The sequence below is a fragment of the Hyperolius riggenbachi genome, chromosome 2 (assembly GCF_040937935.1).
Source record: "Hyperolius riggenbachi isolate aHypRig1 chromosome 2, aHypRig1.pri, whole genome shotgun sequence".
Classification (NCBI taxonomy): domain Eukaryota; kingdom Metazoa; phylum Chordata; class Amphibia; order Anura; family Hyperoliidae; genus Hyperolius; species Hyperolius riggenbachi.
Window position 1 is genome coordinate 165,797,450 of NC_090647.1, and position 144,179 is coordinate 165,941,628.

General features: G+C 43.3%; 1 long non-coding RNA gene across 2 annotated transcripts; it reads right to left on the bottom strand.

The window, feature by feature from the left end:
- Positions 1-30,703: 30,703 nt before the first annotated feature.
- LOC137544157 (uncharacterized) lies at positions 30,704-93,913 on the bottom strand. 2 transcript variants are annotated; one of them, XR_011025742.1, is made up of 4 exons: positions 93,532-93,913; positions 93,358-93,450; positions 42,609-42,773; positions 30,704-30,788 (listed from the first exon to the last, which is right to left on the bottom strand). It is a non-coding gene; the product is annotated as an uncharacterized lncRNA (long non-coding RNA). The 2 variants fall into 2 exon arrangements; XR_011025743.1 differs by lacking the exon at positions 42,609-42,773.
- Positions 93,914-144,179: the final 50,266 nt, after the last annotated feature.

The window sequence follows — 144,179 nt, forward strand, 5'->3', positions numbered from 1 at the left end:
AAAAATTATCTCCTAGGAGAAAACTCAGGTGAAAAAGTGAATTGCATATGGGCCCTTGGCCCATACGCAATTTCCTTTTTCACCTGAGTTTTCTCCTAGGCGATATGTTCATATCTTGTTATAAAATGCCTTTTAAACAACTAGCAAGCAAGAAAATACTCAAAATAAATTGGCTAGTACTTTTTCACCAATTGAGGTACTTTTTCAATTGTAAAATGCTGAAAAGTAATTTTTAAGCGAAGATGAAAATTTTCTCCTAGGAGATGACTCAGGAGAAAAAGTGAATTGCATATGAGCCCTTTTCAATAACATGGCCTTTAAACCACCATAAAGCAAAAAAAAAAATACTCTAAGTAATTTTGATAGTACTTTTCAGCTACTTTTTGATGCTTTTTAAATTGTAAAATGATTAAAAATTTATTTTAAAGAGAAAGTTAAAAGTATCTCCAGGGAGAAAACTCAGGGCGAAAAGTTAATCAAATAAGGGTCCATCTGACTCCCCACAAAAAACATACTTGGTTAAAACTTTCTTTCACAATCAAGTATTATATTCTGAGTATGCCCTGATTGTTAATTGTTTCTCCACTGTCTCCATCTATTGATTAAACTAGGTGCATGGAATATTTCAACTTCCCTCCAAGGTATCCCATTGTTATACTTGACTGGATGAAAGGCTAATTCAGATATCAGCAGGTGGGAAATTCAAATTCCCTCTGGGGTTTATCTGAATATGCTGTTGAGGGTACCAATTAGTCCAAATGAATGGACTAATAATGAAAGGCTTTGGCAGGAAATACACATATCTTGATGATAAGGCACTAGAACAGTTGGTGTTGGTGACATTGAAGTAAAGAATGTTAAGCATGAGAATTGGGGAGGCATTTTGCAATCAGGTAATAAAAACACAGAAGTAGAGTAGAAGAACAGAAAGAAAAAAGAAACTGATATCCGAAAACAGAGGCAGGTTATGACTCAGAATTTTAACTAATACAAATAATTCAGATTTGTTTTCTTTTACTAAAATGGTGTTATTTAACTTACTTGTGTATAACACAGTAACCAAACAGCTTGGGGTGACCCAAAACCGCAAGAAAAGTATAGGGAACTAAAAGAGACTGAAAATCTCCGCCATGAGCTGCCACGTTTTCACCAGCACGTGGCCTGCCCCACCAGGGGCCGGAACACCCTCGACCATTGTTATACAATGCTGAAAGATGCCTACAAAGCCATACCACGGGCAGCACTGGGCTTCTCCGACCACTCTCTCGTCCACCTGATCCCCACCTACAGGAGGCGCCTGGAGTCAATGAAACCCATTCTCAAGTCTACCAAAGTGTGGTCGAGTGAAGCCAAACTTCAACTCCAGGCGTGTTTCGACTGCACTGACTGGAAGGCCTTGGAAGCCCCAAACCTGGACGAATGGGCAGACAACATCTCCTCATATATCAGCTTTTGCGAGGACACCTGCATACCTACCAAGTCCTTCAAAGTCTACCCTAACAATAAACCGTGGTTCTCCAACAAACTACGGCAACTGAGGAGAAGCAAGGAAGCAGCGCACAAGGTCGGAAATCAGGAAGACTATAGGACAGCAAGGAACAACCTGAAGCGTGAACTAAGAGCCGCCAAAAAGGAGTACGCGGAAAGGTTGAGACGCAACCTCCTTTCAAATGACCCACGAGCTGTCTGGAAAGGGCTCAAAGTTGTCACGAACTACAAGCCCTCCCCCCAGCAGGCAACGCCAAGTGCCAAGCTAGCAGAAGACCTAAGCAGATTCTACAGCAGGTTTGAAAACCAGGAGGCAGCAGCGGAGCCTGAGACAGCTACTGCCCACTCCACAGCCAAAGACTATGATGTCCCAGGCCTGAACCCTCCACCACCAGCTGTGTGTGAAGCTGACGTCCTCTTCCACCTGTCAAAACTGAATGCGAGGAAAGCCTCTGGGCCTGTTGGGGTGTCACCAGCCTGCCTGAAAACATGCTCACAGCAGCTAGCTCCCATCCTGACCCCCATCTTCAACAAATCCCTTCAGGAAGGCAAGGTCCCCGCGTGCTTCAAACAGTCCACTATCATTCCGGTCCCCAAGAAGCAGGGAAACTCCGAACTCAACAATTTCAGGCCGGTGGCCCTCACCTCCAACATCATGAAAACCTTTGAAAGAGCAGTTCTGTCCCACATTAAGCTCGACGCCACCCCCCTATTAGACCCATTCCAGTTTGCATACAGAGCAAACAGATCCACTGATGATGCTATCAACATCTGTTTAGAGCTTATAAACGATCACTTGGACAAATCTAACACGTATGCCAGGATCCTTCTACTAGACTTTAGCTCAGCTTTTAACACCATCTGCCCCCGCATACTGCAGAGCAACCTGGAAGAGCTAAATGTCCATCCCACCCTTCGCCTGTGGATCACTGACTTCCTGACCAACAGGTCTCAAGTCGTGAAGCTAGGGGATGTCATCTCTCAACCAAGGGTAACAAACACGGGGGCCCCACAAGGCTGTGTCTTATCACCGATCCTATTCTCCCTCTACACAAACAACTGTAGATCCAGGGCAAACTCTGTCAAGGTCATCAAATTTGCGGATGACACCACCATCGTTGGCCTGGTGACCAACAACGACGAAAAGGACTACCGCCGGGAGGTCGACAGAATATGCCAGTGGTGCAGGGATAACAGACTGGTCCTTAACACAGCCAAAACTGTTGTTGGGCTCCCGCCCCCCCACCAATCCACATTGATGGCTTTGAAGCTGAGCGAGTGGCCAGCGTTCGCCTCCTGGGCACCACCATCTCAAATGACCTGACCTGGAAGGAAAACACTACCTTAACTCAGAGGAAAGCCCAGCAGAGGCTGTTCTTCCTCCGACAACTGAAGAAGTTCGGCATGGCCCAGGAATTGCTGACGAACTTCTACACTGCCACCATAGAGTCCGTCCTCTGCTCTTCGATCCTTGTATGGTACGCTGGATCGTCCAACAGGGATAGATACAAACTTCAGAGGATCATTAGATCGGCGGAAAGGATCATTGGGAGACCACTCCCCTCACTCGACTGCCTACATATCTCCAGGCTACGCTCCAGAGCACTGAAGATTGCCGGCGACCCCTCACACCCTGGTCACCGCTTTTTCATCCGTCTACCGTCAGGCCGCAGGTTCCGAGCCATCTACGCAAAAACTTCGAGGCACAGTAACTCTTTTTTCCCTTCTGCTGTCAACCTCCTGAACTCACTTGACTGAACTAGCGAACATAACTCTATGCTGAAGCTGAATCTGGACACTGACTAATCACTTTACTGTATTCTATTGCCTATTTTGCACCCCTGTTTTTGTATGTAGTATGGACTGTTTCTGTATATAGTATGGACTGTTCTGCACTTTTTATCTCTGCATGTTTATCTTTTTGTACTTCCTGTGTTTACTATGAGCAAGTGTAAGGTGCCAAACCAAATTCCGGGCATGACCCAGTCGTGCTTGGCGAATAAATTTGATTCTGATTCTGATTCTGATTCTGAAAAGCCCTCCTACTAAAATGCAATGCTTAGTGTGGTTTGCATTCTTAAAACAGAAGGAATTTGTGATAATTCAACTTTAAGTGAACATCTGTGGTTGCCGACAATGCACCACTACTGAATATGCAAATTAAATGTTTAAATGAAACAGGCTGTCTGCATGTGGGGTTGTTGTGGCTCTGTAAAATTTAAAGCTATTGGCTTGCTATACACCAGCAGTTCTGAATGTAACCCTGGCTTCAGAGAAATAATTTACCTTGTGTGTAAAGCTCATTTTGCTCTTTAATAATTTGTGCTAAAAGAAAATGGACAAGTCATGGATAAGAAGTGTTTGCTAAACTCTCTTAGCTGAGCAACCTCTTTAATTTACGTGTTGTTGCTACCCCGCTTCTTCAAAAATAAGCCTTAACATGATTTTTTAGGATTTTTGTGGATGCTCAAATATACTGTAAGTTCTACTCTGAAGATAAGCCCTAGTTACAGTTCATAAAAAAGTCAATGAAAATAGTGTCCAGGCACCTACAGTATACATGTAAAGCATTACAATCAATTGGCAATACAGTAGAATGCAGCAGGACAGATATACCCTTTACCAAGGAAAGCCGAAACCCTCAAAAGAACCACACTCAAAAGACTCTTTCCCAGAAAAAAAATCAAAAAGAAATAGAGAGTCACAATGAAATCCATGATAGAATTGGGAATTTGTAAAGTTATGATGATGTTCCAGAGTCTAATTACATATTTGAATAACTGTTGATTTTTTATTTTTGTTCAGGGATTGAAGCGATTGTTATTCATGGTCATGGATAACACATCCCCTGAAAACAAGGCATTGTTCAGCTTTTAGTGTAAACATTAATATAAAACCCATCTTATTTTTTGTGAAACATGGTATTTATGCATATACAAGAAATTTCAAATCAAGATTCTACTTTTACCCCAGCTCTGACTGGCAGTCCTTACAAGCAGATAAGGCATGTTCGGTATTTGCAACAGCCATAAAATGCACAGTTTTTACATGTTCACAAACTTCAGCTCTAGCATGTTCTCAAGGAAATTGAGTTTTGCCTGTGAGCATGCTTAAATATTTTAAGGAAACTCACCTGACCGCCTAATTGTGGTTGGAAATAGGAGAATACCTGGAAGGGGAGATACATGGGGGGGGGGGGGGCATGGAGAATGCTAGAATGTGTATGAAAAAAGCTTTGGCCACATAGAAACCGTACACAACCATTTTAAAAAGCTTTGTGTAGGTGTTATGATCGCTTCTGCAGCGTTTACTGCTGACTGCAGTGGTATTGCAAACCAAGCAGTTCTAATGTCATTACATGCATTTGCTTGCATAGTTTGGTTTGCACTTAAACTAGTTGCTGATTCCATCTGCAGTCGCTCTGAAGTTAATGACAGTTTAATATGCTTTTGTGTAAACAAACATTGTCTGCTGCAATGGAGGGGCAATCCCTTTCCTGCAGGCTGCATATCATTGTCTGCCTTTTCCTGCTATCAGCCTGTGATTAATTACCATTCACTTGTGTGGGAATCTGCAGGTCTGCTCCCATTGGATGACCTCAGTATAAAGAACTGCTTCCTGCAATGCCTCATGGGCTACCATAGTCTCAGATCCTGTCTGTTACTCTGCCCGTGCCCCACCTCGTTCCTAGTCCGTGTGGACTGCGCTGACTCCTGCGAAGGGGTCAGCGAGTCCTCCTAGTTCTGATCTTGTTTCTAGAAGTTGTTACTTTGCTTGTCTTGTGTCATATATTGTTTCATCGCCAATATATACGCATACTTGCACGTTTATTATTTTCCTTGTATTCGTGTTACGTTGATACATCAGTGTCGCTGATATATACGTACACAAACTGTTTATATCCTGTGTTCCGTTAGTCAGCGTTCCAGCACGCTGAGCTAGTTATCCTGTTCCTGGTCCTGTTTGTGGATTGCGTTCATCTCTGCGAAGAGATAGCGAATCCTTCTGAGTCCTGTTCCCTGTATTACTCCAGTCTTAGTCAGAGTTCCTGCTTATGTCATATATCGGTTCATTGCCGATATATACATATGTTAGTCAGACGTTACAAATAGTTTCATTGATAGCTGTAATTGTAATACGCTAGGAAATCATACTTATTGTATATTTATCTGTGTTACGTTCATCTATCTTGATCCTGCTATTTCCTGACTATCCTGTCCTGTCTTGGTGAGGCACGCCATCGCTGCAAACGCATTGGCTACCTCATTCCAGTCTGTTTTATTGTGGACGCTTGCTGTCACTAAGTAGTGGCTAGTTAAGCAAGCGTTCATTCTGTCTACCTGTCCTGATCTCCTCAGTCCTGGTTTATGCATCTCAGCACTACTTGCGCTGAGACGTTATTACGAAAGTGTTGTTTGTGGCTGTTCGGATCTGCACCGGCTCTGTGCACCACAATCTCCTATTGGAGTCAGTCCTCTCCTCCACTAAACTGGGGATATCCTGATTCCTGATTCCTTGTGCTGGTGTGTGTACCTCCTTCACGTCAGCTTATGTGTTGCATGCTGACGGTGGAGATTACACCTCCAAGCTTAACAGTAGGCCATTGTGCTCTAGCTTATTTACCTGTGTGGACTTCAATTAAGTCATGCGGTGTATTACTCCCACCTCCTCCTAAGCAATGGAGAAAGATATAAGAGCCCTCCCCCAAACAATTGTGAAAAACATTTTTTGCAAAGGGTGGGGTTGGGTAGAGTTTCTTTCTTCCCTCCTTAGAATAAACTCCTCAAATATGTAATGCCATGTGAGTTTGTATCGGCCATAGGGTGGATCCACTTACTTATTGGCTTTGTTCTTCTACTCACTCAACTGGCATGTTAAGGAGAATAGTAGTAACAAAAATACCTTGTAGTTTTTGAAAAAAAATCAAGTCAACATAGGGAAAAGGGGCTTTACATGCAGTTAAATGACAGATTCATGTATTCACCTATTGGTAGTGAAAATGTAAACATATATCCCAAAGTACGTATTTTTTTAAACTTGTTCTCTCTATTCCCCTTAACATACCTAGCAATTTTGGTGACTGACTATTGCATATATGGGGGCTTTGCCATTAATCATCAAAGCCGCAGATATTGACTTCAATGTAAATTACAAAATCCGGCATAACTATGCAGAATTATGAGTGGAATATGCAACATCAATTGAATATCAAAATTGTAATAACATGTGACCATAATTGCAAATTTGTAGGAAACATTTTGCAAAACCGTAATTAGAACATTAAGGTCATCACAGACAAAGTTGATTAATCCCTTTTACATTCACAATTGGAAGAAATAAAATAAAAGTTGCTAGCTGAAGCAGCAAGTGTCCCCATCATACCTCTTTAGACTTGTTCAACTAGCTGAACAGTTAGTACAGTATATAACACATTAACATATTTTTGTTATTATTATAATTGGTATTCAACGACAAATGATGCTGTAAGAAAATAAACGCATAACTGTAAAGTACCTTGAAACAAACAATTGTTGTACTGAACTCTTGAAAGTTTAATTTGTTGGTTATTGTTGTGCAAGGTCTTTATGCCAAAGCTGAGCACTGAGCTTTACAATAGAAAGATTTTTTCTGGACAGACCTCAATAAACTTGTTCACAGTGATATATAATACTGTTGTGTAAGGGAAATAATGAAAAGCTCCACAAAACGACATTTTAGACATAAATACTACCAAGTCCAATAGACAAAAAATCCTACATATTAGAAAAAAAGTCTTACATATTAGAAAGTACCAGTAATCCCCCGATTCTTTTCAAGAATTGCCCCATTCCCCTCAGAAAAACTTTTTTTGTTACTAGCATGGCAAAATATTCGATTGCTGGGATTTGATTGGTCTGTTTTCAAGCTGCTTACAATTGCACACAAAATGTGCATACATATATAAAATATAAAAACAGAAACTATGTTTTATGGTGTAGCAGCTTAAGGTAGCGTTATAAATATAGCAGATGATGATCCCGGGTGAAGGAGAAGAGGAGTCGGTATTAAGGGAATGGAGAACAAAAACACAGAGAGCAGTGAAAATAATGACAATCTGTGGTGATAAGTTGTGGGCATGTGTCATAGCTATTTTCAGCTGCAATGGACAAACATATCAGTGATTAATGACTTGTCACAGACAAATATAGGTATAGCTACAATGCCTCCGTCAACAAGCCATAGTCCTAAATGATTCAAATGTACAAACTTCCACATATAAGGAGTTTTTACAGTCTCCTTGTATTGGTGTAAACTTCTTCCAGACACTCCATTTTCCTCCTAAATCCCCAAAACATTCCAATAAATAAATCATTTGGCTTCAGATTATGCTAGGGAAATATGACTATGGTAAGGATTAGACTGGGAGCTCCTTTGAAGAAAAGTAATGAAATGACATGACTCTGTAAACCACTGTGGCAGATGTCAGTACTATATAAATGCATCATAAAAATAATAACAATAGAGACATAAAAGCAAGAGTAACCTTTAGAGAGAGGTGTTATTATTACACAATTATGAAGTTTTGTGATTTTCACAGAAATGAAACCAAATAGTAAGAGATGCATATTTTAAAGTAAAGATTCCTATTGACGGGGGGAAAAAAGTTTCCAATTGTTTAACTGCATTATAAAAATTTGGTATTGTAATAAGATTCTGGTTTAGCTTAATTCTATTGAGAAAATAATTTAATACAGTAACAACTCTCATTTACTGTCAGTATTACACAAGCATCTGCCATATGTTATATGAATACATTGCTGTTCCTGCATCAAAATGTCAATTTGACAAAGGAAGAAATACAGTACAAGAGTGTCTAAGAAAGTAACTTGTCTGAAACAAGATCACAAGGCAGAGCATATAATATTATCCCAGGTGTTATAGAAGTTGAAAGCAATTATTTTACTTATACATCTGACATCTTCCATGGCATTTTACAGAGTCTATAGTCACATGACATGTCTCTAACAACTGTATCCCTGTTAAAGACATAGAGGCCTACATATAAAAGTAGAGATCTGCAACATATGACACATGGTAGGGATTAGATTGTGAGCCCATGAGGGACAGTTAAGCGACAAGACAATATACTCCGTACAGTGCTGCAGAAGATGTTGGCGCTATATAAATGAATAATGATTACAATAATAATGCAATATCCCGCCTCCCCCCAACTGAGATAACTTTATTTATTTAGCTATTTTTCACAACTATACATTTGTGCAGTAAAGACAAGCTGATGAGTGAACACATCCCCAGCTTTCAACAATATTACTATACAATCAGAAATGCATAAGCTGAAGAAGAAAAAAAAATTGCCAGAAACATGGAAATACATGAATCTACACAATGCTCCTTGTTCTGACTAGAGAAAAGGTGAAAAGATTTTTTTTTACAGTCTGAGCCTCGGGAAACATGTGGACATGTACAATGTCTATTATCCCTAGTTAATGTCTGAAATGACACGCTTTATCACCAACCAGGGTAGCATCTACCATAAGGCACTGTAAGCACATGCCTATAGGCGCCTTTTGACGAAAGGGCCGGTCACTCTCCTCCCCTAGTGGTTCCCTCCCTCATTCACTATACAGAATCCTTAGAGGAGTGTAAATTAGAGGTTACTCACCCAGCTCTTGGCATTCCCCTGACAAGATCCCCTTCAGTCAGGGGCACCTCTAGATACTCAATATTGGGGGTATCTCTTTCTACCTAATACTAAAGGACCCCTTAAGCTACCTATGACAGGCAAGGGAAGTTCGGTGGGGGCCAGTGGGTTCATGGAGGATGAAGTATAAAGTGCCAGGATATCTGTGCCTATAGGCTCTCTGTGAGGTAAATCCGAGCCTGTCAACAATACCTGTGTCTATGTTCATTCCTGTGTTGATTAGTAATAGACTTGGTGTGCTATTTTTGGATAGTAAAAAATAGACTTTTGTGTAGTTGTTCAGATTTCCTGTGCCACCCAGGCTACATGCCCTGATAAGTCCATGATTTCAATATTAATGGTCACAAAATAATTTTTAACCACTTTACCCCCAGCGGTACGAATTTCTCCGCCCCTTTTTTCCCTCCTAAAAAACCAGGGACGGAGAAATCCGTACCTTCCGCGCTACCGCCGCTGTCCGCGCTCCCGCCGCTCGTGCGCGCGCACCCGCTGCTCGTGCACGCCGCCGCCCGCTCGCCCGGAGATCAATGAACGGGAAAATCCATTCCCGTTCGTTGATCTAGCCCCCGCAATGATCTGCTGCTTCTTTCAGAAACAGCGAGATCATTGTGCGTCTCCCAGCCTCCTACTGCATCCTGTAAGCGTCCTTCCGGACGCTTACAGGTCGCATGTAAACAAACACTCTGTGGCCATCTTGTGGCCAAATAGTAAACTACACCCTAAAAGCATTTTACATATACAAACATTACATTTACACAATAAATTAACTCATTACCTCCCACACTCCCCAATTTTTATTTTATTTTTTGTAATTAAAAAAAAAAAATACAATAAAAAAAAAACATAAATAGTTACCTTAGGGACTGAACTTTTTAAATATTTATGTCAAGAGGGTATAACACTGTTACTTTATAAACTGCGGGCTTGTAATTAGGGATGGATGCAAAACTGAAAAAAATGCACCTTTATTTCCAAATAAAATATTGTCGCCAAACATTGTGATAGGGACATAATTTAAATGGTTTTATAACCGGGACAAATGGATAAATACATTTCATGGGTTTTAATTACAGTAGCATGCTTTATTTAAAAACTATAATGGCCGAAAACTGAAAAATAATAATTTTTTCCCACATTTTTTCCTATTTCCCCATTAAAACACATTTAGAATAAAATAATTCTTGGCATAATGTCCCACCTAAAGAAAGCCTAATTGGTGGCAAAAAAACCAAGATATCGTTCATTTCATTGGGATAAGTAATAATAAAGTTATAGACGAATGAATGGAAGGAGCGCTGTAAGGTGAAAATTGCTCTGGTGGTCAGGGGGTAAAACCCCTCAGTGGTGAAGTGGTTAAAGGACACCCGAGGTGAAAATAAACTAATAAAACAAACAATTGTATCTATCCTCCTTCTCCTAAAAATGACTTTTTAAAATATTCCACAGTTTTATATCATATTTAAATCTACTTTTAAGTTTTTACTGTTTTATTGTCTTTGCACCTTTTTTATCTCTTTCCTGCTCTCAGAAGCTATTTTCTGCTAGGAAAGTGTTTATAGTTGTAATTTCTTATCAGTGAGGGCCGCACTGTAGTCTGACCAAGTCCTGACTGAGACAGGAACTGCCACTCACATACCTGATGTTTAACTCTTTCAGGCAGAGAAAGAAAAAAGAAACACAGCATAGTTATTTGTGTGCATGCTATTGCTTTAAAAATATATTTTTTTTATTGTCTCTGTGTTTTAAGTTGTTATTATTTTTCCCTCTGTCACTGATTCCCTCTAAGTTCCTTCAGTATTATGCTTTGGATATATTAAAACACCACAGAGATGGAGCATTTGCTTTTCTTTTCTGTACCAAAATTATTTGGTTTACTAACAATCTGTTTTTCTTCCCATTAATGTCTACACACATATACTAGAGGGTTTATTGTTGTTGTTGAGTTTTATAAGATAATCATATTGTACATTATTGAAAGCCTTTGTATAATCAATATACTGAAGACATATATTTCTTTGTTTTTCTAGATAAATCTCTATTATTGTTCTGAAATTAAAAATGTCTTCTTTGCTTATATTTTCTCAAAACAACTGTTTCTTTTATTTTAGGATTGATTTTTCCTTTATGTCTCTCAAACATAACATAAAGCGGGAATTTTACCACAAGACTAAAGAGACTTAATTTCTAAGCTATGCAATCCTAGTAGCCCTAAATTTGTTATGCTATAGGTATGCAAATTGAATGTTTAAGATCTTTAGGTACTGTTAATATTGGCCATATTCAACTTCTGAGTGCAGAGAGTGATAAAAGGTTAATAGTTCATATACTGTATTTTCACTCAGGGACTCTTCAAGTAAACTTGAAAGGGGTTAAAAGGGAGAAATTATACATACGTGGGGCTTCCTCCAGTCCTCTCCAGGCTGATCAGTCCCTCGCCGTCCTTCTGTCCTGCTTAGATCATCCGCAATTTGTTCCGGAAGTCCTCTGGCCCAGAGCGTACTGCGTATGCGCAGGTAGTACTGCACAAGCACAGAACGCTCCCCACAGGAGCACGACAGGGAGCATGCACAGCCAGACGGTGAGGGACTGATCAGAGGTGGCTGGAGGAAGCCCCATGTATGTAGAATTTCTTCATTTTATACCATCTCAGGTACCATTTAATAGACTGCCACTGAACAAAGACAACAAAACATTCAATCTGCTTTGTAAGCATTTAAATATAAAATAAAACCATTGGATATCTAAAAAAAAGTCCTTTTCATGGGTAGGTGGATAAATGCAATTCATCTATTTCATCAGTAAATTTTCACCTCAAGTTCACTTTAAGTTAATCAGGGTGTACGCAAATTATATAAATTGTAAGTGAACATCTATGTTGCTTGTAGAGATGAGCGTAATTACTTAATTACGATTTTGCGAAATTTCGCGTAATTAGTGTAATTACGATTATGGCCGTAAGTACATAATCGTAATGAAGAAGGATTTCGCGAAATTCCGCGTAAGCGTAATTTTCACGTAATTTTCGCATTACAGTGGGTATCGCGAAATTACATTTGCCTTGCATGCAACCGTTTGTAAGCGTAGTTACATAACGTAATTTCGCGATAGTTCATATTACTGTAAGCGTTAATTTTCGCGCAGTTTTCGCGTTATGGAATGCTGAGTTGTTTTTCGAGACTTTGAGAAGCGAAAAGTTCGGCGAATATCTTCGCGTTAATTTTCGCATTACGAGGAGTATCGCAAATTTACGTTCGCCTTGCATGCAAACGTTTGTACGAATATAGCAGTTAATTTCGAAATGTGGCCTTGTACTGTCTACATGTGCTATTTCGCATATAAAATTCGCCATGTAGTGATATTTCGCATCAAAATTCGCCATGCAGACGAAAACGCGAAAAAAATAAGCTAAATTTCACAAAAATTAAGCGAACCCGAAAATGGCATTTTCGCATCGAAAATGCCTTTGGCGAAAATTCCCGAGCAACCCTGCTAACAAGTCATTACGAAATTCGCGAAATTACGAAGAAATGCGAAATTACGTTATGGTTTAACGCAAAATTACGTTATGGTTTAACGCAAAATTACGTTATGGTTTAACGCAAAATTACGTTATGGATGAAACGCGAAATTACGCGTTGAAAATTACGCTTACGGTATTTTCAATTACGATTTTAATGGCAATTACGCTACCATAATTTCGCATCGTAATAGCAAATTTCGCATGCGTAATTATAGTAATGCGAAATTTCGAAAATTTCGGCTCAACACTAGTTGCTTGGGTAACAGGCAATGCAAATGTTGAATGTATATATAAGTCATACAAGTTGCATAAGATGTTATGTTATTTGTGTAAACCCCAGTAAAATTAACTTGTGCTGCCTGCACATGTTAAGGTGAATGGAGTTTTGTGAATGTACCCTTATGTAACTACAAATGCTGAATGCTGTGTATGGGTCTTGCAGATGCTAAACATGCTACCTGAACTTGATTGCCCTAATGTCTTCTGGCCTCTCAATAAACATGTCAGTTGCTTGCTGTATTGTTAATAAGTTTAGTTTATGCTTCAAATAGTCAAGACACTGAAGAGTTCTTTAAAAGCTTCATCTACTGCCTTGAGAAACAAGGACACAAACGCACAGAGAATCTAACAGGATACTGAAAGAAATTGAAAACCCAATGAAACAACTACACAATAGGTTAAAGAGGATCTGTAACCTCTAAAAATCCCCTGGGGGGTACTCACCTCGGGTGGGGGAAGCCTCCGGATCCTAATGAGGCTTCCCACGCCGTCCTCTGTCCCACGGGGGTCTCGCTGCAGCCCTCCGTGCAGCCGTGACGTAATATTTACCTTCCTGGCTCCTGCGCAGGCACTCTGACGGCTGTCGGCTCCGAACTACACGGAAATACCTGATCGCCGTCGGGTCTGCTCTACTGCGCTGCGCAGTAGAGCGGACCCGACTGAGATCGGGTATTTCCGTGTAGTTCAGAGAGGAAAACAGCCACAGCGCCCCCGCTGGAGCCAGCAAAGGTAAATATTGAAATTACAGTCGGGCCTGTCGCCGGCTGTTCAGAGGGCTGCAGCGAGACCCCCGTGGGACAAAGGATGGCGTGGGAAGCCTCATTAGGTTCCGGAGGCTTCCCCCACCCGAGGTGAGTACCCCCCAGGGGATCTTTTTCATGTTACAGAGTCTCTTTAAGTACAACAGAGTCTGCAGGTTGACAAACATATACTTCCTTAAATAATACATGCCAGACATCAGTGGCATTTGTAACAGAGAAAAGACAACTGTGAGATGCTGACTTTATCATCAGCATTTAAAAGGTATATATTTCAAACTGGAAAAAAAAGATCACAAAGGAGTTAGAGAACAGTTATTAAATAGTGGATACAGTATCTCTGGATTATGAATGGATTATTTTGAATAATCATTTCAAAAATGTGTACAACAAATATCATTACTGCACATGCTCTTTTGCAATTGCCAATACATGTTGGGCCTGATCCAATTCACGTTTCTTCTAGGTTTTCTCATAGGAGATCATTTTTCATTTTTTGTTTAAAATATCTTTTGCACTCTGCAATTGAAAAAGTACCGAAGAGTAAGGGGAAAAAGTACTGCTAAAATAATTTGGAGTATTTTCTTGCTTGCTGATGACTTAAAATGCATTTTATTGATAAGTTAAAACTATCTCCTAGGAAAAAAATGAAATTGGATTGGGCCCATTGTGTTTTTACTTTAGTCTGCAGCTGCTGTACATTTTTTGTTAAGCATGCTAGTGGGGATGGTCAGAAATACCCAATTCCAATTTCCACTAATGCCAATTTCCGATTTCCATTTTTCCGATTTCCAATTTTTGCTTTTTTTCTGATTTTCCATTTCTTGTTAAATCTGAGATTATTTAACATTTAAGAAACATATAAAAAGTGAATAACAGTTATAAGTACAATGACTCGTAGATGGCGTAGTTACAGTTTACAACATAAGTGAAAGGTTCCATAATGTGTAATTATTACATATAAGATTTAGTAACTGAGAGGTCTAAATGACACCTTTAAAGAGAGAGTAGGAGGACAAGAGGAGGGGAGGGTTGGAGAGGGAAAGGGGGGTAGGCAGGTGTAGCAAGGGGAGCATAAGCACAACGGCACAATACCCCTACTACTAGGGGGGAATGGGGTATGGGAGAGGGAGATGGGTAAAGACAAACAGAGGGAGAATGGAAGGGGAAACAGGGGGAAAGTGAGGAGGGGGATGGGTAGGGGGAGGAAAGAAGTAGAGAGAAAGGTAAAAGTAGATAAGGGAGGAGGATCCTAAACAATGGATACACATGATGATATACAATAAGAGTCGATAACATCACCAGAAGTAAGTAATATGGATAACCTATGCATAATAGATATATCTGAGATAGCTAATTGGAACAGGTAACAATAAAGAAAAGAGCATGAAGGTACTTCAACATGCGGAGTAGGGTAGGGACTGAAGTCCGGGGACTGGCCAAATTAGTAAAAACTTAAAGATATTGAACTATATAGTTGCATAAGGGAACATCTAGCAAGATGAAATAGTGATGTGGTATGAAATATTATCAATCTATTGGAGTAGAAAGGGATATCTTAGATAAAGATAAAATAAGGTAAAAATAGGATATAATATAATATAATATAAAAGTTGTGTTCCAGCCCCAGAGGTATCCAAATACACCAGGAACTATTTAGGATTGGATTATATTGGTAGGTTAGATATGATTATAAACTGGGGAATTAAGACACCTCTAAGGGAAGACAACTCTTCTGAAAAAAAATCTGAGGATTTGTAGTCTATCCATATTGACCACGTAGATAAAAAATGTTTTTGTTGAACCTACGTCAGATGAAATGAAGTCTTCCATGTACATGATATCGTCTACTATTTCAATCCAGGAGATCAGAGATGGAGGGGAGGATTTCTTCCACTCTCTGGCAATTACCGTTTTAGCTGCTGTAAGTAGGTGTCGGAATAGACCCTTTTTAAGAGAACTCATATGGCCTGGAATCATGGAAAAAAGAGCAATTTGTGGACATGGTGATACAGATTTCCCACAGATATCACTATAGATCCGAAAGACTGAGTCCCAGAAGGAGTTAAGTAAGGGGCAAGACCGCCAGATATGGAGCTTAGAGCCAATCTCTGAATGGCAGCGCCAACATAGATCAGACACAGTCGAAAAGATCTTGTGTAGATTCTGGGGGCATCTGTACCAAGTAGAGAGTAATTTAAAATTTCTTTATTGGAAGCGTGATGAGACTGAAGAGACATGTGTGAGTTTGAATGCCTTAGACCATTGGTCTGGAGTAAAGGTTGTTCCTAATAGAATTTCCCAGTATTTACAATATGCAGGTAATTCTTCAGAACTCTCTTCCCTCAGCAGCCCATATAAGAAAGATACAGTATGGGTAGGTTTAGTTTGTGTTGTGCAAAAGGTCACAAAGGAGGTAAGATCTCTGGTAAAAGTAGATGTATCACCTAAAGTCTTCCAGAAGGAGGTAAATTGTCTCCAAATTAACCAGTCCTTACCTAAGGACAAGCCTTCCTCAGGAATAGAAAAGCCCGCAGAAGAGGAGGATTTAATATGACGTAGGTGGGGCCAAGAGTTTCTCGAAAGGGATAGGAAGGAGGTACTCTTGAGTCCGGGAGGGCATGCCAGATTGTCAACAACTGGTGTCAAAGGGCTAGGGGTTGATGATAATTTTAATTTAGATCTGATTTTCTTCCAGACTGTAAGTGCTTGAGTGACTAGGTATGGTAAGTAATAGGATGAAGGGATGAGGTTGTGCGATATCCAAGGGAGGGCTTTTAATGATAGGGAGGAGAGGGATTCTTCACAACTTGATTCTCAAATTTCTTTGTCCACATACATCCAATTGATGATGCGTGACAGGATAGCAGATTTATGGTAGAGGCTGAGGTCAGGGAGACCCAAACCCCCTCTGTCCTTGTGGCGAGTTAGTGTAGAATATGAAAGTCTGGGTTGTCTAGAAACCCAGATAAAGGGAATGTTCATAGATTTCAATGATTTCCAATAGGAAGGTCATATTTGAATTGGAATTGTTTGAAATAGATAGAGAAATTTAGTGTCCATTTTTAATATATCCATTTTCCCAAACCAAGACAGAGGGAGACCGGACTATTCCTGTAGGTCTTTTTTGTTTTTTTTCTAGGATGGGTAGGTAATTAAGTGAGTAGAGTAGGCAGAGATCTGCAGGTACTTGAATACCTAAGTAAGATAGAGATGTGGGGTGCCATTGGAAAGATAAAGAGAAGCTTATTGTTGATGTGATATGTTTGGGAATAGAAATTTTGAGACCTTCTGACTTGGAAACATTGACTTTGTAATTGCTGACCTCTCCATATAAAGCACATTCAGTTAATATGTTTGGGAGTGAGATTTGAGGGTAGAGGGAGTTGTATATAAAGCCATTATTTTATCCACAAAAAGGGGACCTAGGCCTACTTGTTGGAGTGAAGCCAGTAAGAAGGGCCAACCCACTCTGTCAAAGGCTTTTTCAGCGTCTAATGAGAGTAGACAGAATGGGATGGCCCGTCTCTTCGCAAGGTCAATGAGATTAATTGTTCTAGTAGTATTGAGTCGAGCTTCTCTGCCAGGGATAAACCCTACTTGATCTCCATTGACTAAGGAAGGAAGTAGAGGGTGTAATCTTTGGGATAATATTTTGGCATATCATTTTAGATCTAGATTAATGAGAGATATGGGCCTGTAACTACCACATTGAGTAGGGTCCTTCCCCTTCCTTCCCCTTCCTTCCCCTTCCCCTTCCTTCCCCTTCTTGTGGATGAGGGAGATGTGAGCTTCCAAAGCTTGGTTAGGAAAGGGAGAAGTAGGGGATATTGCATTGAAAGTTTTAGTCAAAAAAGGGCACTAGTTGTGTAGCGAAAGTTTTGAAAAATCTATCTGAATATCCGCCTGGGCCAGGGCATTTGCCTGAAGGGAGATTTTTAATGGAGATCAAAAGTTCAGTTTCTGTAAAGGGGAAAGGGGGACTCAAGAGTTTGTGCTTCTTCCTTAGATATAACCGGTAGAGGAGTATCTTGGACATATTTATTTATGCGAGTTAAGAGATGTTCTGTGGTAGAAGGGTTGTTATTCTTCTTAATGTTATACAGTCTGGAGTAAAATCTGACAAATTCCTGAGAAATTTCAGATATGCGAGGGGACTGATGCCCATTCTGTTGTGTAATGGAATGTATGTGGGTTTTATTGATTCTAGAATGGATTTGCCTCGCTAGGATCCTCCCACATTTACTATCATATTGATAGTATGTTTTACTAATCTTGTCTCTGTAGATCAGATATTTCTTGTCTATGAGATGTAGCAGTTCTTGTCTGTTTTGGAGAGATCAGAGAAGATCTGAGGGGAAGGTTTGGATTTGTGGGACCCTGAGTAAGAAATTTATTTATGGTATAGGATCTTTCTTTCTTTAAACGAGAGCCATGTTTAATGAATATACCCCTGAGTTTAATGAATATACCCCTGAGTACGCATTTCAAGATTTCCCATTGTATGGGAAGGGAAGTTTTATCATCAGAGTGGAATCCAAAGAACTCATTGATGGCTCTAGATATCTCGGATTTGCATAAAGAATATTTTAAGAGATTGTCGTTTAGTCTCCAGGTCCAGCCTGGCTTTGGAGCATTAGGTAGTTTACAAGAGAATGTAACTGGGGCATGATATGAGCCAAAGATGAGTTCAATGGAGAAGTTTCTGGGAGACTAATAGGTAATCTATTCTGGAGTAGGATTTTCTGAGAAAGGAATAATGACTGTAGTCTTTGGAAGTGGGATGAAGTAAATGCCAGATATCAAAAAGATGTAATCGGCGAAGGTGTTTTTTGAGGGCAAATAGGGCTGCTGAAGAAAGAGAGGACTTACCTGAGGAAGTATCTACAGCTGGATCAAGCTCCCCTTGGTCCAGCTGTAGATACTTCCTCAGGTAAGTCCTCTCTTTCTTCAGCAGCCCTATTTGCCCTCAAAAAACACCTTTGCCGATTACATCTTTTTGATATTAAGGCCGCCTCCTAGTATTATAGGTCCGGTGGCAAATTTCTCCAAACGCCTGAGAAGAGAGATAATGTAAGGAATTTGACCTTGGTTAGGAGCACAGCAATTGCAAATGGTAAAGAGTTGGTGATGTACAGATATTTTAAGAATAATAAATCTGCCCTGGGGTCAATTTCTTTCTCTAAAATTTGGACAGGAAGAGATTTATGGAAACCAATCGATACTCCTTTAGTTTTGGATTCAGGATTGGTAGAGTGAATCCAGTTCTTATAGTATTGATCCCTGATTTCTGGGGTTGAAGAAGACTTAAAGTGCGTTTCTTGTAATAATACGATGTGGGCAGGGGCGTAACTAGAAATCACTGGGCCCCCCTGCGAATATTTGGATGGGGCCCCCCCATAGGTGCCAAATAATCGTAATGGGGCAGCGTTTCACTGTAAATTAATTGTAAAGTGGGCAGCATTTTACCAGACAATCGTAATGTGGGCCAGAAAATCGTAATGTGGGCAGAGTTCACCAGAAAATCGTAATGTGGGCACCAGTCACCAGAAAATAGTAACGTGAGCAGCAGTCACCAGAAAATTGTAACGTGGGCAGCATTCACCAGACAATCGTAATGTGGCCAGCGTTCACCAGAATATCGTAATGTGGGACAGAAAATCGTAATGTGGGCAGAGTTCACCAGAAAATTATAACATGGACAGCATTCACCAGACAATCGTAACTTGGGCAGTGTTCACCAGAAAATCGTAATGTGGGCCAGAAAATCGTAATGTGGGCAGCGTTCACCAGAAAATCGTAACGTGGACAGCATTCACCAGACAATCGTAACGTGGGCAGTGTTCACCAGAAAATCGTAATGTGGGCCAGAAAATCGCAATGTGGGCAGCAGTCACCAGAAAATCGCCATGTGGGCAGCAGTCACCAGAAAATTGCAATGTGGGCATCAGTCACCAGAAAATCCTAATGTGGGCAGCAGTCACCAGAATATCGTAATGTGGGCAGCAGTCACCAGAAAATCCTAATGTGGGCAGCAGTCACCAGAAAATCCTAATGTGGGCAGCAGTCAGTCACCAGAATGTCGTAATGTGGGCAGCAGACACCAGAAAGTCGTAATGTGGGCAGCAGACACCAGAAAATCCTAATGTGGGCAGCAGTCACCAGAAAATCGCAATGTGGGCAGCAGTCACCAGAAAATCGCAATGTGGGCAGCAGTCACCAGAAAATCGCAATGTGGGCAGCAGTCACCAGAAAATCCTAATGTGGGCAGCATACACCAGAAAATCGTAATGTGGGCAGCAGACACCAGAAAATCGTAATGTGGGCAGCAGACACCTGAAAATCGTAATGTGGGCAGCAGACACCTGAAAATCGTAATGAGGGCAGCAGACACCTGAAAATCGCAATGTGGGCAGCAGTGACCAGAAAATCGTAATGTGGGCAGCAGACACCTGAAAATCGCAATGTGGGCAGCAGACACCTGAAAATCGCAATGTGGGCAGCAGACACCTGAAAATCGCAATGTGGGCAGCAGACACCTGAAAATCGTAATGTGGGCAGCAGACACCAGAAAATCGCAATGTGGGCAGCAGACACCAGAAAATCATAATGTGGGCAGCAGACACCTGAAAATCGTAATGTGGGCAGCAGACACCTGAAAATCGTAATGTGGGCAGCAGACACCTGAAAATCGTAATGTGGGCAGCAGACACCAGAAAATCATAATGTGGGCAGCAGACACCAGAAAATCGCAATGTGGGCAGCAGTGACCAGAAAATCGCAATGTGGGCAGCAGTGACCAGAAAATCGTAATGTGGGCAGCAGACACCAGAAAATCGCAATGTGGGCAGCAGTGACCAGAAAATCGTAATGTGGGCAACAGACACCAGAAAATCATAATGTGGGCAGCAGACACCTGAAAATCACAATGTGGGCAGCAGTGACCAGAAAATCATAATGTGGGCAGCAGCAGACACCTGAAAATCACAATGTGGGCAGCAGTGACCAGAAAATCACAATGTAGGCAGCAGACACTAGAAAAAAAAATGCACCTGTGAAAAAAAAACAATTCACTTACCTGACAGAAGTCTTCTCCTCTCCCGGCATCTGGCTCGCAGCTCCCCGAGTCCTCCTGCAGCACATCTCCCGCGCTGACAGGCAGAGTGCAGGGCTACAGCAAGATGGCTGCCGAAGCCCTGTACTAGAGACACAAATAGTCTCCAGTGCAGGGCTTCTTCGGTGGCCATCTTGCCGTAGCCCTGCTCTGCCTGCCAGAGACTATGCAGGTTGCTGGAGCGGGGCTGCGGGGAATGAACTGGCGCAGCGTCTATTAGACGCTGCGGCCAGTTGAGCACCTTGCTGGGGGGTCCAGAGCAGCGCTCCCCCACGGACAGTGAGCGGGCCCCAGAGCAGCCCCGGGCGGCCGGGCCCCCTGCGGCTGAGAGAGTCGCATCCCCGGTAGGTACGCCGGTGGTGACAGCCTTTCCTCCTCCGGGCCCCTGACTTGCTAGGGGCCCCCCTGCAACTGCAGGGGCTGCAGGGTCTATTCCTACGCCCCTGGATGTGGGCCTTTAATTTGTGTAGGCGATAGAATGTCTTTGAATGTTTAGAGGGGACATTAAGGCCCTGGACATTAAAGGAGCAAAATTTAAGTTTCTCCATTGTATGGAGGGTAGGATAGGAGTTTTAGTGAATAAAGGGGTGATGTTATTGATAAACTAAAGGGGTTAGGATCCATAATATAGGGGGGTTGGTAAGAAACCATGCGGTTCATGGGGCAACCATGGAAACATGGTATGCACCATAGTGATAAGGAGGGGGTAGTAGAAGCCATGAACGAGGAGGGCTCCGGAGCTATCCCCATAGTTATAAAAGTACATAATGAGATGGAGTACAGGAGACCAAGTCTATATTTAAGATAGCAATATCTATATATAAAATAACATAACGAAGAAAAAGAACAATAGAACATAAACAATAACAGGTTCATTATCATGACCTAGTTTGTGGTAGGACAATGATAAGTTTCTGGGTTTCATATGTAAACAGAAATAAGGTAAGTTTTAAACCTGAGTTGCAAAAAGTAGAAGGGATTTTGAGACCAGCATATTACTGATTGCAACAAGGTAAATTAGACACTTCTACATAAGGCAGTGTAGGTGCGATGTGAAAAATGAGGATGTAACCTCTATTGTAAAGCTGATGCTCAAGTTTCTGCAGCTTCTGGAGTCTGGGTTTTCTTCCTGTTGTTCTTTCGGCAGCGTTTGGGAGAAACCTCAGTCCATGGCTCTTTAGGTGGAGATATAGGCGGGGGGGTTGAAAGGGCCAGTCTGGAAGTTTCATTTGAGGAAGTTCAAATGTTCCTAAGAAGTGAGGTAAATCTCCTAGAGTGCGAAAAACAGAAGAAGAGCCATCCTTGGAAGCTATTAGATGAAAAGGATATCCCCAGTTATACCGAATGTCCTTCTCTTTCAGAAGTGTAAGGAGAGGTTTAAGAGATCTACGTAGAGCTAGTGTGCATCTGGAGACATCAGGAAGCAGAGTGATTTGAGCCTCGTTAAACATGATAGCATCTTGGTTGCGTGCACCTAGCATAATTTCTTCTTTAATTTTGTAGAAGTGAACTCTGCATATGATATCACGGTGGCAAGCTGGATCAGAGTTCACTGGGCCTAGTGCTCTATGGGCTCTGTCCAGATCAATTGTAGTATCAGATTGGCGCAATTGTTGAAACATTTTCTGTGCGACTGCATCACATTCTTTAGGGTCAATAGATTCTGGAACACCTCTGATGCGAATGTTGTTTCACCTGTTTCTGTTCTCAATGTCATCAGTTTGCATGATGTCGTGTTCTTGGGATTGTAGTGCTTGGGAATTAATAGCAGATAGGTGTGATTCCAGCTGAGATTTCATTTTATCGATAGTGTCTTCTAAAGTAATTACCTGGTTACCAACTTGTGAGATATCATACTTTAAAGAATGTATTTCAGATTTACATGTATTCTCAAGCCGAGTTATGTATTTTTCCATATCTTCGGTAGTGGGGATCAGAGCCGGGACAAGGTCTTCCAGCACCCAAGGCTGAGACACCAAAGTGCGCCCCTCCATCCCTCCCACCCCAGTCATCACACACTGATTGCTATTAGACTAAGAGGCGCCACAGGGCCCACAACCTCCCCAACACCTTAATATCTAGTTATCTGGCTTGCAGTCACTGGTATGTATCCCCTTTTCTTATTTCTTTCTGCTTCAAACACAATTAGGAATGACAGATGAATGAATTCTGCGCCCCCTCCTACACTGCGCCCTGAGGCTGGAGCCTCTCCAGCCTATGCCTCGGCCCGGCCCTGGTGGGGATGGATCTTAAATATTCCTTAATGTCTCTCATCTCTGTTGAGTGGTGAGGAGAGGATGATCGAGAATCATTCCGGTAATGTTGGGACTTATTAGACAGGGTCTAACCGGGCCTTAGGAGCAGGGATGAGCAGAAACTACGCCAGTGCGAATTTACGCATCGTAGTTTGCATCTACGCATTGTAGTTCATAGGTGAAGTTTCAAAACTATGCTTACGAATTTACACGTAGCGAAGTACCACTACGTGTAGCTTACGCTCACTATGCGTAGATACCATGTGTATTGCGTAGTGAACTACGAATGCGTTACTTGCGTCTAATTTTCCACATGCAATTGTATGCTTACAAATTTACATATTGGAAAGGGGGAATGTATGCATAGAAGAGGTCCCGGTATAAGCATTTAAAGAGAAATGAATGCGTAAAATGTTCTGCATACGGGCATAAGCATCTGTATACACTACGCTTCGCACTACGCGTAATTGCGTATTTTAACGCATTGTCTACGAAATGCATATGAAGCAAATATTTGATTTTGAAGCCGTAGTTTGGTGAAGCGTAATTGCGTAAAACTACGCGTAGTTCCAGCATAGCGAAGTTGGCTGACTACGACCATCCCCGCTTAGGAGTAGTACCTGAGTGTTTGTCAGCGCCTCTGCTCTGCGAGTCCTCACCTCGGTGTCTGCTGCTGTCCGAGTGGTATGATCAAGGGTTCCCAGATGTAGAGGGATTGGCAGGGGTCTTCTTGATTGAAGAGCGGCGGTCTCCATGCGGCCTAGTGTCTTGGTCGCGCCGGCCGGAAGTGGAGGCCTTGCGGACCAAGGATGCAGCCTGAGCGGTGGAGAAGTCTGACCTGTGGGAAGAGGATCTCGATTGCCGTTCAGCACATTCGGAAAGGTCAGTCTCAGAGCGGGAGGCAATGGATGGAGTTTGTACTTGCTCCTCGCTGCAGGCTCTTGTGCCAGACGCCATCTTGGATATGCCAAAGGATCTAGACTCGAATTCTTCTTTCAGGAAATAACTGTGGATCCGGACCCTCTTTTCAGCTGGAAGATGCTTAGAGGGTGAAAGCTTCTTCTACTTGTTCTTTTTAGGGGGCATAGAGGGTGGTATGCCAGACTGGTCTCCTGTAAAACCGTGTAGTTGGCGGGGAATAGCCGGAGCTCTGAAGCTAAGCTGCCTCACCCGGCCATCGCAAGCCATGCCCATTCGATTTCCCATTTTATGTTTTCAGACTTCTGTTTTTCGGATTTCTGCGTTTACAATTCCCTAGGAATATTTTATTGTCATTTTTGCTTCAAAGAATGCAAAAAAAAAATGGCAAAAAAATGGAAATTGGAAAATTGGAAATTGGGAAAATGGATTCTTGTGATTGTGATCTAAAAATACCGCCGTAATCATTTTTTTCTGAAAAAATATGCATTCTCTGATCGCTCCAATGCTTCCGAGTCCTGTGATTGAACTTAAATTACAAAGTTGTGGTAAATCGAATTTACACGGAATTTCGATTTCTGTTTTCCTATTTCCGAATTCTGATCAGAAATGATGATTTCCAATCAGAAATGCAGAAATTTCTATTCTGCTGAATCTGAATTAGCATCCCTACATGCTAGAAACAATGAAAAAAAAAAACCTGGTAATAGTGCGCTCCACCAATATAATAAATGCTCTTATTATAGCTTTCCCTCACACACAACATGGGTCGCTCTTCCACAAGAGGGGTATTTCTCTCTTATTTTTTGTACTTTGTCACTAACAAAGCGTGCAACAGTAATTGTATATCAAATCTCAGTGCATACTGTAATAACAACGTTTAGTCTAGCAATCTGAAAGTCCACACTTCTATGACTCCTCCCCTTCACAGGTTACTTTCCACACTTTAAGTCTTCACAGTACCCTTAGATAATATTCCTAAAGAACAGAAGAAACCAATACAGTGAAGTATTGCCAGTTCAAAAGGCACACATACACAGTTCTCTCTCTTTCATTTTCAATGGTAAAAACAGATAATGCCCACCTACTCCGCTGGCAGACTGCACAACAGACCAGCATAACAGCATGTTATGCATCTCAGGCCTTCCTTCTGGTTTCCCCATGGATTGTCCTCATAGATGTTCCCAATACAAAGCTAAAAAAGCACATAGCATAATACTGCTTACTAGGATCCAATTGTTAACTCCCAGAGTGGGTGATCACCAATTCACAAATCTCCCACTAAAGTGCTCTCTGTGTGCACTGCATTCACCAGCCACAAGCTAATTGTATAAAGCCACTCACCAGATACTGTGGCTGAACTTAACCTACCTGGCATTCAATTTTTCCAGGATTTCTGTGCAAAAAGTGATAACATTTATTTAAAAAAAAAAAAATTCCTGTGACTTGCCAAAATGTGTCAAGCAAGGGTCTAGTATACAGTGCAGGAGAGTACTGATGTGTATGCATGTTTATACTGTTCACAGCATGTTTTTATGGACGGATATATCTGTCAGTACCGCTAGGGAATTAAACCAGACCAGCAAACTTCACTTTAACCCTTTGCAGGCACATCCGGATTTATGCATTTAAATACCTCCAGACTCCCCATCCACTCTTTAAAACGCAAAAGAGCATCACCATAGGGTAATAACATTTATTATAATGAAAAGATAAAAGTATTGCACTTACAATTTGTTCTTTAAACTTGTGCATATTAAAGAATGCTCCACGTCTAACCAGTGTCTACTGCTCTGTCCCAGATCTGTCCCAAGTTCCGCCCAAGGATGGTAATGCAGAGTTTATTCCGTGAACCCTTTTTATGATAAATACCTTTGAAAAAACAAACAAACAAAAAAAACTCTATAAGGAGGGATTACAAGGACTTTCCAGACCAGGCTGCTGCCACTAGCATTTCTCAGGGAGCCAGCTAAAAATCCTTGTTTTTTTAGTTGTCTCTCTTTTTTTTTTTTTTTTTTTTTAATAGCGTTTCCTCATTATAGCACATTCTTTAAATGCTGGTTCAAGTGGGCTTATTGCATCATCTGTTTCTTCTATCTTCCCTCTTTTTCTGTCAGTCTGCCTCTGAGGTTTTGCTGAATTTACTAAAGATCTTACTAAAGATCAGCCACTCACTAATCCTCTGGTCCCTGCTGCCAGCTAGTTTTCTTTTCGCCGACAGGCCCGACAGGACTGGCCACACGTAGCTTTCTCCGCATTCCCGACTGTAATTATCGCATAGTTGGGAATGCAGAGAAAGCTATGCGTGGCCAGTCCTGTCGGGCCTGTTGGCAAAAATGAAACTAGCTGGCAGCAGAGGACCAGAGGGTTAGTGAGTGGCTGCGAGGGCACAGGACTGCTGCAGGGGGCTGGTAGAAGCCCCAGTTGAGTAAAACTCATTTTTTTCTGGCTTAAGTATCCATTTAAACACTTTGGACATGTCCTCATGCATATTCTACAAAGTAAAGAAAAGGAAGATCAGGGACCTACATTTTTTGACTGCCTGACACTATTACCAGACTTCCAACTTATTAAATTGCTGCAAAATCTTTTTGATATGGTCAGAAGTGTCTCACAAGCTAATTCCATCTATGGGCAGATATGGAATGTTGGATTTTTCCTGAATATCAGCAGAATGGCAAATGTGTGGAAATGCACTACAACCACAGAACAAACATGGTGCATTTATATATTGCAGCTGTAGTTCCCTTATACCCACTTATACCATGGTTCATCATGTATACTTGCCTTAAAAGTGGTACAACTACTAGCTAGTAGGTAAAAGTGAATCTTTTTTTTTACTGCAGTAGGGGCTTTATGGTTTCTTTGTTAGTAAAAATATGAAAATATAAAAAAAAATATTGGGTACTTTTAAACATTTTTGTGTATAGTATATTTATCTCTAGCTATCTACACAGTTTATGTTTCAGATCTTTTGTATCAAAAATCATGGATTTACAACTGGTGAGTAAATGCCTTAAATAAGAAGTGCCAAGATGTACTGAACTCATATTTAAATGTGTGTAAAGAAACATTGAACTTAAAATGCACGCTTAAGTGAAAAACTGAATGACACAAGAAACTCTCCTTCATCCTTCATTACATCTCCTTTATCAGCTAACAGTTTTTCCTTGTCTTCATGCTTATAATTGTCACCTGCATGGCTGGATAATTATCCACTACTCACTAGAGTGGGATGTTTAGATTCTGCATACGGCAGCACTTTGCCAAACAATTACAGGGGCACTAAGAAAAACTCTGAGAGGGCAAGCAAGACTCCAGAGACTTGTTGATGGATTTTACAGCATGCTACAAATGATTGTCTAGGGCTACAGCATTTCCAGCAATTTAGCAAGTTTTGGCTGTTACTATAAGACATTACATTTGTTTGTACTTTGGGCGATTCCTTCATCACCTGACAGCATTATGACTCAGATTGGCTTCTATAGTAAGAGCTAGGTCAAGAAAATGAATGGTTTTGTATTTAGAGACTAATCAAATTGTTAGATGAAAACCAAAACTGGTCTTAATGTTAAGGGCATTTTTTATGTGTACCATTGATTATAAAAAGGCATTATTGACTATCTCAGTATCTGAATATTTAATTTTAAAGGTAATATGATGGTAAAATACAACAGGGAGAAAAAAGCTTGGCCCTAGATACAGGCAGGATGAGGTCGGACTGATGCTACTTACCTGGGTCACGTGCTACTCAAAGTCCTTGTGCAAACATAGAAGAAGCAGAAAGAAGCACTGTGCCCTCAATCACCTTTTATTGATTTCAATTGGGCATCACATACATCGGGTTCAAGTAGGGGTTAGGTGACTGGCCCAACAGTCATTTTGCTTATTACTGCATCATCATAGGCACCAACTAGTGCCTCTGATGATGCAGTAATAAGCAAAATGGCTTCTTCTACATTTAAAGGGAACCTAAACTGAGAGGGGTATGGATATACCCTTTTAAACAATACCAGTTGCTTGCCAGTCCTGCTGATCTCTTTAGCGGCAGTAGTGGCTGAATCACAACCCTGAAACAAGCATGCAGCTACTCCAGTCTGACTTCAGTCAGAGCACCTGATCTGCATGCTTGTTGAGGGGCTGTGGGTAAAAGTATTAGAAACACGAGATCAGGAGGAGAGTCAGGCAACGGGTATTGTTTTAAAAGGAAAAATCCATATCTTTCTCAGTTTAGGTTCCCTTTAATATGGTGGTGAACAAGAAGATACATATATATATATAAACCAAATTACATTTTCTAAAAATCAGCTTTCATGTACTTTGGCCTTCATTTAACGTGCATTGCTATAGTAAAGTGCATTCCACCATGTGTTACCATAGTAACACATGCATTATCCCAGTAACGTGAGTGGCCCTGTTAGGGTAATGAACAGTGCTCCCCTGCTATTAGTACTGGTAAAATTGTGGAGCACTGACTGTGCACAATAAACTTACTGCTGTTTGGTGAATCAGGACCTTCATGCATAGTTAATCTAGCAGGAGGATGACATTTTATTCAAACTAGACTAGACACAACTAGAGAAATATAAGAACTTGCTATAATGTGTTGATAAAGTAATTTTTACAATGAAAACTAATGGTGCAGCAGACGTACAGAAGCATAAGGTCCTTACTGTGAATGATACACAGATACTTAATTTGATGCTAGATGGATATTGTCATTTTTATTTTAAAACTCACTTTATTTACAACAGATGCAGCTGTTTTAGGCTGTCACACAAGGAAATTAATTTAGTGCAACCACATTTTTCTACAATTGCACAGTGAAGATGGTGAGCAGATTACAGGTGAAAGGGCTTCAGAGGACATCTACAAAGGTGTTCAGAGGAGAGAACTAAACAGATGTAAGTAAGGAGAGTTCAGCTACCATGTTGCTTGTTTTCTCTTTTGCTCTCGCTCCCCCTCCCCCTCTCTCTCTCTTTCTCTTTCTCTCTTATTTCTATTTTTCAAAAAGACAGGAGTCATGCAGCTATCAAGGATGCTGATGAAGTTTGAGGCCCTGGAGAAGAAATCCAAAGACTTCATAATACAATATTAGAGTTCCCTGTGTCTTTTATAAACTCATAACTTGTACATGCTAGGTCAATATGTATGGGGTATCAGGATACTCTTATACACATTAGCCAGACTGGGGTGCTTATCTGATTGCTTTGATTTTGAACTGATTGGTTTGCACCATAAACTCTTATTTCTTTTGTCGAAAACCCCACCAGGCAAAAGGATTTGCCTTTAGATCCTCCTCGACCAACAGTGCTGGGGAAGGAGCGCCCGGAAAAGTGGGGAGCGACTATGTCTCCATTTGAAAGCCACACCCCTCAGCTGTGGCTCTTAAAATGGGAAGATTTCCTTTCCCTTTGTTTCAAAGGCTACTCCTTTTCTGCTAGCAGGCATGGACCCTTTAAGGGAGATAAGCTACACTGTTTTTGAATTTTATGAGTTTGTAGTTATGGAGAGCTCTGTTTTAACTAAAGTACAAATCTTCTGTGTATTATTCCTGAACGCCTGTTGTATGCAGTGAGTAATTAGGCTAACCGTGTGAGAGATAAAGCTTTTGCAAAATCCCTTGTTCAATTTAAATTGAGTAAATGTATGTGCAGTTTCCACTTATGCTGTTATTTACATGCAAATAAGCAGAAAACTTTGCTCATGCCTGTTATGGTTAATGAATGACACAGTGGATTGAAGCCAGAAAAATAGTTAAAAAAATTGCTTAAAAATGAGTTATGAGTATAATAAAAGTTTTAGTACATTAAGCCCATAAAAGAGAGATGGGGTATCATGAAGCACAGAGATGAAAGGTAATTGAGGTGATTCCACAAACTACCAGTAACTTAAGTCACACTGTCTTGTTTCCTGAAAACTCAGCGCAAGAATCTAGCATGACGTTTATCTCACATCCGGTACATAAGGATTAGGCACTAGTGTTAGGTGGAATAGCTCCCTGTTTGATTCGCTGGCCATTTGATTGAACCTGTGCAATGTCCATCCTCTCAGCGCTCACGGATTGGTTGGTTTAGGCCTGCCTGCGAGATCAAAGCCAACAGAAAAGAGTTAGTGGAGGAGTTAACAGTATGGTTAGTTTTGCTGCCCACAAACCCTCAGTCAAAGGCTCGCTGAGTCTGTACATTGTAATGATAGGTGCATCTGAGATCACCTGCAGGGATATCAGTACTGATCACCTAAACTGAGACATGGCCAATCATACACCATAGGAGATCTCACACTATGATCAATAGGGAGCCTATAATTCAAAACACAGTGTCCTCACACGGTTTCTGATCAGCAAATGGAACGCGTAAGTACATATGTATTCCACCGTTGACATTACATTGCTATACTTTTGGTTATGGCAGTATTCTTCAATGCAATTTCAACAAATTTGTGATGTCAAATAATGTGTTTTTTGAGTTGGCAAGATCTTAAGCCGAAAAGCTATTTTGCGTCAAATATAAGGACAACCCAAATTCAAACACCAACAGAATTAGGCACCACTAATGTTTTGTTAACTTTCACTTTTCCACACTTGCTCAATGTGTTGAGATCAGTAAAGCACACAGATGTTTATGATATTAAATTCTTTGCAACTTACTAGAAATCTTCCAGGTTCTTCTCCAGGACCTGGGCTTCATTAACTGTTGTCATTGTAATCTGGTTCCTGTCCTGTTGATTGCAAGCTCTTCTTGCAGAACTAGAGCTAGGTTTAGACAATCGGGTGGTTTTCAAAAGATAAAACAAATATCAGGTTAGCTAAATGGGGGATTTAGGAGGAGACTGATCTGGCATATTGATGGCATAATTAGGTACTTACTATATTCCCAAATTCCAGAGATAAATGATGGCTAACAAATCCAAAAGAGGTTCTAACGCCTTTACATACTGCCTAAAACAAACAATTTTTTTTTCCATGAAACTGGATTTTTATGATAATCTACTTTCTAAAGATAATAGGGGAATACTTGTATTGTGTAAACTGTTTTTGGGAGTCTACTGGTGATGTAAGATGATTTAGAAAGTTTCATGGTGAGCGTTCAACAAGTTGGCAGCTAGAGCCCTTCAGATAATACCCTTGGGTAATTTACTGGATGTAACTGTTATCACTTAGAAGCTCATAATAATGACAAATTGAAAAACTAAGCCTAAATACTGGCATTAGCAACAGTCTTTCAGGAGATTAGCTGGCCTAGGGCAGAGATTACTTTGAAACGCCACAAAATTATTTCCAAAAATGAGAGAATTTACAGCCTTTTTCCAGAAGTAGAAAAGTTTTGCCAGGGATTAACTACTGAGTAATCCAAGACACAATAAGATAAATGTTTCATAGTTTTCATTGAAATGGATAGTAAAGTAACTAACTGAGGTCTTATTGAAATATATACTGTAGATGCTGGCCACTGAACTAAGATTATAGCGCAACTCCAGTCATAGAAATAGGACAATGTTGATTTGAATGTGGCCAGGATATTATGACTTATATTTGTTTCCATTAGATCCTGATTTTTTTGTTAATGAGTCACTGTAATGACATATAGTAAAATGCATTAAATTATTCAATTATTCAGGAGACCAACTTTTATGGCGCACCCAGTTATGTCACGCCTAGGCTGATTAGTGCACCTTTGGGAGACCATGGCCCATATGCACTTAACTTTTTCTCCTTAGTTTTCCCCTAGCCCCCTCCTTCAACAAGGTCCTCAAAACTCACCTTTTCACTCTGGCCTACCACCCCTCACAATTGCTCTAAGCCCACAGCTGAACTCTGGTCCCCTACCTTTCGTGTCCCTACCTCTCCTTCTAGATTGTAAGCCTTCGGACAGGGTCCTCCTCCTTTTGTGTCCTACCTGATCATGCACCTCCATCACTGTACACATATCCTATGGATCTAAGTGAACTCAACTTGCCTAATCTCCATGCTTCCATCCAGTGACTGACTAAGCATTACCTTGTACTCATACTGTGCTGTGTGATCTGGTTTGCTTGTATTCCTGTATTGTCGTATTGCTGTATGTCACTCCTAAATATTGTCTGTAACCTAAAATAATGTCCAGCACTGCGTAATATGTTGGCGCTTTATAAATACAATAAATAAAATAAAATAAATAAATAATAAAATAAACTCCTTTTAAATAGTGATGGCTTGAGCCTTGAGCATAAAAAGGTTAGCGAACTGGCAAACTGCGTGAACCACCATAGACTTCAATGGGCATGCAAGTTCTAAAACCTCTAGGGACTTTTTTTGACCACGGAAGTGATGGAACAGTTGTTTCAAGGGGCCTGTAACCTGGATGGGGGCATGCCGGAGGGGAATCCATGGCAAATGTCCCACCAAAAACGACATAGTTGATGCAGAGTCGTGTTTCTCTAAAGGGCAGAAATCACATTACATTCCTACATTTGTGGAAAAAAGTGTTGCTTTAAAGTGACTCTGTAACAAAAATTACAACGTTTTTTCTACCATCCTACAAGTTCCTAAACCTATTCTAATCTGTTCTGGCTCACTGCAGCACTTTGTACTATCAAGGTCTCTGTAATAAATCAATGTATCTTTCCCCTGTCAGACTTGTCGGCCTGTGTCTGGAAGGCTGCCAACTCTTCCGTGCTGGTCTGTTCCTCTATGCACACTCCAGTGTGTGTTTTATTTACATAAGCCAGCAGCTTCTCTGCTATCTTATCAGTGATAGAAGAGAGCTGGATAAAAATCCTCCTCTGTTAGGCTGTGAAAGTAGCTGGGCTGACACATGCTGAGGAATTACAGACACAGGCACAGGCAGAGCTGTCTGCAGGAAGCCTGTAATGTTCAGTGCATGAGAGAAGAAGGGGACAGAAGGTAAACACACAAATGATCTTTTGAGATTCAAAAGGAAAGCTGTATACAGCCTGCTTGTGTATGGATGTATTTTCTATGTGTGGACATATTGTACATCAATCTACTTCCTGTTTTGGTGGCCATTTTGTTTGTTTATAAACAAACTTTTTAAAACTGTTTTTGACTACTTTTAATGCGGCGGGGAGCGGCGAAATTGTGACAGAGGGTAATAGGAGATGTCCCCTAACACACTGGTATGTTTACTTTTGTGCGATTTTAACAATACAGATTCTCTTTAAAACATCTGGCGTGTGTACATGTCCATCAGATAATGTAAGGGTTATGCCCGCTTCACACTGACAGACCAAACGACGCATTTACCACACTGCAAACAACCGCAAATAGCTTTAGCTTATGAAGTGCACCCAGTAAACCGACCAAAAAAAATCCCCAACTCTGCAGAGCCTATCCTAGCACCCAGGTCATACAGATAATCATTGATGGCTCACTCATGTTGGAGCAGGCGTTCAAACTTCATGAGCATGGAATTCCAGCTAGTGGTGCTGTCGCAAATCAAGTGCCTCACTGGCATGTTGTTTCACCGCTGAATCTCAGCAAAGTGCGCCATAGCTGTGTATGAATGTCTGAAATGGCCACACACCTTTCTGGACTGTCTGAGGAGGAAAGCCTGGGTACTTAGAGACAAAGATTGGACAATTCAGAACATGTGCCATGCAGCGCACATGAGTTATCTTGCCCAAATTCAATGTTGCCAACAGATTGCTTGCATTGTCACACACCACTTTTCCGATCTCCAGTTAGTTAGGGGTCAGCCACTGATCGACCTGTGAGTTCAAAGCGGACAGGAGTGCTTGTCTGGTGTGACTCTCGAATTTCAGGCTAAAGTCAGTACATTTTGCAGAGTCTGACACACACAACTGTAATATAACAATATCAAAAGAGGAAAACAGCACTTATGAGTGTGTATTGTGCAAGGTACTGCACAAGCAGCAGGGTGTGCACACCTGTCCAACAGCTAAAGTCAGTGGTGCACTGTGCACAGTCAGACACACAGAACTGCGATATCACAATAGAAAAAAAAAACCTACAAGGACTCGTTAGGTGCTCAGGACACTGTACTAACGGCAATAAACTCAATGGGGACACAGAAGCAGGACAGAGTCAGATATGCAAGACTGCAATTTCACAATAGAAAGAAAAACCTTTGTTTGGGTGCTCAGGATGCTGTACTAATAACAATAAATTCAGTGGGGACACAGAACAGAGGCCTAACTAACGCTTTCCTTTCTGAAGTATGGCTCTCTCTCTGCTCTCACTCACACAGCACACAGGCAGACTGTAAAATGGTGCTTTTATGGGGGGGGGGGGGGTCCAGAAGGGAGTTCTAGCTGATTGGCTGCCATGTGTCTGCTGTCTCTAGAGTGAGGGGTCAAAGTCTGGCTCCATGATGATGTATAGGGGATGCCATGTATTCGCCCGCTGACACAAATGAGAACACATGTTGTGTTCTACCGTGAACTACTGTATTTCTACTGTGAACTACCGTATTTTTCGGACCATAAGACGCACCTGACCATAAGACGCACCTAGGTTTAGAGGGCAAAAACCAGGGAAAAAAACAAATACATTAAACCTGGTGTGGCCATAGTGCAGGGACATCTTGTGGACCTTCCCCCCAAAAAAACTCTAAGCCACATTCCCCAGCTACACTAAGCACTGCTGACACCCAGCTACACTAACCCCTGCTGCCCTTCAGCTACAGTAACCACCAACTATACTAATCCTCACTGCCTCCCTGCTCCAGTAACAACACCACCTACACTAATCCCCACTTCCCCCCCTCCCCACTGCACTAACAATACTACCTACCTTAATCCCCACTGTCCTTTACTACAGTAATAATACCAATTACACTAATCCCCACTGCCCCCCACTATAGTAACAATTCTACCTACACTTATCCCCACTGCCCACACTACAGTAACAATACCACCTACCCTACCCTAAACAATGCCACTTACACTAATACCAACTGCCCCTCACTGCAGTAACAATTCCACCTACAATAATCCCCACTGCCCCCCACTACAGTAACAATACCACCTACCTTACCTGAAACAATACCACCTACACTAATACCCAGTGCCCCTCACTACAATAACAATACCACCTACACTAATCCCCACTGCCCCCAAATATAGTAACAATACTGCCCATCACTGCAATAACAATACCACTTACACTAATCTGGAGATCAAGCAACGTTCATACATACACATCGGGGGAGACATCCGGCAGCCCTCTCTCTCTTTAGCGATATTCAGGCACAAGGGTGAACTGGTTATCAGGAAGCCGCCAGGGGATTCTGCTGATGAAATGGGGCTGCCACTAAGCAGATGAAAGCTGCAGCAGGTACTCGGCATGTCCGGCGGTCAGCGGGCACACGACAGGTCCAGGGATCAGCGGGCACACGGCAGGTCCGGGGGGTCAGCGGGCACACGACAGGTTCAGGGATCAGTGGGCACACGGCAGGTCCGGGGGGGTCAGCGGGCACACAACAGGTCCAGGGATCAGCGGTCACACGGCAGGTCCGGGGGTCAGCAGACACATGGCAGACCCGGGGGTCAGCGGGCACACGGCAGGTCCGGGGGTTCAGCGGGCACACGGCAGGTCCGGGGGTTCAGCGGGCACACGGCAGGTCTGGGGGGTCAGCAGGCAAAAGGCAGCTCCGGAAGTCAGCGTGCGCATGGCTGGTCGGACGACATCAAGCACTTGGCTAGTCCGGAAGTTGGAAACAGTAGTGACGTGCCTACTCATCCTCCTCAGCAGACTCGTTTTGTCCTCCTCCCGGTCAGGAAGAAATGCCCAAGTGAAGCTTATGGCAGAGGCAGACCTCCTTTCGCTGCATGACATGGCAGCAAACACGCACTGGGTGTCCTCCACATTCACGCGCCATGCCTTCTTCCACCCCGCTCACTCTTGTAATGCTGAGCCCTCCACAGTGATTTGGCCGTCCTCATCTCAATCCCTGTTGCAAGAAGAAAAGTGCAGCTTGCTGCGGACATCCTCCTGTCACTGCAACACTTCACGGCTGGATCAGGTGACTGTTACAAGTTACGGGGGCAGCTATAGTGATACGGGAGAAGCCTTTGCATAGGTCCAAATTCTAGTATCCGGACCATAAAACGCACTGACTTTTTCCCCCCACTTTTGGGGGAGAAAAAGTGCGTCTTATGGTCCGAAAAATACGGTATTTGCTGGGCAAACAGTTTGGGCAATCTCTACTTTTAAATTACCAACAAGCAAGAAAGTACCTAAAATAATTTTGATAATACTTTTTCACCTACTTTTTCTTAAGTTTTCAATTGCAGAGTGTTAAAAAGTTATTTGAATTTGAAGATGAAAATGTATCTCCTAGGAGAAAAGGTTATTGCATATGAGCCCACTGTTTTTTTTTCAATTAAGCTCAGAACACATAAAACACCAGCATTCCTCAGCAATGCACCTTGACAGTACTAAAGCCTAAACACTGACTAAATAATTCATAAGTAAATTTTGTTAAAAAAATTAAAGTTTAATTCATTATGTTATTTTAACTACAGTTTCTCTTAAAAAATGTCTGTACATAACATATGCACATGCACATGCACATGTCATGTGTTCTGCTGTCTGTGTACAGCATGAATAGGGAGTAGGGATGTTGTGAACATGACATTTTCAATGGGCAGGCGAATTTTAAAACCTATAGGGACTGTTTCTGGCCACAAAAGTGGTGGAAAAGTTGTTTCAAGGGGTCTAACACCTGGACCATGGCATGCCGGGAGGGGGGGGGATCCATGGCAAAGTCCCACCAAAAATTACGCAGTCATGTTTTATTCTCTAAAGGGAAATCACAGTACATTCCTAAATTTGTAGAATCAAGTGCTTTGAAATGTCCGGCGTGCATACACGGTGGCAGAGCCAGAACAAGGTCCTCCAGCACCCAAGGCTGAGACACTCCCTCCATCCCTCCCACCCCCGCTGTCACAGACTGAGAGGCTCCCCAAGGCCCCCAATGCCCCCCAACACCTTAATCTCTAGAAATCTGGCTTGCATTCACTGCCATGTATCCCTTTTTCTTATTTATCTCTGCTTCAAACACAATAGGGGAATGATAGTTGAGCGATAGTTGAGCGAGTTGTGTGACCCCTCCTACACTGCGCCCTCAGGCTTTAGCCTCTCTCGCCTCTGCCTCGGCCCGGCCCTGCACGGTGATAAGGTAAGATAAGGGTTATGCCCGGTTCACACTGAATCGCAAAACGCCGTATTTAACGCACCACAAACAACCACAAAGAGATTTAGTGATAATGCCAGGTGAGCAAATCATTGTTTTTGCTAGTTGACATGTTAGTCCTCTCAACGGCAATCTTTGTGCAGTAATGTGTAGTGGCCGCTATGCTTGTGCGCACATTCGTGGGATTGCAGGCGATCACGGTTTTCCAGCCCCTATGGTCAGGCTGAGGTAGTTCAATGACAGTTAAGTGACCAAAAAACACTGATTCTGCACTGATGCCTTATACAGTGGCCAGTAGTGGATACTAGATGCCAGTAGTGGTGGTGAACAGGGATGCTCACCGGATGCTCTCACGAGTTCCTCCTTCCGGCTTGAAGGAGGAAGTGCGCTGGTGTAAGGCTTGCAACGCGACCAATAGGACACGTGCACGCTCTTTGGAACGCAGGTCGGATGGCGGAATTATGGGTAAATAACCCCTTGTATCCCGCCGCACACTTGCACCAATTAAACCTCATTTGAATCACAAGTAATCATTCGTGATTACTCGTGAGAGCATCAGGTGAGCATCCCTGGTGGTGAAGGATTATTGGTTTATGGTCAGTGCACTACTAGGACCAGCAGGCCTGTCTCCAACAGCTAACGTGTTCACCAAACACACAAAATTGCAATATAACAATAGCAAGAAAAACAGCTTTTAGAAGGGTGAACTACTGTAGCACTAAGCACTGACTGCACCTGTCTGCAACAGCTAAAGTGCACTGTGTGGACACACTGAACAGCGATATCACAAGAACAAAACACAGCCTTTAGAAGGCTACATTATGTAGATGGTAAATTGGCACTGTAGCAGCAAGAAACTCCACTGGGGACACAGAACACAGCCCAAATTAAAGTGGATCCGAAATAAACTTTAACTCATTGCATAATTGTGTTCCTTTCATATTGTTTATAGGGCATTCCTCAAGCCAAATACTTTTTTTGTTTTAATATTCTAATTCCCTATAAACTAAACAAGCCTCGCCCACAGATTTTCAGATTGCCTTGGCATTTTCAGACAGTAGCAAGAGCTTATGGGGGCTCAGTCTGGGCAGGAGGAGGGGGAGGTGTTACTAGCCAGAGATTTCAGAGCCAGAGGGGAGGAGGGAGGAGGAAGGGTAATTAGGTTTTCACAGGCTGAGGGCTGGAGATGCAGATCAGCTTGCCTGTGTGTAATGTTTACAAACAGAACATGGCTGCTTTCATTGTATCACATGAAGAAATAATCATATTCTGTTGAAGCTGTTTGCAGCTAGATTTGCTTTGTAAACTATCTAAACTTTAGATAAGTTATATAGACAAGTTACTTGTTATATAGTTAGTTTTTCATCTCAGATCCGCTTTAACGTTTTCCCTAATAGCAGTACAGCTCTCCCCTAGTCGCCTTTACAGCAGCCACAGTCAGACTGCAAAATTGCTGTTGTGCTGGCTTTCTGATAAAGGGGGGGGGGGTGTTCCATGTGGGAGGGATAGCTGATTGGCTGCATTATAAAGTACAGGGGGTGAATCAAACATGTAATATGTTTGAAATAGATGCAAAATGCGTTGTTCGTCGTGAACTATTCGCCGGGGGAACAGTTCGGGCCATCTCTATAGAGATCATATGATAATCTAATAATACCCGAGAGTTCATCCTAGTGTTTGCTTATATGTCCAGTCTCCTAGCAAAGAGGTAAAAAAAAAAATAATTTTGTCTTTGATAAGAAAAAGTATCTTTGAATTTCCAAGACCTAAGGCTTGTTGGGTGGTTTGTAAATAAACAGCACACTGTAGCTGCCTCACTGCATGTATTTTTAACCCATTTTTGCAATAAAACTACATGATTACCCTGGATGTGGTGTGGAATGGATCAAGAATTACTGGGCCTACCTAACCAACCCCAAATTGTTACATTACCAACCCCAACTTTGTTACATTACGCCTGCCTTCCTTTGTACTATAGATGTAGCGAACGGTTCGCCGGCGAACGGTTCCAGGGGAACTTTGGGGGTTCGCGTTCGCCTGGACCAAGCGAACTTTTGCGGAAGTTCGATTCGCCCCATAATGCACTATGAGGGTCAACTTTGACCCTCTGCATCACAGTCAGCAGGCACATTGTAGCCATTTAGGCTACACTAAGCCCTGGAGCCCCCCCCCCCCCCTTATATAAGGCAGGCTTGCCGACCATTACACTCACTCGTGTGCCTGCTAGAGACAGACTAGGGACAGCTGCTGCAGACTTGTTCTCCTAGGGAAAGATTAATTAGGCTCTTGGCTTGCTCCTGGCTGATTGTTATTGCTAAAATAGCACCCCTCAACAGCTCTTTTGAGAGATAATGTTTTCCGTATGTGTTTTTGTGTGTGTGTGTGTTGCTCACTGACATTATACAGCCCTATCTGTTGCAGCTGGACCTTGGTAATTGTTATTACTGTGCCAGCCAGGCCCTGCCTAACTATCTATACTGGGACACCTACCTATGCCTACCTAACTACTGGGGCACCTACTTACCTATACGGGGACACATACCTATACTAAGGGACCTACCTATGCCTACCTACCTATACTGGGTCTCCTACCTATGCCTAGCTAACTACTGGGGCACCTACCTATGCCTACCTACCTATACTGGGTCTCCTACCTATGCCTAGCTAACTACTAGGACACCTACCTATGCCTACCTACCTATACTGGGTCTCCTACCTATGCCTAGCTAACTACTGGGACACCTACCTATGCCTACCTACCTATACTGGGTCTCCTACCTATGCCTAGCTAATTACTGGGACACCTACCTATGCCTACCTACCTATACTGGGTCTCCTACCTATGCCTAGCTACTTACTGGGACACCTACCTATGCCTGCCTACCTATACTGGGACACCTACCTATGCCTACCTACCTATACTGGGTCTCCTACCTATGCCTAGCTAATTACTGGGACACCTACCTATACTTACCTACCTATACTGGGACACCTACCTATGCCTACCTACCTATACTGGGACTCCTACCTATGCCTAGCTAACTACTGGGACACCTACCTATGCCTACCTACATACAAGAAGATAATAAGGTTGTTGCTTCATTGTGGACAGACCAAATTTGATCAGCTGGACAGGCACTGTTATTCTATCATTGAGCTACCACAGCCCGGCGACCATATGGGCTTGAAAACCGCCACGGCCTACACTCTGGCCATGTTGCGCACCAGTTCAGCACAGCCATCACTACGCAAACAGCTGTTTGCGGTGTGTTACACAGTGAGTTTGGTGTGTCAGTGTGAAGCAGTACTCTAATTACACTACCTGATTGATGTATACACATGCAAGATGTTTTAAAGCACTTTAGGCCTGCAATTTAGCATTCAATGTGATTTCTGCCCTTAAAACGCTGCTTTGTGTCACATCCCGATTTTTCCCCGGGACTTTTGGCATCTATCCCACTTCGCCATGCCCCCCTCCAGGTGTTAGACCCCTTGAAACATCTTTTCCATCACTTTTGTGGCCAGCATAAATTTTTCTATTTTTCAAAGTTCACATCCCCATTGAAGTCTATTGCAGTTCCGAACCTTTCGCGAAGGTTCGTGAACCGAAAATCGGAGGTTCGCGACATCTCTACTTTGTACCATTGTATGTATTTATTGTCGAGCGCTGCGTAATATGTTGGCACTTTATAAATACAATAAATAATAATAATAATCAGTGATGGCAGAGAGCATGCCATACACATCAGTGATGGCACAGAGCACCCCATACACATCAGTGATGGCAGAGAGCACCCCATACACATCAGTGATGGCACAGAGCATCCCATACACATCAGTGATGGCAGAGAGCACCCCATACACATCAGTGATGGCAGAGAGCACCCCATACACATCAGTGATGGCACAGAGCATCCCATACACATCAGTGATGGCAGAGAGCACCCCATACACATCAGTGATGGCAGAGAGCACCCCATACACATCAGTGATGGCACAGAGCATCCCATACACATCAGTGATGGCACACAGCATTCCATACACATTTATAAATTAAAATGTACATATTACAGGTAGTCCCCAGTTAACGGACGAGTTAGGGACTATAGTTACATTCTTAACCTGAATCTGTTCTCAAGTTGGAACATTATGCCATCTCTGTCCCCTGTACCTCCTCTGTGCCCCCGTGTGCCTCCAGTGTCCCCCTCTGTGTCACCTCTGCCCTTTGTACCTGTTTATACAAGTTTACATTTTTTCTTTGATTTTTTTTTACATTTATTTTCTCAAAAGTCCAATTTAAAAAAAAATGTTTGACTTGTTCCCATGGAAACACAAAATTCATGCCGTTCGTATTGGCGGGTCATTTGTAAGTTGGGCATTCGTAAGTCAGGGACTACCTGTATTACATCTAATTTTGTATTTAATAATTTTGTCATGCTTGAGGCAGAATAGTCAGTGGCTGGAAAGTGTACTGGTTAAGGGCTCTGCCTCTGATGCAGGAGACCACAGTTTAAATCTTGGCTCCTCCTAATCAGTAAGCCAGCACCTATTCAGTAGGAGACCTTGGGCAAGGCTCCCTAACACTGCTACTGCCTATATAGCAGGCCCTAGGGGCTGCAGCTCTGGCGCTTTGAGTCCAGCAGGAGAAAAGTGCAATATAAATGTACTTTGTTTGTTTGTTTGTTTGCTTTAATAAAACATGTGTGTGACTGGTACATTGGTTATAAGAGTCTACTTTTTTATTTGAGCAAAAAAAAATAAAATAAAATTCTTAAATGAAATAAAAAGTAAAGAATTGTAATGTGTGTGGCCCTCATAAGGATAGATGCAGCTGGAAAAAAAAAAAATAATTCACATCAGTCTGTTCACAGGATCAAGGGAGTGAACTGAGGCAATAAATACTGTGGTCTTCTTAACAATGAACATTGATAGTCTTTATGATGAGAGCTAATACTAAGTGCATTTCTATACACATTATACCAGGGAAAAACTTAAAAATATATGGGGGCATTTAAAGGCATAGATACTGTGCCTTTTCAGAAATATCAGTAACTGATGATGCTATTATACTCTACAAAAACGTACTAAGGTAGCTAAAGAAGAAGCAAAGAAGGCGTTGCCAAACTAAAATTAGCCATCACCAATGTCACATAGACACAGGAAATGGAGAAGGCCAAGGAATATGGAGCCCCCTAACCACCCATCACTGCGAAATTAACTGTTCAGGTAGCTGCTCTACCCAAAAAATATAGATGGCCCAGAAAGGAAAAATGGTAAGAACAGGAATATGTTGAGATCTGTAACAGAGCAATTTGTATGTTGGGCTGGTAATATACAGGTGCAGGTGAAATACTTTTTTGTTTTAATTTAATTTAAAGAGAATCTGTACTGTCCGATTTGTACAATAAAAAACATACCAATAGAGTCACTGTGATCTCCTGGATCCTTCTTTGCCATTTCTCTCACTCCCCGCCATGATCTTGGCTTTGAATTGCCAGTTTTAGGCAGTGTTTGCAAACAACCGTACATAACTTGTATTCATTACAACAGAGGCAGCCCATTCATCGCTGGGTCGACAAAGCCTGACAAAGAAAAGAAGATTAGATATATTACAGAGACAGTGCAGCTAGAAAAGGCTGCAGTAATCCAGACCACATTAGAACAGGTATAGAAACCTATAGGATAGAAAAAATAAGGCTGAACATCTTGTTACAGAGTTTCTTTAAGAATAAAAAAAAGATTTTTGGTCACCAGCAGTGTTCCTGTAATATGGTACAAGGACTACTAGACTGGGCAAAAAAAAAATTTGACCTGCTCCTTCAAGAGAAAAGTTTAATTCCTATTCACATGTTAAAGACCCTGCCAGTAGCTGAAAACTGTATCAGTCAGTGATCAATACCGGTAACAAAAATGTGGTGAGAATTTGCTTATGAGAATCCTCATGAGTGAAAATGCTTTCCATGCTAAAAAAAGAATACAATGAATTCAAAAGTAAAATCTGAGCAAGAGTTACATTGAAAACATTGTCAAACTATATACCGTTCCATCATGTTTTGTCTGAAAACAAAGAGCAATGCTTTGCAATTCAGGTAGTCTTATCAATCATTGGTACATTTTGAATGTCATTTTCTAAAAACACTCATATATATTTTTTTAATTAAAAACATACAGTTTATAATTTACTGTTTTTCATCCTACGCAGTACATTGTATAGAAGTGTTTATAAAGATAAAAAAGCAAAGTAATTATAGTGAGCAACTGTGACAAACTAGGACAGTATTTTATGTTTCAATTCCATTTGTTCCAATTAACTGTCACTGAAATGAAAAGGAATGTCAATGTGCTTGCTTATATTGATGTATTATAATATAAGTACATTTTCCTCAAATGAGTTTTTGAGACTTTAAAGCATTGTTGTGCACATTGCTTTGTAGAGTGAGTGGCAAAAATTGGTTTGTACCAGGCTATTGTTAACATTGTATGCAAGGTAAAAATAAAAACCATATGGGAAAAAAAAAACATGCTTGCATGCCTTTTATCTGGTTTTTGCATTGTTAGGAAGTTGTCGTTTAGCTTGTGCAAAATGCTGATAGCTAAAATACTTGTTTCTGAATCTCATCTCCCTGTTCATGAATTCACATTTCAATGTGGGCTGATTGTGCTGTTATATTTAGGCAAAAACAGAGCAGCAAAATTAAATGCAAAAACCTCTTATTTATTAAAGTTTTTCCAGTAGAATATCACAGTGCTAGATCAAACACTCTTCCATATAAAATGAACCTCCCCATAAGGGAGGTTCATGACAGAGTTTGCGGTTGGGGGTGACCAGCATTACTTACCTACGTGGGTTATCCTCTGATGCCCCATCCATATGGGATCTGCCATCTTCCCCAGGGAGAGGCTGCAGCATTTTGAAACTACCGACGGTGTTGTGTGACTCCGACAGCCACAATGCTTCCCGGGAGATGTAGTCCATCTATGTGACTACACATAGTACACATAGATGGAGTTTATATCCCAACAAGCATTGTAGCAGCTGGAGATGAGTCTGAATCTGTGGCACCGTGGGGAAGATGGTGAATCCCATAAAGATGGGGAGCGAGATGAGCAGCCTGCATAGGTAGGTAATACCGATAACCCCAATCCCCATACCCCCAACTCTATTACAAATCTCCCTTATAGGGAAGTTAATTTTATATATTTTTATATTTTGGTGCTGATTTGCTTTTAAACCTCATACATATATATGAGGAAAGTCACCTGGCAGGGATCAGGGTGATCAGGACTTAATCCCTCGGGCAACAGTGCAGATCAAACACTGTACAGATGTTTCACTAGCCTCCAGGCTAGCTAAATGTTCTGTCACTATGCATGGGGAGCAGGAGGAAGTGGATTGTTGATAGAGGCATCTGGGTCACTTTATTCTTGCTAGTTTCTTGGCATAGGCAGTTATTATCGTCTGAGTAGTGATGATCGTAATCTGCTAATTACGATTACGTGAAATATCACATCATTTTTTGCAATTATGGCCACATGTAATTATGATGGACATTCACTTGATTTAATGTAATCCATGTGTTATTTTGCATGATTTTTGCCTAATTTTGTGCTGGCTTTAGTTAATAACAAAACCCCCATACATGATATTGTCACCAGAATTGCAACATATGTTGAGGGGAATAGTGGGAACAAGCCAAATATTTCATTTTCAAAAAGACTGTGTAGGTTTCGAGAAAACCGATCTTAATAATGCAAAGGAAAAACTATTTTTAACTTAGAAAATGACAGTTTAACCACTTCAGCCTACAGCTTCGAAAATCTTATGCATCCGAGCAATGTTCACCTCCCATTCATTCGCTAATAACTTTATCGCTACTAATCAAAATTAATTGATCTATATCTCGTTTTTTCCGCCACTAATTAGGCTTTCTTTAGGTAGTACATTTTGCTAAGAGCCGCTTTACTGTAAATACATTTTAACAGGAAGATTAAGATAGAAATGGAAAAAAAAACATTATTTCTCAGTTTTTGGCCATTATAGTTTAAAATTAATACATGCTACAGTAATTAAAACCCATGCATTTTATGTGCCCATTTGTCCCGCTTATTACACCATTTAAATTACATCCCTATCACAATTTATGGCGCCGATATTTTATTTAGAAATAAAGGTGCATTTTTTCAATTTGCGTCCATCACTATTTACAAGCTTATAATTTTAAAAAATGTAATAAGATACTCTCTTGACATGTATATTCAAAAAGTTCAGACCCTTATGTAACTATTTATGTAGTTTTTTTTTTTTAATTGTAATTTTTTTTATTTTTTTTTTAATACAAAAATGTATTTGGGTAATTTTAGTTTGGGAGGTAAATAGCCAATTTTAGATGTAATATAATGTATTTTTTATTCAATACAGGTATGTGGGTTCAGTTTACTATTTGGCCACAAGATGGCCACATTCAAAAAATTCCTAGATGCGAACGATGTCGCATCTAGGAACTAAAATAAAGAGAAGAAGTTTCCTGGGAGCAGAAATACCACGCTCTCTGATGAGAAAGCGTCGGTATTTCTGCCGGGGACTTAGATCGGTGAATGGGAATTATATTCCCATTCACTGATCGGGGTGGCAGCGGGAGGCAGCGGGAGCGCGCGCGGGCGTGCGCCCGATCGCGCGCACCACACGGCTGCAGCACCACTGCCTATCTGGACGGATATTTGCGTCCAGATATGGCGAAGTGGTTAAAACACATTTTTCTCAAAAACTACATGGGCTTTTTGAAAAATTATTTTTTTAGTAGGTTATTTTCCCTAACATAACAATTTTTGTGATGATACCATGTTTGGAGGCTTTGCAATTAACCGATAAAGTGGGCACAGAATTACTCTAAAATAACACAAAATTGCACAACTACAGTTCCTGAACACATTTACAAACAAAATGCATTACAATTTTGCTGATGATTTTTCATCACAAATGCAAATCACCATGCAAAATTACAATGATGTGAAATTCAAGCTCATCACTGCTCATAGAAAACTTCTCTGTTTGTGTTCTATATAATCAAAAAATAGTTAACAAATATTCCTAGTGGAATATCATTCTCCTCTATTAACAAACTGGATGTCCAACACAAACATGCACACTGCAGCCACACCATCACATCAAAAGGGACTTGGTAAAGTCACTTGCTAAAGCCATACATTATAAAGGGACTTGCTAAAGCCATACATTATAAAGCTCCTCGTGTTAGTATGCTGTGAAGTTCACTCATGTGAGTAGCAGCAGATAACAATTCTTGTGATCCCTGAAAATAATGTTATGTTTGTTTTACTTGGAACCAGGGCTTATCACCAGTACACTAGTCCATGCTCTAGTCTACACTAGTACACTAGCCCTCTAGATTGTAAGCCTTTGGGCAGGGTCCTCCTCCTTGTGTGTCCTACCTGATCATGTACCTCCATTACTAGTGTGCACCTATGCTATGCATTTGCGTGAACTCAATTTGCCTAATCTCCATGCTCCCATTCAGTGACTAAGCTTTACCTTGTACTTATACTGTGCTCAAGCATGGATTTACCTCATATGAGCCTATAGGCACAGATGTCCTGGCACCCTAGACTTCGCCCTCTAAGAAACTACAACTTCCTGCTGAACCGCACTGCAAATGTGCTAGCTGGTTTCGCTGTCACTTCTCCCTTACTTCCCTTGCCTGTCATAGGTAGCTACAGGTGTCCCTTAGTATTAGGTAGCTAGACGATCCTCAGTATTAAGTAGTTAGAGGTGCCCTTGACTAAAGGGAATCTCGTCAGTGGAATGCCGAGAGCATGGTGAGTAACCTCTCATTTATGCTCTCATCAGGACTCTGCATAGGAAGGGAGGCACTTGGGGAGGAGAGTAAGCCGCCTTTCCATCATCAGGCGCCTGTAGGCATGTGCCTACAGTGTCTTATGGTAAATCCGGCCCTGACTGTGCTGTGTGATCTGGTTTTTTTGTATTCCTCTATTGTCTTATTGCTGTATTTCACTTCTAAATATTGTCTGCAACTTTAACTAATGTCCAGCGCTGGGTAATAAAAATAAATATGAAATAAATGCTGCAAATTTGTAGACTGGGCTCTGTCCTGAGAGGAAACCCCCCACTATGTTACGATGCTTAACGCATTACACATGCATTTGACATGCTTACTATGAGCTGGATGCTGGACTCATAGAATCCTGTTGAGTGCTACTTATACAAACCTGAAGGGAGAAAACACCATACTCTGTGAATTACTATAATCAAATATCTTCTCACCCCTCCTTGGCAGCCTTGAGAGTATTTGCATCCCCGAGTGCGTCCGAAGATGGGCGCTAGTGTTGGGCGAACACCTGGATGTTCGGGTTCGGGCCGAACAGGCCGAACATGGGCCAGATGTTCGGCATGTTCGGCCCGAACGCCGAACTCAATGGAAGTCAATGGGACCCCCGAACATACCCATTTTTGGGGCCCTATGGGGTCGCAGGCATAAGGGGGGAGCATGCCCCGATCGCGGGGGGGGGTGGGGGTCGGAAATTCCCCCCACCCCCTCCGCTAGCGCTCCCCCCTCTGCCCGCTTCCCCATAAAAAAAGTTTAAGGCAAGTTAAATAGTACTTGGTGGCTGGCCTGGCACTGGCAGTGGAGTGAGGAGGAGGAGGAGTCCGAGTAGCAGAGTGACGCGTTGAGGCCGGGCAGCGGGCGGTTCAGCAGTAGTACCCTTGTGGTACTTCCGCCCTTTCTCTGACCTCACGTCCTCTGCATACGAGGGTACGCATCACGCGTACCCTCGTATGCGTCATCACGTAGAGGACGTGAGGTCAGAGAAAGGGCGGAAGTACCACAAGGGTACTACCGCTGAACCGCCCGCTGCCCGGCCTCAATGCGTCACTCTGCTACTCGGACTCCTCCTCCTCCTCACTCCACTGCCAGTGCCAGGCCAGCCACCAAGTACTATTTAACTTGCCTTAAACTTTTTTTATGGGGAAGCGGGCAGAGGGGGGAGCGCTAGCGGAGGGGGTGGGGGGAATTTCCGACCCCCCCCCCCCCGCGATCGGGGCATGCTCCCCCCTTATGCCTGCGACCCCATAGGGGGGCCGTATTGCGGCATGTTCGGGCGAACAGGGCCCTGTTCGGCCGAACAGGGGCCCTGTTCGGCCCTGTTCGGCGGCCATTCAGTAGTTCGGGGCGAACCCGAACTTAAAAGGCCGAACACCATCAGGTGTTCGGCCGAACTCGAACATCACCCGAACAGGGTGATGTTCTGCAGAACCCGAACAGTGGCGAACACTGTTCGCCCAACACTAATGGGCGCATCTGTACTGTGTATATGCAAGCCTGGACATGTGCAAGCGCAGTAGAGATGCATCTGTATTTTGAAGTACTCTTCAGATGTGACTACTTCTGAAGGCTGCCCAAGGAGAACCAAAGAGGTATTCAACCTAGCAGATTGAATAACTTTACCAGGGGGTGGTGCTGGAGCTAGTGTCGGGCGAACATCTAGATGTTCGGGTTCGGGCCGAACAGGCCGAACATGGCCGCGATGTTCGGGTGTTCGAGCCAAACTCCGAACATAATGGTAGTCAATGGGGACCCGAACTTTTGTGCTTTGTAAAGCCTCCTTACATGCTACATACCCCAAATTTACAGGGTATGTGCACCTTGGGAGTGGGTACAAGAGGAAAAAAAATTTGCAAAAAGAGCTTATAGTTTTTGAGAAAATCGATTTTAAAGTTTCAAAGGGAAAACTGTCTTTTAAATGCGGGAAATGTCTGTTTTCTTTGCACAGGTAACATGCTTTTTGTCGGCATGCAGTCATAAATGTAATACATATAAGAGGTTCCAGGAAAAGGGACCGGTAACGCTAACACAGCAGCAGCACACGTGATGGAACAGGAGGAGGGTGGCACAGGAGGAGAAGGCCACGCTTTGAGACACAACAACCCAGGCCTTGCATGAGGACAAGAAGCGGGCGGATAGCAATTTGCATTTTGTCGCCATGCAGTCATAAATGTAATACAGATGAGAGGTTCAATAAACAGGGACTGGAAACGCTAACCCATCACAGATGTTCATTGTTCATGTTACTTGGTTGGGGTCCGGGAGTGTTGCGTAGTCGTTTCCAATCCAGGATTGATTCATTTTAATTTGAGTCAGACGGTCTGCATTTTCTGTGGAGAGGCGGATACGCCGCCGATCTGTGACGATGCCTCCGGCAGCACTGAAACAGCGTTCCGACATAACGCTGGCTGCCGGGCAAGCCAGCACCTCTATTGCGTACATTGCCAGTTTGTGCCAGGTGTCTAGCTTCGATACCCAATAGTTGAAGGGTGCAGATGGATTGTTCAACACAGCTACGCCATCTGACATGTAGTCCTTGACCATCTTCTCCAGGTGATCGGTGTTGGAGGTGGATCTGCACGCTTGCTGTTCTGTGTGCTGCTGCATGGGTGTCAGAAAATTTTCCCACTCCAAGGACACTGCCGATACCATTCGCTTTTGGGCACTAGCTGCGGCTTGTGTTGTTTTCTGCCCTCCTGGTCGTCCTGGGTTTGCGGAAGTCAGTCTGTCGGTGTACAACTGGCTAGAGAAGGGGGAGGATGTCAATCTCCTCTCTAAAGTCTCCACAAGGGCCTGCTGGTATTCTTCCATTTTGACCTGTCTGGCTCTTTCTTCAAGCAGTTTTGGAACATTGTGTTTGTACCGTGGATCCAGAAGGGTATAAACCCAGTAATTGGTGTTGTCCAGAATGCGCACAATGCGTGGGTCGCGTTCAATGCAGTCCTAGGCCGAAGAGGTCATAGCCTAGGGTCACAAAACCTGTTTATTTGGGCAATTTCAATGGTGGCGAGTCTGACATACATAAATCGCAGCAATGGCCGTTAGCAACGTCTGAATCTCACGAAATGTCTCATGCAGGTAGAAGACATATTGTTAGACTTGGATTCCAAAGATGGTGTCCCTACATCTCTGCAAACCAGAGTTACATGGGTCCAAAATTGGTAAAATCCCCCATAGGCTTTCATAGGGCCTCCTATTTACAGTTCCAAAATCTCACATCTTTTCAAAAGGCAATTGCTCAGCAGTGGCAAATTTTCTAGCATTGTAGGGACCCTTAGGGGGAACATGACTGGTGAGTTTCGGGCCCCTAGGCCGAAGAGGTCATAGCCTAGGGTCACAAAAACCTGTTTATTTGGGCTATTTCAATGGTAGTGATGGTGACGTACATAAATCTCAGCCATGGCCGTTAGCAACGTCTGAATGTCACGAAATGTCTCATGCAGGTAGAAGACATATTGTTAGACTTGGATTCCAAAGATGGGGTCCCTACATCTCTGCAAACCAGAGTTACAGGGGTCCAAAATTGGTAAAATCCCCCATAGGCTTTCATTGGGCCTCCTATTTACAGTTCCAAAATCTCACATCTTTTCAAAGGGCAATTGCTCAGCAGTGGCAAATTTTCTAGCATTGTAGGGACCCTTAGGGGGAACATGACTGGTGAGTTTCGGGCCCCTAGGCCGAAGAGGTCATAGCCTAGGGTCACAAAAACCTGTTTATTTGGGCTATTTCAATGGTAGTGATGGTGACATACATAAATCTCAGCCATGGCCGTTAGCAACGTCTGAATTTCACGAAATGTCTCATGCAGGTAGAAGACATATTGTTAGACTTGGATTCCAAAGATGGGGTCCCTACATCTCTGCAAACCAGAGTTACAGGGGTCCAAAATTGGTAAAATCCCCCATAGGCTTTCATAGGGCCTCCTATTTACAGTTCCAAAATCTCACATCTTTTCAAAAGGCAATTGCTCAGCAGTGGCAAATTTTCTAGCATTGTAGGGACCCTTAGGGGGAACATGACTGGTGAGTTTCGGGCCCCTAGGCCGAAGAGGTCATAGCCTAGGGTCACAAAAACCTGTTTATTTTGGCTATTTCAATGGTAGTGATGGTGACGTACATAAATCTCAGCCATGGCCGTTAGCAACGTCTGAATGTCACGAAATGTCTCATGCAGGTAGAAGACATATTGTTAGACTTGGATTCCAAAGATGGGGTCCCTACATCTCTGCAAACCAGAGTTACAGGGGTCCAAAATTGGTAAAATCCCCCATAGGCTTTCATTGGGCCTCCTATTTACAGTTCCAAAATCTCACATCTTTTCAAAGGGCAATGGCTCAGCAGTACCAAATTTTCTAGCATTGTAGGGACGCTTAGGGGGAACATGACTGGTGAGTTTCGGGCCCCTAGGCCAAAGAGGTCATAGCCTAGGGTCACAAAAACCTGTTTATTTGGGCTATTTCAATGGTAGTGATGGTGACGCACATAAATCTCAGCCATGGCCGTTAGCAACGTCTGAATCTCACGAAATGTCTCATGCAGGTAGAAGACATATTGTTAGACTTGGATTCCAAAGATGGGGTCCCTACATCTCTGCAAACCAGAGTTACAGGGGTCCAAAATTGGTAAAATCCCCCATAGGATTTCATTGCCTCCCTATTTCACTTTCCAAAATCTCACATCTTTTCAAAGGGCAATGGCTCAGCAGTGGCAAATTTTCTAGCATTGTAGGGAACCTTAGGGGGAACATGACTGGTGAGTTTCGGGCCCCTAGGCCGAAGAGGTCATAGCCTAGGGTCACAAAAACCTGTTTTTTTGGGCTATTTCAATGGTAGTGATGGTGATGTACATAAATCTCAGCCATGGCCGTTAGCAACGTCTGAATCTTACGAAATGTCTTATGCAGGTAGAAGACATATTGTTAGACTTGGATTCCAAAGATGGGATCCCTACATCTCTGCAAACCAGAGTTACAGGGGTCCAAAATTGGTAAAATCCCCCATAGGCTTTCATTGCCTCCCTATTTCACTTTTCAAAATCTCACATCTTTTCAAAGGGCAATGGCTCAGCAGTACCAAATTTTCTAGCATTGTAGGGACCCTTAGGGGGAACATGACTGGTGAGTTTCGGGCCCCTAGGCCGAAGAGGTCATAGCCTAGGGTCACAAAAACCTGTTTATTTGGGCTATTTCAATGGTAGTGATGGTGACGTACATAAATCTCAGCCATGGCCATTAGCAACGTCTGAATTTCACGAAATGTCTCATGCAGGTGGAAGACATATTGTTAGACTTGGATTCCAAAGATGGGGTCCCTACATCTCTGCAAACCAGAGTTACAGGGGTCCAAAATTGGTAAAATCCCCCATAGGCTTTCATTGCCTCCCTATTTCACTTTCCAAAATCTCACATCTTTTCAAAAGGCAATGGCTCAGCAGTACCAAATTTTCTAGCATTGTAGGGACCCTTAGGGGGATCATGACAGGTGAGTTTTGCCACTGCTGAGCCATTGCCCTTTGAAATGGTGTGAGATTTTGGAACGGTAAATAGGAGGCCCAATAAAAGCCTATGGGGGATTTTACCAATTTTGGAGCCCTGTAACTCTGGTTTGCAGAGATGTAGGGACCCCATCTTTGGAATCCAAGTTTAACAATATGTCTTCTACCTGCATGAGATATTTCGTGAAATTCAGACGTTGCTAACGGCCATGGCTGAGATTTATGTACGTCACCATCACTACCATTGAAATAGCCCAAATAAACAGGTTTTTGTGACCCTAGGCTATGACCTCTTCGGCCTAGGGGCCCGAAACTCACCAGTCATGTTCCCCCTAAGGGTCCCTACAATGCTAGAAAATTTGCCACTGCTGAGCAATTGCCCTTTGAAAAGATGTGAGATTTTGGAAAGTAAAATAGGGAGGCAATGAAAGCCTATGGGGGATTTTACCAATTTTGGACCCCTGTAACTCTGGTTTGCAGAGATGTAGGGACCCCATCTTTGGAATCCAAGTCTAACAATATGTCTTCTACCTGCATGAGACATTTCGTGAAATTCAGACGTTGCTAACGGCCATGGCTGAGATTTATGTACGTCACCATCACTACCATTGAAATAGCCCAAATAAACAGGTTTTTGTGACCCTAGGCTATGAGCTCTTCGGCCTAGGGGCCCGAAACTCACCAGTCATGTTCCCCCTAAGGGTCCCTACAATGATAGAAAATTTGCCACTGCTCAGCAATTGCCCTTTGAAAAGATGTGAGATTTTGGAACTGTAAATAAGAGGCCCAATGAAAGCCTATGGGGGATTTTACCAAATTTGGAGCCCTGTAACTCTGGTTTGCAGAGATGTAGGGAACCCATCTTTGGAGCCCAAGTCTAACAATATTTCTTCTACCTGCATGAGACATTTCGTGAGATTCAGATGTTGCTAACGGCCATTGCTGCGATTTATGTACGTCAGACTCGCCACCATTGAAATTGCCCAAATAAACAGGTTTTTGTGACCCTAGGCTATGAGCTCTTCGGCCTAGGACTGCATTGAACGCGACCCACGCATTGTGCGCATTCTGGACAACACCAATTACTGGGTTTATACCCTTCTGGATCCACGGTACAAACACAATGTTCCAAAACTGCTTGAAGAAAGAGCCAGACAGGTCAAAATGGAAGAATACCAGCAGGCCCTTGTGGAGACTTTAGAGAGGAGATTGACATCCTCCCCCTCCTCTAGCCAGTTGTACGCCGACAGACTGACTTCCGCAAACCCAGGACGACCAGGAGGGCAGCAAACAACACAAGCCGCAGCTAGTGCCCAAAAGCGAATGGTATCGGCAGTGTCCTTGGAGTGGGAAAATTTTCTGACACCCATGCAGCAGCACACAGAACAGCAAGCGTGCAGATCCACCTCCAACACCGATCGCCTGGAGAAGATGGTCAAGGACTACATGTCAGATGGCATAGCTGTGTTGAACAATCCATCTGCACCCTTCAACTATTGGGTATCGAGGCTAGACACCTGGCACAAACTGGCAATGTACGCAATAGAGGTGCTGGCTTGCCCGGCAGCCAGCGTTATGTTGGAACGCTGTTTCAGTGCTGCCGGAGGCATCGTCACAGATCGGCGGCGTATCCGCCTCTCCACAGAAAATGCAGACCGTCTGACTCAAATTAAAATGAATCAATCCTGGATTGGAAACGACTACGCAACACTCCCGGACCCCAACCAAGTAACATGAACAATGAACATCTGTGATGGGTTAGCGTTTCCGGTCCCTGTTTATTGAACCTCTCATCTGTATTACATTTATGACTGCATGGCGACAAAATGCAAATTGCTATCCGCCCGCTTCTTGTCCTCATGCAAGGCCTGGGTTGTTGTGTCTCAAAGCGTGGCCTTCTCCTCCTGCGCCACCCTCCTCCTGTTCCATCACGTGTGCTGCTGCTGGGTTAGCGTTACCGGTCCCTTTTCCTGGAGCCTCTTATATGTATTACATTTATGACTGCATGCCGACAAAAAGCATGTTACCTGTGCAAAGAAAACAGACATTTCCCGCATTTAAAAGACAGTTTTCCCTTTGAAACTTTAAAATCGATTTTCTCAAAAACTATAAGCTCTTTTTGCTAAATTTTTTTTCCTGTTGTACCCACTCCCAAGGTGCACATACCCTGTAAATTTGGGGTATGTAGCATATAAGGAGGCTTTACAAAGCACGCAAGTTCGGGTCCCCATTGACTTCCATTATGTTCGGAGTTCGGCTCGAACACCCGAACATCGCGGCCATGTTCGGCCCGAACCCGAACATCTAGATGTTCGCCCAACACTACACGTGACCCGTTCAGCCAATCACAGCGCTAGCCGAACGTTCGGGTAACGTTCGGCCATGCGCTCTTAGTTCGGCCATATGGCCGAACAGTTTGGCCGAACACCATCAGGTGTTCGGCCGAACTCGAACATCACCCGAACAGGGTGATGTTCTGCAGAACCCGAACAGTGGCGAACACTGTTCGCCCAACACTAGCTGGAGCAATGGGATGGAGCAAGGACCAGGAAGGCTCTATGCTATCCAGAGCCTACCCTATACATAGGTAAGTGTGACGAATAAACGTTTATTCATCCAAATAAAGTAGTTAGAGCCTTATCAAATTTTCCCTGTAGCCACTATTAAAAAGTGACAGCAGATAGGAAAAAGGCTTCATTTAAGAAAGATCAGGGGAACCAGGGGTTAACACAGTTCTTCTCCCTGATCAAATGTAGCAACTTCATGCTAATTACCTTTGGGCAAGTCAGATACTCCTGTCATCACTAGGTAGACCAAATTACTTCCTTTCCCAAAGCAAGGATCTGGAGATATTGCTAGGCTCCAGGACAACCAACCATGCAGGGGGAGACATTTCACACTTAAACTGCTCTTCTTGAGACTGTGAGGCACCGAAGTGCCCTACATGAAAAGAGCCAACCACCAGGGGGTCCTGCAAGCATCCTGCAAGAAGCCACTTAAGCCTCATACACACGAGGCACAGATGCCTCACAAGAGACAAAAAAAAAACATCGACAGTTCGTCGCCAGGTCCCTCTGTGCAGCAGCCGTACACACGTCGCACAGAGGGACAGAGATGCGGCGGTAGCTGTCGCTGAATGTTCCTCCCCTCCGCCGGAAGCTCCGTTCATGGAGTATGGGTTGCTGTCGCTAGTTCGCATACACACGAAGTATACGTGGCAGACTAGCGACAGTTGCGGCGAAGTTGCGGCGACAGCTGTTGCCGGCGATTGGCCACGTCAATCGCCTGGCGACAGCTCTGACTGGCGACGGTTCTTGGCGCGCGCCTCATACACATGGGGCACCTATCGCCGCAACATGCATGTTTGTGGCGACAGTTGTGCCCCGTGTGTATGAGCCATAAGAGAAACAGCTGGCCTTTTCACTGCCCTAGGAAACTTTCTTGTGACCTCGCAAATATGAAATCAATCTTTTGTCATAAATATGACTTTCCAAATGGGCATTGGCCTTTTGAACCCGCTTATTATGAATTCGTAACAAACCACACGATTGGATGTTTCCAAATTCACAGTAAGCCCTCCCAAAGCAGAGATATGCATTTTGGGGTCACAGTTCACTCCAGACCCCTCAAGTTTGATATTGTTTTTGAAAAATTCTGAGCACCCTAAAATGTTATTAGTTTTAACATAACGGTACGATTTTAGTGATAGCCCACCTATCATGATTTAGGTAAATTTTCTGTCTCCAGGGGTAGGGGCTGGCTCATCTTATGTTCCCTAACTCCTCCTTGCTGAAGTGAGGGGTATAACGTGACAGAGCGCAGAAAGCTTTGTGTCCAAGGTCCAAAATCCAATTGCTAAAATCTGACGTCGAGTTAACATCCACCGACAAGCCAGCTGGACACTGGCAAAATCACTTGGATTATTTCCTACCACGGCCTCTGGCCGCATGGCGATTGCTATCTTGGACTTTCAGCCAAAGACGGTATTTGAACTGTAAATGTTAAGACATTCTGTTTCTCTTTCATCTCTACTCTCTTTCTATCAAACCAATCTGTTCTGCCAGACAGGTATATTTATTTGTGGGTTAAATTAGACTGTGTGTATGTAGTTTTAGAATAAAACTAACGATTTTATCATTCAGTCTTGTGCCTGTTCTGGTCATCTGATTGCTGCTACAATGAACTTGCCCTCTGAAGAGTCATTCTACCGTATTGTTTTATTATGTGCTTATAAATTGTTGTTTTGCTAGTTAGGTTGTAAATAACCATTTATTTCCTTCTAGGAATAGCTAGCCAGAGTCTCTTTCCTCCCTGAACATGAGAGAGTGGTGGCAGTAAAATTACCTGATTTCCAGCGTGAAATCAATATTTTTAGTTTACTGATTGTACATACAATCGGGATTGTACATGTATGGGCACCTCCTACCAATCTTAACCGTTTACTACGCACACAGTGAATCTGCCTCCAGAAGTCTCTAGTGCATGAGACCTGCATGGCAACAGTGGCCTAGTAATACGGGATTGGTAAATGATTGACACATTACATATTGTCGGCAGTTGTGCTACCAATCTTTTTTGTCAGTCTGCTTACCGTACTTCCTGCTCTGGGGCGCGACTACTCCCTGAATGCTAACGGGAACAGATTAGACGGGATTGGCACGCTCTGTCACATTACTACCTTCTGACAATCCAGCAACCGGTCTTTTAACATCTTTTAGATGGGACTGCGGGGCTGGATTGTCACAGTAAGTTTCAAACCTATTTGTTACCCCACTTCAGGTTCACTTTAACAAGAAAAAAAATTGGGGCTTGTTGCACCGCAGCAGCTATACTTGACCAAATAAGCACAAAACAAGCTACTAGCTTATTTCATAGTTCTGGCAATGCTAGACAGCAAAAACACAAAAAAGCTATTTTCAACACCAAAAAAAGCACCTTGCTAGCTTTGGTTATACTTTGTCAGAGAAACACAATCGGTTACTTGTAAAAGAGTAATGATTTACATCAAGGACAATAGGCTTTGATACCAATTATAATTAACTTTAATAAATGAAAAGTTCTAAACATGCATGCCCCTAATGGCAATCTATTATTAAAAATACCTGTTCTTCTCACTGCAGCCTCTATTATATTGCTTATGGCGACAATAACGTAGTCTCTAATCCTTTAGAGGATAGAAAGCCCTCTAATCATGTGCCAGCCTTTTCTTCATCTTCATCTTTATAAATTATACTAATGTATTACATTTATGGAAAATGCATGTTTTATTAGATTACTAGAAAGTTACACACCTTGGCAAAAGAAAATCTACATACTGTTTTACATGCTCACATTTCAGTGTCTGTATAAGACATTATTTTGACTACCTATGACCTATTCCTGCAACTTCAAGGATGTACAATAATTATCAGTGATATAATAATATCTGAACACACTTCCGTCTCTGCTAAATTTGACATTGGTCAGCCCAATATCACCCCTTTTCCTTCCCATCGCACTTAAAGTTTATATGGGTAATTACAGACTATATTGGATTAAATTTCAATCCACAAGTAGGGATGGTCGAAAATGACAATTTCCAGTACTGTGAAAATTCCGATTTCCGCCAATGCTGATGACCAATTCTGCGGATTTCTGATTTCCATTTTCTGATTTCCAAGTGGTCTTCCTTTGGTAATTTTTTGCATTCTCTGATTGACCAAATGCTTCCGAGTTGACTCTGCATTTTCTGATTGGTCCAATGCTTCTGAGTTCTGAAACTGGGCTAAAATTACTGAGTTGCAGTAAGGAATTTCTGTAGAAATCAGATCTCCAATTTCTTAAGAGTCTTTTTTGGTCATTTTTTTCCATCCTCTGACTAGTCAAATACTTCCGAATTGACTCTGCGCTCTCTGATTTGTCCAATGCTTCCGAGTTCCATGATTTGGTTAAAATTACTGGGTGCGGTATTGCTGTATCTCTGCGGAAATCACATTTCCGATATCCAATTTGAAATGCGGAAATTTCATTTCTGCCGAATCCGAATAAGTATCCCTATGCACAAGCTTACAGTATCTCCATAACCCAAACTACCCGTTCCAGTTTTTACTTTCCAGGCAAGGTATGAGATTTCTCATTTCCTCCATAAAATATTTACTCTCCCTCTTCTTCTCTTAAGAAACGTATGGATTCTTCACCACCCATGAAAACGCTATCTTATTATTATGGTTTGCTGAAAGATCATCTCCCCAACAACTAAGTACCTAAAATTATATCAAGCTGGGCTTCAAAAGCCAATATCTCCTCTAACCTATGCTGGGAAATGGCCTAGACAAGTGTAATTCTTTTAAGCCACCATGCAGTATAAGAGTAAAATAAAGAGCTTTGAGTTAAGTTTATCTATAGAACATGTATACATTTTAATATTCTGACCAGGTATCTCAATCACAACAGGCTAACAAACTACCCAGCTGTAAATTAACTAGTCCAGACAGACTGCATTTATTCTGATGTTGTCCTCACATTCATATTCTGACATCAAAAAGAGAGGAAGATACTGTAATATTCCAAAGTTGCCTTTTCACTTGCCATTTTATTTATTCCTGAGGTCTCAATACTTTAATACAGTTTACACCTGTCTGAATGAGAACATTAAAGGAAACTAGAGATTCAGAATACTTACCTTTTTATACATACCTGAGGCTTCCTCCAGCACTGGTAAGTATTCTTAATCTCTGGTATACTTTTAATCTACTGTCACATGTCTACTCCTACCTCACTAAATAAAATTCAAGAAAAACACTGCCTAAAATTATTGTCCTAGACAGACTTGAATCCCCACTGTGCAAAGAGTAGAAAACATTTAAATTCTTCACTATTTGGTCTCTTCATGACAATTGGCTTAAACCACTACTAACTATGCATAGACAGGGCTCAGCAATTTTTCTGGTACGTATACAAGTTCTGGAGCAAGCCTTGTACTTATAGCTTGTGTTATGTAGGTAATGCACACATTGTTTCTTTAATGCATCTTACACTAGCATAGTATCTGTGTCTGTTACTTTTGATTCCACAATTACATGGACACATGGACAGATAGTTTCTGTGTTGTGGTTGCTGGGTAGCAGCCTAAAGCTAGTTTATTATCCCTACATGATTTTCCCTGTGAACTGGTCTCCACAAACACCAGCTCTTGTCAAAAAAAGTGAGCGGAGATTTCATGCATCAAACATTTTAAAGAGAACGTAAACATCATGCTTTCATCTAGTTGTTCATGAATCAACAAACCATCACACGCTAAATAGGCTGTAATGCATAGGGACACATGAGCAGCATTTCTTATTGCCAGGACACACAGCTTTGAAAGTAATACTCAGACATGCCCACCTCACAGAATGCATGGGTGCAGAATGGATGTTTGCATTAGTGTATTTTGGCAGCTGAACATTCTACTGTTGCCTAATCTGCTACCATTGCTACTGTTGCCTACCCCATTAGGTTAGCCCATGCTTTTAATCTTCCTGAATATTTGGCATACCCTTCTAAGTGTCAGATGTCTGTCTGCTTTGCTTTCAGAATTGCCTGCACCAACCCCCTCTTACCTAAATATCCATCCTCCAGTTTAACTAGAGCTAGAATGGATTATTAATAACCATCTCTACTAATGTGTATTTTTAAAATCTCATTCAATGAAAGCATTTGTTTTGTTTTGGTAACTTTTTTTTATTGTACAGTAGGAAGGATTCCCATTGGTCTGATAAGGGACCAATGATAAGCCCCGGTGGCACATTTAACAATGTTTTAACGGGGCTTGCTGCTATATATTAGTATATCACGTGCGAGCATCATACTGCCATAGGATTGTTTCTGAGCATATTAGCATGGGATCATTTCTAAGGATACTGGCGTACGATAATTAATTAAAGGTAACTATGTATTGTTAACTAGGAGCAATAAAGGACTTTATTCTTTAACCCTTTGCTTGAAAATGGTAAGGGGTACATTAGTACATTAGTACCCCTATACCCATTTTACCTGAAAGAGAGGTATGCATCTAGGTGTCCCCTTGTTAAAGGGGCTACACCCGCAGGCATGGGGGTAGTTACTCCCACCTCCTCCTGGGCACTGGATCCGGGGATGATCCCCTTGCCTATAGAGCCCCCCCATAGGTAAGAAAATGCTTGCTGCACCCCCAGGAGTGGGTTCATTTAAGAAGTTTTTAAAAGTGCATGCACAGTTTCCTTTAAAGAACTATATTTCTGTCTACTTTCATTACTATTGTAGACAGTAGACACGAATACATTTAAAAAAAGTCACGCACTAATTTAGGCACAAACCATAAATAACAATTTAATTGTGGTAATAGAATATCGGTGAATTTACCGATATTCTACAACCTGATCCATATTGTGAAATATTGACAATGTTTGCCGATATTTCACTATAACCTAACCTCTCCCTACCCTCACGCGGAATCCTCCCCTGGTAGTGCCTAACCCTAAGACCCCCTGGTAGTGCCTAACCCTAAGACCCCTATCCTGGTGCTACCTAACCCTAAGACCCCTGGTGACTTATAACTTACGCTAAATAACAATTTAATCTAATAAACTAAATAGCAATTTAATCGGAACTGCCCACTAAATAGTGCTAATCAGAACCACCTGCTAACAATAAAACGTTGTTAAATAACAATTTAATTGGAGCTGCCCGCTAAATAACATAGCGGGTGGCCCTGGTGCCCGTTATTTAACTTGAGTCCATTTTTGCCTGCACTTTCATTAACTGCTCCAGTAGACACTGCCTCTTTATCAGTTTTTCCAAACATTTTTACTAAGGAACAATTCTCTATATTTAATTATAGCAAAGCTTGTTCCTAAGGAATGCCCTCCCTAGCTATGATATAGCTGCCTATAATCTAAAGCTATACGTTAAACTGAAGCATTGCATCTACATTACAATACATCTGATGTGCATTTTGCTTTAAATACAGTACACTTTGTCCATAATTATTTGAGCCAAAGTTCTTATTTTTTAATGAGACCATCAATTATAAACACTTGAAATCATTGTGTGCTTCTCATTAAACAGCGCATCTGAAATGCAGATACCGTCCTTCACATGTTGTCACGATAATCAATATTATTAAAGGACTACGGTATTAAATCAAGCCATACTTGACCTCATGAGTACAGCTGTCATCACTCCTCAACAACCTGTAATAAATGGGCCATGTCATCTGCAAGGGTAACGTCTGTTATTTAGTGATAGAGTAGAGGAGACAGACTTTTAAATAGACTGCGAAAGACAAAAGCTTTTCATGTCGCCTGTTCAGTTCATAAGCGATTCAGCATAGTGTTTTGTGGTAAACATACAAGAAATTCCCGCCTCAAGCATCATTTTTCTCCTCCAAATCTGTCATTTCTCAGAAGGCTGCTTATCCAGCAGATTGCATGAACAGCTCTAGTCTTATGGCGGTTTTACTGCACAGAGGCAGCTTAGATGGTTCCTGAGTGTAGTGAGAAACTCATTAACTGCTAAATGTCCATAGCCAACATTTTGCAGTTACATTTCTCTGCAATTGCACAGTAGGAATCTGCAAACACAATACCAGATGAATGATTTCTACTTTGTCTCCCAGTAGGGATGACAAGCTCCAGGCAAAAAAAAGAGAACCTTTCCTTTGTTTATGAACTGAATAACTAATAAGTACTTTGTCAAAAACACCCCATTATAATAGCATTAATGACATTCAATCTGCTGCGTCTGGCGATTGAATTCAAGTTATGTGACAGTATAATTTGAAGTGATTTGAATAACTTGCAAATAAATGAGTGGTGACAAGATATGTCAATGTCTTAGATGAAAGAAGATCACACCTTGTCTGCAACCGAGCATAGAAGAGTGTTCTCCATTATATTGTGCTTGATTTGCATTTACAATAGTGCGTTCCCAGTCTTTAGTCTTTTTATAAGCGCTACAGATGTTTGACATTTAAATCTTTCTCGGCATAAGAATAAAGGCAGATTTAATAGCAAGTATAAGAACCTGCCATCATGTGACAATAGCACGATGGTATGGATGAATTACCTTATATTTGCTGATACAATTTCTGCATCAACCTTTTGTCTTTAAAGGTTGCCCCATTGTATATCAAATCAGATCCTGAATGGAATACCCTCATATGTCCATGCTTCAGTGGACTACTAACGGTATCCTAAATGTCACTTTCCTTCTACAATGATGCTGTCTGTAATATTTTGGTACTACAGCTCATTCTTGGTAATCTTCTATGGTACTGCTGACGAAAAATGTTATATCAAGATTACTATTGCGTAACTATGCCTCTGTTCTGACTTAACCTTTTGCCGACCGCGTCACGCCAAAGGGCGTGGCCGCAGCGGCAGCCCCAGGACCGCCTAACGCCAATTGGCGTAAAGTCCTGGGGCTCTGTTTTGCAGGAGATCGCGCGCAGGCTGCACGCGCATCTCCTGCTTGGGTGGCTCCGCTCCGCCCCTCCTTCAGTCGGAGACTAATAGATGGCATGATCGCCATCTATTTCTATGTACAGAGCTGCGATCGGCAGCAGCGCTGTACTGGGGACAGCCGTGTCACACGGCTGTCCTCCTGGGGGACAAGAGAGTGATCGGCTCTTATAGGCAGAAGCCTATGACAGCCGATCGCCATAATTGGCAGGCTGTGGGGAGGAAACATTTTTAAAGAAACAGCTTTTAAAAAAATAAATAAATAAGCTAACAATAATATTTATTTTAAAAAAATAAACATGGGGGAGCAATCAGACCCCACCAACAGAGAGCTCTGTTGGTGTGGAGAAAAGGAGGGGGGGGGAATCACTTGTGTGATGTGGTGTGTGGCCCTGCAGCTTAGCCTTAAAGCTGCAGTGGGCTATCTATATATATAATAGAGTAAGTGCCTCAACCTTCATGCAAGAAGAAAAAGTAGCGCCCTGCCCCCAGGGCTGGTCCAAGCAAGAAGAAGGGGCTGGTCCAAGCAAGAAGAAGAAGAAGTAGTGTCATATCAAACCAAGGGCAAAGAGGGAAAATTTGCATATTTAGTAGCAGTGCATTGTGCGTAGCCACAAATGTTCACTTATAGCTAAATTATTGCAAATTTGCTTCTGTTTTAAGAAGGAAAATTACATCAAGCTTTGCTTTTTTTACTAGGAGGGCTGTTTGGTCTTTTTTATCCTCCTATACATTCTTAGTAGTTTGGGTCACCCTGAGCTGCTTGGTTACTCTGTTGTACTGGTCCAAGCCCTATCTCATACAGCCTTATCAATCCCTGCTATGTACTGATGAGCACCAAATGGCTGGAATAGGCTGTCACATGTGGGTTTGGTATGTTGTGCAAAATCTAAAGCTTTAATAATTTGCATATTTAGTAGTGGTGCATTGTGGATAATCTATATATATGATAGAGTAAGTGCCTCAACCTTCAAACTAGAAGAAGAAGTAGTGCCCTGCCCCCAGGGCTGGTCCAAGCAAGAAGAAGGGGCTGGTCCAAGCAAGAAGAAGAAGTAGTGTCATATCAAACCAAGGGCAAAGAGGGATAATTTGCATATTCAGTAGTAGTGCATTGTGGGTAACCACAAATGTTCACTTATAGCGGAATTATTGCAGATTTGCTTCTGTTTTAAGAAGGAAAATTACACCAAGCTTTGCTTTTTTTAGTAGGAGGGATTTTTGGTCTCTTTTATCCCCCTATATATTCTTAGTAGTTTGGGTCACGCTAAGCTGCTTGGTCACTCTGTTGTACTGGTCCAAGCCCTATCTCATACAGCCATATCAATCTCTGTTATGGCTATCATTCATGAAAGTGCTGTTGGTATGGAGAATCAGTGTGGGAAAACACCACTGATGGTGTTTTTGACTTCTGGCTGCTGATTCATAAAAAAGTATCCAGGTGCGGTAGCAGTGCGGAGATTCCCCGAACTAGGCAGGCGGTAGGCTTGCGGAGACACGGAAGCTGCCGAGTTGATACATTTCTCCGTGTTCCTGCCTGGGAGGTCTCTGTGTCTCCATTCACTTAACATTGTTATCGCCACATTAGAGGGAGTGGTACTTCCCGACCTCACACCACTTGCGGTGATCTTAATGAATTAACATTTTGCTACATTTTTTACAACAATCACCGCACAAGGCGGTGATCTATCGCTCTGCTCGGTAATGTCAGCTTTTGATGCGGAAGGAGCCTTTATGAATGCAGATTTTGCTACGTGTGCGGGAAAGTCAGCTGTTTTAAGCATTTCCACATGTGGAAAAGCTTTCTAAATGATAGCCTATGTAGTGATGAGAACCAAAGGTCTGAAATAGGCTGTCACATGTGGGTTTGATATGACTGTGTAAAACTTAATGCTATAGGCTTGCTTGGCTTACTAAGGGTGAAAAGGAATACTTTGCATATTTAGTAGCGGTGCATTGTGGGTAATCACAAATGTTCACTTGTTGAGTAATTGCCTATTTTTTTCTGTTTTAGGAAGGCAAATTACACCAAGCTTTGCTTTTTTTAGTAGGAGGTCTTTTTGGTCCCTTTTATCCCCCTATACATTACGAGTAGTTTGGGTCACGCTGAGCTGCTTGGTTACTCTGTTGTACTGGTCCAAGCCCTATCTCATACATCTGTATCAATCCCTGCCATGTACTGATGAGGACCAAAAGTCTGAAACTGGCTGTCTACATGTGGGTTTGATATGACTGTGTAAAATTTAAAGCTATATGCTTGTTATACACCAGCGGCTCTGGATGCTTGTTTGGCTTACCAAGGGGGGAAAGGGGTAATTTTCATATTTAGTAGCAATGCATTGTGGATAACCACAAATGTTCACTTATAGCTGAATTATTGCAGATTTCCTTCTGTTTTAAAAAGGCAAATTACACCAATACAGTGTGCGGCATTGCAGGAAGTGACGACAGTGGAATGCACGATGGAACACGGAAGAGGTGAGTCATCCCCACCCGCTGCCTCTTACTAATAGTGGCGGCTGCTACTGTGCTTAAAGTGATACTTAAGTGAAAACAAAGTAAAGAGATAAGCAATTGTATCTATCCTCATACTCCTAAAATGACTTTTAGATATCCCACAGTTTTATGTTATGTTTAAAAACAAAAACAAAAAATAAAAATAAAAAAAGATAACAGATTTATTGTTTTGACTCAGATGAATGTAACAGTCTGTCTGTGTGTGTCAGAGTGCTCAAATATATGAACTATTGAACTTTTTTTTATCTATCCTCTCCTGGCAGAGAACTGGGCTTCACAGAACAAAGTAATTTATGCCTGGAATTCCTTATCAGTAGTCCAAATGGGTCCCAACTGGAAAAAAAGACTGCCAGTTGCATAGTAGTATATCAACTCTTTCAGGCAGAGAATTAAGAAAAGCATCACAGCATATTTAGTTGTATGCTATGCACTGTGCATACACATGTCTATCTCATCATGTTACATGTCACTTAAGGTTCCCATTAAGGCTCTTCGACCAAACCTATCAAAATGAAGGCACTGAAATTGAACACCATTGAAGTAAATGGGTTCTAGCATATAGAGGGCACAATATCAGTGGTGACTAGTGTGTTGTATAATCATTTTCGGGGCAGTTTTGTGCATATGTTATTATATTGTGTGCCCAGTAAGTTTGTCTTTCAGGTTCAGCTATGTCTGTTGTTGCATGCTTTCTCTTTCTGTCCTCACACCCCTGAATTGACACAAACCATTCCCTAACTTAAAGCGGAATATAACCCTGCATTTCAACTTTGCTCTAAAACATTATTTACAGTATATTATATGCAACCAGCATTTTTTTTTTACTAGACCAGCATTGGAAGGGTTACACAGGGCTTTAAAGTTCCTGGAGATTTCTGCAGACGCATCCGAAGCTCAGATAGTTACATTTTGTTTACATAAATGTATTTAAGTGTTGAATGTGACTCATCTCTCTGACTGAGCTGGAGGACAGCCAAAGAATGTAACATTCAACACTTAGATACATGTATGTAAACAAAATGTAACTATCTGAGCTTCGGATGCGTCTGCAGAAATCTCCAGGAACTTTAAAGCCCTGTGTAACCCTTCCAATGCTGGTCGATTAAAAAAAAAATGCTGGTTGCATATAATATACTGTAAATAATGTTTTAGAGCAAAGTTGAAATGCAGGGTTATATTCCGCTTTAATGCCATTTTTGGCTATTGGTTGTTATTTTTGGTGGTCAGTAGTTGGCAGGCTTACCTCACAGGAGCCTATGGGCACAGATGTCCTGGCCCCTATACTCCTCTTATACTTGAACAGAGGAGCCTGGCTCTTCTACAGACCACATATGCTATTGCTCCATTGTTATTGCCTGATGAAGCGGGATCAAACCTGTGAAACGCGTTGCATATTTGGAGTTCATAAATAAAATATATTGACTGTCTTTACTACAGTCGTTGTGTGTCTACTTGGAGGAGATATGTCCACCACTACCTCCTCTATTTACCAAGTTACCAACCAAAATTTGTTTTTTAAGCTTACTTAGCTTCCTTTTATCCTTTTGGCGCCTCTGTTCTCCTGCATAATATTGAGTCCACCCTGGGTGGAGGGTTGAACCCCCTTTTTTCTCATCTACAGAGAGTGACTTCTTATTACTGAGTGGGGTCAGGAAAATCTCCCCACCTGCCTTCACAGTGGTTGCCTAATGGTAACCCTGGTTTTTGAGTATTAATATTTACTCTATCTAGTAACCATTTACCTGTACATATTACACTATTGGGGCTCTTGGTGTTCCTTGTTTTTAAACCTATCAAAATGAAGGCACTAAAATTGAACACCATTGAAGTAAATGGGAGGAACATTTTAAAATTGTGGGGGCTTGTTCTAGCATATAGAGGGCACAATATCAGTGGTGACTAGTGTGACTAGTGTGTTGAATAATCATTTTCAGTGGTGACTAGTGTGACTAGTGTGTTGTATAATAATTTTCAGGCAGTTTTGTGCATATTTTATTATATTGTGTGCCCAGTAAGTTTGTCTTTCAGATTCAGCTATGTCTGTTGTTGCGTGCTTTCTCTTTCTGTCCTGACGCCCCTGAATTGACACAAACCATTCCCTAACTAATGCCTATTGGTTGTTATCTTTGGTGGTGAGTAGTTGGCAGGCCGAGATTTACCTCACACAGGGACGGATGTAGGGGGGGGGGGGGGCAGGCGGGTCTCTTGCCCCAGGCGCAGTTTGTTGAATTCTTAAAAAGGTGGCACAATTTGGATGGGGAATGGCAGTTTAGGCACCAAAACCTGACCTTTAGGCGCCAAAACCTGACCTTGCCCCAGGCGCAACTTGGTCTAGATCCGTCCCTGACCTCACAGGAGCCTATAGGCACCCACTAAACTTCACCTCAAGTGTGCGGCTGCCCCAGATTCTCCCTTAACTTCCCTTGCCCATGATAGGTAGCTATAGGTGCCCCTTAGTAATAGGTAACCAGAAGAACCTTCAATATTAAGTAGCTATAGGTACCCCCAGCTATTAGGTAGCTAGAGGAAGCTCAGTATTAAGTAGTTAGAGGCACTCCCAAGTATTAGGTAGCTACAAGAGGAACCTAAGTTTTAAGTAAATAGAGGTGCCCCTGGCTGAAGGGAGCTCTCATAAGTGGAATGCCAAGAGAAAAGTGAGTCACCTCTCATTTTTACTCTCATCAGGACTCTGAAAAGGGAAGGAGGGAAAAAGGCACATAGTGAGGGGAGTGAGCCATCTCTCTATTATCAGGTGCCTGTAGGCACATGCATACAGTGCCTGGCACACTGTTTGCTGTGTTAAATTAGAATATCTGGTTTGGTTCTGAGAAGAGTATCACATAAATAACAGAACTCATAGAGAAGCAGGCGATTGGTTAGATTTGGTGTTAGTTTATTAAAGCTTTGTTTCATGGTCAAGTGTCACCTATATTTTCTACGCAATCTTAAGCAGGAAGTGGGGGTTGGGGGTGGGAGATATGATCACTGATGCTTTTTCCTACTAGCCACCAGCTTGACTGTCATCCCCCTCATTTAAACTCAATCAAGGGTAAGCTAATGAGCTGGTTTTCACTATGATCAGTTGTTCTTGTTGCAATTTAAATATAAAACAAATGGAATTCATCTGGTTAAACAGAACTTCAAGAGGCTTCCCAAATCATGTTGCTCATATTTGCATCATTTGTCTGAAATACACACTTTTTTTTAACTTTTTTTATTTTGTCTATGAAATACATAACAGAATACTGTTAAATCATTAAATTGTGAACATCTCCTTGTACAGGGTATGAGCATATCCTTATTAAGACATTGCATCCTATCCTACTAATATAATAAATGGGAAAGTTCGGATGTTTGGATGTTTGGATGTTTGGATGTTTGTTACTCGATCACGCAAAAACGGCTGAATGGATTTGAATGAAATTTGGCACACACATAGTACATTACCTGGAATAAAGTATAGGATACTTTTTATTCCCATAACCATAAAGAGACAAATACAAATTTCACTGGAAAATGTAAACTGCAGACATTCTTACACTGTTACACTGGAGGTGTGTTTAGCTTCTAAGGGTAGAATGGTTAATTTGCATATATTCAGCAGTGAGGCACTGGGAGACATCTCAAGCTCACTTCAACCTGAATTATCGCAAATTCTTTCTGTATTAAGAAAGCAAACTTTTGTTTTTCTTAACATCTTAGTAAGGGGGCTTTTAGGACCATTGTAGTCCCTTACACACTTTAATGAGTTCTGGGTCACCATGAGGTCTGTACCTCTCGGTGTTACAAGCCCTACTACATAGAGCCAAATTAATCCATGCCATGCACTGATGAAGATCAAACAATCCAAAACAGTCTGTATGCATGTTGGATTATTATGCCTCTGTACTAATTAACAAGCTGACACATCATTGCATTCCAGTGGTTCTGGAGGTGTGTTTAGCTTCTAAGGTAACAATGGTTAATTTGCATATATTCAGCAGTGATGCACTGGGAGATGTCTCAAGCTCACTCCAACCTGAATTATTGCAAATTCTTTCTGTGTTATGAAAGCAAACTTTTGTTTTTCTTACACTGTTAATGGTAGGGTTCTCAAACTTTGCACAGTTGGTCGATTTTCAAGGGGAATATTTCTGCCATTCTTGCACTGTTAATGGCACAAGCCTCAAACCTGGTGTAGTTGATCATTGGTTGACTGGGGTTAAATTTCAGAAAGGGGGTGGAGCCACAAATAGACAATCAGTTTTGTTTCATTCCAATGCAAATTATTGTTGCCAAACACCGCAAAGCTCACAAACTTGGTAATTGAGTCATTGATTAATTGTGTGTTAGGGTTAGGAAAGTGGGCACAGCCAACACCAGCCAAATACATAAGCGGGCAACGCAGGGTCATAAATGGGCGGAGACAAATACAAATTTTACTGGTAAAATGTAAACAGCAGCCATTCTTACACTGTTAATGGTCGGGTTCTCAAACTTTGCACAGTTGGTAACTGAGTGACTGGGATTAATAAAACATAAAAGTGGGTGGAGCCTACAAAAAACAATCAAAAATTACCTATAGATTTTTCAGGGGAATATTTCATTGCTGCCATTCTTGCGCTGTTAATGGCACAAGACTCAAACCTGGTACAGTTGATCATTGCGTGACTGGGGTTTAAATTTATATAAGGGGGTGGAGGCCCAAACAGCCAATCTGATTTGTTTCATTTTAATGCAGGTTATTGATGCCAAACACCGCAAAGCTCACAAACTTGGTCATTGAGTAATTGAGTAATTGTGTGTTAGGGTTAGGAAAAGTGGGCACAGCCAACACCAGCCAAATACATAATCGGGCAATGCCGGGTCATCAGTAGGCGGAGACAAATAAAAATTTCACTGAGAAAATATAAACTGCAGCAATTCTTACACTATTAATGGTAGGGTTCTCAAACTTTGCACAGTTGGTCACTGGGTGACTGAGATTAATATTCAGAAAAGTGGGTGGAGCCTACAAAAGCCAATCAAAATCCACCTATTAATCTTTAAGGGGAAAATGTAATTGATGCCATTCTTGCACTGTTAATCACCTGTACCTGGTGCAGTTGGCCATTGGGTGATTGGGGTTTAAATTCAGAAAAGGGGTGGAGCCACAGCCAATCAGATTTATTTTATTTCAATGCAAATTATTGATGCCAAAGACCGCAAAGCTCACAAACTTGGTCATGAAGTAATTTTGTGTTAGGGTTAGAAAAAGTGGGCGGAGCCAACACCAGCCAAATACATACCTGGGCAATGCCAAGTCATCAGTGGGTGGAGACAAACACAAATTTCACTGGGAAAATGTAAACTGCAGCCATTCTTACACTATTAATTGTAGGGTTCTAAAACTTTGCACAGTTGGTCACTGGGTGACTGGGATTAATATTCAGAAAAGTGGGTGGAGCCTAGTGTTGGGCGAACAGTGTTTGCCACTGTTCGGGTTCTGCAGAACATCACCCTGTTCGGGTGATGTCGAGTTCGGCCGAACACCTGGTGGTGTTCGGCCAAACTGTTCGGGGTTCGCCCGAACTGCGGAATGACTAGCCGAACAGGGCCCTGTTCGGCCGAATACTGCCCCCCTATGGGGTCGCAGGCATAAGGGGGGAGCATGCCCCGATCGCGGGGGGGTCAGAAATTCCCCCCACCCCCTCCGCTAGCGCTCCCCCCTCTGCCCGCTTCCTCATACAAAAGTTTAATGAAGTAAAACAGTACCGGTCCGGTGCGGTGGTAGTGGGTGGCTGGCAGTGGGCGGCACTGTTTAGTGAGTGACTGAGGAGGAGGAGTCCGGAGAGTGACGCGTTGAGGGAGGCCGGGCAGCGGGCGGTTCAGCAGTAGTACCGTACTACTGCTGAACCGCCCGCTGCCCGCCCTCCCTCAACGCATCACTCTCCGGACTCCTCCTCCTCAGTCACTCACTAAACAGTGCCGCCCACTGCCAGCCACCCACTAGTACCACCGGTACTGTTTTACTTCTTGAAACTTTTGTATGGGGAAGCGGGCAGAAGGGGGAGCGCTAGTGGAGGGGGTGGGGGGAATTTCCGACAGCCCCCCGCGATCGGGGCATGCTTCCCCCTTATGCCTGCGACCCCATAGGGCCCCCAAAAGCTGGATGTTCGGGGAGTTCGGGGTTCGGCCCGAACATGCCGAACATCGCGGCCATGTTCGGCGAACTTTCCCGAACCCGAACATCCAGGTGTTCGCCCAACACTAGTGGAGCCTACAAAAACCAATCACAATTCACCTATTGATTTTCAAGGCAAATATTTAATTGCTGCCATTTATGCACTGTTAATGGCACAAGCCTCAAACCTGGTACAGTTGATCATGGGGTGACTGGGGTTAAATATTTAGAAAAGGGGTGGGGCCACAAACAGCGAATCAGATGTGTTTCATTTCAATGAAAATTATTCATGCCAAAGACCACAAATCTCACAAACTTGGTCATTGACTATTGACAATTGTGTGTTAGGGTTAGAAAAAGTGGCCACAGCCAACAGCAGCCAAATACATACCCGGGAAACATTAGGACATCAGTGGGTGGAGAAAAATACAAATTTCACTGCTAGAATGTAAACTGAAATTTGGCACACACATAGTACATTACCTGGAATAAAGTATAGGATACTTTTTATTCCCATAACCACAAAGGGGGCGGAGACAAATACAAATTTCACTGGAAAATGTAAACTGCAGCCATTCTTACACTGTTACACTGGAGGTGTGCTTAGATGCTAAGGGCACAATGGTTAATTTGCATATATTCAGCAGTGATGCCCTGGGAGACATCTCAAGCTCACTCCAACCTTAATTATCGCACATTCTTTCTGTTTTAAGAACTCAAACTTTTGTTTTTCTTAGCATCTTAGTAAGGGGGCTTTTAAGACCATTGTAGTCCCTTACACACTCCAATGAGTTCTGGGTCACCATGAGCTTTCTGGTTAGTCTGTACCTCTCGGTGTTACAAGCCCTACTGCATAGAGCCAAATTAATCTATGTCATGCACCGATGAGGATCAAACAATCCAAAACAGTCTGTAAGTATGTTGGATTATTATGGCTCTGTACAAATTAACAAAATGACACATCATTGCATTCCAGCAGTTCTGGAGGTGTGTTTAGCTTTTAAGGGTAACAATGGTTAATTTGCATATATTCAGCAGTGATGCACTGGGTGACATTTTAAGCTCACTCCAACCTGAATTATCGCCAATTCTTTGTTTTAAGAAAGCAAACTTTTGTCTTTCTTACACTGTCAATGGCAGGGTTCTTAAACTTTGCACAGTTGGTCACTGGGTGACTGGGATTAATATTCAGAAAAGTGGGTGGAGCCTACAAAAGCTAATCAAAATTCACCTATTGATTTTCAAAGGAGTGGAGCCACAGCCAATTAGATTGATTTCATTTCAATGCCAATTATTGATGCCAAAGACTGCAAAGCTCACAAACTAGGTCATCCTTGAGTAATTGTGTGTTAGGATTAGAAAAAGTAGGCAGAGCTAACACTAGCCAATTACATACCCGGGCAACGCCGGGCGACCAGTTAGTACAAAATAAGTATTAGATTCCTTAGCGCTTAAAGAGAGGATCTGTCAGTAAATATCATCTTTCAAATATCGCAGAATTGAAATGCAAAACTCAAAAAAAGACAAAAGGGAGTGTGGTATAACTTGCTCAATAAATTTATATCAAAAATCTTTATCTAGCTATGTAGGAGACATTGAATATTAAAGCTAAGCAGGGCCGGTTCTAGACAGGCACATATGAGGGGGCAGACAGAAATTTGCAGGGGGCATAAAAAACCACTGCGAAAAATGGTCGTGGTCATGCAGCGGACCGTGGGCGTGGTCATGGGTGGGGCCAAATATACATGAACTTACAGTGGTATTAATACAATAATAAAAATACAATAACATTTGTAAAGCGTTTTTCTCCCATGTTAAAGGTCTACCGGGGAAGTTTGAGCTCTGCTGTAGTGTATCCCCCAAAAATATATGTAATCTGACAGCATTTCACCAAAAATACACGTAATCTGGCAGAGGTTCCTTGCAAGGCAATTCTAGGCACAGTGGTAATCCTATCCTACTAATATAATAAATGGGAAAGTTCGGATGTTTGGATGTTTGGATGTTTGGATGTTTGGATGTTTGGATGTTTGGATGTTTGGATGTTTGGATGTTTGGATGTTTGGATGTTTGGATGTTTGGATGTTTGGATGTTTGGATGTTTGTTACTCGATCACGCAAAAACGGCTGAACGGATTTGAATGAAATTTGGCACACACATAGTACATTACCTGGAATAAAGTATAGGATACTTTTTATTCCCATAACCAAAAAGAGACAAATACAAATTTCACTGGAAAATGTAAACTGCAGCCATACACTGTTACACTGGAGGTGTGTTTAGCTTCTAAGGGTAGAATGGTTAATTTGCATATATTCAGCAGTGATGCTCTGGGAGACATCTCAAGCTCACTCCAACCTGAATTATCGCAAATTTTTTCTGTTTTAAGAAAGCAAACGTTTGTTTTTCTTAACATCTTAGTAAGGGGGCTTTTAAGACCATTGTAGTCCCTTACACACTCCAATGAGTTCTGGGTCACCATGAGCTTGCTGGGTAGCATGTCCCTCTCGGTGTTACAAGCCCTACTGCATAGAGCCAAATTAATCTATGCCATGCACTGATAAGGATCAAACAATCCAAAACAGTCTGTATGTGTGTTGGATTATTATGGCTCTGCACAATTTAACAAGCTGACACATCATTGCATTCCAGCGGTTCTGGAGGTGAGTTTAGCTTTTAAGGGTAACAATGGTTAATTAGCATATTTTCAGCAGTGATGCACTGAGAGACTTCTCAAGCTCACTCCAACCTGAATTATTGCAAATTCTTTTTGTTTTAAGAAAGCAAACTTTTGTTTTTCTTACACTGTTAATGGTAGGGTTCTCAAACTTTGCACAGTTGGTCGTTGGGTGACTAGGGTTATTATTCAGAAAAGTGGTTGGAGCCTATAAAAGCCAATCAAAATTCACCTAATGATTTTCAAGAGGAATATTTACATTCCTGCCATTCTTGCACTGTTAATGGCACAAGCCTCAAACCTGGTATAGTTGATCATTGGGTGACTGGGGTTCAATTTCAGAAAGGGGGTGGAGCCACAAATAGCCAATCAGATTTGTTTCATTCCAATGCAAATTATTGTTGCCAAACACCGCAAAGCTCACAAACTTGGTAATTGAGTAATTGATTAATTATGTGTAGGGTTAGGAAAGTGGGCACAGCCAACACCAGCCAAATACATAAGTGGGCAATGCCGGGTCATAAGTGGGCGGAGACAAATACAAATTTTACTGGGAAAATGTAAACAGCAGCCATTCTTACACTGTTAATGGTAGGGTTCTCAAACTTTGCACAGTTGGTTACTGGGTGGCTGGGGTTAATATTCAGAAAAGTGGGTAGACCTACAAAAAACAATCAAAAATTACCTATTGATTTTTCAGGGGAATATTTCATTGCTGCCATTCTTGCACTGTTAATGGCACAAGCCTCAAACCTGGTACAGTTGATCATGGCGTGACTGGGGTTTAAATTTATATAAGGGGGTGGAGCCCCAAACAGCCAATCTGATTTGTTTCATTTTAATGCAGGTTATTGATGCCAAACACCGCAAAGCTCACAAACTTGGTCATTGAGTAATTGAGTAATTGTGTGTTAGGGTTAGGAAAAGTGGGTGCAGCCAACACCAGCCAAATACATAATCGGGCAATGCTGGGTCATCAGTAGGCGGAGACAAATACAAATTTCACTGAGAAAATGTAAACTGCAGCAATTCTTACACTATTAATGGTAGGGTTCTCAAACTTTGCACAGTTGGTCACTGGGTGACTGAGATTAATATTCAGAAAAGTGGGTGGAGCCTACAAAAGCCAATCAAAATCCACCTATTAATCTTTAAGGGAAATATTTAATTGATGCCATTCTTGCACTGTTAATCACCTGTATTTGGTACAGTTGGCCATTGGGTGATTGAGGTTCAAATTCAGAAAAGGGGTGGAGCCACAGCCAATCAGATTTATTTTATTTCAATGCAAATTATTGATGCCAAAGACCTCAAAGCTCACAAACTTGGTCATTAAGTAATTTTGTGTTTGGGTTAGAAAAAGTGGGCGGAGCTAGCACCAGCCAAATACATACCTGGGCAATGCCGAGTCTTCAGTGGGCGGAGACAAACACAAATTTCACTGGGAAAATGTAAACTGCAGCCATTCTAACACTATTAATTGTGGGGTTCTAAAACTTTGCACAGTTGGTCACTGGGTGACTGGGATTAATATTCAGAAAAGTGGGTGGAGCCTACTAAAATCAATTACAATTCACCTATTGATTTTCAAGGCAAATATTTAATTGCTGCCATTTTTGCACTGTTAATGGCACAAGCCTCAAACCTGGTACAGTTGATCATTGGGTGACTGGGGTTAAATATTTAGAAAAGGGGTGGGGCTACAAACAGCGAATCAAATGTGTTTCATTTCAATGAAAATTTTTCATGCCAAAGACTACAAATCTCACAAACTTGGTCATTGACTATTGACAATTGTGTGTTGGGTTAGAAAAAGTGGCCACAGCCAACAGCAGCCAAATACTGTACATACCCGGGAAACATCAGGACATCAGTGGGTGGAGAAAAATAAAAATTTAACTGCCAGAATGTAAACTGCAGCCATTCTTACACTGTCTGTCAATGGCAGGGTTCTTAAACTTTGCACAGTGGGTGACTGGGATTAATATTCAGAAAAGTAGGTGGAGCCTACAAAAGCTAATCAAAATTCACCTATTGATTTTCAAAGTAGTGGAGCCACAGCCAATTATTGATGCCAAAGACCGCAAAGCTCACAAACTAGGTAATTGTGTGTTAGGATTAGAAAAAGTGGACAGAGCTAACACTAGCCAATTACATACCCGGGCAACGCCGGGTGACCAGCTAGTATATATATATATATATATATATATATATATATATATATATATATATATATATATATATATGTAATGACAGTCATCTGAGGTCTCAGAGGATGAGGCTTTCCAGGTGAATAGATCAAGTTGTTTGTAGAGACACTGTGTTCCAGTGTATAGAGACAGGTGTTCCAGGTTAGTGAAGCTTAGAGTGTCCAGAGCTAAGGAGATTTCACAAGTTAGCTCTGGACACTCTAAGCCAAAGTCAGTCCAGGCAGCTTTCAGGCAGAGCCGTTAATCAGGCAAAAGCCGGTCCAGCAGGCAAGCTAAGCGTAGTCAAGGTACAAGGGCAGGGTCGGCAACAGGAATCAATACAATGGTGAGCACTACCCAGCAACAAGCCAAAGCTAATGCTATCATGGGCGATAACTGGGGGCCATCACTGAGATTAAATAACAGGACTAGAGATGTAGCGAACGGTTCCAGGCAAACTTCAGTGGTTCGCGTTCGCCATGCAAAGGCAATCTTTTGCGGGAGTTCGATTCCCCCCATAATGCTCTATGGAGCAGATCTTTGGCCCTCTACATCACAGTCAGCAGGCATATTGTTGCCAATCAGACTGCACTCATGCCTGGAGCCCTACCCCACCTTATCAAAGGCAAGGTCCTTGTGCCGTTTTACTCACTTGTCGTCTGCCTACACTAATTAGTTAAGGGACAGCTGCTACACACACTCTGCTTTCTGCTAGGGAGAGTTTAATTAGACTCTTGTATATTACTCCCTCCTACCCTCCTACCGGAGGGAGGAAGGTTTCATCTGCCAGGGAATTATAGTATTTCAAAAGCCAGCTTACATACCGTGGCTGGGAATTGAATCACTGTGTGGTGGGCAAGTACCTTAACCGCTGTACCACCAACACTACTAACTGAAGCTAGCCTAGCATGTACCATTTCTGCTCAATCCAAGAGAAACATTAGATTACTTAAAGGGAACCTTAACTGAGAGTGATATGGATGTTTCCAGTTAAACAATACCAGTTGCCTGGCAGTCCAGCTGATCTCTGTGGCTGCAATAGTGGCTGAATCACACCCTGAAACAAGCATGCAGCTAATTCAGTCTGACTTCAGTCAGAGCACCTGATCTGCATGCTTGTTCAGGGGCTGTGGCTAAAAGTATTAGAGACACAGGATAAGCAGGTGATTCAGGCAACTGGTATTATTTTAAAAGGTAAAATCCATATCCTTCTCAGTTTAGGTTCCCTTTAAGGATTTGTAGCATAAAAGCCAACCCATATTGGTTGGGAATTGAACCCAGGTCTCACTGTGTGGTGGGCAAGTACCTTAACCACTGTACCACCAACACTACTGACTGACGCTAGCCTAGCATGTACCATTTCTGCTCAATCCAAGAGAAAAATTAGACAAGACAAATAACATTTATATCACGCTTTTCTCCTGGTGGACTCAAAGCACCAGAGCTGCAGCCACTAGGGCACACTCTATAGGCAGTAGCAGTGTTAGGAAGACTTGCCTAATGTCTCCTACTGAATAGGTGCTGGCTTACTGAACACACAGAGCCGAGATTCGAACCCTGGTCTTATGTGTCAGAGGCACATAAAAGCTGTCTTTTGAAATACTATAATTCTCTGGCAGATGAGTCCCTCCGGTAGGAGGGAGGAGGGAATAGGTAGAAGAATAGAAGGGAGGAAGGGGAGGAGGGCAGGCCTGTAATTGAACAATTGACCTTAAAATAGGGGTTTATGTGAAATCTAGATTTTTGCCTGGGACTTTTGATGTGTATTTCACTCAATCATGTCTGCCTTCAGGTATTAGATCCCTTGAAACATGTTTTCTATCATTTTTCCAGGCGGTAGAATTTTTTCTATTTTTCAAAGTTTGCCTCCCCATTGAAGTCTATTGCGGTTCGCGAACTTTTTCGCGAACCGAACCTTTCATCTGCGGAGCGCGTACTGAGAGCGCGTAAGTGGTATGAGCTAGGTTCATCTACGCTGAAAACAGGCCTAGAAAGAGTTACTGTATAATGGTGTTTGTGCACCACCTATTGGCAGTAGGCACATATTACAGGCAGCATTACAAAAAATTCAAGTTCTGTTTTCTAATATCATACTGTATATTGTACAGAGAATGACACTTGCACCTTGAATCCGGCTACCGGCATTTAGTGGCACTTTATTTGGCCTGAGGAAGTGGACGAGTTCCCACGAAACGCGTTGCCTGTGCTTTTTTTTTACTAATTAATATCCATTCCTATATGGGTGCGTCATCATTGAGGTAAGCAACCTCATTTATTTATATTTTAGTTGCTTTTAGTGTATTTTATTCACCTTGGGTGCCTCTTTATCCCTTTTTTACTGTGTCTCACCCCATCTGTGGGGTGCTCCTACACCTGACCACTGGTGGTCTCTGACACTACCTAGTTTGTCAGTGTGTAAGAGTTTTTTCAAGAGAGCAACCTTCGCCAGGTCTCCTGGTACACCGAGTGGAGTCGGGTTTGTGCATCGCCACCTGCCTGCAGTGGTCGGTTGCCCTTCTGCAACCCGCCTTTTTCTAGGAAGAACAACATCTGATATGATATGCCACCATTTTAATGGTGAAAGCGCTGAAGCTGGTCTATAATTGGGTCAGCACTGACATCAGGTAAGGGGCTTGTTTGAAAAATGGGTGAAGGCACACTGGGTGTGTTGCTAATGATAAAAACCTCACTGATGTTAGGAACATTTATTTGGTGGTGTGAAAATCAAATATATTAAGGCAGAGTTACACTATGATTATTTCATCTATTTGCATGCATCGAGTATTGAAGATACAGAGAGGTGAATATGTGGAATCTACTGACTGAGTGTCATAAACGTGTTTGCCGATCACGATTGGTTGGCCATTGGATCTGGTGAGCGTACATAGTTTTTAACCCATTTGCGTTCCGTCGTTTTCACTTGAGAAATGTTCACCTTCCATTCATTAGCCTATAACTTTATCACTACTTATCACAATGAACTGATCTATACAGTATCTTGTTTTTTCCGCCACCAATTATGCTTTCTTTGGGGGGTACATTTTGCTAAGAGCCACTTTACTGTAAATGCATTTTAACAGGAAGAATAAGAAAAAAAAAACGGAAAAAATTGATTATTTCTCAGTTTTCAGCCATTATAGTTTTAAAATAATACATGCCTCCATAATTAAAACTCACGTATTGTATTTGCCCATATGTTCCAGTTATTACACCGTTAAAATTATGTCCCTATCACAATGTATGGCGACAAAATTTTATTTGGAAATAAAGGTGCATTTTTTCTGTTTTGCATCTATCACTATTTACAAGTTTAAAATAATAAAAATATAGAAATATTTCATCTTTACATTGATATTTAAAAAGTTTAGACCCTTAGGTAAATATTTACATGTTTTTTTTATTGCAATGTTTTTTTTTTATATTAAACATTTTATTTGTGTAGGTTTTTTTTTTTGGGGGGGGGGGGGGGAGGTAAGCAATATGTTTATAATGTAAATGTGTGTTGATTTTCATTTTTTTTAACTTTTAGTTGTAGTATTACTTTTTGGCCACAAGATGGCGGCCATGAGTTTGTTTACATGATGTCACTCTAAGCGTGACACACGCTTAGAGCGACGCATGGGGGAGGTAACAGCCAGAAAAGGCGCAGCTTCCGAGAGAAGCTGTCGCTTTTTCAGCGGGGGAGAGGAATCAGTGATCGGGCTCCATAGCCCGATTCACTGATTGCGTGGCTAACGAACCGCGGGCCGGGAGCGCGCGTGCACGGGCGAGATCGGCCGCGGTAGCGCGCATGGTTCCTGGATGTAGTTTCTACGCCCAGGAACCAAAATAGGTTAAGGAATTTTCAATGAAGACATTCGTGTGAAGGTTTCAGAAGGAACTGTTTCTTGGAACTGTACATTGCCCCATTTTGGGGATAAAAACTAGACTTCCTTGTATAATTTAAACTAATATATATACAATTTATGGTGCATTTTTGCTGTATGTATTGGGCTAAGTGGATTTGAAGGCTGTTGAGCACTGTACCACTTTTTTTATTAGAGAATGACACTTATTGCCACATTCAGAGGTGCCTTAACCTACGAACCACCTAGGCGGTGGCTTGGAGTGCTTTTATGGGGTAAGGCGCAATAAATTACTGTTAGTTCAAGGAGGAAAAAAATTCCTGTCCTGAAAGACCGTTGCAAGGGACTGGAGAGAAAAAGCCTTCTGCTCTCTTCACAAATAGCCTTCTGCTAAGTCTCTGATAAAGAATCATTCAGAGTTCAGATTTATAGACACTCGCTAAGAAGAAGGTGTCTGGTTTATAGCTGTTCTCTGCCCCTCCACCTCAAGCCTGAGTGACTGACTACTAAGGGTATGTAGATAAAAAGTTTTCTTCTCTCACAAGTGTTCTAATGAATGCATCTGATAAGGATTCATAGAAAGATGTGAGACAGTCCCTCAGTGTACAGCGCCCTACCCCCAAATGCTGCTTCTGCAGAGGGAGACAAACAAACATTAAATTTCACAGACAGCCCTCTGCTCTGCGAGAATGTCAGGCATGTCTAGGTGTCAGGATTGCCATGACAAGCTATGCTGCAGTAGGATCATCTGATCCTCTCCCCTCTAAGGGACACACACACACTGCAGGAGTACCTGAATTAACAAGGACAGTGTTTGAAGTGTGAAATGGACGCAGTACGGGATGCAGGTTTTGTCTTTCATTGTGAGTGAGTGAATAGGAGGGCAGCATCTAAAGCTCGAACAATGCTAGTGCACATGTAAGCAATGTGTGCAATTACATCCATCACTACTTATAATTGAGGCTGGCATAATAATGTATTTCCATTAATGCTGTCTGTTTGCCCTCTATCTGATGCTATGTACCCATCTCATGATGTTTCCAACAATTTTACCGACGTCCATTGATTTTTTTTTGAGCGATGAGTGATCATTTACATGATGTCACAACATGGGTACAGGTGCACGATCACGTAAACATCGCTTAGCGTTGCATGGTGATAAATGACTGTCACTGAGGATCAGATCTTTAAGATCTCTGACAACACCCCGTAAATCTTGACTCCTCATTCACGCCCATTGTGTAATGTCCCGTGACATCATGCATACCCGCTGGCAGGAAGATGAATTGCTGGATGCTTGTTATGAGGGACACCTCGCTGGATCCATCTTCTTGGGTCGTTGTGGTCACTGTGGTGAGTATATAGCTTACCTTTCTCTGCTCGCCCTCGCCTTGATCATTTTCCCTCTCCCACTGTCTTTCTAACCAACCCTGCTACTTGGGGAACAATGTGCACTACTATGTACTCTATTCAGGGGAGCCAGTAGCATTTGGAACTATTATTATGTGTATATGTAGCACTGACATCTTCAGCATATTACTGAGTACATAGTCATGTCACTGACTGTGCTCACTGGAGCTCACAATTGAATCCCTACCATAGTCATACTTTATTGTCCCTTCATATTATTATTATTATTATTATTATTATTATTATTATTATTATTATTATTATTATGTATTTATATAGCACTGACTTATTCTGCAGCACATCACAAAGTACTGACTGTCCTCAGAGGTGCTCACAATCTAATGCTATCATAGTCATAGTCTAATGTCCTACCATATTATTATTGTGTATTTGTATAGCACTGACACCTTGTGCAGCACTTTACAAAGTACATAGCCATGTCAATGACTGTCCTCAGAGGAGCTCACAATCGAACCCTACCACATAGTCATAGTCTAATGTCCTACCATATTATTAGTATGTATTTTTATAGCACTAACACCATGTGCAGCACTTTACAAAGTACATAGCCATGTCAATGACTGTCCTCAGAGGAGCTCACAGACTAATCCTACCATAGTCATAGTTTAATGTCCTACAATATAATTATTATGTATTTATCTAGCACTGACTTCTTCTGCAGCGCATTACAGAGTACATTATTACGTCACTGACTATCCTCGGTGAAGCTCATAATCTAATTCTTATCACAGTTATAGTCTAATATTTCAATATAGGATTGTTTTGGGGAAAACCAGTTGACTTATTGGTATGTTTTCAGGATGTAGGAGATTATGAAGTGTCTGAAGACAGAAACTCCATGCAGATTTTTCCCTGGCCAATGTTCAAACCTAGGACCTAGCACTAAAATACAATAATAGTTAGGGGCATAACTAGGCCCCACCGGGCCCCCCTGCAAAATTTATGAGCCCCCCCCCCGGGGCCCGCTCGGGGCTGTTTTCGTGCGCACCAGCGTTATACAGGAAGTCGTGTCAGAGACTAGCGAGAGAAACGCACGCTGGAGCGCACTGAAGGTATGTATCTGTCCGCTGCCCGCCGCTGCCCGGACTCTAATTTAAAGTGGAGGGGAGCACAGAGGGGAGAGCCCCGAGGTGAGGGAGGGGGGGGAACGTCCCCCCTCCCCGCTGAATGTGGCCATGGCTTTCCCCTCATGCTGTGTCCCCTCCAACCCCTACAAAACAGCCCCGAGCGGGCACCCAGGGGGGGGGGGGTGAGAGGAGCAGGGGCTGCAGGCCCTATTCTTACGCCAGTGACAATAGTGCTATCCACTATGCCTTTATTCCGCTCATAGATATCTGCTTATCCAGCATCTGTAACATTGTTGTTTTGCTGAAAAGTGAACCCAACTGCGCACAACTACGTTAGTGGGCTCAGGCCCAAAATAAGCCAGGTGGCCACAGGCGCGGAGCTAGGGGGGGTCGGGGTAGGACAAGTGCCCCGGGGCGCCTGGTCCCCAAGGGCGCCCTCCGCCTGGCTGAGCTGCGGGTTTTTTTTTTAATTTTTTTTTTTTGGGGGGGGGCGGGTGAGGGGAGCAGCGCAGAGAAGAGGGAGAGCTGTGCGGACGGTGGGGAAGGGGGGCCATATCCCCCCTCCTTCCCTCACCTTAGGTGCTCTCTCTCTCCCTCGCTGTCCCCTCCAATGTCCGGGTGGCTCTTGGCTGGCAGCGGCGGGCGGAACTCACCTCCGTCTCGCTCCAGCGCCGGGCGGAAGTTCGGGTGCGCAGCCGCTGCTCTGGTCTGGACCAGACCAGAGTAGTGGCAGATCCATCCGGCGCTGCGATGAGACGGAGGTAAGTTCCGCCCGCCGCTGCCAGCCACCCGGACATTGGAGGGGACAGCGAGGAAGGGAGAGCAGCTCTTCTCTGCGCTGCTCCCCTCCTGCTGGGGAGGGGGACACCTGACCTGGCTACCTACTCTGGGCACATATACCCCTGCCTACATATACTGGACATATATCCCTGGCTACCTACTCTGGGCACATATACCCCTGGCTACCTACTCTGGGCACATATACCCCTGGCTACCTACTCTGGGCATATATACCCCTGGCTACCTACTCTGGGCACATATACCCCTGGCTACCTACTCTGGGCACATATACCCCTGGCTACCTACTCTGGGCATATATACCCCTGGCTACCTACTCTGGGCACATATACCCCTGGCTACCTACTCTGGGCACATATACCCCTGGCTACCTACTCTGGGCATATATACCCCTGGCTACCTACTCTGGGCACATATACCCCTGCCTACATATACTGGGCATATACCCCTGGCTACCTACTCTGGGCACATATACCCCTGGCTACCTACTCTGGGCACATATACCCCTGGCTACCTACTCAGGGCACATATACCCCTGGCTACCTACTCTGGGCACATATTCCCCTGGCTACCTACTCTGGGCACATATACCCCTGCCTACATATACTGGGCATATACCCCTGGCTACCTACTCTGGGCACATATACCCCTGCCTACATATACTGAGCACATATACCCCTAACTACATATACTGGGTACATATACCCCTGGCTACATATACTGGGCATATATACCCCTGGCTACATATACTGGGCATATATACCCCTGGCTACATATACTGGGCACATATACCTCTGGCTACATATACTGGGGACACATACCCCTGCCTACATATACTGGGCACATATACCCCTGGCTACCTGTTCTGTGGACATCTCTACCCCTGGCTACCTGTTCTGGGGACATCTATACTGCTGGCCACCTATTCTGGGGACACCTATAGACCTGGGGCTACCTATTTTTGGGGAAGCACTGCTGTCAGATTGAGTGTATTTTGGGGAACTGCTGCCAGGTGAGAGGTGTCTACCATATTAAGGGGGCATTCTGCCTATTTATGTGAAATGCTGTCTATTTATGTGCCTCATGACTGCTGAATTTGTCTTGTTGGGGGCCTCATGGTTACTGAATTTGTCTTGTTGGGGGCCTCATGATTTGTTGGGGGCCTCAAGATCGCTGAATTTGTCTTGTTAGGGGCCTCATGATTGCTGAATTTGTCTTGTTAGGGGCCTCATGATTGCTGAATTTGTCTTGTTGGGGGCCTCAGGATTGCTAAATTTGTCTTGTTGGGGGCCTCATGATTGCTGAGTTGGTCATGTTGGGGGCCTCATGTTTACTCATGATTGCGGAATTTGTCTTGATGGGGGGGGGGGCTCATGATTGCTGAATTTGTCTTGGAACATGCTGGAAGGTACATACTGAGGGAGGGTGGGTGAGCGTGAGCCTGCTAACCTCCATGTACATTTGAAGGGGCGTGACCAAATGTGGAGCACCCATAACCACGCCCACATTTGGTCACGACCCTTCACCTTAGGGGGCGCATTAATAGTCTTTGTCCCCGGGCGCTGAAAACCCTAGCTACGCCTCTGGGTGGCCATCAGTGGAAGGCAAAAAGTGTTATCTTGCCTAGGGCCTCATTTCATAGTTATACTTCTCTAATATCATGTGCGGAGTGTTCTATAATGTGTGTGCTTTTTTTTTTTGTGTGTGTTTTTTTTTGGGGGGTGGGGGGAGGGGCGACGCCACAGTATTTCTTGCCTGGAGTGACAAAAAGGCTAGAAGCGCCCCCGGCCACACTCGGGCGTGACGGACTATAACAACCACAATGGCTAAGAGCTGTGCAGCAGACCAGAGTGTGTGCAGTGGCCCAATGACGATACCTAAAGGTCTGGCATGTTGGACCTTTAGCTATGCCTAAGCAAGACAGCATTGTTCTTTGCACCTCCCCACCTGCTGGAAGCTGCTAAGTCAGATGCGCTTTTTGCACTTTCGCCCCCCCCCCCCACCCACGCATCGCAACAGAGGTGTCATCAGCCAAAGGTGACAGTGCACTAATGACACTATACAGAAGTGTCATCAGCCTTTGCACACAATGCATCTTTTCCTATGCAGGGGGGAGAAACGATGAGCGTGTGTAATGGAGAAGTTTCTGGTGGTGGGAGAAGCGAGAACAATGCTATTGTGCTGTGCTCGAGCATTGCTAAAAATCTAACATGCTGCATCTTCTTCATGCAATCATTGTGCGCCTGATGTAGTCATGCTGGTCTGACCATTATGACCACCCCCACCACGACAGTCGTTATGGTGCACCACTCAGAGGTCAGACCAGCGTGTGTATGGACCTTTAGGGCTGGTTCAGGCGGATGTCTCAATCACCTGCCCAAAGTTTCATCCAAATGCTTTTCTGCAAGCGTGCAGAAAAGCATTTGTCGACTTTCAGCGGCGATTCCCAGCAATCGTCATTTTTCATCCTGCAGGGGGACATAGGAGTACGGCGCTAATGGGCCCCAGAGACCCTGCTGCTTCCAGACAGTGGAAAATAAAATATAAAAATGCTGCTTTTGCATAAATGGCAGTAAATGATGTGCAAGTGTGCGTGTGAATTGGCCCTTAGTTGTTGTACAACACAAAAGAGATGTTTTAGGCAAACAATGTATGGTATTTATTTCTGCATCTGTAGATTTATATCTTCATCCATATTTGAGGAGGATTTTTCTATTTGTGATTACAAAGTTAAAATTTTAATTTAATTGACATTATTTTGTTTTGAAACTTTTATTATACTCAAAATGTATACTAGACCCTTGCTTGATGGATTTTAATAAGTTGCAAGCAAAAATTTTACGAAAATTAATTGAACCACTTTTTGCACAGAAATCCTGCAGAAAATGCTAGAGAGGTTAAAAAAAAAATGGACAGTTTAGACATGGCTTTATCTGTATCAAGTTTTATCTTTTTTAATCTGTACCACAGGAAAAAATTCATTTTAACATATCACCATACATTGTAAACAGGAGCTTTCAATTTTATCTAAGCATAATCTGCCACATTCTTTTAAGTATTACTTTACAGTAATCTAAAGTTAAAAACCCGTTTTCTCAAATTATTTACCTTCCTTTCTCCCCCTGCTCCTCATCTAACACAGAGTAGGTCCATGCATGCACCATAACTTTCCTATGCTCATCTATAGGAATCCCCAACTTTGAAGATCACATGATTCCCTTTTAAATAAAATTTGCTGCCGATCCCCACATCAGATTTAGCCTGGATGTCTGAATCTTTTCTCATACCTGGCCCACCCCTCTCTCTCATAGGGAAGATCATTTGAAAGTTGAGTGTCAAATCAGCCTCCACATGTCCATCAATCTCCCATAATGTACACCAAAAATGAATGTCTTCTTTCTGTCCCATTTGCAACACCTACTATGAGAGACTCCCTGCATTCATCAATCCTGACTTTTTGGGTGGACTTTATAAAATACAAGGTTGAGTTTTCAGAATGGAAGCCCTTTAATTTAAGTAGGGAATGGGAAGATAAAATTGACTGTAAGAAACTGACTTTTCCAATGTACCACAAAAAAGACTTGCAGAGAGTATCTTCAAAACAGTATCAAAAAAGTATCTTTTGATACTGTTTTGAAGATACTCTCTGCAAGTCTTTTTTGTAGTGTGTCGAGTGTGACAGAGAGTAGCTCCCCCTAGGGGTCAGTGCAATATTACTACTCAAGCGCATCCCAATCCTTTCTAGTCTTTTCCAATGTACCACCAATAAACATATTGGCTGCTTTATTTATGTAGGCACATTCCCTCTCAAATCCCTGTGTTTATTATAGAAGCGTCACAAAGACCTGCTGAGAATTAAGTTTGGCTACTGTTTTTCCTCAGTACGGTACCATAGGTACGCAGGTAGAGGAGCATATTTAATGGTTTTTAAGATACACTTCAGAATGATAAAAAAGTACACATATTTCTGCTCATATGAAAAGGCTCATATGCCTATGCACATATCAATCAGGAAAGAACTGAACAGTTAAGTGCTTGGCTTGTTCAATAAAGATCAATTGAAAATGAGCCAGGTTCCTTTATTACAGAGCTAGAGAAGCAGGGAGGGAAATGGCAGAATAAAAGCTGAGTAATAACCATGCTGCCTGCTAATGATATATGCAAAGTTTAATTCCTTGGTATAGGTCTGCTTTAATGGGAAACAAGCCTTTTAAACATGCAGAATTCACCAGATATGGCCATCTCGCTTTTCTGCATGAGATGTCTGATTTTTTCTTTTAGATTTCGGTTTGCAATTGGGTGAATCAAAATTACAGTATGACATTTGTAAAATAACCTAAATTGCAGCTTAAAGCATTTAGTCAGGTGTTCAGTAAGGAAAATACTAAAACAGTAAAAGCAGTAAAAACAGAGGGTGGTCTAGTTTTCCCAACTAACAATATTCTTAAGTTTTACTGATTGGTGATATGCCTTTCAAGTATAAAGCAATGGCTCTAAGTGCCATAATGGAATAAAGATTTCGGGCTTGATTCACAAAGCAGTGCTAACTGTTAGCACGCCTGTGAAAAGCCCCTTAGCACATCTAAAAGAGCTTTTCGCGCGCTAATTTGCACGTGAAAAGTATCGCACGCTAAGTTATGCACGCACACTGCACAGAGCGCAGGGCGCTCCGCGCAAAGTGCCCATTATAGCCTATGGGACTTAGAGCGCGCATAGGACTTTGCGCGCGCAAAACTTTGTGCGCAGTACTTAGCGCGCGATCTGATTGAGAAATCCGGTGCTAACCTACTTAGCACCCTGGTTAGCACGTCTAAAGACTTTAGACGTGCTAAGTAGGTTAGCACCGCTTTGTGAATCAAGCCCTTCCTCTTCTCTGTCTGCAGTTCTTATCGGAAGCTGGGGCAGGCTATTGGAGGAACAATCCTTATTTAGATAAAGACTGAATTACCAGTATTATCATTGATTTATAAAGTGCCAACATATTCTGTGGTGCTTTACAGCGTAAGAAACAAACATGCAATAATACACCATGTAATATGATTTTGTACAAAATTGCTTTTTTCTTTTTCATGAAAGCAACAAACTTCACAGTGAAATAACTAGACCTCTTCCAAGATAACAGAGATGCCCACACTCGTGAATGCTAATACTAAGGCACTTTACATTGACTTGAGGAAGCGGCCAGTACCTGTGAAATGCGTTGTCTTGTGTGCATCAATAAACTTTATATTAACCTCATGTGGTTTGTTCCTTAAAGGAGGTAAGATCAGACTACTATTGTTCTTATATATCCGCATTTTAGATCACTATTAATATAGGGCGACTTCTACAGTTGGTTTCTTCTTCCAAGATAAGACGTATGAATAAAAACAATCAATAATCATATCATATCATTGATCTTGATTGAGATTGAATTATGACAACTGCATTTCTTAGGTGACAAATTTGCCAGCTTTTTTTTTCCGAGTCTATGACCATTCCTCAGGCCTTGTAAACACATAGAATGTGTTAGTCACACAATAACATGAGCTCCAAAGGGCACCGAACAGGCTGTGGAAATGTCCATTACTAGCCTTAGCTGCCTTGGGTCGTCCCTAATCCCTGGATTTGGCTGAGAGGTACAGTTGTGAATCATCTACATATAAGCAATACTGAAAACCAAATAAGTTAATTAAGTTCTCAAGATCATGCATGTAGAGGGACAATAAGAGAGGTTAGATGACAGAGCCCTGAAGGTACCTCCATAGACAAAGGATGTAAAGAAGAGATCTGATCTAAATAAGCGGCTGTGAAAGGCCTTCCTGAAAGATAGAGGCCCTTTATATCTACACATTAAAGTATCTGAAGGATTAAAGTGTGGTCATCATCAGTATCAAATGCAGAGCTCAAGAAGGATGAGTATGGAAAAAAAGGTCTTCAGCTGTAAGGAGATAATTGTCCACTCTAGTAAGATCTGTTTCTGGAGAATGTTTGGAGAAAAAGACAGACTGGAATGGATCAAGAAGGGACTGGATTGCCCACAAGGCAACTGAGGCAACTGCCTCAGGCCCTGAGGGAATTTCAGGCAAAAGAGGGGCCTGCCGTGGGCCTCACGAAGTCCCATACCGGGTCCCCTACCCTACAGCCTCCTCCTGGCCCCTATCCTGTCTACCCAGTGACTCAGCATAAGTTCTTTGTGGCCCCCTTCCCTTTTCTGCCCACCCAGTTACCCAGTATAAGTTCTCTATGGCCTCCCCAGCCCTGCAGAGTTTTGCAAGCAGATTCAACTCACAACATGTCCTGGATCCAGTGCCAGATCTCACCGATCTCCTCTCCTCTGCTGCACAGCATCCATTCTCGATGGTTCCAGCTGTTGCCTCTCATGCCATAATGAGAGGTGACCACTGGAGCCATGGTAACCATCCACTAATCATCAGAGAAAAAGAGCGAGATTTGGTGTTGTATTCAGGACATGTGAGTTGAACCTGCTTGCAAAACTCTGCAGGATGGGAGGGGGCCACAAAAACTTTTGTTTTGCAACCATCAGTGGCAGTGTAAGCATTGTCCCAGCTTAGATCATGGCTTCATCAGAAGAACTTATGCTGGTTCACTGGGCTGGGAGGGAGGGGGGATATCTGATTACATATACTGTGGGAGGGGACAACTGGGGACTTCCTCTACTGGGCTGGGTAAAAGACATTTGGCTGCATTTATTGGGGGAGGGGACATCTGGCTACCAATACTGGTGGGGGTGAACTGGCTATATCTGGGGAGACATTTGTCTACCTATATGGGGGGGGGGGGTGATATGACTATATATGACTGTGTAATGTACATCTAGATAACAGTATTGGCCTGAGGGGAGGAGAGGGGGGAGCTAACTTCAGCCAGGGGCATGCAGTGGAATGAGGGGACTGAGACAGGACTGGGAAGTTTCTATATGATCCAGTGCCTTCCCTCTACATAGGTGAGTATTTCACTTTTTTTTTATCTATTGCTTCAGGTTCACTTTAATTATTTTATCTGGGGGGGCATGACTTAATTATTGTACATAGAGGGCACTTGTCTTCTTAATTCTTTTATTTTGGGGCACCTGTCTGCTTAATAATATTGCCTGGAGGCATGTGACTATAATTAATTATTGTATCTGGATGCATTTTACAACCCAATTATTGTATCTGGAAACATATGAATACTGAATCATTTTGTATGGATGCATGTGACTATGACTACTTGTTTCCTTTATTAGGAGGCATGTGATTACTTGATTCTTTTATCCGGAAACATGCAATTACTTTTACTGATTCTTTTATCTGGAGGCATTTGACTACAGTACTTGATTATTTCATCTGGAGACATGTGGCATGTGGCTCCTTGATTATTTCATCTGGGGGCATGGGGCTACTTGACTATTTCATCTGGAGGCATGTGGCTACTTGATTATTTTATCTGGAGGCATGGGGCTACTTGATTATTTTATCTGGAGGCATGGGGCTACTTGATTATTTCATCTGGAGGCATGTGGCTACTTGATTATTTTATCTGGAGGCATGTGGCTACTTGATTATTTTATCTGGAGGCATGGGGCTACTTGATTATTTCATCTGGAGGCATGGGGCTACTTGATTATTTCATCTGGAGGCATGGGGCTACTTGATTATTTCATCTGGAGGCATGGGGCTACTTGATTATTTTATCTGGAGGCATGGGGCTACTTGATTATTTCATCTGGAGGCATGTGGCTACTTGATTATTTTATCTGGAGGCATGGGGCTACTTGATTATTTCATCTGGAGGCATGGGGCTACTTGATTATTTCATCTGGAGGCATGGGGCTACTTGATTATTTCATCTGGAGGCATGGGGCTACTTGATTATTTCATCTGGAGGCATGTGGCTACTTGATTATTTTATCTGGAGGCATGGGGCTACTTGATTATTTCATCTGGAGGCATGGGGCTACTTGATTATTTCATCTGGAGGCATGTGACTACTTGATTATTTCATCTGGAAGCATGTGACTACTTGATTATTTCATCTGGAGGCATGTGGCTACTTGATTATTTCATCTGGAGGCATGTGGCTACTTGATTATTTCATCTGGAGGCATGTGGCTACTTGATTATTTTATCTGGAGGCATTTGGCTACTTGATTATTTCATCTGGAGACATGTGGCTACTTGATTATTTCATCTGGAGGCATGTGGCTACTTGATTATTTCCTCTTGAGGCATGTGGCTACTTGATTATTTCCTCTGGAGGCATATGGCTACTTGATTATTTCATCTGGAGGCATGTGGCTACTTGATTATTTCATCTGGAGGCATGCGGCTACTTGATTATTTTATCTGGAGGCATTTGGCTACTTGATTATTTCATCTGGAGACATGTGGCTACTTGATTATTTCATCTGGAGGCATGTGGCTACTTGATTATTTCATCTGGAGGCATGTGGCTACTTGATTATTTTATCTGGAGGCATTTGGCTACTTGATTATTTCATCTGGAGACATGTGGCTACTTGATTATTTCATCTGGAGACATGTGGCTACTTGATTATTTCATCTGGAGACATGTGGCTACTTGATTATTTCATCTGGAGGCATGTGGCTACTTGATTATTTTATCTGGAGGCATTTGGCTACTTGATTATTTCATCTGGAGACATGTGGCTACTTGATTATTTCATCTGGAGGCATGTGGCTACTTGATTATTTTATCTGGAGGCATTTGGCTACTTGATTATTTCATCTGGAGGCATTTGGCTACTTGATTATTTCATCTGGAGACATGTGGCTACTTGATTATTTCATCTGGAGACATGTGGCTACTTGATTATTTCATCTGGAGACATGTGGCTACTTGATTATTTCATCTGGAGGCATGTGGCTACTTGATTATTTCCTCTTGAGGCATGTGGCTACTTGATTATTTCCTCTGGAGGCATATGGCTACTTGATTATTTCCTCTGGAGGCATATGGCTACTTGATTATTTTATCTGGAGGTATGTGGCTACTTGATTACTTTATTTGGAAGCATGTGCATATGTAACTATTTAATTTTAAGACACATGGCTGCATAATTTTTGTATCTATTTCTGTATCTGAGGGGCACAGTAGCTATTACATTTAGGGTCAATTGCTTAATTTTGGTATCTGGGAACCACTCATCTGCATGATAAACAAACATGGATACATCAAACTAAATACACTGATATAAAATAAAGATATTGGTACAAAATACAGATTTGGTGGAGAAAATGAGTAAGAAATGTTCTTCCCTGACCTGTGCAGCAAATTATTTCTACAGAAAAGCAAGCTTCTTATCTCCCTCTTGCCAAAAGTCCCCCAAATAGCATACTGTTGCCAAGGTTGCAAATAAGGACAATATGCACTAATCTGCAAAAGGGTTTGTGCATTACCCATCTATATTATGGCAATTTTACTGTATAACAAAACCGAAATTTCCTTTTTAGTATTGACTGAATCCGATATTGCCTTTAAGCTGTTCAGCCTACATTTTAATCTCTGCTTCCCCTTAGTTCTAATCATTTTGCAAAAATAATGTAAAAACATAGCTTTTCAATCAAGAGCAACACAAAAAAAATGTAATTTCACAATGGACAATAAACAATATTTGGATTTTTAAAATCACTTTTAAGGGCACTTTGGTTTTAAGCATTAAGCCTTATGGAGGTACAAAATTATACATACTGTGCTCAGACGCCTGAAGTGAATATTGTGCTGCCGCATTACCAATAGCGTGGTTTTTTTTTTCTGTTTTTTTTACTTGTAGATAATTAGCTTCTGAAAGGTAAGTAAATGCAGACTGGTTAACTGCAGCTCTAATATCTACTTTTCACTTAGAATTACTCACTCTTATTATACCTGGTTTAAATGGCTTCCCAGTAATAATCCTCTTATTCTTCCTTTGTATTAAAAAATAATCTTTCTAGAATAACTAGCCGAAGTCATTATTGTGAGCACACACTTCAAAACACGTCATGCAAAAAAAGAGGGGAAAAAAAGCGCTGGCGGGAAGGGGGGTTAATAAAGCATGATGCTCTCTATGCTCTGACATATAAAAGAATCACATAACTGGTAAACGCCTGGTGCAGACGAGGTTAAAGTAAATGGACCTGTTGGATCTGCACACTCATAAAGATTTATGCTCCTTCTCCTCTTTCATTTTCTTGTCTGTATGTGATCGGGAGGCTAAAATGCCTATTTTTGTGATACCAAAGCAAAGTGGTGCATCTAAATTTATAGTTATAGTCAAACTCCAAATGTCTCCATGGTGACTAATGCACAGCTGTAGCCCAGTATTTCTGTTCAGGCAGAAGGAGCCGAGAGCTCAGTTTCTTTCTCCCTGTGTTTGGAAGGTATGATATGTATTTTTTCATAAAGCTTTTACGGATATTGCAAAGGGTGTTTCAGGAAAATATCTTGACATTATTTAAAGTATTGTTTTCAAATATTTTGCATATTGCTAATAAAACACAGTTTATGATATACTGCAAATAGAAAGTGTACATTTCTGATGTCTGTCTTTTTGTTTATTGCATCATCTCCACTCACCCATCGTGTGAGTGAGTATCCAGGTAAAGAAGGGACAGCCGGTCAGCAGTGATTACAGGTAGAGGGGGGACAATTGTGGCAGCTGATAGGAGGGGATCATGTTGCTTGAAAGGTACCCCGGTACCCCCAGCACTGAATATTTCTCAATGGAATTTAAATCATAACTCAAATACTCTGTGTATGTATATATACACACACTGTGTATGTATATATACATAAACTGTATGTAGTAGAGTCTTGGTTATCTGGCATAGATGGGGATCAGCTGATGCTGGGTAAGTGGGCTTTCTAATTGCTTGAGACTCCATGTTAAAAATAGGCCTAGTTAATACAGTACTATGCCCCACTTTATTTACATACCATGAACTTCTATATTAAGTGTTAAAATACAGTTATTGAAAGTATATTAGCTGTGAAGGAGCCATGGAACCCAGTCTTTAAGCACCCCAGAGCCCACAATGAGCAGCCTCTGTCACACAGCACTGTGTTTTCACTTTTTTTTCTGCTGTGTGAAGAGGATTGTATGCCCTGCTCTCCCCCTCCCAGGGGAGTAACAATAGACCCTGCAATGGATGCAGCTGCAGGGGGGCCCAGAAGCCACAGGGGGCCCCATCCTGAGAGACTGACAAGTTAGGGCATGGAGAGAAAAAACTTTCTGCTCTTTGCACATTGATCTAATGTCTGCATCTGCTCAGCCTCTGATAATTAATCATACAAAGTTTTGCAGGCAAAGTTTTGTAGCCAGTCCCTATTCAGTGTGCAGGGGGAGGGGGACCCATCCAAAGTTTTGCAGGGGGCCCAGTGATTTCTAGTTACGCCCCTGCCCTCACCCTTGTTTAGATTTGTGTGAGTAACTTCTTTACATGTTTCTGCCCCAGGCAGTGGATGGCAGGAGGAGGGCATTCTGGGTACTCCCTGCTAGTTGTGGCTGGTGAGCTCAGCTGTCTCTCCCTAGGAAAACATCAGAGGCTGTATGGTTCTAACAGCCTGAAGGAGGAGGTGAGCAGTTGAGCAACACATAAGCAGCAGCAGGAATGACAGTAATCTGGCTCAGTATAATTGCACCAGATAGCACTCTGGTGTGCTGTATTTAATAAAGGGAAGGGGGAAGATGGCAGAAAGTCTCTGCACACCGGAGAGACAGATCTCACAGCTGGAAGGTATTGGCTGTTTTTGCATGAAGCTTACACTTTATACAGTTGTACATAGGATTTTGCCTCTCCCTGCTCTTTCTCTCTGTCCTCTTTTCTGTGCTGCGTAGCCTCCCTCCTCTCTGTTCCTGCTCCTCCGCTTACCATTTTTTCTGGCTGCTCTTACCTCCTGTCCATCTCCCCCCACAACAACAGTTCTCGCTGTGGTGTAGGTATGTCCTAAATCGTTAGCGCCTCCTTAAAGTGACCCAGAGATGAGCGTTCTTAAAGATCTTTACTTACCCGGGGATTCCTCCAGCCCCATAAGCACGGATTTGTCCCTCGCTGTCCTCCAGCAGTCCACCGTTAAGCCGCATTCAGCTCCTCTATTCAGCTCAGTTATGCCCAGTCTGACTGGCCATCAGCCGGGGTCTTCTGTGCTTGCTCAGAAAGTCCGCGCATGCCCAGAAGGCCCCCTGCTGACGTCACTTAGCTGAATACTGGAGCTGATTGTCGGTTAACAGAAGATGGCAAGGAACGCATCCGTACTTATGGGGCTGGAGAAAGCCCCAGGTAAGTAAAAATCTGTAAAAACGCTCATCTCTGGTACACTTTAATGTCCTATTGTGTCACACATGTGCAATAGAACTTTCAGTCTGTGAAATCAGCTATCAGCTGTTTTTCAGAGACATACACAGTTGCCCTTATGCCCTATAATAGCGTGGGGATGCCCAGCCTTGAAGCAGTGGCAGAAGCTCCCAAACCCACTGCACCTTTATCCTTACGAGCCACACTACTTTTAGTACCACAGCAAGCAATGGCAGTGATAGAAGGAGGTGAGTCTCTGCTATTGCTTACTGTACCGTACTAAATGTAACGGTGCAGTCCAAACTTTCAGTCTATGAAACAGTGCACTTCACCGAAAACAGCTGGTAATCAGCTGTTTCAGAGACTGAAAGATCTGTTGCGCATGAGTAACATGACACTAGCGGGATGATGCAATATAGCTATGTCATTGCGTTTGGAAAATGCTAACAATTTAGGGCATATGGACGCCACACCCCTCATCTTTCTATACTGCTTTTGTTCTCATCCCTATCTCTGCCCTGTTTTTCCTTCTCCCAGTCTTTATCTCTGCCTCTGCCTTCAGCCAATTGGATTCATAGGATGGGGGGCATAAACATTTTTGCTATGGGTCCCAGTCATTCCTAGCTATGCCCCTGGGTGCAAGTGGTAGAACTGCTCTCCGTTGTGGTTGTAATCTGTAGATCTGTAGACAATATATTATATCCACATGCTTCATAAATATCCCAGATGTGGAAATGGTTGTAAACCTACAATTACTGGAAGCCTGTAATTAACCAGCAAATCTGAAGATGTTACTTGTAATGATCAGTAACAGCTCTTAACAGCACGATAGTCAGTACTTTATTCAGAGTGTGATCACACGTGTTTTTAGTGCACAGTAACACAGGACAGAAGTACTCCTATGTGATAGCCCTTGGCTGTAGGGACTATCACTAGGTAGAGTGGCCGTACAGGCAATATCGGTAACAGATTGGTCAGGAGGCAGTACAGATTCGTCAGGCAAATGCGTAGTGAGAAACAGGCAAAGGTCGGCAACAGGTCAGATGAGCGAAGGTACAAAATCAGGAGGCAATATCAGAGTCGGGGTCGGGCCGTGGTCGGCAACAATCAGATAGGCAGAGTACAGACTCAAGAGGCAGAGAGCAGAGTCAAGGGTTCAGGCAAAGAGTCATGCACAGATAATCAATACAATAGTAATAATTACTTTTACAAATATAATAATAATAATCCTAGCTATGTGTGAATCCCTGGGGTCCTGCCGGATCAAACACACTGGGAACTGACTAAGGTCTGAGAGCTTAACCGCAAAGTATCAGCAACAGCAGACAAAAAGCTACTGACAGCTCAGGTCTTAAATACAGACAGGTAACCCCGCAGTTCTGCCCACCGCACTTCAGCCAATCAGGAGCGGTGATCGGTCCTGCCATGTCAGCTGACCAGCCGGTTAGCTCATCCGCCTCCTCAAAGCATAAAGGCCCTGTCTCCTGGCGCGCGTGCGCTGCTCTACTGAGATGTACCCTGGAGAGACGTGTCCTGCCGGACGGAAATGACTGAGAAGACACGGCGAGATCCGCGGTCGTGTCAGACGCGGAAGCGACGGCCTCACCGCTCCCTTCTGCGGAGGTAACTACCATACTCCTAACATTACTATAACAGTAAAGTTCATTGATGACAGCGTGGCTCCCTTGTAAAGGTTATGCTCTTGGCAGACAAAGAATTAACCAAAATTAAACAATTGTATTACTTTTCTTAACTACATATTTGCTCAGAGATTTCTGTAGCTGTGGACACAGTGCAATCAAAGCAAACATACTAAATGTATTTACATAACCATATTACACAAGCAATAAGAAAGAGATTTTGAATTGGTTATAAAATCAAAATGAATGTAAGTACTATAATCCTAATGTGAACTCCTGTTTTTGTGCTTATATATATAACAATAAACATAGTCCCACAGCCAGAAGGCTTTTTTTTATTGAAGCATATAAGCTATAATAATACCATATTGTTATAACACACACATGTACACACACTTGACACATCTTCCACAAGAGGTTAAATATTTAACAGCTAACATCACTCAAAATACTAAATCTTTAGCCATGTCTCTCCTTTTCTATGTCCATTATCCTGCCTTGTTGAGTTGGCATATGTGTCTCCTCAAAACTGCTTTAAATGTACCACCTATTATATATATATAAGTTGACCGGCACCATCAGAGCCAGATCATACACCAGGCACATTTAAAGGATACTCGAAGTGACAGGTGACAAGATGAGATAGACATGTGTATGTACAGTAGAGTTGGGCCGAACGGTTCGCCTGCGAACGGTTCCATGCGAACTTCAATGGTTCGCGTTCGCGTCCCGCAGGTGAAGTTTTGCGGAAGTTCGGTTCGCCCCATAATGCACCATGAGGGTCAACTTTGACCCTCTACATCACAGTCAGCAGGCCCAGTGTAGCCAATTAGGCTACACTAGCCCCTGGAGCCACTCCCCCCCCTTATAAAAGGCAGGCAGCGGCGGCCATTAAGCTCACTCATGTGCCTGCGTTAGTGAGAGTAGGGCGAGCTGCTGCAGACTGTCTCTCATACGGAAAGATTAGTTAGGCTTAGCTTGTTCCTGGCTGCATACCTGTTCTGTGAACCCACCACTGCATACCTGTACTGTGAACCCACCACTGCATACCTGTTCAGTGAACCCACCACTGCATACCTGTTCTGTGAACCCACCACTGCATACCTGTACTGTGAACCCACCACTGCATACCTGTTCAGTGAACCCACCACTGCATACCTGTTCAGTGAACCCACCACTGCATACCTGTTCAGTGAGCCTGCCACTGCATACCTGTTCTGTGAACCCACCACTGCATACCTGTTCAGTGAACCCACCACTGCATACCTGTTCAGTGAACCCACCACTGCATACCTGTTCAGTGAACCTGCCACTGCATACCTGTACTGTTCAGTGAACCCGCCACTGCATACCTGTTCTGTTCAGTGAACCCTCCACTGTATACCTGTTCTGTTCAGTGAACCTGCCACTGTATACCTGTTCTGTTCAGTGAACCCGCCACTGTATATCTGTTCAGTGAACCTGCCACTGCATACCTGTTCTGTTCAGTGAACCCGCCACTGTATACCTGTTCAGTGAACCTGCCACTGCATACCTGTTCAGTGAACCCACCACTGCATACCTGTTCAGTGAACCCACCACTGCATACCTGTTCAGTGAACCTGCCACTGCATACCTGTTCTGTTCTGTGAACCTGCCACTGTATACCTGTTCTGTTCAGTGAACCCGCCACTGTATACCTGTTCTGTGAACCTGCCACTGCATACCTGTTCTGTGAACCCACCACTACATACCTGTTCTGTTCAGTGAACCCGCCACTGCATACCTGTTCTGTTCAGTGAACCTGCCACTGTATACCTGTTCTGTTCAGTGAACCCGCCACTGTATACCTGTTCAGTTAACCCGCCACTGCATACCTGTTGTGTTCAGTGAACCCGCCACTGTATACCTATTCTGTTCAGTGAACCTGCCACTGTATACCTGTTCTGTTCAGTGAACCTGCCACTGCATACCTGTTCTGTTCAGTGAACCTGCCACTGTATACCTGTTCTGTTCAGTGAACCCGCCACTGTATACCTGTTCAGTTAACCCGCCACTGCATACCTGTTGTGTTCAGTGAACCCACCACTGCATACCTGTTCTGTTCTCTGAACCCGCCACTGCATACCTGTTCTGTGAACCTGCCACTGCATACCTGTTCAGTGAACCCACCACTGCATACCTGTTCAGTGAACCCACCACTGCATACCTGTTCAGTGAACCTGCCACTGCATACCTGTACTGTTCAGTGAACCTGCCACTGCATACCTGTTCTGTTCAGTGAACCCGCCACTGTATACCTGTTCTGTTCAGTGAACCTGCCACTGTATACCTGTTCTGTTCAGTGAACCCGCCACTGTATACCTGTTCAGTGAACCTGCCACTGCATACCTGTTCTGTTCAGTGAACCTGCCACTGCATACCTGTTCAGTGAACCCACCACTACATACCTGTTCAGTGAACCCACCACTGCATACCTGTTCAGTGAACCTGCCACTGCATACCTGTTCTGTTCTGTGAACCTGCCACTGTATACCTGTTCTGTTCAGTGAACCTGCCACTGTATACCTGTTCTGTAAACCTGCCACTGCATACCTGTTCTGTGAACCCACCACTACATACCTGTTCTGTTCAGTGAACCCGCCACTGCATACCTGTTCTGTTCAGTGAACCTGCCACTGTATACCTGTTCTGTTCAGTGAACCCGCCACTGTATACCTGTTCAGTTAACCCGCCACTGCATACCTGTTGTGTTCAGTGAACCCGCCACTGTATACCTGTTCTGTTCAGTGAACCTGCCACTGTATACCTGTTGTGTTCAGCGAACCTGCCACTGCATACCTGTTCTGTTCAGTGAACCTGCCACTGTATACCTGTTCTGTTCAGTGAACCCGCCACTGTATACCTGTTCAGTTAACCCGCCACTGCATACCTGTTGTGTTCAGTGAACCCACCACTGCATACCTGTTCTGTTCAGTGAACCCGCCACTGCATACCTGTTCTGTGAACCTGCCACTGCATACCTGTTCTGTGAACCCACCACTACATACCTGTTGTGTTCAGTGAACCTGCCACTGTATACCTGTTCTGTTCAGTGAACCCACCACTGTATATCTGTTCTGTTCAGTTAACCCGCCACTGCATACCTGTTCTGTTCAGTGAACCTGCCACTGTATACCTGTTCTGTTCAGTGAACCCGCCACTGTATACCTGTTCAGTGAACCCGCCACTGCATACCTGTTGTGTTCAGTGAACCCGTCACTGTATACCTGTTCTGTTCAGTGAACCCGCCACTGCATACCTGTACTGTTCAGTGAACCCGCCACTGCATACCTGTTGTGTTCAGTGAACCCGTCACTGTATACCTGTTCTGTTCAGTGAACCCGCCACTGCATACCTGTACTGTTCAGTGAACCCGCCACTGCATACCTGTTCTGTTCTGTGAACCCGCCACTGCATACCTGTTGTGTTCAGTGAACCCGCCACTGTATACCTGTTCAGTGAACCTGCCACTGCATACCTGTTCTGTGAACCCGCCACTGCATACCTGTTGTGTTTAGTGAACCCGCCACTGCATACCTGTTCAGTGAACCCACCACTGCATACCTGTTCTGTTCAGTGAACCCGCCACTGCATACCTGTTCTGTTCAGTGAACCCACCACATCAGTGCGCATACCTGTGCAGTTAAGTGAACCCACCTACCTACGTGAGTGCACGCAGTGTGATATACCACTCCGTGCATACCCGATATGGACAAAACAGGTAGAGGAAGAGGTAGTGCCAGAGCCAGAGGAAGGCCACCCGGCAGGTCTGTGCAAGGTCGTGTAAATGTAATTTCGTGTGGACCTGGCCCACAGTACAGTGCTCGGAAGAAGGCACGTCCCATCACCTCCCAAGATTGTCAGGACGTGGTTGAGTATTTAGCGACACAGAATACCTCATCTTGCTCAGCCACCAGCGCTACTACTAGCACCACTTCCGCTGCATTTGACACTTCGCAAGAATTATTTAGTGGTGAAATCACTGATGCACAGCCATTGTTGTTACAGCCAGATGAATTTTCACCAGCTCATATGTCTGAGTTACGCAGCAACACTATGGATGTAACGTGTAAGGAGGATGAAGGACCTACTGATGGTGCATGTTTGGATTTTTCTGAGGCAAGCGAAGCTGGGCAGGATGATTACGATGATGACGATGATAGGGATCCTCTGTATGTTCCCAATAGAGGAGATGAAGAGGGGGACAGTTCAGAGGGGGAGTCAGAGAGTAGTAGGAGGAGAGAAGTTGCTGAAAGAAGCTGGGGCAGCTCTTCGTCAGAAACAGCTGGTGGCAGTGTCCGGCACCACCATGTATCGCCACCTATGTACAGCCAGCCAACTTGCCCTTCAGCATCAGCTGCTGAGGACCCATAGTGCCCACATCCCAGGGTGGCTCAGCGATGTGGAAATTTTTTAATGTGTGTGCCTCAGATCGGAGCAAAGCCATCTGTTCGCTCTGCCAACAAAAATTGAGCCGTGGAAAGGCCAACACTCACGTAGGGACAAGTGCCTTACGAAGGCACCTGGAGAAAAGGCACAAACAGCAATGGGATGGCCACCTGAGCAAAAGCAGCAGCAGCACACAAAAGAAAAGTCACCCTCCTTCTCCTCTTCCTCCTTCAGGTGCATCATCTGCTTCTGCCGCTTTCTCCCTTGCACCTTCACAGGCACCCTCCTCCACTCCGCCTCTGCCCTTGAGCGCTTCCTGCTCCTCTACCCTCAGCAGCAGTCAGGTGTCCGTGAAGGAAATGTTTGAGCGGAAGAAGCCAATTTCGGCCAGTCACCCCCTTGCCCGGCGTCTGACAGCTGGCGTGGCGGAACTGTTAGCTCGCCAGCTGTTACCATACCGGCTGGTGGACTCTGAGGCCTTCCGTAAATTTGTGGCCATCGGGACACCGCAGTGGAAGATGCCAGGCCACACTTATTTTTCTAGAAAGGCCATACCCCAACTGCACCGTGAAGTTGAGAGGCAAGTGGTGTCATCTCTTGCGAAGAGAGTTGGGTCAAGGGTACACCTGACCACGGATGCCTGGTCTGCCAAGCACGGGCAGGGCCGCTACATTACGTACACAGCCCATTGGGTCAACCTGGTGAACGATGGCAAGCAGGGCGCAGCGGACCAAATTGTGACACCTCCACGGCTTGCAGGCAGGCCTCCTGCCACCTCCTCTCCTCCTGCTACATGCTCTTCGCTGTCCTCCTCCTCCTTGGCTGAGTGGCAGTTCTCCTCTCCAGCTACACAGCCCCAGCTCCGCAGGGCCTATGCTGCATGCCAGGTACGACGGTGTCACGCCATCTTAGACATGTCTTGCCTCAAAGCGGAGAGTCACACTGGAGCAGCTCTTCTGGCTGCTCTTAAGAAACAGGTAGATGAGTGGCTGACCCCGCACCACCTGGAGATAGGCAACGTGGTGTGCGACAACGGCAGCAATCTGCTTGCCGCTTTGCATATGGGGAAGCTGACACACATACCCTGCATGGCACATGTCATGAATCTAGTTGTTCAAAGATTTGTGTCAAAGTACCCTGGCTTAGCGGATGTCCTGAAGCAGGCCAGGAAGTTCTGTGGGCATTTGAGGCGGTCTTACACAGCCATGGCACGCTTTGCGGAAATTCAGCGGAAAAACAACTTGCCGGTGAGACGCCTGATTTGCGGTAGCCCGACTCGCTGGAATTCGACCCTGCTCATGTTCTCCCGCCTGCTAGAACAGAAGAAAGCCGTCACCCAGTACCTCTACAACTACAGTAGAATGAAACAGTCTGGGAAGATGGGGATGTTCTGGCCTGACAACTGGACACTGATGAGAAATGCATGCAGGCTCATGCGGCCGTTTGAGGAGGTGACCAACCTGGTGAGCCGCAGTGAAGGCACCATCAGCGACTTGATTCCCTACTCTTACTTCTTGAAGCGTGCTGTGCGTAGAGTGGCGGATGAAGCTGCGAATGAGCGTGACCAGGAACAGTTACGGCAGGAACAGGCATGGGACCAATTTTCATCAGACCCAGCTGTTTCCTCAACACCTGCGGCAGCACAGAGGGGGGAGGAGGAGGAAGAAGAGAAGTCGTGTGCAGAAGACGAGTCAGACTCAGAGGATGATGAGCAAGGTGTTTCTTTGGGTGAGGAGGAGGAGGGGACGGCGGCAGGAGAACAACCGCAGCAGGCGTCGCAGGGGGCTTGTGCTGCTCAACCTTCCCGTGGTATTGTTCGCGGCTGGGGGGAGGAGGTTGACTTACGTGACGTCACTGAGGAAGAGCAAGAGGAGATGCATGGTACATCTGGATCCGACTTTGTGCAGATGTCGTCTTTTATGCTGTCCTGCCTGTTGAGGGACCCCCGTATAAAAAACCTCAAGGGGAATGAGCTGTACTGGGTGGCCACACTACTAGACCCTCGGTACAGGCACAAAGTGGCGGACCTGTTACCAACTCACCTGAAGGTGGAAAGGATGCAGCACATGCAGAACAAGCTGTCAACTATGCTTTACAATGCCTTTAAGGGTGATGTGACAGCACAACGCCAGCAAGGTACCACTGCCACTAATCCTCCTCCCGTGTCCACGCAGTCAAAGACAGGACGCTCCAGTGATCTCATGGTGATGTCGGACATGCAGACGTTCTTTAGTCCAATGCCTCGCCGTAGCCCTTCCGGATCCACCCTCCACCAACGCCTGGAACGGCAGGTAGTCGACTTCCTGGCCTTAAGTGTGGATGTAGACACTGCTGTGAACAGCGATGAGGAACCCTTTAACTACTGGGTGCGCAGGCTTGACCTGTGGCCAGAGCTGTCCCAATTTGCCATCCAACTTCTCTCCTGCCCTGCCGCAAGCGTCCTGTCAGAAAGGACCTTCAGCGCAGCTGGAGGCATTGTCACTGAGAAGAGAAGTCGCCTAAGTCACAAAACTGTTAAGTACCTCACCTTTATCAAAAGGAATGAGGCATGGATCCCGGAAGGCTGCTGCCCGCCCCAAGACTAAGTCAGTCCCCGCACACACAGCATCTCTGCCTGCATGCCGTGTGACTGGCTGCCTGGCCTGCCCCAAGAAGACTAAGTCGCTCCCAGTCCCTCCACACAGCATGTCTGCCTGCAGGTAGCTTGACTACCTTCTCCGCCACCACCAACAGGGTCCGGGACTCCAGGCGGATTGCTGAATTTTTTTTTTTCAACATTGAAGTTTTATTAAAGAACAGGTGTACATACAAAATGTAACAGTTTACAGAGTCAATGGTATCAGTCTCATTAAAGCATATAAGAGAGGTACAGGTGAGGACTTGAAATTTTATATTTTTTACATTCTGATTTCCGAGGTGTCTACACAGAACTGTAGCTTTCAGTTTGCTAAGTCATAAGAAAAAGAGAGCCAACTTCGTCTCCAAAATGTGCCCAGTAGGGTCACGTTTGGGGGAATCTTTCGGCCCAGGGTGACCAGATCTTGTCAAACCGATCCTCCTCATCATACAAAGTAGCCGTAATCTTTTCCATCCAGAAATATTCGTTAATTTTGTGCTTTAAGGCTACTTTGGGTATAGTGGTAGATTTCCACTCTTTGGCTATGATAGCTTTAGCTGCATTACAGAAGTGTACCAGTAGCTTATTATTAAATTTAGTGAGAAGAGGATCAGCTCTACCAAAAAGGGCCACCCATGGGTCAACCTCCACATCCGTTCCCAAAACTGAGGAGGCTAGACTAAAGCATGCCATCCAGAACTCTTTTACAACAGGGCAGGACCACCAACAATGGGCTTGATCTGCCTGCATATTACAACTTCTGAAGCATAGGTCTGTAGGAGAGATACCTCTTTTAAAGAGTATTGAGGGGGTTCTGTACCAATCATATAGTATTTTATATCCCCTTTCTCTGGTTAGGCTGTTCCTAGAGGATTTTGCAAGGTCCAGGAATATAGCTTCCCATTCCTCCAGGGACCATACCTTTTGGAGTCTCTCCTGCCATCTTATCATGGCAGGGGAGATTTCCTCCAAACGCCGGTACCAGAGTTCATGGTAAAATAGGGATATCAAGCCAGGTGTATGTTTATACGAATGGAATTCTTTAGCAATAGGTGGTGGAGAAGTCTCGAGGCCCTCCATTGCGCAGCCCTGGACAAAGTGCCTAAGTTGTAGGTATCGGAAAAAATCTGATAGTTGGAGATAGAGCTTGGATTTTAACTCGGGCCATGGTAGGATCCTACCCTCGGGGGCAATATCTTTGATAGTAAGGGGACCCAATTTTGTCCAGTTGGCCCATACCTGGGACGTGGTTCCAGGTAGGAAGTCCAAGTTCATGAGGATTGATTCTTCGAGGGAGCACCTGTTAAGGAGACCAAGTCTGGATTTTTGTGTTTTCCAAATGAGCAGGGATTCTGTGACTACTGCCAGGGGTCCGAGCTTGGGCAGCAAGGGTCGCCTGGTCCAGAGTAATGATGCCAGGGGAAATGGACATATCAGTGCTGCCTCGAGGTCGACCCACCTGATAGTACCGTCTGTGGCAGACCACTGAGCAATTTGTGCTAGGCGGGATGCATAAAAATAGTTTAGTAGGTTCGGGGCCCCCAGTTCCCCCTGGGCTTTGCTTCTGGCTAAGTGCTGGTAGCCTATTCTGGGAACCCTACCTGCCCAAAGGAATTTTGTGAAGTGTGATTGTAATTTTTGTATATCGGATCTAGAGATTCTTATAGGAAGAGCCCTAAAAAGATATAAGATCTTTGGTAATGCGGTCATCTTAAGTGCGTTTATACGCCCAGTCAGAGAGATATTGTAAGAACCCCACTCATTTAACAGGTTATGTAGCTTTGTTAGAATAGGGGTGTAATTAGCTGCATAGAGCTGCGCAGTGGCGTAGCTAAGGAGTTGTGGGCCCCGATGCAAGTTTTACTTGGGGCCCCCCAAGCACTCTATACATAGCAATTGATATGGCGCACCAAAACCTGCCAAGGGCAACTACAGTGTCAGAGGGGCAAGAAGGGGTTGGGGAACAGTTTGTTAATTATTACCACTATTCAAAGTAGCTATAGAAGTTATTATTATGAGCACAGGACCAATACAGAGCTAATATTGTAGTTGAGGTAGGGCCCTTCGGGGCTCCTCTGGCCCAAGGGCCCCGATGCGGTCGCAACCTCTGCAACCCCTATTGCTACGCCCCTGGAGCTGCGCAATGGAGGGCGTGAGTACTATCCCTAAATATTTTAGGCCCTTTGGTTGGAACTTAAATTTGAATTTGGCAGCAAGTGCAGTTTGCTGAGTATGTGTTAGCCCAAAAGTCAGTGCCTCTGATTTAGTGCGGTTAATTTTGAATCCAGATACTGAGCAAAATTCGTCTATTAGGTCAAATAGCGCTGGTAGGGAGGTGTGGGGGCTGGAAAGGGTGAACACCGTATCGTCTGCAAAAAGAGCGATTTTGAATTCCTCCTTCCCAACCCCCACCCCCCTGACGTTGACAGATGCCCTGACTAACAGTGCTAGGGGCTCAATGCATAGTGCAAAGAGGAGAGGGGAGAGGGGGCACCCCTGTCTCGTACCATTCTTGATGGGGAATGACTTTGACCTAAGGCCCATGTTGCAGACCGACGCCGTCGGGAGTGTGTATAAGCTGCGGATTCCATTAAGGAATTCGCCTGTGATTCCAAATTTCTGTAAGACCAACCGCATATATCGCCAATCAACTCTGTCGAAGACCTTCTCTGCATCCAATGATAGGAGCAGAGAAGGCCCTCTGGCATGATTCATGACCTCGATCGAGCTAATCATTCTTCTGATGTTGTCGGTAGTCTGTCTTCCCATAACAAACCCTGTTTGGTCTGGATGTATTACTTTCGGTAATAGGGCGTTCAGTCTGTCAGCCAAAATTTTTGAAAAGATTTTGATATCTGAATTTATCAGAGAGATTGGCCGGTAGTTGGATATCTCTGCAATATCTCTGCCCGGTTTAGGTAAAACTACTACTGATGCCTGAAGGAATTCAGGCAACAGATCTTCCTCACCGTTGAGTAACTTATTAAAGAGGGACGTTAGTATTGGTATGAGGTGGGGCTTAAATGTTTTATAAAATAAGGCCGTATAGCCGTCGGGGCCAGGGGCCTTACCATTCTTTAAAGACGAGATAGTGATCTCTACTTCCTTGGTTGAAATGGGGGTGTTTAGTTTAGATATATCCTCTTGGGAAAAAGAGGGGATCTGTATTGTGTCTAGATATTTGAGGATGAGAGGTGCCTTCATTGTGGAGTTATCTGTGGTGGTGCCATTGTACAGATCAGTGTAGTATTGTGAGAAGAGGTCCACTATATGAGTGGGGTCATAAGACATTCTCCCTGATCTGTCCCTGATGGGATGAAGTCTGTTCTGGGCCAACCTCTGGGAGAGTTTACGGGCCAGCAATGTATCAGGCTTGTTAGCTTTATCGTAGAATTTTTGGTTTGTCAGTCTTAGAGAACGTTCTGCTCGTTTGAATAGTAGTGCATGTAGCTCTTGACGAAGTGCCAGAAGCCGGTCCAGGAGTTTCTGTTCCCCTGAGGTAGCATGTTGTGTCTCTAGGTCCCTGATCTGTTGCTGGAGTGTCTTGAGTCTAAGGGTAAAGGCTTTTTTCCTCTGTGAGGATATTTTGATCAGGACCCCTCTGACTGTGGCTTTCAGGGCAGCCCAATGTATGTTCCTAGAGGTGTCATCTGGGGAGTTATGCACTAAAAATTGTCTTATAGATTCAGAGACTTCAGCCTGTACTTCATGGTCCTTCAATAAGGATTCGTTTACTCTCCACTGATATTGAGAGGGGGGGCCCTGTATGGCTATGGCAGCTTCGATCGAGGCATGATCAGACCAGGAGATTGCAGATATATCTGCCTTGCTGGTTCTCTCCAGCAGGGTTGCATCCATAAAGATGAAATCGATTCTGGAATATACCCCGTGTGGGTGTGAGTAGAAGGAGTGCCCTCTCTCCCCCGGGTGCAAAGCTCTCCATGAATCCCATACATTAACCTCTCTTAGAAAGGCTATGAGCGTTCTATCTGGGGGTCTGCGTGTACCAGTGCAAGGAGAAGGAGTATCTAACGTGGTATTAAAATCACCTGTGATGATAAGCTTTCCTTCTCTATGCATAGCTATCTTCGAAGTTAAAATGTTAAGAAAGTGTTTTAATCCTTCAGAGGGGGCATACACGTTGACAATGGTGTATATACATCTAGATATTGAAGCTATAACTATTAAATATCTCCCCTCAGGGTCTCTGATTACTTCTGTGACTTCTAGAGTAACATTTTTCCTAAACAGTACTGCCACTCCACATCTCTTTGTTGGGGCTGAGGCGTAATACGTGTTGGGGTACAATTTGTGCCAATATTTTGGCTCAGAGCCTTTTTTGAAATGGGTCTCCTGGAGGAGAAGAATATCCACTTTTTGTGCTTTATAATAGTTACTGACCATTCTTCGTTTTTGGGGTGTATTTAGCCCATTAACATTATGGGAGATAATTTTGAGGTCCATTTGGGTTACTCCGGCCAGTGGGGTTTGGGCACTACCAGGTTCCGAGGTCAGGGTAACGATAGATGTGGAGGGGTCGCATCTTCGTATATTAAAGACACCATAGGGTTAACATCAAACAAAATCACCATAGGGATAACATTGGTTAGGACTGAATATCAGCAATATAAAAAGGCGTGACTTTCATCTGCATGTACAACATTTATAACCTTAAACCAAACCATAAAAAGTGTGCATGAACATATGCAGTTTGAACATGAATCTAATTCCAGCCAAATGGCAGTTGGTAAGGCAGGGAGCCGGGGTTCTGGCATCCCTAATTAACTTTGCTTTGGCTGCGTGAGTGGAAAATGCAGCTGTCAGGGGGGTCGGTATGCCTCGAAAACCAGTTCCGAGTGATGAAGGCATGGGCTCCGGCTGGAGCCCATTTTCCGATGATCATAAACAGGCGATAAGATATGCATATGATGCTGTAACAAAATAGCCCCCCTATAGATGGGCAGAGAGTGTTAGAAGCAGGTCCTCGGTGGGACCACGGTGAAGGATGATAGCGACAGGCAAGAGGGCATGAGGGAGAAAAAGTTAACAAAGTACCTTTCCGAAAGATGATTCAGTATTCCGTATTGGTCGGTTGGTCCTGCCCGTTCACATTGCGTGCAGATCTTCTGGGGCCCACCTTGGTCCATGAGGCCCGAGGAGCGGAAATCCGAGCCTGAGGAGTGTCAGCGGGTGAGGCTGGGCTCTCTGATGTTTCCAGGCCCAGCTTGGTGAGTGTTTCCCTGATCATTTGTGGGCCGTAGACCACAAGCTGGCGGCCATTAATCAAAATGATAAGCTTGAACGGGAACCCCCATTTGTATCTGATTTTGTTGCGGATCAGTTGTGAAGTTAGGGGTTTCATCTCCTTTCTTCTTTTTAGGGTAATCTGCGATAGATCTGGGAAAAAGGTGATGTTATCTTCTCCAAAGGTAAAGTCAGGTGAGTTACGTGCGTATGTTAGTATGGCTTCCCGGGTGCTATAATAGTGGAATCGTAAGATAATGTCCCGAGGTGGCTCCCCGTCCTTTGGTTTAGCCCTGAGTGCTCTATGGGCTCTATCCATACGCAGTTCAGCGGGAGGGAGGTCGGGTAGGATCTGTGCGAACATGGATTCTAGGTATGGGGTGATATCTGTTATCGATTCCGGGACCCCCCTCACTCTGAGATTGTTCCTCCTGTCCCTGTTTTCCTGGTCTTCCTGACCATCTTTAAGGGCTTGTATGTCCGTGCGGACTTCAGCAAAATCCTGCTCGGCCTGTGTGCAGTAGGCCTTAACCCCGTCTACCTCTTCCTCTAACTCCTGTATTCTGTCTCCAAGCGCCGTGATCTCCCCTCTAATCTCCTTAACAACGTTACTGTTGGATGTTCTTACCAGCTTTTCAATGTCCTGGTACAGCTTCTGTAGGTCCTCTTTGGTTGCTGCATCTGCAGTGGTAGCGGCCTTGTTGGTGGGCTGCGCAGCTTCTCCAGGCGGGCGGGCGCCATTTTGGGAGTTCCCCGCCTTGCTCTTGCGAGCGAACATCTCGGGGATTCCGGGGTCGGCTTCTCCGCCCGTTTTTTTGGTAGGACCCATCTGTGGAGCTGGAGGATGTTATCCAGCGTCTTCTTGTGAGGAATGAGGAGGTAGAACCGGGGAAAGGGTGCTCGTTTCGGGCTCTCTAGATCGGAGCTACTCCTCCATGCGTCCTCTCGGTCTCGCGTCCAGGCTCCGCCCCCCGGATTGCTGAATTTTTTAGGCCGCTGCTAGCAGCGGCCGCTGTAATAATTTTTCTGGTGCGTGTACATGACTGCCTAATTTTTCTGGCTGCACTGCGGGCAGCTGCAACAACAAAAGAAAAGGCATGTACATGCGCCCATTCCCCTTCGTGATCATTACCTTGCCGTGGTGAAGGGGCTTGCGTATCACAATGAAGCAATGACCGGCGCCTAGATGAGTGTCTCCGGGGGGCACACCCACGATAATAAGGTCGTTGCCTCATTGTGGTCAGACCAAATTTGATCAGCTGGACAGTCACTGTTCTGTCATTCACCTACATCAGCCAGGCGACCATATGGGCTGTAAAGCCACCAAAACCTGCACTCTCGCCATGGTGCGCACCAGTCCAGCACGGCCGTCACTACACAAACAGCTGTTTGTGGTGCGTTACACGGTGAGTTTGATGTGTCAGTGTGAAGCAGTACCTTAATTACACTACCTGATTGATGTATACACATGCAAGATGTTTTAAAGCACTTTAGGCCTGTCATTTAGCATTCAGTGTGATTTCTGCCCTTAAAACGCTGCTTTGCGTCAAATCCAGATTTTTCCCGGGGACTTTTGGCATGTATCCCACTCCTCCACCTGGGGGTCCAGGTGTTAGACCCCTTGAAACATCTTTTCCATCACTTTTGTGGCCAGAATAATTTTTTTTTTTCAAAGTTCGCATCCCCATTAAAGTCTATTGCGGTTCGCGAACTTTTACGCGAACCGAACCTTCCGCGGAAGTTCGCGAACCCGGTTCGCGAACCGAAAATCGGAGGTTCGGCCCCACTCTAATGTACAGTACCTAGCAGAGAAAAAAAAAAGGAACACAGCATAGTTATTTGTGTATTTGTGTGCTAGGTACTGTACATACACATCTATCTCATCATGTCACATGTCACTTCGGGTATCCTTTAAAGCGGAATATAACCCTGCATTTCAACTTTGCTCTAAAACATTATTTACAGTATATTATATGCAACCAGCATTTTTTTTTTACTAGACCAGCATTGAAAGGGTTACACAGGGCTTTAAAGTTCCTTGAGATTTCTGCAGACGCATCCGAACTTGAGAGAGATACATTTTGTTTACATAAATGTATCTAAGTGTTGAATGTGACTCATCTCTCTCACTGAGAAGGAGTTGGAGGACAGCCAAAGAGTGTGTAACATTTCTAAATATATACATATAACTAAATAGAATGTAACTATCTGAACGTCTGCATGTCTCTCCACGGAACTTAAAACCTCTGTGTTTAACCCTTCCAATGCTGGTCTAGTAAAAAAAAAATGCTTTTTGCATATACTATGCTGTAAATAATGTTTTAGAGCAAAGTTGAAATGCAGGGTTATATTCCGCTTTAAGTGTTTGCCTAGGGAGTGGAGAGAATCTAAGGGCCTGGTGGATGCTAGCCCCTGATAAATCTAACTTAAAAAGCCAGGTGGACAAAAAATTCTATCTTGCCCCTTGGGCACCATTTCATCTTAAAGGGACCCTGAGCAGACGCCATGTGTATGCATATAAGCATACCCATGGCAATTTGGTTAAGAGGAGAGACTTATCAGCCCCTTAGGTGAGCACTCCTGCTCCCGGCTGGCTGCTATCAATTACATGGGATCGGCAACTCTGACATAAAGTCGCCCTGTGACCCCGGAATAGGAAGCCTGCGGGTCCTGCGCAGGCTTCCTGGCTTCTTCCCCCTCCCTCTGCTGCACGTCATCTTGTGGTTCACTCGCGGATGGGAGGAAGAAGCCAGGATCAGACTCTGACATAAAGTCGCATTGTGACCCTGGAATAGGAAGCCTGCGGGACATCTCTGTGCATGCGCAGGCTTCCTATTCCGGGGTCACAGTGCGACTTCATGTCAGAGTCTGATCCCATGTAATTTATAGCAACCGGCCCAGAGCAGGAGCACTTACCAAAGGAGCCGGTAAGTGTCTCATCTTAACCAAATAGCCGTGGGAATGCGTATAAGCATCTGCTCAGGGTCCCTGTAAACCTTTTCTGGGCACCATTTAGCAAATATTGGACAAATATATGATTGGCAAAGATCTTACATTATTTGAACTTACCTAAGAAAACTTAGGAGCTCCACACAAATGCAATAAAGGTTGGAGCAAGTGGCTTGATGCTATAAACGTAAAGGGCTGACACTACAGTTGTTTGAAGGGATTAGAAAAGTGATGCTAGGTTGATCAAATGTGTTGTACAATGATATGTGAGCACATGCCACTTGGAAATTGTATCAATATAAGTACTATTATTGTTTTTAAAGGGACACTGAAACAAAAAAAAAATGATATAATGATTTGTATCATGTGTAGTACAGCTAAGAAATAAAACATTAGGAGCAGAGACATACGTCTAATATTGTTTCCAGTACAGGAAGAGTTAAGAAACTTCAGTTGTTATCTATGCAAAAAAGCCATTGAGCTCCACGACTTTCAAAGTCGCAGAGAGCTCTGTCTTCTGAAGCTTGTTATCTGAAGTGTCTGGCACTGTATTATTATTTTTTTTTCTGCAGAGAACAGTTCAAAAGTTCACTAGCCCGCTCTGTAAAATCATTTTGAATGCTGAGTAGTGTGTTGGATAGTGTATGCAATGCATTATGGACAAACACTTCCACTTGGGTGTACTGGTTAAGGGCTCTGCCTTTGACATTGGAGACCAGGGTTCGAATCCTGGCTAGGTCAAGTACCTATTCAGTAAGGAGTTCAAGGCAAGACTCCCTAACACTGCAAGGTGGCCTCCTGAGTGCGTCCCAGTGGCTGCAGCTCTTGAGCACTTTGAGTCCGACAGGAGAAAAGCGCTATATAAATGTTCAAATTATTATTATTATTATTATTAACTGGAAATATTAGAGAATGATGCAACGTTATAAAAAAAACCTATATAACTATGAGGTGGGGGCCTTTGGGGTTTCATGCTGGGGCATCTCACTTATGAAACTCTGTACTTTTATATACGTTTTTGGTGATACAGTTAAGTGCCGTTATCGGCACTTGTCTCCCCTCTAGGTGATAGTATGCATGCAGCATGCTTTTCACTATAAGGGAGGGGGGTATATCTAGTTAAAAACTGAACGGAGTACTATTCTATCTATCTTAGTGTCAAGTAATGTTAGCCTTTGGGCCATTGTGTATATGATTTTCATTTCTGTATTATGTAGAGCTACTAGATTAAATCCCGGGGCAGCTGCCCTGTTTACCTGGGGACATGTATTAGACGCCTGTCATCTCTGTGCTGCCGCCGTCGGATCCGGCTGCCTTCCGGCGCCTCCCGCCCCCTCCCCTGGGCCGGCGTGCGGGGCTTGGCGGACGCGGCGCGCGCGCCATTGGGGCGCGCCTGTCGTGTCTGCCTGCCCCGCCCCCCTGCTCACAGTGGCCCTGGGGTGGGGGCGGGCGGCGCCGCGTCTGCGGCCGGATTGGTCGGCGGCCTGCACATAGCTGCGGCATCATGTGTGGTGGGACACGCCTCCTGAAGAAGCCGGAAGAGCCGGCGAAATCGATTGAGGACGCCGTCCTCCGCCATCGGCACGCTGCCGCATCCTATCCCGCAGCCCTCATGAGCCCCCGGCTTCCTTCCCAGCACTACCTCTTCCTTGCAGCCTGAGCACACCAATCCATCATGAGCTAGCAGGCATCACGCACTCAGGACACAGTAAGAGCCCCGTGGGCACAAGACACTGCTCCTGTTAGGAGCTACAGCATTCGGCCATGTATATTATCTACATGTCACATATGCATGAAATTGATGATTGATACCAATGCACGCTGTGCCATGCTGACCAATCTGTGCTGCTGCTGTTCTGTTTGCTACACCTGGCTGCTTTATGTGCTTTGCTTTGACCCTTGCTGGACTGAACTTTGTACATCAATCTGCTTGAATTTTGATTGGCAAACCTGCCACTTTTGATGTGATTAGCCAACTACATGCATGAACTTGATGATTGATACCTATGCACGCTATGCCATGTTGACCAAGCTGTGCTGCTGCTGGTCTGTTTGCTACACCTGTCTTATGCGCTTTGCCTTGACCCTTGCTGGGCTGAACTTTGTACATCAATCTGTTTGACTTTTGATTGGCAAACCTGCTATTATCGATGTGACTAGCCAACTACATGTTGCATGAATACATGTGAAGCCATCGCCTCAGTCTTGTTTTGCCATCATACTACATTGACTGTTACACGTTTACGGCTGGCTCGTGAACTCTGGCCTGATATCAGTGCTTTAGTGGAAATTTCCTAGGAAGCCCAGAGGCTAATCTGTAATGAAGGAATTGCACAAATTATCTCTCTATTTTTGAGTTCAGACAGGAATTGTCAGAAACTGCGCAGTTTGAATTGGTTCATGTGCACATGATATAGTGAAGCGGTGGGATCTGTGAGGTCGGGGTACTCCTTGGGGGGGGGTGGGTGGGGTCGGGCGGTTGGCGGGCTGTCTGGCGGGAGTTGCTGTATATTTTATGTTTTTAGTATTTGGATATGTATTGAATAAAGTTTTGTAAACCTTTGAATACGATTTGTTTGTACTCAGTCAGGTCACACCCCTCCTTTATTATATCTCACAGTGTTTTATGACTTCAAATTATTATTATTATTATTATTATTAACTGGAAATATTAGAGAATGATGCAACGTTATAAAAAAACCTATATAACTGAAAATAAAAATATGAGAATATTTTCTTTTATATTAATGTTCTGGTAATTATCCATACTATGCAACCAATTCATTATATCATAATATTTTTTTGCTTCAGTGTCTCTTTAAGTTTATTAGGAGGGCGATCCTGATATATCGTAAGTATCGCCTTTGTTTTTTATGTTAAAGAGTTTATTATATTATATGCATAAAATAGAATAAAAATCGGTCTCAGGAAGAAACCCTCTTCTGTCCAAAAACAACATGGCAGAATGGCTTAGGTTGCATTTGAAGAAATAGAAAGACATTTGAAAACAATGTCATTTGAACAGATGACACCCAAGTGGAAGTGTTTGTCCATAATGCATTGCATAGTATCAAATTAGGCAAAAATAAAAAAATAAATAAAAAAAATCATAGCAGCCCAACCACCTCATACCAAATATTAAGCATGGTGTGTGTGTGTGTGTAGAGAGTGTGTGTGTGTAGAGAGTGTGTGTGTGTGTGTGTGTGTGGAGAGAGAGTGTGTGTGTGTGGAGCGTGTGTGTGTGTGTGTGTGTGTGTGTGTGTGTGTGTGTGTGTGTGTGTGTGTGTGTGTGTGTAGAGAGAGTGTGCGTGTGTGTGTGTGTGTGTGTGTGTGTGTGTGTGTGTGTGTGTGTGTGTGTGTGTGTGTGGAGAGAGTGTGTGTGTATGTGTGTGTGTGCGCACACGTGTGTGTGTGTGTGTGTGTGTGTGTGTGTGTGTGTGTGTGTGTGTGTGTGTGTGTGTGTGTGTGTGTGTGTGGAGAGTGTGTGTGTGTGTGGAGAGTGTGTGTGTGCGTGTGGAGAGTGTGTGCGTGCGTGTGGAGAGTGTGTGCATGTGTGTGTGTGTGCGCGTGTGTGTGTGTGTGTATGGAGAGTGTGTGTGTGTGTGTGTGTGTGTGTGTGTGTGGAGAGTGTGTATGCGTGCACTTGTGTGTGTGTGTGTGTGTGTGCGTGCACGTGTGTGTGTGGAGAGTGTGTGTGTGTGTGTGTGTGTGTGTGTGTGTGTGTGTGTGTGTGTGTGTGTGTGTGTGTGTGTGTGTGTGTGGAGAGTGTGTGTGCGTGTGGAGAGTGTGTGCATGTGTGTGTGTGTGGTGGTAGTGATTTGGATTTGTCTTGTAGCAATAGAGCCTAGAAACATTGCAGTCATTGATTTGACCACAAACACCTCTGCAAGTACTCTACACTCCATCCATCCGTGTGACAGCTAAAACTAGCAGTCATTTTCCATAATTCATCTGTGTGCAGTTTTTGCAAATCATTCACATGGCCCTTTCTTAGGTTACTTCAGAAGCTTTTATATTTTGTGTAGATAATGCAGAAAATGTCTTTACTATGTTTTACTATTTATTACAAGCCTAAATACGAATGTGTGCACTCACTAATACTGGGCAAGGTCCCTCTAACTTCAAAACAGCCTCAATTCTTGGTGTCATGGGTTCCTAAAGATTTTGCAAACATTTTGGATATACATAGCAAGGAAATGAACAGCGCTACTTAAAAACAGGCAAGTGCCTACCTGCAAAACAGTGCAAGCCCCACTTGTGGGATATAATACACACCGAGCATACACATGACCTGTCTACCACTGGAGGAGGATGTTAGTTTCCTGTAACAGCTTGCATGCAACCTATTAAGTACTCGTCCCTCCCATGGGAGGGGCCTAACACTAACTAAATCCTAACCTATGTATATGCATAGCCTGGGTGCGGCTAATCAAATAAAATCGAAAATTGAAAATTGCGCAAAAGGTGGATCAGCGCAACACCAGGCCGCCTCCGAATGGCCTCCAATCAGAGGTGCGCTGAGCCCCCCCAGAAACTACAAACGCACCTTGAACCCAAACAGAAGCTCTGCATATACACCAAAAGCATGGCTGTTAAGTGGGAGCAGCTGACCAAAAACGAAATAAATTAGTACATAGCAAGGAAATGAACAGCGCTACTTAAAAACAGGCAAGTGCCTACATGCAAAAGAGTGCAAGCCCCACTTGTGGGATATAATACACACCGAGCATACACATGACCTGTCTACCACTGGAGGAGGATGTTAGTTTCCTGTAACAGCTTGCATGCAACCTATTAAGTACTCGGCCCTCCCACTGCGAATAAGTCGATTCTCCATGGGAGGGGCCTAACACTAACTAAATCCTAACCTATGTATATGCATAGCCTGGGTGCGGCTAATCAAATAAAATCGAAAATTGAAAATTGCGCAAAAGGTGGATCAGCGCAACACCAGGCCGCCTCCGAATGGCCTCAGCGCACCTCTGATTGGAGGCCATTCGGAGGCGGCCTGGTGTTGCGCTGATCCACCTTCTTCTTCTTCGCAGTGGGAGGGACGAGTACTTAATAGGTTGCATGCAAGCTGTTACAGGAAACTAACATCCTCCTCCAGTGGTAGACAGGTCATGTGTATGCTCGGTGTGTATTATATCCCACAAGTGGGGCTTGCACTCTTTTGCAGGTAGACACTTGCCTGTTTTTAAGTAGCGCTGTTCATTTCCTTGCTATGTACTAATTTATTTCATTTTTGGTCAGCTGCTCCCACTTAACAGCCATGCTTTTGGTGTATATGCAGAGCTTCTGTTTGGGTTCAAGGTGCGTTTGTAGTTTCTGGGGGGGCTCAGCGCACCTCTGATTGGAGGCCATTTGGAGGCGGCCTGGTGTTGCGCTGATCCACCTTTTGCGCAATTTTGGATATACAAGTGTTCCCAGAAAAGTGTGTAGTGGGTTTAAAAGAAAATAAATTATCGCCACAAGTGCACTATACGATCTAGATCTGGAGTCACTGCTGGTCACTTCAGAATTCTCCAGCACTTTGTATTACATTATTTCTTGGTGCTTTTTGCAGTATGCTTTGAGTCATTGTCCTGCTCTAAGACCCTACAAAAATTAGGAACAAGCACCACTAACTGAATAATGGAATAATAGAATAAGGCATAGGCGTGCTATGGGCTAAACTAGCAATACTCAACTAAGAAAAAAAGAAAAGTAGCCCTGCAAGCACCACACTAGACCAAGTTGTGAAAATCAATGAAAAACATCTTTATTTTATCATCAAAGAAATAAAAACATATAAAAACAAGACCATAGCTCTTTTTTCCCCCTTCTCCCCTCCCCCCCTTTTTTGGCCATCTATGTGTCCCAAATGTTCATTTATATATTAATATATTTTTTCATGTTACCACTAATGTTTCTTCTTTTTTCTTTCTTTTTTCTTTCTTTTTTCTGTTTTCTTCTCTTTCTATTTTTACCCTTATAGAGCCCCTGGCACAATGGTCTGTGTATCTAATAGAAGATCAAGGAACCTCAAGTTTGAAGATTCAGTTATTCAGTTATTCAGTTATATGTTCTTATATATCTTCAGTTGTTCTTCGTATTTACCATGAGGTGTCACTGTTCTCACTCCTAGCAATGCAATATGTTAAGATTTATTACTATTGTGTGTGTATATATATTAATTTTCAAGTGGATTATGAATGCTATGTACACTATTGCTTCCCTTTGTTATATAAATCTTATATACATTTATCTATTTTCACATCAAATTTTCTTATCTTCATTTTATCATCATCTTTCTCTGCCCTTTATAAATCTACTTTGCGCATGCCCCAGTTTAATTCCCTTTCCATTCGGCTCTGTTGGACGGCGCCGCTGCGTCTGGGTTGCTATGTCAACCCAGCGCAGCTGGCGTAATGACGCGGCCGCGTCACGTCCGGGTTCTGCGCACACGTCATTTCCTTCCCATTAGGTTAAAGGGCAGTCCATACGTCTACAGCATTAGCCTCCTCAGAAGCGGGCGTTCTCCCGCGAGGTGCACTAAGGCTTTCCGTCAGCCTGGGGTCCCCTGTCTTCTCTCATGTACCTTCGTTTGTGAGTACATCATTCATCCTCTACATCCTTGATCCTCTTGTTATTTCCACACTCGTACTTTTACCACTGCTTATGGTATTTACTATTATTGCTGTTGTTTTTTGCACAATTAATTATCTACCTCTTGTATTTGCTGCACATTGCCACTTTTCACTGCATATCAATTTTTGGTATGCTTATTACCTTGCATATCGGCACTTGATTGTTCCATTACCTACCTACATATATTTTACTCTTGGATTGTAGATCAGTATTTATTTAATTGTTGTACAATTATTGTCGGGCATTTATGAGAGTATATTGTATCTTCATCCATACTATGCACTGTGCTATTATTCTTGCTTTTGCCATATATTACCAGTGCTAGTGCTATATTGATCATTGTTTGGGACCCCAGAGCTATGGTCTTGTTTTTATATGTTTCTGCTCTAAGACCCATGACCTCTAGTTAAGAACCAATTTTTTGACACCAGGCCCTACATTCTACCCAGCAAACACTCAAGTCTACCAGTATGCAACTTGTTTTGGTTGTTAAAGAAAATGTAGCATGTAAACCTTATCCATAATGTTCTTTAAGGCTGGTTTCACAGTGGGACGTTACAGGCGCACGTTAGAGCAGCCTGTAACGCAGCCCACCGCACAGTAATGAAAAATCAATGGGGCTGTTCACAGTGCGGACGTTGCGTTACATTGTAACACTGCGTCACAAGACAACGTACTGCATGCAGTACTTTGGACGCGGCTGGGCCGCGTTAGACTGCTTGCACATGCTCAGTAATGTTGGGGAGGAGCGGAGAGCGGCCAGGCACATGGCTAATTAATATGCACTGCACGTTATGACGTGCAGTGTTTACTTCCTGGAGCAGCCGCTCTGTGCGGCGATTGGCCGGCGGGACCACGTGATGCCGCATGCGCACAAGAGTGCGCATCACGGCATCACTGACGCCAGAGTGAGCTGCACAACGCGGCTCACTCTGACGTCCAGATCTAGCACCACCAGGCGTTCCGTTAGGGGGACGTTATGCGACCTTAACGCCCCCTCTAACGCAACGTCCTGGTGTGAAATTAGCCTAAAGGGAAAATATGATCCTTACAGCACAACTGCCTTTTGTAGTCAATACTACATAGCCCGTTATTCCATTCTTTACACTGTCATACATTTGAACACTGCCATAGCAAACCATTTGCTAAGCGGTTTTTGGTGAGCGGGAATCACGCGATTCCCACTCAAGTGTGAATGGGCCCTTATGCATACACTTGCAGCGACTTGTATTCAGTGCAACTGCTTCGCTCCAGGCTACCTTTATTAGTCAGAGTTTAGCAAGCCTGTACTGCTCTCTGCAGCGAAAGTAAACGTTTTTAAATGCAGGGAATGCTTTACATAAGATGAAAATAATAAGATGACATGATCAGTTATTGAACAGATTGCCACAACCTAAAATTGTTAAATCCCTAATTTATTTTGATGGCCATTTAGATCCATACTTGCCACACACACATTTCCTGTGATTACAATTTCTTAGGAACCCCATACATTATATATATATATATATATATATATATATATATATATATATATATATATACATGATATTGCGGGCCCGCAAAGGTTGTGGGAAAGTCGTACATAAATCTCCAATGGTATATTGATACTGCACCTGCGCTGGAGCCCGAGAGGTAAATATTACATCCCCGCTGTTCCGGGAAGATTTTCGCCGCCGCCGTGGGACCAAGGAGGACGGGGGAAGCCTCAATAGGATCCGGAGGCTTCCCCCACCCAAGGTGAGTACCCCCCAGGGGATTTTTTTCTCATTACAGGTTTTCTTTAACAAAAGAAAAAAGAACTATGATGAAAGCAACAATTGAGTGCATTCACAATAAGGTGTTTTACTGTTATCAGGGACTCCCTTATAGCCTCTATTAAAAAAAATAAAAAATACATTTTCAATATGAATTTGACCAGAAGAAAAAGTTGTTCACAATGTTTATCAATTGTCAAAATGAGAAAAACGAGAAACAATTCAGGTCAAATTCATGTTTCTGTATGAATTATAGGCGTAGCAATCACCCCTGTGACTCTTGCCATTGCAGGGGGGCAGAGGCTTTGGGGGACCCTCCTCCTTCCTCTCCCCAACCGCTAGTCAGGCCAATTAGCAAAAAACCTCTGTTTGTTTACAAATACTGTGTGTAGGAGTGTGTGTAATTTTTTCAGGTTTCCAGACCCTGCTTAACAGAAAAACACTCTCTGTTGCCATTCGCTGGCTTCTGATCACGTGACCTGCATGGGGTTTGGGAACCACGGGGGCCCCATACTACCATTTTTGCAGGGGGGCCCTGTTAAGTCTAGTTACGTCCCTGGTATGAATCTAACAGTATATAGGTATAGTTTAATGTAGCTAAAAAATAATCTTAGCTGAAGATCAATCTACCAAAGATGGGATTGCCTAATTTTGCAGCGGGTAAATTTAAAACACATAGGGCCACATGCAATTCGGGTGATAAGAAGCTCAAAATGTGCAAGCTTCTTATCACCTCACATTGCTCATTATTTACAAGCAAATACAATTACCAGGTTCATTTGAGCGATGTTGGAGAGTTGAAGAGCATAACTCAGGCGAATATTAGGTATTTTAGGTATGCTCCTGTGAGCGATGCTCCTGTGTCCCCTGCGATGGGAAGCGAGGTACTTTTACCATGGAGCTGTCCTTTAGCACTACAGCACTACTGCCTCGCTCCCCCATGAGATGGGCGCACACCCAACGTCCACTACAACATGTACCCGCTGATTGACGCTGCCCGTGGGACCTGCTGGGACCTTCGTCGCTGCCGCCACCATCCTCCTACTGGGAGTCCAGCAGAAGCATCTTTGAATGTCCTGCTGGGGCTCCCCATTCCTCCCATTGGGGCTCCCCCTTTGTCCACTAGGTGGCCCAATGAGAATTAACCAGAATGATTCTCATTGGGCCACCTAGTGGACGAAGGGGGAGCCCCAGTGGGACATTCAAAGATGCTTCTGCTGGGGCTCCCAGTAAGAAGAGGATGGCGGCGGCAGCAGCAAAGGTCCCAGTGCATCTCATGGGTAGAGGATCCTTCAATCAAGGATTATAGAAGAAGAAGGAAGACCAAAGTGACAGATGAATTAAAGGAGAGGAAAGAAGTGACAGATTAATTAAAGGAGAAGAAAGAAGAAAGATGTCGAAGAAAAAAGAAGTGATAGTTGAAAAACTGAAGAATAAAGGAGATTTTTCCTCAATAAAGCTTTTATTAGAGTCTTTTTGTTTACTATTATACATTAAATAGGTCAAATTTGATCCTCTATACCTATTTACCTGGAAGGGGTAGGACATCTGGGGGTCCCTTTATTAACTACTTAAGGACCGTAGGCTTAAACCCCCCTAGTGACCAGGTTATTTTTTACAACTTAGGCCACTGCATCTTTAGGCTCACTGCAGGGCCATACAACTGAGCACTGTAATGATCTGCTCTGCTGTCTGCACAAGCAGACAGCTTTTTGACCATTTCTTAGGTCTGAGTGCTGCAGGTCCCTGGAAAAGAGACCTGTCTCCACTCTGCAAGTTTCAGAGCTGCTGTTCTGGGGAGGAATTTGCATACACTTGTCATGCAAATTGCTTAGCTGCTTCCTTTGATGGCTTGCAGTATAAATACCATTTCTTCCCAGAATTCCCTGCTGGTCATAGAGGTTTGTTCCTGCTAACTTACCTGAAGTTCAGCCCTCTGCTACTGTTGCTAATATTATCTTAGTGGAGTTAATTCTTGGGGAGTGCTCCTTGCACTCCTACTTAGTGCAGTCAGGTTGTGTTTAATTTGTACAGCCTATTCTGTCTTATCTGTTGCGATTGTCTTGTCACCAGCGGCGGTCGGCAGGAAATCGTTCTGTCTGTTGGGATCGCATTCGCCCTAGCGGTAAAGGCGGTGGTTCCTTCTGTACTCTGTCTTAGGGGTGCAAGCCAGAGCAGCGGTTGCTACTGGTTGCTCCTTCTGTCTGTCTGTCTGTCTGGATCGCATCCGCCCTAGCAGTAGAGGCGGTGGTTCCTTCTGTACTCTGTCTGGGAGTGTAGGCCAGAGCTGCGGTTGCTCCTTCTATCAGTCTTGTCTGGAACAAACGCTTGCTGTAGGCTCGGTGAGGTAACCGTTTAGCAAGCGTTCGCATTCTCTATTCATTTTCGTGTTCATTGGTTAGTTAGGGTTGGCGTGTTTTGTCTCTGTTGCGCTTTTTATGCGGAGACCGCGCCATTAGCGTGCTTTGTCGCTGTTGCGCTTTTTGTGCGGTGATCGTGCTTAGCGAGTGCATTTGTTATTTTCCTTGGCGTTCTAATCATTGTTATTTACTGTGTATTTCTTGCTACACTGGTGCTCTGTCTTACTCGGTCTTGTGTCACTGTTGGCAATCGCCACTCTTGCGATTGCGTTCCCACTTGGTTTCCGCTGTTGTGTGTTCACCGTCGCCGGGTGGCGACTAGATTCATGGACACACATACATTCTGTCTTTGTGCTCACTCTCTCTCTCTGAGGGCTATCTTGCCCTGCATTGTTGCAATTCATACAATTCCCATCTGGCATCTGTGGCAGTGCAGAGGGGTTGTTCCTCTGCACTCCACAGCTCCATCTGCCGGTGGGAATTTCCCTCTACGAGTGCATTGCACCAAGCTGGGTTCTGCGTTTTATACGCTTGTGTAGGACTTCTGCAGTGTCAGCGCACATCTTGTGCGCTGACCACGGAGATAATTCTGCAATCGTTACAAGCACACAAGTTATCCCCCCCCCTCCTTTCTCTCCAGCAACAGAGCTTTCTGTTGGTGGGCTCTGATTGCTGCCGGCATGGTTGTTTATTTTTTATTTATTTATACATATTTATTTTTTAATACATTTTCCTATTTTTATCCCCACCCTTCCTCCCTCCCCCTGCCAGCCTATGACAGCGGATTTCTCCTGTGGGTCCCAGGGGTACAGCCGCGTCACACAGCTGTGCTCAGTACAGTGTAGCTGTAGATCACAAAGCAGTACCATGTAAATAGACAGTGGTTTCGCCATCTAACAGTCTCCCAGTAGCGATCGACACTGAGAGGCTGATGACAGAGCTCTATCTAGTACTACACTCACAGCCAGGGATTCAGGCTTGTACCAGCCAAGCGCAGAAAAACGTGTACACGGCCACCGCAGCATGTTCCAAACAACCATCATAGAATCCAAACTCGATCACCATCCAAGAATCCAAGATCGCGAGGATACCCATGCAAGCCAGGTTCCCCACCTCCAGCGCATCCCAGGAGAAGGTGGGGGATGCGCAGAAATCCTCGGTGGGCTTGTGAGGAATCTGGGATATCCCTTTAACGAGGGGATGCGTGCACATCGGCGCGCGATCCCCTGCAATCTCCATCCCCAGGACTTTACACCAATTGGCATTGAGCGGTCCTGGGGCTGCCACCGCGTTCACACCAATTGGCATGGAGCGGTCGGAAAGAAGTTAAAGGGATATCCCAGATTCCTCACAAGCCCACCGAGGATTTCTGCGCATCCCGCACCTTCTCCTGGGATGCGCTGGAGGTGGGGAACCTGGCTTGCATGGGTATCCTCGCGATCTTGGATTCTTGGATGGTGATCGAGTTTGGATTCTATGATGGTTGTTTGGAACATGCTGCGGTGGCCGTGTACACGTTTTTCTGCGCTTGGCTGGTACAAGCCTGAATCCCTGGCTGTGAGTGTAGTACTAGATAGAGAACAGCAAGCAAAGCAAGGCATTGTAAACCACAATGATATGCAGAGGCTATGCTTAAAACTTTATTGCAGCACGTTTCACAGGGGAGCATTGTATGCACTGTACTATACAGGCAGCAGCATCTATGATAGAAGGGGACCCACAGATCACTCTCTGATATCTGTCTCAATTCAACTGCCAGAACCCACAGATCTGCAGACCTGCTTAGTGAAAGTAAACTTCTGTTCCACTTCCAAAATTTTGAAAGTCAAACTAATAGTTTAACATGAAAAAGATGACATTTCATATGCTCATGATAAAAGAAATGCATTTTATTATTGCAACAAACTCAATAAATAAATCAAATACTGTAAGCTTGTTAAAAGACAAACAAACTTTGCATTACCTTCATTATATAATGCTCATAACCGCATTGAGGAGCTATACATTTCCAAGATTCCTCTTAAAAGTACTGTATTCTGAGCAATAGTACAAATCCTCTGGCTTTAATGCTTTCTGATGTACTAAAGTTGACATGCTGTGAAGTGTGACTGTGTTCCCAGCACAAGAATAAATACTTAAAGTTCCATTTTTCTCCCAACCCTGCACAATTGGATGTTTGAAGCCAACACAGCTGTGAAATTTCCCTCCTTGGAAACTCCTCTTATGAAACTGCTCCTCTTGCATTCACTATAAAAATCATAAAAACATATGTGCTTTCACTTACATATTTGTGTATGTAAAAACACTCACACCAACATAAAATGCACTGTACATGAAAATACAAATATTCTAAGCAAAAGATGCAGCATGCTGTCATTTTTTCCCCTCCTAGGAACTTAAAAACACATTAGGTTTGAAGTCTATTAATTAACGTGGGCTGTCAGCTGTAAAGCATTTGCCCGCTAATTGAAAAAAAAAAAAGTAAATAATCAATAATTTAATAAAATAAATTATAATGCCCCTAGCAGGAAGAGGGTCTCAAAATGAATAAAAAAATTTAAAAAGGCAAAAAAAACAAACAAACAAAATAGTAATAGCTATAGCATAAAATTGAATATGCGTACTAGTCAGTAGCTATCCCCCATCCAGTAGAGCAGGGATGTCAAACCGGTCCTACCTGGGCCAAGGTCCTCACACATTTTTTGACAAAGCTCAAATGAATTGATGTGTCTGAATCAGATAAGGTGTGGTCCATCAGGTAGAACACATTCCTCTCTTTCAGTCTATCCTAAACACTGGCATGGATCTGGCCCTCCAGAACTGGAGTTTGACAACTGTGCAGTAGAGGAAAGTATGGTGTATATATACTGCATGTATGGCGCTGCATAGATACATAACTCCACCTACAAATTATATATAGTGCACGCAATCTGAGATACAGCTGGGCAGGTGACTGGCTCCCAGCTAGGCAAGGGGTACAGCTGGAAATGTAATTTTTCAACAGTCATTCAACACAAAAATAAATTGTGAGGTTAAATTCAATCTAAGTGTGGAATTTCACTGTAAAACAGACAAATTCTGAACGCTACCATTTCTGACCTCACTCTAAAAAGGTTAGTTGTCTGGCTGCAGTCACGAATACAGAAAAAATGTGTGTCTAGCGCTCCAATAGACAGTCCACACCGCATAAAATATCAGATGGTGATCAAGGAGCCGCTCTCCAATAGGGTAAACAGCAAGAAACAGTGATCTAGAAAAGATACATAGAGCGCTCCATAGTGTAAAATCATCAAACGATTTAATATGCGCAAGTTAAAACACACTTACAAAATCACAGATGCAATGAAGCTCATAAATAGCCTGCAGACACCTCTCTCCCTCCTGTAGTGTGGGCACCGCCAGGCTGTGGCCATCAGCGTGGCGTCCGATGTTCTGGAGAGCCTCTCACAGGTGGGGGGCGTGTCTGCTGTCACGACGTGCCTCTAGCGTGATGACGCATTTCGGCATCCCTGCCTTCGTCAGATCACGCTAGGGCACTGGGCACGGGGATTTAAAAACACGAACTTCCGCCCACATGCGGTGTTGTATTATGGTGGGCGGGGCGCTATGATGCGCTTGAGTGGGGCGGAGTTCCGCCTATATAGGCAATAATAAAAGGTTGTCGACATCTAGAAGGCGGCTGGGCACAGAATACTTATGTCCCGCCTCTAGTTGCTATGACAGCGGCTGGGACACATATATGGATGATGCACCAGCCGTGATAAGAACTGCACGCTTCCGTGCAGTTGTAAACAAAGCCCGACATTCTGTATGCCATACTATAATGGGGAATAAAGCTATTTGGTGGAGGGAGTTTGTTTTTATTCTTATTCTCTTACCCATTCTGTACAGGGTATGCCTGATAAAGTGAGCTTGACCTCATGTGATTGGAGATGTATATATACATGTGAGAAAGGATAAGTAGTTCTTTTCATCCACACAGAAATATGGATGATGGTTAAATCACATATAAGGTATAACGATTTCATGCTGGGGGGAGTGATGGGAAGGGTAGGGAGGAAAGGAGGGGGAGGGGAGAAGGCGGGAGTGGAGAGGTAAATGGAAAATGAGCTGATGACATATCAGGCAAAGTGGCTATGTGCCGATAGCATGGTGAGATGTCCTGTATGTAGGAAACTCCAGGGCAGGGGGCAGGTATGGAATTGTCGCTGGACGACTCGGGGAAGGGAGGCGGTATGGGAAAGGAAAAAGTTTTTGTCAGGACACAATGTGGCACAGGCCGACAGTGCCCACAGGTGGGAATAGATATGGAGGATTGACATATTTCAAAGGCACAGTGGCCAGGCTAAGCAGCAGTGTCCGTACATAACATAACAGAAAATGATGAAATTAAAAAATGATGAAATTAAAAAATGAACATAATGACAATAACAACAGCAACAACAACTCTAGTTGTCTGGCTGCCATGGTTAACACCTGGCAGCAATACTTTCAGTCACAGTCACTGACTCATAAGAACAGGGGTATGACTACATATAATGCTCCCCCCCCCCCAGCAAAACTTCGATGAAGCCCCTTAATGTTCACAACCCTTCCTTTGCCTTTTCTTGGTGACCTGCATAGCCTCATAGCATCTTACAAGGCTGATATAATAAGTGTGGCCATCAATATCTTCATACCCATGACAAGTGTAGCCACAAAAACACCTGATCTGGAGTATTGGAGAAAGGGAAGATTAGTAGTTGTTGACACACACACACACACACACACACACACACACACACACACACACACACACACACACACACACACACACACACACCTCTGGGCCCCTTGCAGTTGCAGGTGCTGCTCCCCCCTTGTTACGCCCCTACAGAAGAATCAGACTGTCTGATTGCTTGGACACTCCTCTGGCTAAATGAGTGGCTTGCTTGTTGCATCTGTGTGCAAGTCAGCTTGAGAAACATAAATTAGACCAACATTGGTGGTTTTCTCAGCTTTTAGTATGGATATATATTGCACATATAGTTCACTGTATTTAGCATATTACCATTTCTGAGTTACTACTCATCCAGGACAAGTTAGTCATGAGGCTACGCTCACAGTGGTGTGTTGCAGTGCAACGTAATGGACCTATCACAATGCAGAACATTGCACTGCAATTCAAAAGCATTCACAGTGCGGCCAGTACAGGACAATCTAATAAAGAGAAGCAGCAGACCGCACATGAGTGAAACATGTCTCAGCTGTCACTCTTTTGAACTATATCCTTCTATAGTCTTCCATCCCTCTTTTCTTCTCCATTGTTCCTCTTGCAGGTCTGAAATATAGGTTTGTATAGCCCCAGCTGAGCACGGCTCCTATCCATCATGGATGAACTCGATCCTATATCAAGATGAACTTAGTACTCTCCAAGTCTGCTATGTCCCTTTGGTCCCCCTCTGCCCCATGGACAAAACACCTGTTTTGCTGTGTAGCGCTGGCGTGCTGTAAATGACACCGCTCAATCAGCACTCGGTCTACATCTCTTGTCCTTCTCTGTCTTTTCCTGCTACTGTAATGTAATGTATTGCTGTCCATGTATGTTGTGTTTAATGTTTTGTTAAAAGGAATCTGAAGTGAAAATAAACTTAAGATATAATGATTTATAAATAAAACATTATTAGCACAGATTTGAGTCTCATATTGTTTCCAGTACAGGAAGAGTTAAGAAACTTCAGTTGTTATCTATGCAAAAGAGCTTCTCTGAGCTCTTCGACTAATGTAGTCAGAGAGCAATGCTATTTTCTGAAGCACTTATCTCATCCTTTCTCTCACTGTCTCTTGTTTGTTTAAGGTTTTACTGCAGAGCTAATGACCCTTTGAACTTTCCTGCTTTGTATCATAGTAGTTAAAAGTATAGTTTGTAAACTGCAAATATTAGAGAATGGTGCAATGTTATATATATAAAAAAAAAAAGCTATATAACTAAAAAATAAAAAAATATGAAACTCTTTTCTTTTCTACTAATGTTCTATGAATTATCCTTACTACACATACCAATTCATCATATACAGTATCATAAGTTGGGTTTTTTTTCGATTCAGTGTCACTTTATGTTGTTCCATCATCGGCCTGTATGCGCCAAAAACATTTCTAAGTACAACTCCTGTTATACTTGATGAATAAACAAATAAATAAATAATTCAAATTCTGATTCTCTGATTCTAATAAATAAATGTATTGCAAGTGTTTATCCTTTACATGGCACCTTTGCCTTATTGCACCATTTGTTTTAATGTACAATAAAAATTATTAAGTGACCACTGCAGCATCTATCTATGGAGGTATAAAAAATGAATTCTGCTTATGAATTTCACCACTGTCCCTATAACTAAAAGTGTTGTAGATGTTATTTCCCTAAATATTTTTGAACTAAAAGTCGTCCCAGTTTGCCATTTACAAAGGTTAGGAGGTATGAATCAGACAGTAATATTTCTGGATATTCATCAATACAGTCAGGGAACTAGCATGGTTTAGATGGATATTCTCAGTGGCATCTGGTGTTTCACCGCAGTGAGTTTACATTGATATACATGAAATCCAGCTGAAATGACAGTCTTGTGGATGCAATACAAGCCAAGCACTTTCGTTCAAGATACTGTACATGCCAAAAGATGGCAGTGTGCTTTCACTTTCAGACACTCAGCCATCTCACCAAGATCCTGAGCTTGTTATAAAACACCCAGCACCAGAAGGTGGCATATTTTATCCATTTATGAAAAATACATCCCTCATAAATATTTTTATATGTATTTTTAATAGCGATCTTAGCTATGCCTGGGAGTATTCTAAACCTAAGACATGGAATGAAATGAAAAATGCATCCTTTTTATTTCAAATGATTAAAACAGAATATATGTTTGCAATAAAGCCCAGAAAGCCGCATGAATGTAATCAATGACATGGAGCTAAAGTGAAAATAACCAATAAATCTAAGTTCATGAATAGAAAATGGACTTTCATGCCTCTTAATATCTTGTTCATCACCCGAGAAATATCACACAAGTATATTGTTAACTGCTTTCATTTTTTTCTCTTTCTCATGTAAGCAAAGTCTGCAGACCCTTACTTACGGCGTTATTTCATTTGCATAATGTAGAAGTTCAATTCACTTTGGGATACTGTGCGGTGTCATTATAGCTATATTTAACAGAAGGGGAGAATTTGTCTTCCAGTTTAAATGGTGCGATTTAGGCTTTAAAGATGTGCAGCAGTAATGAAATTGAAACAAATAGATGTTCTGTGTTGTTGTTTTTTTTTATGTACATAGATTAAAATTTATAGAACTTTTTTATTGTACCTACACATCACAAACTGGATTACAGTTAAAACATTGTCTTGTTATTGTGCATATATTAGAAACAGCTATTTTAAGATTATTTGCTGAAGAGGTAGGCATAAAGGGGACAGCTAATGAGATTAAAACACATGTACCGGTCTTTGATTATGTAATAATGATACATTATAAGGACTGAAAATCAATGAGCTTGATGGCTGTGATGGATGCATAGTCAATCTTACTAATTTTGCTGATACACAGGGATGTCTTTACAACACACTAGACTGTTTAGACCCCAACCCCATAGGTAAAATAGCTGTCCCATATATTACGTGGAAATAAGTTAAACTATCAATTAAAGCTTTAAGGACATGGCAGGAAGAAATTGAATATTGATTGATACACCTGCTAGTGTATGCTGTCATTGTATGATTGCTTCGTTGTGCCTTGTAAAAAAGAAGCTCAGTTGGAATGCCTAAGCATTTATACATCCAGATAGTATTTACTAAGAGAGTCCATAGCCATATCTATTACTGGAAGTTTGAGGTTGGAGCAATAAGTAGGCTGCCATCATTATCCCATTTTAGGCTCGGTTCCCACTATGGTACTCTGTACCATGGATGATCACAGCGCATATGTATAGGGAAAGAAACACTCATGGAACCCTTGTTCTGATATGTCCATTGCATCAGACATGTCATAATACATTGCTTTTATGACATTATTTATTATTATTATTTTATAAAGCCTCAACATATTGCATGGGCTGTACAAAGTAAGAAACTAAAATGGAGTACAAAATAATACAGACAATGGTGTACATCAATATACAAACTACAGAGTTGGTACGGAATACAGAAACGGTACAAAATACAGAATTGGTAATTACAGTGACAAAATGAAAATGAAAATGAATACATGTGTAACAAATTCCAAAATTCCAAGACACAAAAGGGTGACGTTCAACTTCTGTCTGTTGTCTGGAGCAGTAATGCCAGACGGAACTTAGGGTTCCGTCATTGTAACAGATACAATGGACAACAGACAGAATTGTTAAGTCAGGCACACATCTGAATGGATCCCATGTTTAAAGAGAAACTCCAAACTAGAATTGAACTTTATCCCAATCAGTTGCTGATACCCCCTTTTACATGAGAAATATAATGCTTTTCACAAACAGACCATCAGGGGCACTGTATGACTGATTTTGTGCTGAAACCCCTCCCACAAGAAGCTCTGGGACCGTAATAAATGTCAGAATGTAAATCGAGGAGAGGAAAGATTTTACAATGAGCAAACACTGACTAAATCATTTATACATAATTATGGTAAAAAATGAAGCACTTTTTTTACTACATTATTTTCACTGGAGTTCCACAGGATCCTCTGACATATGCATTGGTTGTTGTGGTCCATTCTGTGAAATCGTGCTGTTTTGGTTGCACCGCAATGCGATGTTCCACGCGCACCGCGCGCGCTAAGTAATTGGCATGCCCAAAGCTTTAGGGCGTGCTAACTGAGTTAGCACCCATTTGTGAATCGAGCCCCTAGTGTTGCACAGGGTAAAGGGAACGCCTGTATGCGCCTGGTAAATAGCAGACAAGCAGAGCATTTTGGAAGCCCCTGTCTTCCTGTGCTCCACCCACCCAGCAGTATAAGGGCAGACTACCGTGCAGGAGAAGAAGCCTTGTATCTCTCACCTCTGCGATTAATCTTCCTGTCACCGCTGTGAGACCAGCAGCATCTCCATCTACTCACTCACATCACCATGTGGAGAAGGAGGAGAGGGAGGAGATGCCAGCCACTAGAGGGAGCAGTGGCTGAAGAATTCACAGCAATGAATGGCGAGGTGAGAGATGCAAAACTTCCGTTGCGCAATACTCTTCAGAGCAGGGGAAGATGAATCAACCGAATCCATGTTCATACATGCAATGTGTGTATCAGTGAGTGTGGAGGGTGAGGAGGTGGAAGAGTAGTCCTCAATATATATATATATATATATATATATATATATATATATATATATATATATATATATGTATGTAGATATATATATATATATATATGTATATATATATATATATATATATATATATATCCCAACATACAGGACATTGCAGTGGCACGCAAACAGCCCAGCACTCCCTGTAGTTGACGAGCTCCTGGATAATTATTGTTGTCAGTCCCTCCCTGCTATAAGCGAAGGGGACTGATCTCTCCTGGTTGAAAGCTAATAAATATACATGCCTGGCAGTGTGTCAGTAGGGGCAGAAGTTGGAAGTATGGCATGTCTCTGGGCACTTGTCCTATGGCTGGTATGGAGCTTGTCCTATGGCTGACAGTGGCAGCAACAACAACCTGTTCAGGGACTCAGCAGCTCTGCAGATCCTAGGGGTTTCCCACAGCCACTTCTCCATCTGCTGGTCTAGGTTTTTCATTCATTCTGCAGACTGACTATTAACCGCCTGAGTGAAACATGCAGAGTTTTTCTAAACAGTGGGAAATAGGCACTTAGCAGTCAGCCTGCAGGGGAGAGCAGGGTCCTTCTCACATGTTGTGGATGTGCTGTCCTGGGCCAGCATAGTACAGAGTTGTGATGCACAATATAGATACTGATGGCTGGGGACATGGAGGACTACAGTGTCACCGCCTGCCATGGTGACACCCGGTGCATCCCACTCCTGCCGCCACCCCGTTAGTCTACTACTGGAAACTTGCCTGTGGTTATATTATTGCTAGAAAGTGTATTTGCTACAGAGTGTCTGACTGATACTGGAACATTAATGCTGATAATAGATTAAGATGATAAAAGCCCCAGAATAGGCACTGTTTGTATACATTTAATAGAACATTGTAAAATTCATGTATACAAGTTTTTGTGATGACAAATGAAAACAAAATAGTTAACTATCTTCTCCATTAGTTTATAGATCTTCAATGACTGGCAGCTGTCGGATCACTAATGGGCTGTAACACTCTGAATTTGTCTGATCATTTACCGGCTGAAACAATGCTCCCTATCAAGTCACACACACATAACGAGGCGAGAAAGATTACTTATTCACATTTATCACTTGAAGCCTATGGATGAGTGAGCAAATATTGTGGATTCGGTTCCTCAGTAAATGAACCTTAATCTTGCTTAATGTATTTGTACAATTTTTTTGTCCAATTAGACATTTCATTAGACAAAAAGCCAAACTGATCATGAATTGGAGGATCGATATTAAGGGCTGAAATCAGTCCAAAGATTGATCTATAATATTGGTTTTGAACTAGCTGTAAAGTAATTGACTGTTATATTTATCTCAATATCAATTAAATTATGATAAAAAACAAAATGATAATGAATAAATAAGCAAGATTTGTAAGTTCGATCTTGTGGCATATTGGGCCTTTCTCACTTACCAAAGATTTCCTTGAGAAAGGCCACGCTAGTGGTAGCAAATTAATTGCTTAGTTACGCATGCTACACTGCCACTAGCGCATGTAGCATACACAGCGATGTCATTAAGTCCTGCTAGTTTATTAGTGTGCACAAGGGGATATAACTAGTGTTGGGCGAACACCTGGATGTTCAGGTTCGGGTCCGTGCTGCCGAACATGGGCCAGATGTTCGGCATGTTCGGCCCGAACCCCGAACTCAATGGAAGTCAATGGGACCCCCGAACATGCCGCTTTTCGGGGCCCTATGGGGTCGCAGGCATAAGGGGGGAGCATGCCCCGATCGCGGGGGGGGGGGGGGTCGGAAATTCCCCCCACCCTCTCCGGTAGCGTTCCCCCCTCTGCCCGCTTCCCCATAAAAAAAGTTTGCGGAAAGTTAATAGTACCTGGTGGCTGGCTGGCTAGCTGGCAGTGGTGAGATGAGTGAGGAGGAGTCCGACTAGGAGACGCGTTGAGGCCGGGCAGCGGGCAGTTCAGCGGTAGTACCCTTGTGGTACTTCCGCCCTTTCTCTGACCTCACGTCCTCTACGTGATGACACATACGAGGGTACGCGTGATGCGTACCCTCGTATGCGTCATCACGTAGAGGACGTGAGGTCAGAGAAAGGGCGGAAGTACCACAAGGGTACTACCGCTGAACCGCCCGCTGCCCGGCCTCAACGCGTCTCCTAGTCACTGCCAGCCAGCCAGCCACCAGGTACTATTAACTTTCCGCAAACTTTTTTTATGGGGAAGCGGGCAGAGGGGGGAGCGCTAGCGGAGGGATGGGGGGAATTTCCGCCCCCCCCCGCTCACGATCAGGGCATGCTCCCCCCTTATGCCTGCGACCCCATAGGGGGGCCGTATTCGGGCGAACAGGGCCCTGTTCGGGGGGCATTGAGTAGTTCGGGCGAACCCGAACTAAAAGGCCGAACACCATCAGGTGTTCGGTCGAACTCGAACAGCACCCGAACAGGGTGATGTTCTGCAGAACCCGAACAGTGGCGAACACTAGATATAACTCACACTGTTCAAGCGTGTTAAGGTAGGTTAGTGAATCAACTTCAATGTATGCTACTTTAGTACTTATTTACTTACTGTATGTGTTCATTGCCGACCCCAATAAAAATTATCTTGTTTTCATTCTATTATGACATTTTTGCTCAGGGATACTGATTGCTACAATGTCTGTACGCTGTCCGTCCTGCAAAGTTCCAATTTGCCTGCTGTCACTTTAACTGCAATAAAAATAAAAAAACACAAGGGCCTATATGCAATTCACTTTTTTCTCCTGAGTTTTCTCCAAGGTGATATTTTCTCAACTTGTCATAAAGTGTTTTTTAACCTTCCTGGTGGTAAGCCCGAGCTGAGCTCGGGCTATGCCGCGCAGGAGGATTTCTCAAGCCCTGCTGGGCCGATTTGCATACTTTTCTTTTTGCTACACGCAGCAGCTAGCACTTTGCTAGCTGCGTGTGCATTCCGATCGCCGCCACTCCGCGCTCATTCGCCGCCGATCACCGTGCCGTGCCGGCCCCCCCCAGACCCCATGCGCTGCCTGGCCATTCAGTGCCAGGCAGCGCTGAGGGGCGACGGGGGAAGCCCTTCAGGAAATCCCGTTCCTTGAACTGGATTTCCTGATCAAAGATCGCCGGAGGCGATCGAAGCGGGCGGGGGGATGCCGCTGTACAGCGGCTATCATGTAGCGAGCCCTAGGCTCGCTACATGATTTAAAAAAAAAAAAAATTAAAAAATAGTGCTGCGCTGCCCCCTGGCGGTTTCTAATAGACCGCCAGGAGGGTTAAGTCACCGGCAAGCAAAAAAATTACTCAAAATAAAATTTATAGTACTTTTTCACCAAAGTTTGGGTTCTTTGTCTATTTTAAAATGCTGAAAAGTTAGTTCAAAGAGAAGATGACAATTATCTTCTATTATCTTTTATGAGATAACTCTGAAAAAGTTAATTGCATATGGGCTAAGGTATTTTGGAACTTTTTCCCCTTCTTGCCACTGTTTTCCTACACATACATATTTTTTTTTTGGGGGGGGGGGGGGTGTTACATGTTTCTTATGGAATAGCAAATTAGCTCTTATAAAAGTTGCAGTACCACAAGCAGTTTGAGGAAATTTTTGTAAGACATTCCAGACATTTACTCTCACGCTTAAAGGCCAGCTCTAGCAAGGTTCACACAAAATCAAGTCCATTTCCCCATATAAACTTACCTTCTCCTATTAGGGCTCTTTTCCACTAGTTGCGAGATGTGCGGCGGCGAGTACGCAGACGAATCCCAGGAGCCGTGCCATGCATGGGATTCATTGCTGCCTGCACACATGGCAGACCTTTGACCTGAGCGACCAGAGCGGTCGCTCAGGGCGCCGGCTTCCAGGGGGCGCATGTAATGTGCATTCAACTGGCCCTGGCTGCATTTCTACCTGCTGGCTGCAGCTCCGGGTCGGTCTGTGGCTGCTGCGAGTGGTAGCTCCGCCCCCTGGTGCCGCAGTGGGTAATAAGGGTGAAGTCTCCAGGAACTTGCTGCTGCCTCTTGCTGAGTCTGTGTGAGCCGTGCATGCCAGTATCGCCCCTCGCTCACAGGCGATATCTGCCCTGTGCACCAATAAGAGAGAGACCTGCTTGACACTCCTGACTCCTGCCATCTTCTGTCTTCCCAGCTACAAGCAGAAAAGTAGGATTCCCCAACTGCCTCTCGTTGGGGAGTTGGGGGAGGGATGGGGGTGCCTATATACCCTAAAGGGGGATTTGCTTGTATACTATACACTATTTATCTGACTAGCTATATACACTAAAAGGGGATCTGTTTATATATACTTATAGGGGTGGATCTGCCTATATTCATTAAAGGGGGAATCTGCCCATATATACTAAAGGGGTATCTGCCTCTGTATATACTAAAAGGGGGGGGGGGGTCTGCCTATATACACTAAAAAGGGGGGATCTGTTTATATACACTAAAAGGGGATCTGCCTATATATACTAAAGGGGGGATCTACCTACATGCACTAAAGGGGGGATTCTGTCTATATACACTAACAGGGAGGGGGGGTCTGCTTATCTTCACTAAAGGGGAGGATCTACCTAAATACACTAAAGGGGGACATGCCTTTATATATTAAAGGGGCAATCTGCTTCTATACACTAAAAGGGGCAATTTGTCTATATACACTAAAGGGGGGGGGGGGGGGGTAATCTGCCTATATATACTAAAGGGGGGATCTGCCTACATACACTAAAGGGGGGATCTCCCTATATACACTAAAGAGGGGGGGGGTCTGTTTATATACACTAAAATGGGGTCTGACTATATACACTATAAGGGGATCTGCCTATATAAACACTAAAGGGGGGATCTGCTTACATACATTTACACTAAAGGGTGGGGGAATCTGCCTATATACACTAAAGGGGGGGGGGGATCTGCTTATATACACTAAAAGGGGATCTGACTACTGGTATATACACTAAAGGGGATGATCAACCTATATACACTAAAGGGAGATCTGCTTCTATACACTAAAAGGGGGGATCTGCCTATATACACCAAAGAGGGGGTCTGCCTATATACACTAAAGGGGGGATTTGCCTATATACACCAAAGGGGGATCTGCCTATATACATCAAAGGGGGGGGGATCTGTCTATATACACTAAAGGGGATCTTGCACATGGGTTTGTGTGTGCGTGTTCGCGCGCGAAGAGGATGAACAGGAGTGGCACCAAAATCTGGTTACGCTCACAGTGCTGTGAAACCTAAGGCCGGCCCTGCCTGCACAAAAAACTGCGTAAACTCACGGAAATGTAATCTCTGTGGATTTGGCCCGATTTCCACAATAATGCAACTGGGCCCTTAACCCTGACCAATCTTGCACTGCAAGTGTTTGTTCAGCAGGATAGCAGCAGCAGTGTTTTTTACTTTTCAGCAGAACCCTACTGTCTCACTTACATATTTAAAGCCCTAGTTAAAATAGGAGCTGAAGACAGGCAAGCGTAAGTATGTTAGGTACTATGTGTACCAAGATTTATCTCATTATGTTACATATCAGTTCAGGTACACTTTAACCCCTAGCCGACCGCTCCACGCCGATTGGTGTGAATGCGGAGGCAGCCCCAGGACCACTCCACACTGATTGGCATGAATGACTGCGGGCGGGGATTGCAGGAGATCGCGCGCACTGATGCGCATGCATCTCCACATGAATGAAGGTGCTCCGCTCTGCCTTCAGTCTCCCTTCAGTCTATTAACACAGTACAACGCTGCGATCTAAGGCAGTGCTGTACTAGGGACAGCGGTGTGACACGGCTGTCCCCCTGGGGGACACAGGAGCGATCCGCTGTGATAGGCTGAAGCCTATCGCTGTGATAGGCTGTCAAGGGAAGGGAGGAAAAAATAATTAAAAAATAAGTATATTTCTTTAAAAAAAAAAGGAAGAAAAATATTTACAAAATAAAAATAAACATTGGGGGAGCGATCAGACCCCACTATCACTTTTTAGCCCTCAGGCTTTTCATCTATTTCTTTTTCAGGGCATTGTTTTTCTTTCACTATCAGTATTGTTTCTGTCATGTGGTTACTACTGTCATTATCACGTAAATCGATTGTTGTACATTGCCTATTTGAATGATCCAGCATTATTGATTGTGCACCCCTCTTTTCTTAGACCCATCGTGGTGTATCATCATATTCACTAGCACTTTATATTTCCTCCGGTTCTCCGGTATTTGCGGTTATCATTTATTCCCCCACCTTGTTTTAATGATGTTTTTAGCATTTTATGTGTAATTTCAATAAAGGATGGATTTTTGTACATTATTAATTGTGCTGATCTGGTGCGGTTTTTTGAGGTTATAGCTTTTCTTTTTGTTTACAGTGACATGGAGGTTACAGGGCCACATCTCGTTCTGCAGCACCTTATAGAGTTCTGTTTGTTATTTGCCAAGGAAGGATATTTTCAGGTGTGTTTTTGTAACCAGTATTGGGTAGTGTGAAAGTAAAAGGCATACCACAAATCAGTAATACGGTACTGTCAAAGATTCTTCTTTAGAAATCAGAGGCACTGAAGAGGATATTGATAGAGCTATTAGTAGCTTTATAACGGTACTTTACAGCATTATGCTTTTCATGCAGCTAGTAGCAATCAGCCATTGAAAGAGAGAGAAAAATAAATACATGGATTAAATGAATTGAGAAGATAGATAGATAGATAGATAGATAGATAGATAGATAGATAGAGCTTTTGATGTTATGCCAATATTGTAACTGTAATATTGCAAAACACTTGCAATAAGGTATATGCTAATGTAAACTAGAATCATGGTGGCGTAGTGGTTAGCATGCTCACCTTGCAGCGCTGAGTCCCTGACTTTGAATCCCAGCCAGGACTCTATCTGCATGGAGTTTGTATGCTCTCCTCGTGTTGGTGTGGGTTTCCTATGGGTACTCCAGTTTCCTCCCACATCCCAAAATATACGGATAAGTTAATTGACTTTCCAAGAACATAATACATACATAGACATAGGACTATGGTTAAATAAAGAATGACACCGAGAGCCCGATGTAGTGTAGTATGTACTAGTAAGGATGAATTGATGATAGAGTAAGTATCTTTATACTCACAAGCCAGGTTACCACTCAGGCAACCACTGTAGATGCAGGTAGAGAGATTATGCATGTCCCCACTCAGGGTTAAAGGGGTTCTGCGGAGGCTGAGAAAAAAAACCTGACTCTTATCTGGGGCTTCTATCACCCCCTGTAGCTGCCATGTCCCGCGCCATCCTCCTACGATCATCCGTTCCCCGCCACCGGTCCCGGTCTAATTCTTTCTCTATCTGGACTGTGGCTGGGCGGCCGTGGCCTGCTCGCATGTTCAGGAGCTTACTGCGCATGCGCAGTACGAGAAAACCTTGTACTGTGCCTGTACAGTAAGATCCCGGAGCCTCGAGTGGGAGCGCGCACTATTCGTCTTGTAAGACAAATAATTGGATGGGACCGGCACCGGGGAATGGATGATCGTAGGAGGACAGCGCGGGACATGGCAGCTATAATGGGATGATAGAAGCCCCAGGTAAGTGTCAAATTTGTTTTTTTCTCACCCACCACAGAACCCCTTTAAGAAGTCAAAAGAAGGGAACACCGAGAGCCCAATATAGTGTAGTATGTACAATAATGGGTAATGAGATGTATATAAATGAATATACTCACAAGTCAGGGTTACCGTATAGGTAACCACTGTAAAGGCAGGTGAGGAGATTAGACCTGACCTCACTCAGGATTAAAGGGACACTAGGGGGGTCGGCGGAAAATGAGTTGAACTTACCCGGGCCTTCTAATGGTCCCCCACTGACATCCTGTGCCCACGCAGCCACTCACTGATGCTCCGGTCCCCGCCTCCCGTTCACTTCTGTAATTTCAGACTTTAAAGTCTGAAAACCATTGCGCCTGCATTGCCGTGTCCTCGATCCCACTGATGTCACCTGGAGCATACTGTGCATGCCAAAAATGGTCTGTGTCTGCGCAGTACACTCCTGGTGACATCAGCGGGATCGAGGACATGGCAATGCAGGCGCAGTGGTTTTCAGACTTTAAAGTCTGAAATTCCAGAAGTGAACAGGAGGCGGGGCCAGAGCATTGGTGAGTGGCTGCGTGGGCCCAGGATGTCTGGGGGGACCATTAGAAGCCCCGGGTAAGTTCAACTCATTTTCCCCTGACCCCCCCTACAGTATTCCTTTAAGATGTCGCTCTCTGTAGATAGGGAGAAGAAAACAGGAATTCAACCCCTCCACCAGGGGTGGTTGCTGATATTGTAAGGAGAACAGAGGCACCAAAAGAGTAAAATGTATTAAAAGCTTCAAAATTCCTCGGGAGGCAGTGGTGGACTCATCTCCCCAAAGTAGACATAATTCCATTAATTTTAATACAAACACGTTTATTTATATACTCCAATAAACAGTGCAATGCGTTTCACAGGTATATTCCTGCTTCTTCAGGCAATAACAAATAGGAGTACACACTACAATCTCAAGGTCACGATAAGCGCCTCCGTAGATCAGAAGAAAAGGGTAACACCCCTCCAACAGGGGTGGACTCGTATAGTACAAGGTGAACAGAGGCGCCAAAAGAGTAAAAATAGATAAAACTTTTAAAACATTGGGAGGCAGTGGTGGACTTGCCTCCTCCAAGTAGACACAAAAACATGTTAATGTTTAACATAGAAAATGTATTGATACTCTCCACTATATGGTAGTGATTACCCGTCTGAGGGGCAGTTAAAGAGAAACTCAGACAAAAAATTGAACGTTATCCCAATCAGTAGCTGATACCCCCTTTTACATGAGAAATCGATTCCTTTTCACAAACAGACCATCAGGGGGTGCTGTATGACTGATATTGTGGTGAAACCCCTCCAACAAGAAACCCCTCCCACAAGCAAAGTTCTAACTATTGGCAGTTTCCTGTCTGTGAACCTTGCTGCATTGTGGGAAATAGCTGTTTACAGCTGTTTCCAACTGCCTAAAACCATGCAGCAGCTACATCGCCTGCCAACAGTAAAATGTTCACTGGAGTTCCTCTGTAAGTAACAAGACAATATACTTTAAGGGGCAGTTAAGTACCAAGACAATATACTTTGTACAGTTCTGCAGAAGATGTTGGCGCTATATACATACTAAATAATAATAATAATCTTCCATGCAAGTGCTTATCATTCCCCAACAACTTTTTCTACATTCATGCTGTAAACATGTACTGTATTTTATAACGTAATTATAATTTTAGCATGATTTACAATAAAAACAAAAATCTATCTAGTCGTGACAAATAATGTTAGAATTGCATAAAGTTTGAGTTGTTCAATTAGCATCTCATTACCTTAGTTTACCGTTTGCATGTGCTAATTAGTAAAAGCGAATTTGAATGTAGCAGTGTTAAGTGTGGCATAATTATTACTTATCAGTGGAGATGACAGTCAAATGGGTCACCTCCAAGCAAAGTACATGTGAAGAACACAAAAATGTAAATGACTGTTTATTTTCCCATTGAGGCTTTAGAAGTGGAAATATTCTTTGCTTCTCAGTTTCAGGATGCCTTAAAGCAGCAGACTAGCAGTGGTCTTCTCATCTTTATCTGCCCCTCCATGCTTAGCATGCATGAACCATATACTTTACTATAAAAGTGTGTGATTTACACAACACTTAAGAAATAGCTTACATGGTCGAGACTAATAAAAGACATTTAAATGTAAAAGAAGTGACATACACATCCATTTACTAAGGCTCTTCAAGGCTGGCAGACACTGTAAAATAACAGAGAAAAGGGATCTGTAAAACCTGGACTTATATATATATATATATATATATATATATATATATATATATATATATATATATATGTACAGTGGAGGAAATAATTATTTGACCCCTCGCTGATTTTGTAAGGTTGTCCAATGACAAAGAAATGAAAAGTCTCAGAACAGTATCATTTCAATGGTAGGTTTATTTTAACAGTGGCAGATAGCACATCAAAAGTAAAATCGAAAAATTACCTTAAATAAAAGATAGCAACTGATTTGCATTTCATTGAGTGAAATAAGTTTTTGAACCCCTACCAACCATTAAGAGTTCTGGCTCCCACAGAGTGGTTCGACACTTCTACTCAATTAGTCACCCTCATTAAGGACACCTGTCTTAACTAGTCACCTGTATAAAAGACACCTGTCCACAGAATCAATCAATCAAGCAGACTCCAAACTCTCCAACATGGGAAAGACCAAAGAGCTGTCCAAGGATGTCAGAGACAAAATTGTAGACCTGCACAAGGCTGGAATGGGCTACAAAACCATTAGCAAGAAGCTGGGAGAGAAGGTGACAACTGTTGGTGCGATTGTTTGAAAATGGAAGGAGCACAAAATGACCATCAATCGACCTCGCTCTGGGGCTCCACACAAGATCTCACCTCGTGGGGTGTCAATGGTTCTGAGAAAGGTGAAAAAGCATCCTAGAACTACACGGGAGGAGTTTGTGAATGACCTCAAATTAGCAGGGACCACAGTCACCAAGAAAACCATTGGAAACACATTACACCGCAATGGATTAAAATCCTGCAGGGCTCGCAAGGTCCCCCTGCTCAAAAAGGCACATGTGCAGGCCCGTCTGAAGTTTGCCAATGAACACCTGAATGATTCTGTGAGTGACTGGGAGAAGGTGCTGTGGTCTGATGAAACCAAAATAGAGCTCTTTGGCATTAACTCAACTCACTGTCTTTGGAGGAAGAAAAATGCTGCCTATGACCCCCAAAACACCATCCCCACCGTCAAGCATGGGGGTGGAAACATTTTGCTTTGGGGGTGTTAAGGGCACAGGACAACTTAATCGCATTAACGGGAAAATGGACGGAGCCATGTATCGTGAAATCCTGAACGACAACCTCCTTCCCTCTGCCGGGAAACTGAAAATGGGTCGTGGATAGGTGTTCCAGCACGACAATGACCCAAAACATACAGCAAAGGCAACAAAGGAGTGGCTCAAGAAGAAGCACATTAAGGTCATGGAGTGGCCTAGTCAGTCTCCGGACCTTAATCCAATAGAAAATCTATGGAGGGAGCTCAAGCTCAGAGTTGCACAGAGACAGCCTCGAAACCTTAGGGATTTAGAGATGATCTGCAAAGAGGAGTGGACCAACATTCCTCCTAAAATGTGTGCAAAGTTGGTCATCAATTACAAGAAACGTTTGACCTCTGTGCTTGCAAACAAGGGTTTTTCCACTAAGTATTAAGTCTTTTATTGTTAGAGGGTTCAAAAACTTATTTCACTCAATGAAATGCAAATCAGTTGCTATCTTTTATTTAAGGTTATTTTTTCGATTTTCCTTTCGATGTGCTATCTG